The following is a 144,179-nucleotide window of genomic DNA, read 5'->3' as shown; positions in this document are numbered from 1 at the left end:
ATATTAGGTCATTTTTAACCCCCTCATTTTAAAGAAAGCTTCTTTTCAAAACACATTTGCTATTTAGGATAAACCATGACATTGACAATTTACTTGTCTGATAAGGTGAATCTAACACGCGGGTTTATTTTTGGCTGGACTCTAACACAAAAGGCACTGATAGTGGAGGTAAACTCAGAGAAGGCCACGGAGCTATAGAATGATGTTGATTTATACCAATTGAGAATCTAATCAAAACACCTCAGTATCATAAAGTAAAAGCTAGAATTTGGTTTAGAATAAAAGTGGGGAAAATTTTATGACGTCAAAAAGACAAATGGCTGTACGAATCAAACAAAAGGAAGAGTAAGAAACTGTCAAAATTGACAAGCTCCTGTGAAAACCGCTTTGCTGTATTAACTCAGTTACTGATTTAAAAACAGACCAACTCCATGACCACAGAGAAGGGCAGTCCTTTCCAGTACATCATCAATGTTGTAATAGAGAAGGTGAATGATTACAAGATAAATATATATATATTTTAGGGAGAGAAGGAAAAGGAAAGTTGGTACATTTTCTATTAATAAAAACTTATTAACCTAATACTATCATAATAGATCCCCATCAAACTGAATTAAAAACACCTTCATCCCAGAGCAGCAGATTTAAGCAGGGACTAAGTGGTACCAACTGGTCTTTAGGCCTAAGTGCTTATGAGTCTCCACTCCATAATGGGTCAGAGAACATAAAGAGCCCTCTGGAGAAGTGCTGGCTTGTTCTCCTTGTGTGCTACTTGTTGTGAGTAATGAGCTTTCTTCATCTTGTTCTGCAAGATGTATTTGCTAATTTAATAAGAGAGAGGGAGAGTGAGATGCTAATAAATAATGCTGCATAGATAGCAGATGATAACACAAACAATAGAAAGCACAGAAGAGAAGCGTGTGTTCCCTGGAGGAGAATTTATTGAACACTGGGATGTAACAATAAGAAGCTATGTTTTCAAATCTCTAAAGGCAGATTTGTGCTGCTCCAGCAATGCTCAGTAACTTAATTTCAGCTTAAATTTCCAGTGGAATGTGCTTCTGTGTAACTGACTCCCTTGGCCCTGCAAGGCTGCCACAAGGTATGAGGTGAGGGAAGAGCTGTGTCCCTGCTGCCTTGTTTCTTCATAACTCAAGAAGTCTCCACTTGAGTCATAGCAAGCAGCTCAGATGCAGCCCCAGAGAATGGGGTAAGGCTTGTTCTCTTTGTTGTCTTTGTTTTCATAACGTGGGAGTAGAGAGAAAAACTCCAAATAACCCATCCATGCATAAAAACAGGTCACACACCAGAGTGAGTTGGCTTCTGGTACTGATTTTGTTTTGACTAAGTATCTTTTCCCGAGGTAGTGTCTTTAACGTGGTATTTGAGGCATACATGAGTCAGCCTGTCTGTCCAGATAAACACTGTACAAGACAAAATCTGGAAGGTGTAGGATTTGCCACGTTTTCTGTTTTCAATCCTTATGAATTTCTGTATGCTCAAGTTACTACATGGTCTAACTACCTCATGGTCATGTTTCTGTGCACAGCATGAGCATGATACTAATTCAGTAACATCTTAGGGGCAAATATTGCACCTGAATTGCCTATTGGAATTAGGATGCTTGCTGCCTGCAGCTTCTTCCCAACACTGGTTATCTCCCCTGCCTTTCAGCCAATTGAGTGCAGCTCCTGCTTCCCACCTAAATTACTGCTAGAAGTGGACAAAAAGAAAGGAAATGGTATGTGAAAGATCCCCCTTCCCTGTTTTTATAGTTCATGTTTCGATGGAGCAAAAATTAGCTGAAAATAATTCAAAACCTCATCTTTCAGGAGACTGACTTACCTAGAAACATCCAGAATATTTGGCTTTGAGGAACTACCTGCTTCTATTGAAAATGCTTCCCTGTTGGAGAGCAGGGATAAAAGAGAGAACAACATTAACTTATTGAGTAGATATGGGTTGCAATTTTTCTGTTATGGCTAATACAATATGCAGAAACACTTCTGTAAGTAAAAACAGGACTTTGTCTCCCTGCTCTTGGCTGAGCATCCTTGCTAGTGGGTTATACATTAGTGAGAGAGGGAACCAGGGAATGGCAGGAGAGGGATGTTTAGGATGCTGGTTTAGGATTTGAAATACTCGGTTTAAGTCTCTTTTGCAAGCTGAAGTGATTTGCCTACTGTACAGAAGCTTGTGATGATGCAGTGGCTTGTGCCTAGCTTTCCGAAGTCTAGGCTAGCAGTGTAATCACTTCTAGACTCAACAATTGAGTGTACCCACTCTTCCTCTGATCGGTTTTTGGCCTGTTTTACAAATATAGGGTTCTCTAAGCAGTAGATGGCCTGCATGTGCATTACAGATTTATACTGTGGTATGTTTCTTTAAGCAATAATGCTCTTAGCCAAATAATTATTGATTTCTTTTTCTTTCTTTCTTTTTTTTTTTTTTTTGTTTTTGTTTTTTTGGGCTAAATCAGAACGATAATATTAAAATCAAAACCTACCAAACTTATGATAAGAGAAGACTAAATGTGATCAGCTTCTGATATATTTATGAGCAGATGCCTTTGTTAAGGACAAATCCTATCAAGAGGAGACAGTGTGTACTTCAACCCCCAGCTTCCACATGGGTATCCCTTTCAGGAGTGCAACATACTTTTCAGAGACTTAGGAATGGGTGGCACTTCTTTTTGTATGTATAATTAACTGTAATCATCCTATCTCCAAAGTTACATGTTATAAAACACATGAGTTCTGTTTCTATAGAGAGAATAACTGTAGATAATCCGAGGCAAAAAAAAGAAGTGAAGTACCGTCTTTGATGCCCATTTACTTCTGAAATCTGCATGCTGGCAGTAACTCAAAAACTATAATAAAGGAAAAAATCTTTCTTTTCATTTCCATTTGCAAGGGTCAGTGAGATGTTCTGTGTTTTGAATGGAGCTGAAATGAACAATGTACATTATTTTTGTAACAATAATATATATGCAGTGCGCCTTGCCTTTTTCCCTGCATTTTGGAGCTGCTTACCTGAACTTGCAGAGCTGGCAAAAACTGTCATATTTTCAGAACTGTAGCTAAAGAGCAAGGAAAGAAGTAAGGGCTGTGGGGAAAAAAGAAGGAAGTTTTGTTTTTTTTTTTTTTTTTTTTTCTCTGTGTAAACTTCTGGTGATGCAGCAAAGAATTTTAAAGCAGTTTCAATATGAGAAATGTCTGTAAAGCCGCATTTTGAGTATTTGTGCTATCACAATAATTTCTGCATTGACTCCATGTACTACTCAAACAAAATCAATGTGTGCATACAATATAAAAAAAAATGATTAACCTTGTAAATATATCTTGGCATCTGAGGTTCAGACTGGTGGATTACTCTCTTTATTACCACCAACAGCAGTTGCTTCAAATATACTGAATCCAAAACTATCAGCAGCTGTAAGTGACAAAATGAAATTGAACACTGTAATATGTGTGACGATTTACACTGTCTTAGCTTGATTGTCTCTACAGCACTAATGGATTTGCAAAAAAAAAAAAAAAAAAAAAAAAAAAATTAGAACATTAAAATAAACAGCTCAGAAATGCCCTTGCTGAAATGAAGTTAGCTGCCAAGTTCTTAATTTCAGAAAAGAAGTTGTGCAGGGTATTGTGATGCACTTCATCTTGGCTTTGAAGCTATTTTCTTTTGGACTATTCTCGTATTAATTAACATGTGAAGTGAGTGTTGCAACATGGCACCTGAAGGCCAGTTGTGAATGTCTGGCAATTCAGGAATTCAGAACATTTCTACCACAGATTTCCTCTCTTAGTGAAGCAGATTTCATCTCATCTACAGTGATATATTTTTGATAATGTCACAAATTGTTTAATGTGGTTTTAGTTTAGGGCATGTTGATCTCTGTAACAATCAATTTTTTCATTCAAGTCCAAAGTATGATTAAGAGAGCCATTCAGAGAAGTTTAACTATATTAACCCTTGTTTTAAGGGATTATGGTGTGAGAACAAAATAATCTCTGGGGAGGGAGAAAAGTCATCCATCTTACATGGAGGAATAGAAGAAAATGCGCCCATATTTACAGTTCAAAGGTTACATACGCAAATGGGAAAACAAAACAAACAAACAAACAACCACCACTGTTTAAGTAATATGCTATGTATCTAACAAATTGGCACTGTGTATATAAGAGTATGATACCTGACTTGAACATTGCTGTGTAATTGGTCAAACTTATTTTCTTGGGTTTTTGGGCTTGCCCTTAAACTGAGAGCTTCAGGAATTAAACTCAAATCTGAGCCAGCCTGTTTTGCCCAGTTGACACAGTACTGGCAGAATCTGAATTCACAAGGCCAAATTTGTCTGACATATGTGTTTTTCTGGGATTTTCTGAAGTGTTTTTGAGGGGAAAAAAGCTCAAGTATGCTTACCTTGAGGTCTACTCTAAGTAAACCAGGAAGGCCTGTGAGAGATAAGGCTGAAAACAAAGCAGCTCAGTCCTCAGCAGCATTTGTCCCTGGGCTAGTTCCTCCTGTGCCTCAGTTATACTTAATATTTATATTCAGTTCCTGAATCTCAGAATACTCCAGTCCTCAGTGCACTCCTGAGTTAATCTGAGATATGTTTTCTTTTTTTCCTTCCTCTTCTTGTTTAAGAGGAACCATTCAGGCAATCTTTGTAAGTGGTGTTTTTCTAACTCCTTGCTTCCATATCACAAAAACTTATAGACTTGATCTTCCTTTCCACACCTTCTTTCAGTGGGTAGCATATGGCTAGAAATGTCTTCCAGAATAGGTGCTGATTTTCTAAATACTTATTCATATCTGTTCTCAAAGCATCATCTTTGACTGCTTGTTTTATTTTTTCAAAGAGTGGAAATGCGATAGTTTCTAGCAGCCTAATTAATCTGCTTGCCATTTTGATGCTCTTTATCACAGCTCTTGGACATTTCAGCCATCCACACAATGTGCTTTTATAACAAGGCTCTCTGCCTGGACAAAAATGTCTTGCTTCAATTCTGTGGCCTGAATGGGTTTGCCCATATGTTGCCTGTTGGCCTTTCTCTGTAGCAATAGACAGCCGCATGGGACGTTTGCAACCATCCATGAATCAGTTTAGAGTTGGAGTGCTGGCCACTCTTGTTCAGCAATATCTGACTTTCACTTCTGGAAACTAATTCAGTTTACTTTTTCTTTTGATGGTTTCTTTGACTTGTCACATGGGACTCCATGCTGCGGTGTTCCATTTTTGTTGGTTTTCCATAACATGATAGCACCCCTCAATAACTAGATCATACTGATTCTCGTTTTCAGCTAACTTATTATGCAGCAACACTTCTGTGGCATGAGCCACCTTCTCAGGTGGTGGTCAGAAATTTGTACTTTCTGACCAGTCCATGATCTGTTCCAGGATTTTATGTAATTGGTTTTTCCCAGTTAAGCTCATAGCCGGATCAGTACTACCCACCTAGTCAATGTAACATTCGTCAAAATGCAAAAGATGAAAGCAGACTTTAATGAAGTCCTAAAATTTGATGTACAGCAAGAAAGGGAAAAATTAGACATACAAAGAAAACAGTATTAAGAACTAGAAAGTTGTCAGTGACCAGCAACAGCAAGTAAGAACTTGTCAAGCCGCAGCTAAACTGGTAAAGCAACTATGGATTTGACCAGCATGTGCTATAATGAGTTTATAGCTACCTTGGGTCCCATGTTGGTTGGCTACCAAGACTGACTTCCATGGATTGACCCCAGCCAACCAGTAAGCCCCACCCAGTCATTTGCTCATTCCCTGAAGAAGAATGAAGGAAAGAACTGGATAGACAAAAGCAAATGATAGCTTGCAGGTCAAGGCGCAGACAGTTTAATAACTAAAGAGGGTGTGAGAAAGTAATGAACAAAAGCACTCACAGACCAATACTAAATGAGCCTGTAAGCAATAGCAACCTGGGAAAAACTGCCCTCTGCCCCTGTTCTTACAACACAATATGATACTATATGGAATGGAACTTAGCTCTCCTTACTGTGTCCCTTCTGCCAGTTGCTGGGGGCAGAGTGGAAAGCAGAGGTCTTGATACTGTGTGATCTCTGTTCATCTCTGGCTAAAGCACTGGTATGTTGTCAGTGTTACTTTGGTCACAAATCTTAAACATGGCACTATATGGTCTGCTATGAAGCTTAACCCCATTCCAGTCAGACCCAGCATGTTTGTAGCATCTTGTAGAATAACTGCTAACTCCTTGCTCACATCTCTTTTTGAGACATTTTTTCTGACCGCTTGTCTTTTAGTTTTTCAAATTGTAGACATGTCTGAGGTAAAACTAAGCTCTGTAGAGATGAATTGTTTATTGTTTTGCAAGAAACAGCAAATCTATGATACACACCCAAGAAACCTAGACAAAGCTGATGCCTTTATTTTTTTTTTGCCTGTGGTTAGAGACTTCAGGTGCAGACTATGACTGTTGTTAATGCTGTTTAAACATGGAATCAAAACATGGTTTCTAGCCGTGGGAGAAGTTAACATTTCCATACCAGAGCTGATGATAAAGGTATCTGATTGTAAGTATCCAGTGAATCAACATCAATGTGATCGGCAGCAGTTTTAACATACCAAGAGAAGAACTGCTGTTAACATTCAGTCCTGCAAAAATAGGGCAGATATGATTCAGGAGGGTAGGATTTTGTTCTATGAATGTACACTGGAGGGGGGATAGGGTGCTAAGTCTCACTATGCACTCAAGGGAAGTCTGACTTGATCCTGGTACTTGTAGACAAAGGAGGCATTGGTCCTTGCAGAGACCTGAGGATGTGATTGACCTCTAGTGTGATACAACGTACCTCAACTTCAAGGCAATTTTCTGCGCAAGTGAGCACATTTCAGAAACTCCTTATATGCAGGATCTTTTCAAAAATCTTAAAATCTGTGATTACCACAAAATCTGAATTTCCTCTGTAGTCAAATTCTATTTAAATTTTAGCAGAATAAAAATTCTTCTCTGATGAGGCTGTACAAACTACATATATGTCCCATTTTATCTTTGTACTGTTTGCAAATTGATGTCTGGGGTTTCCCTAACTTAGGGCTTTGCATGTAAATTTCCCGATACAGCACTGGAACGGAAATTATTGCCTTATGGCAAGGAGCTTGTCTTGTACTTCAAAGGGTGTGTTTGCTTTTTTCTGGAGATGTACCTTCTGCCTTGAAAAGGTACTCAAGAATGGTTTTCAGAAGCAAAAGACGGAGATACTGGGAAATGCTACATCAGCAGATCTAATGCCTCCAGACCAAATAATTCCAAAGTGTTTTGCTACTTTAAATTCCTCTGATATTTCAGCTGTTCTTAATATACTTTTGAATCTCTCTGAACTTGACTGCAAAGGCTTATTGCTATCTAAAAAAGAAAGATCAGACAAACAAGTGGTTTTTGATGGACATTGAAAGCTTGGTTATTCTATTTCTTCTGAAGTATTATGATTTTCTCATAAAACCAAATTTCCCTTTAATGCCAAAGCAAGGCTCTTGTTAATAAGGTAAAAATTATGGCAGTCACCATTTCTACTCAAAAGAAAGGAGCTGGTCCAAATAAAATCCTACTTTGAGAAAATTCATCCCTCACCCCTCTGTGATATCAGCTGCTCAAGTTTAGGAGTATGATATTACCGTAACATAGTGCACTACTGTCACAAGCTTTCTTTAGTTTTGTGAAATGAAGGAATTCTTTTAAGCTAGGATAGCACACTTTGAATAGTGCTATGGAGACACTGACAAGGTGGCCTTTCCTGAAGTGACCTATTTATTAAAATTTTCAACACGACTCCTTCCCAGAAAGATTGGTGAAAAAAGTATGTTCAGCAATAAATATGTGATAGTTCACTGGAAATTTTCATAGATTAAAGAAATACACTGTTTTGGTCTCATTACTGCGTGCGGCTGTGCATTGCAAGAGGTTTAGAGATGCCTTTCCACCCTTGTTTCTATCCCCTTGTGTCAGTGTGTGTGTCCCAAGCCACATTTGAAATATCACAGAATTGTAGGAGTTGGAAGGGACCTCTGGAGATCATCGAATCCAACCCCAGTCTGTTCCTCTTTTATGCTTCATGTTGAAAGTAAGCGTAACTTGCTTTTATCTGCTGGCCCAGCCTTGCAACAAGCGATGAGTATGAGGCAGCACTTCAGAAAAGAAAAGGATTCAGTGTGTAAATGATCAGCTCCTTTTGTAGGCAGTCTAGTCTACTTAATAGTTGAGGTCATGAATGTGGGTGCAGCTTGGCACATACGTTTCACAAAATGTTGAGGGTGAATAGCTGGGAGAGCCCTTCTCATAATTGCACGTAGTTGCTTGGCCTAATTTCCTCTTCAGCCCTCAGTACTGCCATGTGTCTTACCAGATCTGTAAGAGTGCAGGCTAGTTCTGTAGGTGCTCCAAAAGCAGTGATTCAGGCTTTTATTCTGGAAACTGAGGAGAGATGGAAGAGAGCAGGCATAAGAAACACAGGAAATTTAATTAGGGCTCTCTAAGGCAAATGGTTTGTTTAAACATAATGTTCCATGGGATGCTACCTAGCCTCATTTCTGAGGCTTGGAACTTGCTAGTATTGCTATTATCCGTGTACCTCACTTTCCTGGCTGATTATGGAATAACTTTTACAAGTGAATGCTGAACTAGCTTATTGCTTCATTGACTAGATGCTTTGCACTTAGCAGATCTAGTAATGAATGTCCTAACAGGTTCATTACATGATGGTATTTATTAACAGATACTGTTAGGTAACACTGGCTAGCGGTGTAACAGCTGCATAAAGCAGTCAGTTTGTGAAGGCTGAAAAGGCAAGAGAAGGATTGCTTCAAGGTAGCTGAGTGCTCTTGTGTGGCTGTGGTGAGAGCTGGGAGCTGCAGTGAGTGGGAAGGTTTAGTGGGGCAAGAGGATGAGCTAAATTTCATTTAGGGATATGTTCAGACTCAAGTGAGAAGCACTCAAGCTGATGCCAATCTGACAGGTGGGCTCAAAGTGTTCTAGAAGAGCCAGTATGAATAAAGGGACAGGAGGGGAAATTCATGCCAGCAGAAAAACTTCATAAGGGAGAGAAAACCTGTTGGACATTCTTGTTTTGAATACAAGGACGGGAAACAGCAGAGGTGCAAGCTCATGAGTGAAGGACTTCTGAGGAGTATACTAGGAAGGAAATGCGATGTTTTGTCTGTTGGCCAGCTTGTATAGCACTTGGCAAATTTGGCCGTCTGCATGGTGCCTTACACCTATGTGTTATTGTAGGGGGCACTTTTCACCTGGTTTCACAAGGAATCTTCAAGATCCAGTGCTCTGAGAAATTGCTTTGTAATTTTGATCACAGATTTGTAGTAATTGCTCATCACTGTTTCTTCAGAAAAACAGTTAAAAGCCCTGTGTTGATTTCATATTTCTTAACTCAGACTTAGTTAATGTACAAATAACACTGAATATTCTTGACCTCTTGAATTCATTGGCAGAAATCCTCTTGCAATTCTATGTGAGTGCTGAACTCTTTGAGAAAGTTCTGAGACCTTTGAAATATCTGAGCATCAGATACTCCAGCTGTTAGTTTTTCTCCTGTACTGTGCAGTGGTGCATTGAATTCATCTTCATGGGAAAATCTGATTAGGAATGTAGTCACTTAATTAGGGAGCGAATGATCTTTTATTTTTGTTGATGAAGGTTTTTATTTTATTAAAGGGGGATGAGACAATCTTCAGTTTCAGTCTTCAGATGGCATGAATTGATCTCTGGGGGTTCATACATCTGTATGTGCTGCCTAATTTTCAGCAGCAGAGACTAACCTCCCAGTTGCAAGAGCATGGCTGGATGTGGGGAAATACTGCCTAATGTTCTTGGGAGAGTGATTAAGACTCAATCCTGAATCACTGAATTCAGAGGGAGTGTTGCCATTTAACTTAAGTCTGATTAGGATCAGAAACTCCTCTTCAGAACACGAAACTCCTGAACATCTTGGTGGAAAGCAGGGGAGCAAAATCCCTCCCACTGTAAGAAGAGATCAAGTCTGACATTGTCTCCTAGAACTGAATACGTACAAGTCTATTGGGCCACATAATGTGCACTGCAGGGTCCTGAGGGAGCTAGCTAGTATGGTTGCCAAGCCACTCTCCATCATATTTGAAAAGTCATGGCTGTCAGGTGAACTGATACCCAGTGTCAGTCACTCAGTGAAAAAATGGAAACATCAACCCCATAATCAAGAATTGGAGAAAGGAAGATGTGGGGAGGTGCGGACTGGTGAGCCTTACCTCTGTGCCTAGGAAGGTCATGGAACATATCCACCTAGAAGGCACATTAGGGCATATGAAGGATGAGCAGTTGATCCAAGGCAGCCTGTGTGGTGTTTACAGAGAGCTGACCATGCCTAACCGTCGAGTGGCCTTCAGTTATGGAGTGATGACATTGGTGGACAAAGAGAAGCCAAATGGTGTCATCTGCCTGTACTTCTTCAAAGTCATTGATGTGGTCCTGAACCACATCCTTATCTCTAAATATATGGAGATATATGAGTACAAAGGGTGGACTGTTCAGTATAGATAAGGAATTAGTTGGATGGTTGCAGCCAGAGGGCTGTGGTAAATGGCTCTGTGACCAGGTGGGGGCTGGTGATGAGTGGTGTCCTGCAGGAATTTGTCTTGGGAACTGTATTCATTAACATCTTTATCAATGATGTCGGTGATGGGATTGAGTGTACCCTCAGCAAGTTTGTTGATGACACCAAGCTGAATGGTGCTGTTGACAACACAGAAGGGAAGGAATTCCTTATGAAGAAAGATTTAGGGAGTTAGGCTTGTTTAGCCTAGAGAGGAGAAAGTTCTGGAATGTAAAGCAAGATTATAAATATGAAGAAAATCAACTTTTCACTTGAAGAGATAGTGATTGGACAAGGGAGGATTGTTTGAAATTAAAAGAAGGGAGATATGGGTTACTTATCAGGGAGAAGGTTTTCACTGAGGTTGTGGTGAGGAGACCCTGGCAGAGGCTGCCCAGAGAAGTTGTGGATGCCCCATCTCTGGAAGTGTTTAAGGCCAGGCTTGATGGGGCCCTGAGCAGCCTGAACTGGTGCTTGATCTAGTAGTTGGCAACCCTGCCCATGGCAGGGGAGTTGGTGCTACATGATCTTTGAGGTTCCTTCCAATCCAAGTCATTCTATGATTCTGAAAATGTAACTTTCACTTAATGACTGCAACTCTTGGCATGACAGTCAGGAGAATTGAGAGGAATACTTCTGCAGCATTACATCAATAATTTAATTAGAAAAAAAATCACAGATTTTGAAAGGGAGTTCAGACCTTTTGCTTAGAAAATGAAAGAAAAAGAAAGAAAATATATATTTTTATTTACTGGTATTGTATAAGATTTGTTGCCAGTACTTTTCATAAATTCAGAAGCAGAAGCCTGGAATAACAACTTATTAATGTTTTATTTCTTCTGCACCTGGAGAAACCCACTGTACTGGGCACTGTACAAATGCGTGCCATAGAACAATCCTTTGCCCTGAACAATTCCCAGCTGGAAAAACAACAACAACAAAAAACCAAAACAACAACTAACCAACCAAAAAGAAAAAAACAAAAACAAAAACTCAACACAAAACAACAACCAAGCAGACAGGGTAAGAGAATAGAAACTTAAGGAGGCTTTCTGCTTTTATAATTTTTGTAACAGGATAAAGTTAACTTGTGGTACTTAAGAGAGAATTAAGTTCAAAAAATTCTTGGATTATTTAGAGTTGCTATTCTTTTAAAAAAGCTATACTGTGCGAAGGCTGCCCTAGAACATCCTACTCTTCTTAGGGAGGAAGGATTTGGGGAATAGAAGATAAGGGATAAAGTCTCTAATTAGCTTCAAAGGACAGAAATTCTTACTGATTTAAATAAAGGCAGAAAAAGAAAAAGAAAAGAATATTGTTCTTTCTGTGACATTCCTCGTCGTATTTGGTCTGTCCAAAACCTTCAGGTTATCCAGTTAAAAAGCATGTAGAGGACTGTGTATGAAACTACTTTTTTATTTTTTAGGGATGTTATGTTTTTTCTAATGGTTAGCTGTGGAGGCTTTGGTGAAAAATCACGTTGTATGAATGGTTCTGTGTACATCACTGTAGTTGTGTCCCTGTATCGAGGAGGTATGAATAACCCTCAAGAGTATACAGTATTCACCTATCTTATGTTGGTGTTACACCATAGATTTTTGGAGAAGTAGGACTTAAGCTCAAGGTTATTGAATGTAGGTTGAATCACTTTAGAGCTAATGATTTTATCATTGCTGGAATGGAAGAGGTGAAACTGAAGAAAGAAAGTGAGTGGAGACCTAATACAGCATTTAGTGAAGAGTAAGCAGAATCAAACAGAGACATGACAATATTGGTGCATGATATTATTAAAGTGGTAATTAGAAATCTTAGGAAATATATTAGCTGACATGGCCAAGGACAGCATTTGTAGAACTTGAAAGCAGTGAAGGGAGCTTGGTGATACTTGGAATGGCCAACATCAGAGTAGAGTTAGGAGACTGGGAAATGCTTTTTTTAAAATTAGAGAGGCCTGTAGGAAGGCCAGAAAAGTGATCATGCAGGATTTTAATTACAGAGATATCGATTAAAATAATAACTATGCACAAATTAAGAAAGGGTATATAGTGCAGGATTGCTTTCTTAAGCTGTTTGTGAGCTTGCACAGTTGCACTCTCTCTTGCATCCAGCCCTAGGGATCTGAGCCAACTATAATAAATGAGGTGGAGAGAATCTGTAAGCACCCTAGTGTCAGCATGGGAAGAATGGAGAATGCTTAAGGAAGAAGCACAGAGTTTTTCTGAGGTTAGTAAAGGCTGTTATTGAGGAAGTGTGCCTAAGGAATTTCTTCTGATTATGGAAATCTCCATCTGTACAACTGAAAAATAACTGTGATTTCCTCGGAGAGACTGTAATTAAAATGTGTCCTGGTTAAGTCTGCACAGGTTAAAGGCTGATGAGGGTAAAGTCAGTATGAAATTAACATAAAGTATTAAGCAGATACTTTCTTGAACTGCAGCACAATCAGCACAGTTATGAGCAGGATGGGGTGAAGAGCAGAGATAAAAATATAAAATTAAATTCCTTCCCATTTTATTCAAGTCATTATGCTTATGTAATATTTTTCCTTAATCCATTCCCCCTTTTACATCATGTCTTTAGAGTCAGGAATATTTGTTTGCTTAACAGGATAGGTAAAGGTGATTGCAACAGGTTACACTGAAGATATGTAACAGAATATTATAGGCTGTGTAGTATGTGAAAAGACTCTGGGAAGACTTCAGTGTTGCCTTCCAGTACTTGAAGGGTGCTTATAAACAGGAGGGAGCCTGACTTCTTACATGGTCTGATAATGATAGAACAAGTTAGGAATGGTTTTAAGCTAAAAGAGGGGACATTTAGGTGAGATATTAGGCAGGTATTCTTTACTCAGAGGGCAGTGAGGCCCTGGTACAGCTGCCCAAAGAAGCTGTGGGTGCCCCATCCCTGGAGGTGCCCAAGGCAAGGTTGGATGGGGCCCTGGGCAGCCTAAGCTGGTAGTGGCAGCCCTGTCCATGGCAGGGGATTGAAACTGGGTGGGTTTTAAGATACCTTACAACCTAAGCCATTCTATGATCTTTCTTTTCACAAATAACAGCTCACTCTATTTCCCAATTTTTGTTGTGCCTCAGTGAAGAGGTGCTGGAGGAACAAGATGAATTATTGGAAATACAAAACTATCTTGCTTTACTACTCACTAGCAGTAATAACTAGCTAATCTTAAAATGGGTGAGCAAGCCCTGTCCTTTTAGAGAAAAAAGCATCTTTCTCCTTAAGGAACATACAAAGGATACTAACTGTTCTTGAAGGCAAAAGTTGCACTCTCTGGCACAAGGGAGCATTTATTTATATATAAGAGGCATTTATTTAAGGGGCAGAGGAGGGGAGAGGAAGGAAAAAAAAAAAAGGCTTTCGTCCACCTTATTCATAGTACAGAAAAAAACATAGAGAGGAGTTCCAATAAAGTAACGTGAAATAGAAAAATCTAGGACATATATGTTCAGTAAAGGTATTCTCTTTTACATAATGAAATAATAGGAATAAGCATTACTTAGAAAATCTTCTTAAGTTGCTAGAATTGGATAAATCGCAATAAAGCATGAAATAGTGTGGTTTGCTTCAAATAAGCAAATCACAGCTATTAAATATAACCAACATGCAAGCCTGTGTTTAGTCAGAAATACAGTTTGAGTTATTGTTTTCTTTGTTTGAGGAACTCTTTATTAGTAGTATTAGGTCTTCTGACCAGTGAAATGTGATGAATGGGAAGATGCAAGACAGGAGCTATATAGTCTATTTTAAAAATGCTGTTTAGCTGGAAGATTTAGGAGAACGCAGTAGAGTAGCACCCATACTTGTGGCAGAATCTTAACCCTAATTTTGATTCTGTTTAACACAAGCATTTTGTTTGACTTGGCAAATTACTTGGTTAACATTAAAGATAATCACTAGGCGTGGCAGAGGCCCTCTTTAATGCTGCCTTGGGATGTGGAAGAAGCTGGTATATTTCTACTAGATTAATTTGAACTCCAGCTTCTTTCTCTCTCTGTGAAGTGTTCTCATTGTTATGCTTTCACATGGTCTGCTCTTACTCTGTCCTATCAAAACTGTTTAAATTCATATAATGTACTTGATCTGCTCACTGGAGTGATGTCTGAACCCTGAGAGTATTATCTCCCAAGAGAGTACTAGGGTGCTCCAAATAGCCACCCGATCAAACCTCTCATCCTTTACTCCTATGGACAGACACATGGAAAAACACCTCTTACTCAAGCCTGGTAAGCTTGCCTGGTGGGTGAAGGTGAGCTGGACATTCTGAGCACCCCTTGGTTTTGTTGTGGTGCAATAGGGGGTGCAAAAAACAAAGCCTTAAAGGGGAGATGTAATAACTTTATAGAGACTGTTGATGCTTCTTTCTCTGTGTGTCTTCCGATTTCATGACTGGCTGGCATCATCCCTCTATCTTTCCTGTCCTCCAGTCCCTATGCTCTTCAGTCTGTTATGCACTTCCCTGCTTCTCATCCACCAGTGGCAGTGGATATGCTGGGACCACCCATCTATGGAAAGGGAACAGCTTCCTTTCAGCTCAAGTACTAGCTTGTTTCCCAAATCTAAGCTGCTGGTAGCCGGGGCTGTTTCTGTATTTCATCTCTCAGCCCTATGATGCCAGGTGAAGATTTTTACTCTCCCACTCCAGAAAATTGGAAATGAACATATGGAATTGCTTTAAGAGTGAATAGCTTTATAAAGTGAGAGAGGAAATGCTTAAGTGCACCAGAGAAAAATACTTAGTATGTATGGACAATCTTTTTTCTTATAAGAACCTATTTCTCTCCATCAGTTATATTTGTTTCAAAGCAAGTATAAACCAAAGTTAGTTTGCCAAAGTCATGGTAGGGCTGTCAGTTTAACCCAGCTGAGGATCTGCTCTCATTTTGCTATCCAAAAAAATGTTAACCTAGTACAGATAGACTCTATAAATTGACACAACTCAGCTTTCAATGTGAAGCTCTTGCTGTGGCGGATAATGGCTAGAAGTTTTTTGCTGGCTGCTGTAAGTGAAAGGGAGTTCTCCTCCTGATCTCTTAAACCTAGCAGAGATTCACATAAGCAGCAGAGTTCAAAGTTAAGAAACCTTTCTAATATCTAGCAGCCATACAATTTTTTTCCTTAAAGACATTTGCCTAATTTTTATGTAAATAGCCACAGTCTGGTGGCCAATCTAATTCAGCAGTATTACTGCTGGCAAACAAGGGATTAAGAAGAAAATGCTGTATTGAAATGGAAGCCGTAGGGCCTGATAGAGCCAAGTTACCATTAAATTCTATAGATACTGTATCCTTCTTGCCAGCTCTATTGCACTTTAATCCAGTGCTCAGGGTTTTCTATAACTAAAAAGTACTTCTTTAATCCTTTTTTCACACACTGTAATGCAAACCTTGATGCTGAATAATCCACCGAGGTTTGCGCATTTGTTAGATCTCTACTTCATTAAATTACCAAATTCAACTGGCAGCAGAGCAGGGTGGCAAAATGTCAACATGGCTTTGCAAAGCCAGCGGTTGCTCATTTCTAAAGATGAATATGATCTCTATTAATGTCTGTTTACTGCATTTCAGCACTAACCTTTATAAAGTGAGGGAGGGAGGGTGAGAGGAATTCCAGGGCATGCTTTCAAAGTGCACTAACATTTTTTCTCAATCCACACTTGACTGAACCTTAAAAACAAGGGCTATGAATTTACAGAGGCACTGAGTCTTAACCTGAATATTTTGTTCAATTTGCACTGTCTTGTTGATATCATATGGTCTTTGAAAGTTCATCAAAATTGTGGCACTTGATACAGCAAACACGTGCCAAGAGAAACAGAAACCCAACATGAAACAGTGGGATCAAAGTTGCATATGTTTTCTAGTGGCTGATAAAACGTCTTCCTCCAGCCATCTGAGTGTCTGATCTGCAGACACTAATCTCTGGAATTTCTGGTGAGATTCCTGGTCCCTGATCAGTGTTATATTTCATCTGCATTGTGCTGGGATTTTCTTGTATTAAGGAGGAAGGAAACTATTATTCAGTGTAATATAATGTCAGTAGCAGCGTCGAGGATCCATATATTTATTTTGATTCAATCCTGAGGGGCATTCGCATAATTCTAATGTTGAACGTAGATCATCTGAATTATTGACTCAATTTTTTTGACACTTTCTTCTCAGTGAAATACCCTGCCATTCATACCCATTCTCTCAGTGAAATAGGCTGTAGGACATGTCCGTGGAAATTTTACTTGAGAAAGGAAAATACTTCTGTCCCTACCGTAAACAGGGCCCACAAAAAATTCCACTAAACAAAACTGCATGCTGGGAAGTACAAAAGAGAAGCATTATTAAGAAATCACTTAAAACCAATATGAGACTAAATACCCCATGTTGGGTTAAGACTTTTCCATATCTAGAGTAACTAAAGGAAGTCTAATTGTTAACCATGGTTGGGAGGTACTGGAGACAAGAATTTAGTCGCACTTCATCTGAATTCCTCAGGAATGTCTTTGTTTAATTTAACACAACTGAACTGAGTTGAAAAGAGACAGAACCCATGCCTGAATGTGACAAAAGTCTCAACAGAAACCTGAAACAGTCTTTACTTTTTATGGTTTCTGATCTTTCATCTCCTGGGGAGAATGAATCATACCCCTGTGAGAAATGACCTAACCAGTTCTCTTCTTTGGCTGGAACTGCAGAAGTGGAAAGGAATGCAGTGAACGCAAAACATAGTCTTTGCAACTTTTTAATATACAAAAATTTTAAGTAACTTTCTTGAACCACTTATTACTGCTTGTCAGCACTCAAGTGTTGCTGCTTGGTGAGAACTACTAGATGGATCTAACATATGTGTAAGTGAAGAGCAGTGTGTAGAGCTAGGAATCAGCATTGAAAAACTGCTGTGCAAATTTGCATCAGGTGTTCTGAGCTATTTCAAACAACAACTGAGCTATTTCTGCAAACTTTGTTGGTGGGATAAACACCACAAATTACAACAATTTTATGAGGGGTAAAAAAGAGCTCCTGCTATAAGGAAAATTAGTTAAATATGCTCTCAATATTGAGAACATTATTTTGAGTTATATATGATAGATTGTAGATACCTGGTGAATCAGGCTACTTAAGACATGACACATAAAATGCAGCTATAATAAGAGACAGCACTGTAGAAATGGGAGATAGTTTAGATGAGATAAATTATGTAAAATTCATCTTATCTTGGGGGGAGATAAAAACAACATGACTTCTTGAAGTCCAAACTAATTCCATCTTCTGCAAGTCCATGAATTTCTGTTATTTTCATTGCTTTTCATGGTGAAAAGAGCTCCAACTGCACCTTTCTTTTCTGTTTTTTGTTGTTGTTGTTCTTGGTTGTTTTTTTTGTTTGTTTGTTTGTTTGTTTGTTTTTGACTGTGCATATCATATTTCTTTTATTAAGGTAACTTAACTTTCGCTGAAGATTATCTCAACTCTGTGCTTACTGGTAATTTAGGAAGTTCTGAACATTCACAAAGCTGTACTAGACATAAGAATGAGTTACCAAGATGCATAAATTACACTAGTGAGTTTGCATGAGATATTATCAGTGAATAGAGTCAGTTGTGGAGTACTGTGACCCTACATGCTGAAAATAATGTAACTTGAACAAAGTGAGATAGATGATGTGCTTCTCCTGTATAGTGAAATATACAGTGTTCTTTTCTAGCACATTACTCTGGTCTACTAAGTTATGAAGATGTTGCTACTTGACTATTAACTTATCCATGTGAATTCCTTTGTTTCCCAAATGAATCCCAGGTGAAGCCACATGGAGTTTTGCCTGCATTTGATTTTAGAAGGTAGTTTACCAGAAAATTATGATGATATGTTTAATTAGGAGGGGAATCCTCTCAGTATTTTAAAGTGTCTACACTATGCTTGATACTGTTCAACCATTGTGCACTTCCACCAAGCACTGTGCCATCAATATCTAAAAGAAAACTTGATCTCTCTACTAAAGAGTATGAAAGGCTTTACAACTGAGATGGTGAATTTAGTGCCACAGAAATAAGGCTTTAGCCTTGCAAGTGCCAAAAAAATACTTACAGTGTTGCTAGTTGGGGTAAAATTTTGTAAGGGAAGAGAGTCTGTATGCTTCAAGCCAGTCCATAAGCCAGTCAGTTCTGTTTATTCTGTGATGGAATAGAAGTTGGTTCTGACCGTAAATCTCATCCATTCTAGCAACTACTGTGTGGGAGGCATATATCTGCTAAAACAATGACACTGTTTTCATATAATGTCATCTTATGTATGTTTTGACTGCGGGGGCTGATAAGTACCTCAAGTGATTCATACAAGATTGGAGATGCAAAAATAACCGATGCTGGAAAGAACCCTGACACACAGAAGTTTCTGGTTAGGTAGTCACACAAACTAACTCCTGCGGTAAGGGGACAGGATTTTAGTTGCTGCCCTATCTTTTCCTCCCACATTAGCATGCATGTAGTGGAGTGACGGCACTGGTGGACAAAGGGAAAGCAGCTGATATCATCTACCTGGACTTCTGCAAGGCCTTTGACATAGTCCCCTGCCACATCCTTATCTCTAACTTGGAGAGATATGAATTTGAAGGTATGAACTGTTCAGTGGCAAAGGAATTGTTTGGAAGTTTGCAGCCAGAGTGTTGTGGTAAATGGCTCAATGTGCAGGGAGAGGTCAGTAATGAGCAGTGTACCTTGGGATCCCTCTTGGCACCAATACTCTTTAAGATCTTTATCAGATCTTTAACATAGATGATGGGATTGAGTGCACTCTCATCAAGTTTGCTGATGATGCTAAGCTGAATGGTGCAGCTGATACAGATGAAAGAAGGGTTGCTATCTAGAGGGACCTTGATAAAGTCGAATGGTTGTCCCATGTGAACCTAATAAGATTCAACAGAGCAAAGTGCAAGGCTTTGCACTTGATCGAGGTAATCCTAGATATATTTACAGACTTGAAGAAGAAATTCTTGAGAGTAGCCCAGCTGAGAAGGACTTAGGGGTCCTGGTTGTTGAAAAATTTAACATGAGCCAGCACTGTGCACTTGCAGCCTGGAATACCAGTGGTATCCTGGGTTCTGCCCAAAGAGGTGGCCACCAAGGCAAGAGAGGTGATTGTCTCCCTCTATTCTGCCCTCCTGAGGCCCCAGTTTGAGTACTGTGTCCAAGTCTGGGGCTTCCATGACAGGAAATATGCAGAGCCTTAGGAACAAATGCAGAGGAGTGCCATGAAGAGGATCAAAGGGCTGGAGCACCTCTCTTATTAAGGTAGGTTGAATGAGCAGGACTTGTTCAGGCTGGAGAAGACTGTGGGAACACCTCATTGCAACCTTCCAATATTTAAAGAAAGTTTATAAACAGAAGGGAAATCATCCTTTTACACGAGGAAAAGGGGAAATAGTTTTAAAATAAAGGGAGATTTAGGTTATATGGCAGGGGGAAGTTCTTTACTAAGGGAGTGGTGAGGTGCTGAAACAGGTTGCCCAGAGAGGTTGTGGATGCCCTGCCCCTGGAGGTGTTTAAGGCCAAGTTGGATGTGGCCCTGGGCAGTCTGATCTAGTACTTGATCTAGTGGCTATCTACCCTGTCTGTGGCAGGGAGATTGGAACAAGATGATCCTTGAAGTCCTTTCCAACCCAAGCTGTTCTGTGATTCTGTGTGTGTAGCTTCTACTCATATGAGCTCTGTATCAATTTGCCCAGAGATATGGTGGAATCTTCACACTTTGAGATATTCATAAATTACCAGTTATCCAGGCCACTTGCTGTAGGTAATTCTGCCTGAGTAGAGGTGTTGGATAAAATGACCTCTAGTCGTCTCTTCCTACTTCAGACCACATGTGATACCATAATCCTTTGCCTACATTCAACCCAGTACATCAGTAAAATGGAAAATGTGGCATATGGAAGAAATTCAGATCTGGCTTTTATTTACAGCATCTCAAACATTAAAAATATCACCAAAAATCTTAAAATGATGTTCTCACACTCATGGTGATGGCAGTAAAATTGGCCATGATTGAGGTCAGTTAAGACAAAATTGAGAAACTCAAGCCTGATTTCCAAATCCGTTGTTGCCTATGTTGCCTAAGTCCGAGGTAAAGCTTTGATCAATAGAAGGTAATGATGCAAATTCACTGTTGTCCAAGTTTAAACTGATGGTTTTATTTCTAAACATAACTAAGTACATGCACTAGAAAAAAGGTCTAAATTTGCTCCACTTAAGCAGGCGTAGGGTCTGCAGGCGTAGGGTAATCATATGTATACACAGGTATGGTGTATATGGTATAAATATGTGTACTTATATTTCTGCATACATATCCCATGTGTGTGCATGTGTAAAGCAAAAATATTTTGTCATTGCCAAGCATATGCAGTGGGTAAAAATACATCCATTCACCAATACAGTTTTCTGAGTTTTTCAGTCCTGCCACAGAACCTTTTCCTTGGGTGGGAGGAATAATGAGGGAGGAAAGTGATGCTATTCATAGAAATTGGATCACTGAAATGAAGTTTTATGAAACATTTTTCCCACCTCTCATTAAACTTCTACTACTTTAAAATATACTTTTTTTTTTTTTTTCCCTAGAAAAAGGTACATATTCTAAAAGTCCTTTCCAAGCTTCTTAAATGCTACTTTTTCTTATTCCACTCTTCAAAGAGCAGCAACCACGCCATCCCTCTTTTCAACTTCAAACCGTGCTGCTCTGTTGGTCCAGCACAGTGAGGGTGCTTTGAACCTGAGAAGAGAATCTAGCTTTTTTTTGGGATCTCGAGAAATGCTTTTTGAAAGAGTTGTAATTAGCATTTCCTTTTCAGTCACATCACCTTTCCTGACTTTCATAAAAATAAAACAAATATTAATCATATATTTACACATCTGGTTCCCTAGGGTCTGACAGATACCTTTTGTTCATGCTTTCTTGGATTTTTCTGATCCTGTTATTTGGACTTTCAGACAGACATTTTTGTATCTATGAAACTGCACAGGCTGCTAACTTTGTGTGGGGCAAGCATGAACTGACTTCAGTTTCCTCTTAGGGGTAACTTTTTTCTGCACAGAGTGAAAAGATTCACTGAATGTCAAAGGAAGTCTTTCTCACTAGACAGGCAGACCTCTGAACTTGGTGGCTTTTATTCTTGGTGGCCCACCTCAGCAGCAGCAGTGTCAGCCCTGAGTACTGACAGAGCACTGGGTGCAAATTTGGAGACAGTTGAATGTTATTCGTGCTTCCTGCTCTACTTGCACTTTGCCCCAGGGGGTTTAATGGTGAGGCATCAATGGCTGAACACTGGACCCTTGCCTAAATGAGGCCTCAAAGGATGTATGAGATGCAGTGGAGAGGAAAGGAAGTGTGCTGCTGCTTTTTCTCTGTCTATAAATAGACAGGTCATCAGCACAAATGTTGTGACTGTCTAGCATCAGCATTTCTAACAGATTTGTGGAACACCAAGTGCTCCAAAGAATACTCTTATTTCTTTGTGCTAGAAATTCATCTGTGCCAGCTCACTGTGAAATGTGGGACACCTTGTAGGTCATGTTGATACCGCTGTTTAAGCTGTGGTTACCTGAAGCAGCTGCAGTCTGGGCACCAGCCAGCAAAGAAGCCTTCGCACTCCTCCACTCAGATGAGAGTCCTGATGGCTGCAGTGTGTGCTGGGGAGAGAGCCCTGCTGGGGCCACATGTGTGTCTCATGGGAGTTTGGATCTTGACGTACTGGGACAGCAGATTGAGTGAGATCCTGCTAGATATAAGTGAGGATGCCTTAATCAGTCTAAATGACAGGAGAACTGCTGTGTCCCCATGCCTTGTGAAAGCAGCTGTGGGGAAGAAAGGTACCTCCAGTGACCTCACCAAGGGGATGCCTATAAATGCAAAACTTCAGAAAGAAACAATTGTAAAGTTAACAGCACCTACCTTTTCCTTGAAACTGCATCTGTTTACTGGGGATTCTCTCTGCAATTAATTGTTTTCTGGTCTGTAAACACCTCCATGTTTACAACATGCTTTTAGGCAGTAATGTGCCCAAATATCCTGTATTAAGAGAACTCTTCAAATGTAAGAGATTTGCTCATGGAAATTGATTCTATAAAGCTTTCCCTTTCACCTTAGTCCCCCTCCCCCTGCCTTGTGCACAGACTGAACAGAAGCTTGCTGTTTTCCTGTAGTAATGTGGGTCTGAAGTTGTTAATACAAGCAGGTTAACAACTAACATCAAAGGTTTACCAGATTAAAGTCAAAGGAAGATGAGGTTTTCAAGGGCCTGGGTAAACAAAAAGGTTGAGATCCTCAATTATCTTTAAAAGCTCTTTAATACAAACCTCAATAGGCTTAAACTAACAGAGGAACAAATGTGTCCATGCTGTGTACTACCTACAGCACTACTGGGTTGCTTACTGTAATGCAGTTCAAGGCTACATAAGGAAAGAGAGATAAGGCAAATGGTTTTGCCTGTAGAATAAGATCATTAAGAAAAGGTGATGGTTTTATTTGATGTAGTAAGAGGTGGAAGGAAAACTAACTATAGCTTAATGGGCATAGCGGATTTTGAGAAGTATATGGCAATTATTAGTCATACTATTTGAATCCGAAAGGACTGCTTAGAAAGGCTCAGGCTGGGAAGAGGAAGCTATTAAGTCAGCTGCCCTCCTGTGAGTGAGGGGGGGAGGATATTTTTCTCCATTCCTGAAGGTCTTAGGATGTTTTCTGAGAAGAAGATGAAATTTCACAGGTGTGGCAGGAGGGATAAGATTCAAATGCATTATTGTGGCAAAGATTTTTAGTACTCTCTAGAAAGTACCTGTTCTTGGTATGCTCAGATTGAAAACAGGACATATGCATGACCTGCTTGTACGAGATTAAGATAGCTTAAACAAAGCAACTAGGGATGTGTCATAAGTATTTACGAAGTGCACAATTTCCAATCTTCCACTGTTATGGGAAATTCGAAGAGATGAGCTAAAAAGAAAAAGAGCCCAAAACCTGGATTTAACCCGTGATCACATGTTGCTCGTAATTGATTTAAAAACACAAAGGAGAAAAGCTGTAATTGCCTTTGCAATTATACACAGGGTGTAAAAGGTAACTTTAAAAAAAAAAAAAAAAAGAAACCTCAGTTCATCACATTATGAGTCCTTCATCTGGTTTGTGTCTGAAGGAGCAATTAGGTATTTTGGGGGTTTTTAATGCATCTTCCATATTTCGTGAGGTAAGAATACCCAAGGATATTTTTTATTCCTGTGTCAATAAGGTAAGTGCATGTTGGGTGTGCTTGCTTAGTATCTATAATTGTACAAAATTTAAAAAGTCTATAAAGTCACATACTATTCAGGCACAATGCTCTGACTATAGAATAGGTATCTATAGAATAACTGCAAGTTATTGTGAATGCAGGCCACAGATAAGTTCTTTTGTTAAAATAGAGTGGTTTTCTCTGGTGCTGCCTTGATTGCATGTGAGGTCACTGGAGTTTAGTACAAATTGAATGTGGAATTATGTAAGTACTGGATATAAAATAATTGCCATGAAGCAAGCATTTCAAGTTTTTCAACTTCCTAGTGTCTCAGAGATGCACATTTACAAAGCTATTTCACTTATAGCCTCAGATATTGCATTTACTTTAATATTTTTTCACTCCTTAATCTTTTAGAGATTCATTTTGTTGGTCACCATATGCCTGACTGTTTGCTGACTTAGTGGAATAAGATTCCTCATCATGTTCAACTGTGATGAAATTGATTTGATCTGTTCAGTGACTTCACCTTTTTATATTAGTTCATGGTACAATTATTGCTACTGTTGGTGTCTTATAATTCTTCCAGTGGCTTTGATGGTTTTGAAAGGATATTCTGAGATAGAGTTTCATAAAAACAATAACATTTGATTATGAAAAAAAAGTCTTTTTTTTAGAGTGAAACAGAAGGTAGAATATATGATGGCTAAATTTTTAAGGTGACAGCTTGGTACCTTTTTCCCAGATTTTATTTCACTTTCCTCAATTGATGTGAATAGTCTTTCATTGTTAAGTCTGTCAGAGAGCACAAAACCTCAGAAGAATGTGCATCATGCAAAATGGAATGCACAGCTCTTGCATACGACCATCCTGCATGTTAGTATTAAATCAGCTTTGTTTTCATTGGTAGGGCAATAATTTTTGCTTATCACTTTCAGGTTGTCTTCATATATTCTACCTTGTAGTAACAGTTTAGTATGAACTCTGCTATGTAGGTCTTTGGGGGAGTTTTGAAAGTGGTAAGTTGTATATGTATTGAGTCCTAGTCTTACATTACAAAAAGCATGGGACACCACAATTTTTTCCTTGTACCAGGCTGCAGTATTGTTTTCTGTCAAGAGGCTGAATGCTAAATGACTCAACTGGAGGGGAACTGTAGTGCTTATGAGACTTAAAAGAATATGCTTTGTCGGTAGTTATAGAACATTATCACCCTTGCAATTTTCTTGCTCTTCTGCTGTTCTTGTACTGACCAGTATCAAAGATATTTATGCAATAGACATGTACAATGTAAGCTACTGTCTGCTTCATCTATGCTCCTCAATACACAGTCTGCTTTACCAGGCTGTTCTCACTCCTTTGCCATCATCTCATTGTTGCTATGGTGAATTAGGAAAATGCTGGCTATTAATTTGATGCCGAATGAGGCATATTCTTAACTCAGTGAGGGGGGGTTTATCCACATAACTGCTAATAATGTGGAGGTATGGACTCTTGTTTCCCATGCTGAATGCTCTGTAGCTTCCAGCTGTCTTTGAAACAGCTGTAGAGAGATTCTGTGTCACTGTCATGCCAACCAAATGGAAGGTTTTTTACTTAATGAGGAGAAATAATTCAGATACCTGCCCTCCTAGAAGAGAAGTGAAAAATAGCTCATTCTGTATTTTCATGGCCAATTAGTGTTCCGTACAAATTACTAATGAAAATGAACTAAAATTACGAAATAATCAGGTAAACCGGCTGCAATTTAGCTTTCATATGACCATGGTCCCTCAGGGTTTGTGGCGCTGAATTGGTGAAGTTAGGATAAAACACCCACCAGACATTTTTCTGCTTCTCATGGACCAATCTTGAAAGTACTGAGTTGCATGTCAGTTGTATGCTAATGAGGACAGCATGCAAGCAGTGAGCAAATGTGAGGATTCTTTTAAAATTTATGCAGGAAAACAATCCTAATGCATTAACTTCCTCATGTGAATCTCTGTTTTGAGGAACAGCTGCACAGTTATTTCTGCAGCTCTCTCCTCTGCTTTCTGCTGATTCTCACAACTCTGTGCTTCAGAGAGTGACAGAAGGATTTTCTTTCCTGGAAGAAGGAAGCCCTGAAGAGATGAAGTAGCTGAAGATCATGTTGTATTTTCAGTGGATCCCTGCCTACAAAAGGAAGAATGTTGCTGGGCCAGTGGATCCCAGCTGTGGTAGAAAAGGATTTGGAGACACTGTTGGGATACTTTTTGGGATTCTTTTTTTTTTCTTTACTCAATAGAAGGGAAAGAGAATTACAACAATCCTACTCTTGCAAGGGAGAGAATGACCTATCCCAGCAGAAAGATGAAAAGTTTTTTTCTGTTGCAGTGACTGCAACAACTGTTATGAGTTGTGCACTTTACTGTGAGAAGTTTGATAAACAAGATGGTGGGTGTTTTTTTTTTTAAATAAAAGGACCAATATCATTTGGAAGAAAGTCATCAAGAACCAATTTAAAAAAGAAGAGAGGATAATGTATGTTTCTATACCAGACCAGTGTGAAAACTGTGAGTTTTAATCCTCTGGCAATGTGACTCTTGCCCGAGTTAATAGGAGCTGCAGGGAGTGTCTACCTACCTCCTTGTGACAGAACGGATACATTGCAATGTAAAAGAGATGGTGCAGATACTTAAAGTTAGAGAGCAGAGTCTGCCACAGAGACAGATGTCACCCTTTAGGAAAAGAGAAGCTTCAGACATGCTGTTTCTTATAATTGAAAAGCATTGTCAGTTTGGCAGCTTCTGGGGACGCTGTTTAAATGACAAACACTCATGCTAGTTGAAAATGATCCCTGCTTAGCTGACATTGGCAATGTTTTGTATTTTCCCTCTTTCTCATTTCTAAAAGGCTAGTAGATCATTTCTATTCATCACACTTGATAGAAATTAGGCACGGAAAACAAATTTCCCGAACACTTTCATCTCAGAGCTGTCCTAGGTACAGTGCCTTAGTGTTCCTTACTAACACTATATGCAGATACATACATTGTATATGAATGTGGCACTGAAAGGTACAAGCAAAGGAATGCGGGCATTCTCTTTTGCCCACTTCTCTTGCTGACATCTTGTTCTTCTTGGCTGTGGCTTTCCAGCATGTGGCAGCACTCACAGTAACCTAGATGAAAAGAAAGTTTGGGCAGCCCTAATAACTTAGGCTGTTTACAATGTGCTTCACTAGGAGAACACACATTACAGAGGAACATGCACAGTCATCTGTCTTATAAAGAGCAAAAAGCTGAGAACATTTTTATTATTATTATTATTTTTAATCAGAAAGAAAAGAAGCGCTTTCTCTTATTCAATTTCCACATTTACTTGCTCATCACATAACTGAGTAGACTGCTTTCACCACTGCGCATGGCTACTTAAGTAAAGCCTTTGTCCTACAGTCTGCTTAATAATGAATTGGCACAAAACATGTTGCCAACATGAATAGCTCAGAAATACGCTTTCATACCTGTATGAGAACTTGTTTGGATCCCCTCACTATCTCAAGAGGCATTGTTCTGTGGAACTGTCATCTGATGAATGATGCTGTATGGAAATACGAAAGGAAGAGGCATAACATGTTTTTTTCTGTGTGAATCTGAATTGTAATGAGTTTCAATTAACAGTATTTTTACTCTTTTCTGGAATATTTAGATCTCAAGTTCATGAAGATATCTTTGAATACTTGCAGAAATTGATAAGCTTTTCGTTTTTTTTCACCTGTCTGAACATTAAGGGTAAAATAATACTGCCATTATCAACAGCAATCCAAACAGGATAGTAAAGCAGGAGCAGGAATTATCCCAATTATACTAGGATTATTGTATAAACTTAGTAATAAGCATTGTAAAGTTAAACCTTTTTTTTCTTATTGTTTTTCTTTTTTTTTTTTTTCTTCAAAGTGATGTGATTTAATTTCATTAGTGACACTAAAGGCCTTACTTGAAAAACTCAAAGACCAGAGCTGGAATATTTTCTTCATGTCTATGTGTGTCTGGAAAAGATCAAACTGACAAAGACTGGTGGCATCTTCTTAACAAAGTTGTGATTAGAAAAAGATTAGCCTTCTTTCTGGGCTCAGACTTTTAAAATTCTGGATTATTTTATTTTATTAACCTCAAAATACAGAAACTTTTGAACTATTTTCCGTGCAATGTTGTATCCTTATTCCATTAAAAAAAAAAAAAGCATGAAATATGAAGAAATTGTAAGTAGGAAAAGATCTTTTACTTTGGCCTTGAGAAAACAAATGCAGTGAAAAGTGTTTGAATCAAGGAAAGATATTTTTAACAATTAGACAATGTTTATCTCAAGTAACCTGCTGTATTCAAGGGATCATGCTATTTCTAAAAGTATGGCTGCATTTTTAGCCAATTATTGGAAAGTCAGAGCTGACCATAGGAAAATGGAGCTGAAGTCTTATCAGAATAAATCCTGAAATAGTATATTACCAACCCCGAAAATAAGAAAATAGTTTTGCATTCCATGTGGTTGTTTCTGGAACCTTATTTCTGTAATCAGAATCAGAGATCTTTCTGACTTTCTTGAGAAAAGAGTGGGGACACCAATACTGCTACAAGCAGTGGCAATGTGTGTTGTGAACCTTAACCTTCAAGAAGACAGAACAAATGTTCTGTTCTTAATACTTTGTTTCTGCTTGAAGATTTCACATGGACTCTGGGATCTGAGACTTTGGGAGAAATACCATTATAAATACATTTCTAATTCCAATGAATTAGAAATTCATTAGAAATACCGCTGTTGGATCTGTTAGTGTTGTCTAGCAAAATAGTGGTGACTGTAACTAAACGTATTAGATAACTTTTTAGAAATTATTTTTATTTTGCTTTTAACACTTAGATCAGAAGATAATATAAGAATGTTACAGAAGGTTTCTAATTTTGAAATTTTTCATATTTGCTTGGTATTAAAATGTAAAATGTAGTAAAAGAGATGGCTAGGGCTGCACATTCTGTTGCTTCCATCACCTACGAGAACAAAATGCATTTAGTCTGGAAAGAAAGTCTGAGATGGCACAATTCTGATGTTTTCCATTTAAAAATCAGATTCTACTTGGCAGCGGCCCTTAATTTCTACCTTCATAATTCAATCAAAGGACTTTGCAAAGCAAGCACAGTATCTCTAATTTCAAAGTCTTACTGAGCAATGTTTAGATTACATTAAACTCCGTCCTTTTGAACAAATCGTAACAGAGTATCGGGAAAGAAAATTTTAGTCCTTAGTATATGAATGTATCTTGCTGCTTTGAAATTCTCAGGCTTACAGGAACTTTTGTTAAGGCCAAGAATTATTACAGATGATACAAGGCTAGAAGGAGTGGTAGAACTTCAGCAAGAAAAGCCTCCATACAGAGAGACCTTAGCCAGCTGAAAGGCTGGGCCAACAGGAATTCTATGATGTTTTAGCATATATAAATGTGAAGTTCCACACCTGGAATGGAATAATCCCATACAACAATATAGGCTGGTTCTCTCTGGCAGTAGTCATGCTGAGAAGGATCTGGGAGTCTCTGTAGCTGGACAGAGCCAGAAGCGCTACACAGAAGCACAGCAATAAAAGTAAATAGTCTCCTGGGATATAAAAACAAGAGCGTAAACCATAAGTTCAAAGGGTGTGATGATTTCATGCTATCTGCCACTGGAGTACAGTGTACTGGAATGTGTCCAGAGTACTGGAATGCTGTGTCCAGTTTTGCTTCCCTCAGTTCAAGAAATGCTGGAAAATTAGAGGAGGTTCAGTGGAGGGTTGCAAAGATGATGAGAGTATCAGAGAACTTGACATACAAAGGGCTACTGAAGAAATTGGGTTTGCTCAACCTACAGAAGAGATGCCTTTGCTAATCAGTTTTCCAAACTCTATGATGTAATTATAGAGAAGATAGGAATGCTCCTTTTGTAAGTATATGGTGACAGGACAAAAAGAAAAGACATAAACTGTGCTCAAAAACCTTTCTATGAATATAGGAAAAAAGTCTGAACTGTGAGAAAAAAATGGGGTATATTGAATACAGATAGGATCCTAGTTGATGGAAATATTTGAGATTTTTGACACTATTTTGCACTACATCATTTCAAATAAAGGTTGTATCAGATGAACTTCAGAGGCCTTTCTGCACCGAAACTTTTCTGTAATTGTGAGCCTATGGGAAAAGAAACAAAGAAAAAAAACAACCCCATTTTAATTTCATGCAAAATGCATATGGACTAAATTTTTAAGCATGATATAAGCAGGCTCAGCATCACTCAAACCGGATAAGTTGTGCATATACACATACACAAGCCAAAGCTGAATTTATTCTTAAGATTTTGGGATTAAAGTCAAGTAAAAGCATGATACGGGTATATTATAGTGCAAGCTATGCAAGATTGATATTAAAGCTGCTGAAAAGCTGGCTAAGACCATTTATAAGCTGAGCTGGTAAAGTTATCTGCCTTATAATAGCCATCATAGAAGTCTTTGTTTTGTGCTCTTTTTTGATCATTAATATTTGGAACTGTAATAAAATGTAATAATTAAAAAATCCCACATATCCCACATTCTGCATGAAACTGAGGACTGCGGGATTTGAACTTGTTGGATCCCCTTGATATTGTTATTAGAAAGAGAAGACATTGGTGAAAGAGAGAAGTCCACAGTGTTGTTGTCTGCTAATGAAATAGGATTTTCTGTAGTGGATCTTTGAACCTTTCTAAGGGTTGCAAAAGTTTTCTTTTCCCAAAGAGATGAATGGATCAGTAGCTTCCAAAGAAGACTGAATTACACATGAGGTCCCGTTTTGCTGGCTTTGCAGTAGGCATGGATTCTTGTAGTGACTATCTTGGTTTCTGAGTCCTTAGAAACAGTAAAAATAAACCTCTATTGAATAGCTGTTTCTGTATAGGAAGGAAAGCATTTTCTTTAATTTGTTTGTTGCACTTCATAACCTGTGAGGAAAGCAAACGTGGGTGGAAGTTGTTTCACATAGTCTAAATAGTTTGGTAGCTGTGTCATGGGAGTGGTGGTTGTTTTTTTATATTTTAAGCCTGCAGTTGAAATATTTATCTCTACACAAGGGTGTAGAGTGTATATCTTAAGTATGGTGTCGATATGTCCTGACCCAGATGAAAGCTTCTTAAGTCAGTTTTTTTCTCAATCCTGTTACTGCACATTAACTGTGAACAAGATTATTTTCTAGTCTGCCAGTCAAGCTGTTCAGAGAAACCAGAAAAAAGAAAAAAAAAGAAAAAAAAGTGAGGCACAGGGGAGAGAACAGATTCTGCTTTTGTCAGTCTGCCACGGGATCAGCAGGACAAGGACCTAAACTTCCATATTATTAAGAACTACAGCTGCTTCTGTTCCAGAGCAGTTAGCTGATATACTAGACAACAAAACCACATTTTGGATAATTTTTGTTCTCCTTTACATTGAATCAGAATGCTCATAAAGGCGTAATTACAGAACAGCACTATATTTGAAGACGTTAAGAGGAACATCAGTATGAGAGTTCCTCACCCTGATTTTCAGGGAGGGTGATTGGTAGACATGTGTGGGAGGACTTTCTGAACTCTGTGAGCATCTAGGCTGTGCCATTACGGGAGAGGCCTCTGCTTATCTCCAGGATGCTTCTGGTGCTTGGCTCTGGCAGGCCAGATTTCATCCTGCCATATCACTCTGGCTTTGTGGCTGAATGATGATCTCCCTGAAGGGTAAAGCTAGGGCTTAGTCACCTTGAATTTTGGTCTACGCATGGGGACAAGGGCTTGTACAGAGTGAGACTTAAAGATAATATAAGGCAATGGCTTTTATGCTGACAATAGCAACTGTCATTTAAGACTCTGTTTTGCTTGATGCTTGAGACTCAGAGTTAGGTTGATACAGAGCTGAATTCTGGGGGACATAACTGTATCTTCCTTAGCATGTTTTTACTTGCTGACCAGTTAGTGGTGAAGAGAAAGGCTGTGGTGTGCCCTTTGTCTTCCTGTCAACAGTTACATCTGATTCCCTTTCATGGGAAGACCTTCATAAAGACTTAATGGCTGGGCTTTACTCAGAGGCCTCAATTTGGCCATGGAGTTCAGGCTTTCCTACCCTCCAATTATGTGAAATGCATTTTCACCTAGGAAATTGAGTTTGTTAACTTCTAGTCAGGTCTTCAAAATCTGAAGAGCAATGAAGAGCAACCCATAAGCCTCTGCTGAGCTTGCTTACCCAGGGTTAGCATGAGCCTGTAAAACAGTTTTTGATTTGTGGTCACCCACAACCTCCAACCCAAGTCCTGAAATGAAAAACATCAAGATGTTTCCTTCTTCCAGATGACATGGAAATTAGGAGCACAGATCTTTGTGCTCACTGAAGCAGAGCTACCCACAAGCAGCTCTGTCCACATGACAAGGAGAATCACGCAATCATAGTATGTGTTGGGTTGGAGAGGACCTCAAATATCATCTAGTTCTAACTTCTCTGCCATGGCTAGAGGTGTCACGTTGGTAACTCATCATCAGCAGTGTCAGGTGGAGATGTCCTTTAAGTGCTGTGAAATCTAATGCTGGCAGATCACTTCCTCCACTTCACTGCATAGAGGCTCAACTTATGGGTCACTGACAGGCTGTGTTATAAATGCGTGTTTAGTCTATGGATTATCTTCCAGGAGTCACTTAAGGCTGGTGGCAGGGGCATAGAACCCTTTACTTCTTTGATAGATCGGGTCTCTAGAAAATCAAAATCAGTCAAGGAGCTCAGGGATTCAAGTTATGGATGGTCAGAGGTGAAATAAACCTGAGTAATAAATGCCTCAGCATCCATAAAGCTCAGGTAAATATGGTTAAGCAGTGAAGTAACACTTTATGTATCAACACTTTTAAATACTGTTATTTTGTTTTTGCCATTTGTTTTTCCAACTCCTTCCTGTCTCTCTCTCTCTTACTGGTTTATTTTCAGTTGCTACTGTTTTCTGTTTAGCAGAATAACTTTTGCTTAGCTGTTGTCTGCCTTTATGACTAGCATAATGTACAGCCTGTAATAACTTTTTATTTTTCTCCTTCATGACAAATATGTTCATCTTTTGCTGTCTGTTGGAATCAGACCTTAATTTGGGAATCAGCTCAGTGTAAATGTGTTGATTTTAATGTTTCAACTGTTACAGTAATATAAAGGATTGAGAAATAATGGTATACCAAAACACTGGCATGCAGATGTAGATTTGAAGCTTTAAACAGTTCATAAATTTGAAATGAGCATCATTTCACCTCCCAGGGTAAAGCAATTCCAGTGGAAATCAGGAGCGTCCTGGAGTAGCTGGAGGTCTCTGCAGTTTCTACTAGATGGATCCTTTCAGTATCAGTTAAAGTTGTACGTACTGCAGTAGGAGGAATTTTCATCACTTGTGAATAATCAGGTCTATCTGCTGCTCCATCCCAGATAACATACTTTTAGAAGATATTCTTTTCCTTTTGTGTTGGACCTGGTATCTCTGATATCAGAAATTTATCACCACTACATTTCACTTGCCCAACAGAGACCTGAGGGTGACTGTCAGTGTTAACATACGCTACTAAATATGGTTTTGCAAATGTAAACCTGAATTTTCCCTGCTTAAATATTGATTTCTCTTAAACAACTACAACAAAGCCAGAAACTGGTATATCTGACATTGAGGAACTTCTGACAAAGAGTGGAACACTGAATTTTCTTCAGCAGAGTGTGGAGATTCTTACTACACACAGTTGGTTTTATTCTTCCTCTTTCTCCAGTATGGATCACTTCTATCTTGATATGCAGGATGGAAGTGCACATTCTGATTTGTTCCGCAGAAGCAGTAGGGCACTTCAACATCCTCATTTTGAAATACTGCATCTGAATTTTGTCTGGATTTACCAAAGAGGAAATTGAGCGAGGGCTTGCTCTCTTTCCATGGGTATGCTCTATAAGGAACTTGCTGTAATTTCACCTCTTATGTTTCCATGAGAACAAATTCTACCTTCTCTCCCAAATATTCTGTGAATAGATAAATCTAGAACAGGTTTTCTTACTAAATGTATTGGTTAGCTCTGGAAAGGGTCTTTAATGGCACTCCTGAAGATACAGGTCTCCTCTCATAGCGCTCTTACTCTGTATGTTTTTGCCTTCTTCGAATTCCTGGGTAAAAATGAAGCAATTGCTTCTTATTCCAACTCAGGCCAGAATTTCATGGGCTGAGTTTGTTATCAGGCATAGGAAATTATGACTGATTCTGATTTATATGAAGTATTAAAGCATGAACACTTAACTTGTGTTCTTTCATAACTTGGTGTGCTTTCATAATTCTTATTTGCTCACAAGAGCACTGATGATACCTATTTTTTTTTCCCTCTCTTTGTACATAAATTCACTTTTTTTTCATTATGGAAAATTCATTAAAAAAAACCCCAAGTTTTTCACTTTAAAATGAAGATATATATATCTTTATTATTATTATTATTACTATTATTTTCTTTTGAGTCTTGAATGTTTTCAGTGACTTCAGTTGGAGAAAAAAAAGGATCCCAAACAAAACTGTTAACCTTAGGTTTTCAGTGAATCAACTTCTTCCCATGAAAACACTTGGAAGTGAAAGATTCAGAAAATTTATAGAATGTTCTAGTAATGATGTTTCCAAGTAACTGATTCCAGAATTTTGTGCTATTGCAGCAAAATTAGAATGTTCTCTATTATTTCAGCAGCAGCAAATTAGTTTTACGCCAAAGGTCTGTCAATGAGTTGAATATAATACAGAATAATTTAAAAATTGTATTTTGTAGAGAATTGAAATCCCACCCCATCCTGTTATTTAGATTTTTATTTTATTCATCTAACCACTGTCTAATCATTCACAAGTGAAATTTCAAAGCATTTCATGAGCACTTATTGAGAATCTTTCAGCCAAATTCCCTTCCAGCAATTTGGAAGCTTTTCGTAATAGGCCAGAAGAATCTTGTCTAATAGCATCAGATCAAGTTTAGAAAAAAATACAAAACAGAAACAAAACAAAAAAGATAGCCAGGACGTTAATTTTCTTTAGCTTTCTATGAAAGAGTTGCATGATGGGAAATCAGGGTGCAAAAGTGAGTTAAAAGTTCTGTAAAAGAAGATCCTCAGTCAAAGTGAGCAACGTGACTTGAGGCTGATTTTGGAAAATGATGAGCATCTGCAGAGCTGTTGGATTTCAGCTGACATTTTCTCATTATTTTTGAAAACTGCAGAAAGTGTGTTAGGTCACATAAATAGAAAGCAAGGAACCTAAGATCGATTTTTGAAGTCAGGAGTACTCCTTGGCATCCCTCTGTAGGCAAATCTTCTTTTTATTCCAAGTCAATAAATAAGCCAGTATTTTGCATAGTATAGCACACAGCTGGAATGTTAGTTCTATAGGTGGTAGGGGAACCCAGTATAAAGAAACCTTATTGAGTCATGACTTAAAGTACACCACTGTTTCCCTACCTAACAAAATAAACAAAAAAAAAACTACCAACAAACCACCACCAGAAACAGAACCCACACAGCCAACAACAGCAATGTGGCTCTCTCGTCAAGCTTATGTCACAGGCATCACACCTCAGTATTAAGTGGTGATACACAGTCTGACATCCTTCTTTTATTACCATGATTTTCAATAGTGCAAACCATCAACTAGATTTTTTTTCGAAATGTATCAAACTATTTCAGCCCCAGCTCAGTATGAACTGGTAGAGTTGTTATTGAGATAAAGGACAAAACTCAAACAAAAACGTTTGGGAAATTGCAAAATGACAGAAAATATGTCATTTCTAAGGAAATAGGGAAACCTGTCAGAACACACACAATTTTCACTTTATATACCTGTCATGCTTTTTTTTTCCTGCATTTGTGCCTAAAGAAACTAGTACATAGTCATTTCAGAAAGTTCCAATACAAAGAAGGGCAATGGACAAAATGTAAGTCCTACTTCTAACATTCCTTGATTTTCTGCATTTACATTGGGCTCTTAGCTTTATCATGAAGCCATTACAATTTATCGTGATGATAAGTATATGGGGAGTGTCAACAACAAAAGACTGGCAGAATAAACTATGCATTCAAAGTAAGTAGGCACACTAAAGACTGAAAACTGAGCACATGTGTAAAGTGCTTGCCTCTTTAAAGGATGATTTATGTTTCTTTGGACTTAAATATCTAAAGGCATGTACACATTCTAGGCTGAATATATTTGAATTTCCTTATAACCATGTGAGGATGAGAGAAGCATAATAAGTATACACAAATGAACAGCTCAGAAGTGTTTTTCTCTTGGTTTATTTTAACAGATGAGGATCAAAATGAGATTAAATTAGGGAATGTCTGTGTCTATATTAACAAGTAGCGTGGCCCAGTAGAAGTGAACTGGCAAAGCAAAATGCTGTGGTAGACCTGTAGGTGACTGTAGGAAGGTTTCTTTATACCAGTTCCTGCTGAACTGCATTACCTGTGCTCTTGAAGTGTATCTTTTGGCATAATTTCATCCAAAAGGGCTCTAGATTACTCCAAGACTGTCTTGCAATGCAAAGTTAAGTGAGGTAAATAGGGAGGATTCAGAGATTCACTCTAAAGTACACTCCTGGTCTATGCATAATTGCTGATGTAGACTTACCCAGATTTCACCTGACCCAAAGCATTCAAAGAAGTAGTCCTATGTCATAATTTACTTAAAAAATGAAGACGCTGAAGACCCCTTAGAATGACAATAATAGAGGTTCAGGTTTGTACAAATGTAGCTCAAGCTTCTGAGACAAATTTGCAAGTGAGATGAGTTAGGCTGAAGCAGCTGTTTCTGGTAAATGTAGGGGCCATGGGGGCATAGAAACTACTTTACTGCAATGTGATGTTATGTTCCCTGTGATGGTTAAAATCTGTCCAGTGGAAAGTGGTTTTCTAGAAAATTGCTGTACACGTAGCACACAGTTATTATGGGTCTTGCAAAATTCAATAGAAGAAATTGCCATACCTTCAGCATGCCGTTGTTATGGTATCTTGCAAGATGTAATGGAAATGAAGGTAACTAACTGGTCTGTAAAAAGAACCTAAATGTTTCAGCAGTAGTTTTACAGACTAAATAATCCTTCTACAATAAGATGGGGATTTCTATATCGTATAGGGCATTTAGTATATTTTCTATGGTTCTTATAACATGTATTTTACAAGAATAGCTATTATAATATTAACAAATATGTATTTGTAGCTGTTGTAACTCTATATTAAGTTAGATTTATGCTTGAGAAATTACGATCCTTTCTATTCCTCTTGGAACTAGAGCCTCAGTTATTCTGGTGTGATACAACTCTGTTCAAATAATTGGAGCACCTTCTACTGAAACCCACTGATAAATCTTGCTTTGAAACTTTCTGTTTTCTTCATTCTCTTGTAGAAATCAGCTGTTATAGTATTGTAGGATAATTCAGTCTGAGAAGATGTTCTGGAGTTCTAGTCTCCTGCTGTATCAGTATTTCTATGGGATATTTAAGAACAGAGATGAAAGTGTGAGAGGTTTTTTTTTTTTTTTTGAAATCATAACTAGCTGTATCACAATATTTCAGAAGTTATATAAAGAAATGTCTTCTCACTTCTGAATAGCAATATGCTCCTCCAGTGTGGAAACACAAGAAAATCAGTCTGCTTAGTTTATCAAATAAAAGGTGGGAAGATGGCTGGGTCATGATCTGAAAGTACTTAAATGGAAGAAACCACAGCTTTTTAATCTTAGTAAGGAGAGGAAGAACAAGAGAAAGTATCTAGAGGATAAAAACAAAATTAGATTAATAAATAAATAAATAAGATAGTAATCACAGCAACTTACTAATTCTTTGAGTTATTTATCACTTGGAGTTTCTAAATCAATACTGAAAACTATATACTATAATTCAGAACTTATACGATGAACTGATAATTTCAGACTGATGATGAACTGATGTACAAATCTCTGCACTAAAATCTATGACCTGTGTTAAGAAATCAGACTGGGTGATCAAAATTATCTCTCTTGCATCTGTGTTGTATATGTTTCTATTTGTGACTTTCTGTTTAAAGCTCATACTGTTCCATAACCGGAAGCCTATTTTAGGATGTGAACAACAGTTGTTGAATAATTGCGAACAGGGATTACGGACATGATGAGTTAGGATAAAAGAACCAATAAACCTCCAGGGATGTAAAAAATACTTTGCTAGTTTTGTGAACTTCTGTGAAAGTAGGAGAACTCTGTGCAGAGTCTCGATAATCATAGTCACGTTTCTAGTATGAGATGGAGTAGTTTCCTTGCATTACTACCAATGGAGCTGATGGCTGCATTTCTGGATTAGTGACAGTAGGACAGAGCAAAGTTTTACTCAACAAAGAACATTTGTCTTTTCCACAGAAATTGCAGGAATGCAGCTGTTTGAGTAACATGGGCTTGAGTAACATGAAGCAAGACAAAGGCTTGCTTCATCTCATTTCTTACATTAGAAAAAAAAGGTAAGTGGCTAAGAGTCTAAGAGTTATGCTTATGGTACCTTTTGGAAATAGTAGGGATGATCAGGTCTCTGCTGTCATGTTTTCTGGTTTTTGAAATAAAAGCATTGAGAGCTGGAAGGGTAACACTTTTTTTTTTTTTTTTTTTTCAATCTCTCTCAGAGAAAAGAATTAAAACTCTGTTCTATTTCATGAACCTGTACATCAAAGTTGTCAGTTTTTGCTGTGTAATCTTGATTATGTCCATCCCTCACAGTAATGGCACAAGACTTGATGCATTGAGGTGATTCATAAACCATACTATTTTCAAAGTCTATTGCAGTGGGGGAAAGTGTAATAAAAAATATAGTTGGGCTACCACAGCCAACCATACCTTGGTTCCAAGAATTACAATTAAAGATACCTTTGAGTCATAATTCTTCAAGAGTTTCTGAAAGACTTTTATCATAGACTATCTTCTGCCAATATTTCTCTTGTGGTGTGTTGCTGTCAAATCAATGGATCTGTACGAGCAAATCTTTTCATTTTTGTACAAATCTCCTTCTCTTGTCACAGCAGGAAAATATTTTGTCTTCTTGAAGTACACCTGGTTTGATTTTAACCAAAGGAAGTTATTTAAGTTCAGCATCATTAAAAGGTTTTTAAAACCACACATGCAATTTTTTATTTTTATTTTTTAATTTTTCTTCTACTATTGCATCTCTATAATGAAAATTATTGGGGCTTAAAACAGTATCTGGATGTGGCCCATACATCATTAATTGTTTTCACTGCACCCTTTTTGATCCTTCAGAAGTTGATTTTATTCCCCAGTTTAAGCAATCTGGTTTTGGAAATTCTGTTTTTTCTTATTCCTTCCCTTGCCCTGGCAGTGTGAACTATAGGGAAGATGGGCTTGCCCAGCAGAAGGTATTTCATTGAAACAAATAATATTACAGATATAAGAAAATACTGCACCATGTGTGTATCTGGCTGTGACAGGCTGTTGGGCAAGGGTCAGAGCTTTTTGTGATGACACCTGCCAAGCACTTTGCTTAGGTCTGAGCTGAGCTGGGGTCACTCCCCTAATTCTAGGGACTAGGCTGTAAATGTGATTAGTGCATGATTTTGAAATGCCATGTGTTTTGCTTGTGTTGGAAAAGGACATCAAGCTAGATTTTGTGCTATCATCAACAGCTGTCATCAACATTTCCTTAAATCTTCATTTGGAAGGGGTTTCAAGTGGCTTTAGAGGCAGCTTCATGATTATGCATAAAGCTCGGGGTCAAGCCTACACAGGTCAGGCTGAGTTGTATTGTTAGGGTCCTTACAAAAAGGTTTAATTCTATTAATGTAGGAATTATTTTGATTTTATTTCTGTGCAGAAAAGCTATACTTCAGTGGCTTTAATGCCTGCTTAATAAATTAAAACAAAATCAGAAGTTATGTCTTTGGAGAGACCAAAGGAAGGGAGCAAATAAATGGTATTTTTCTCATGTGACTGATAATGACTTGTGCCTGTCACAGCTATTCCCTGTTTATCTGACCTATTAATGGAGGGCAAAATTCCAAAGAAATGTTTAATTAACATTTGTAATTAGTATTACAAAAGACCCTGCTTTATAGAACAGGCAGCCTGGAGAGGAGGGCCAGGAAAAGACAAGCTCTTCACCCTGTAATTATTGCAGCTCTCCGTGGTGCTCTCATTCATCTCATTAACATCACAGTAGGATGGTGCCACTGCAGGCTACTGGCAGGTGTCTAACTGCCTTCCTCCTGGGGAGACATTTACAAAAGAGGTCCTGATCTGCAAATAAGTTTGAAAGCTTGCCAGTGGAGTACAGCATTCAAACTTTGAGTCTCCCGCTTCCAAAATACCCTGAAGACTGTCAGATTCGATAGATAGTGGTGCTCTGGGAATGGGGTTGATTTTTAATCGTGGGAAGAAAGGAAGAGAGAGGAATAAATGAAGGTTTGTCTAGCAAAATAAAATCCTTCATTTAAAATAAAATAAAACAAAACAAAACAAAATCCAGCTGTGGATGGGTAAAATAAAAGGAAAACCTGTGTCAACACTTGAAAACATTGAAATGTTCTTCCTATGAGGAAAGGTGTGTGTTAAGGTCTTATGTGTGAATAAAGCCTTTATTTTTCTGGACTCACTTCCTTTAAATGAAACTGAAACAGTGATCATATCAAATAATCTAATTCAGAAAGTGATAGCAGATCTTTTATGCATGGAAGAAAAACAAAAATAATTTATTTTGGCTTCTTTATAAAACATATATAAATATGACATTGACACTGTATTTACATTCTCCAGTGATATCTGATTTTTTCTTAAATCCACACCTCATATATTTACATGGGATCCTTGCCTTGCCTTTGAATGAAAAATAATTTCCAAGTTCTGAGCCATATAGAGCATAATAAATACCAAGGTAACATAAAATAAGAGGAGGATGAAAAAAGCCATAAACTTCTTACTTTATTTTAAAGATAATACATGATTTAAAGCCAATCTCATAGCTTTTTAAAAATACCTGTATTATTTCTTGATATGGTGGAACTTGGCTTTTTCATTACAGCTCTAAGTAATGAGGCAATATTTACATTACGTGGAAGGAATTCAGTCAGCAAGTACTCAGTGGTTGAGGAGGCCCTAAATCAAGTACACATCCCACCAATTTTACTGTATTTGCTCTTGTAAGAGTGTTTGTTGGCCTCAGCGTATTGTTTATAGCAATGATCAGAGAACAACTATAAATATGCATAACAACTAAAGTAAGCCTACCTCTCCTGAAGAAATGTATATAGAAGGGCACTGAAGGTGATGTTTAGAACAGCAGTGCAAAAATCAGAAAATGTTCCTTTGAATCTTGTTGGCTAGATTACATGGGGTGAGTCACCAAAATCAGTTGACCTGTGATTTTAAGAACATATTCAGTTTAGCAAAGGAAATCAATGCTGCATTTATTTACTGCTGATTGAGCAAGTGCTTCTGTATTTTTCAAGGCTCTAATCATGACCAAGTAGATTTTGCAGGAGTCTGTTCAAATATTGAAAAGAAAGGTGGTCCATGCCTCAAGGCAGCCAAGAGACAAGAAACAAGTCAGTGGACAGATGCAGATGAAAGGCAAGAAAATAATGAGAGGGTGTAGGATTGCATAAAAATAGGAGATGAATATATCTATATGGATGAATTGGTGTTGTATTTTAGGTCTTTATTTTAGAGGTCTCTATAAAAAAGATAATGAGATGGTTTTACTTTAAGAACAAGTAACTGGTAAACATTAGATGATGGAAATTCACATTATGGATTGATTGAAGACTCTTGTCAACTTTTTGGCAGTGAATAAGTGATGATAATGATATCTAGCATGAAAATTTTGTACCTGGGCTAGTGATATGAATGCTGAAAGGCTATGTGATGAAGTCCAAAGATTTGCTATTCTGAGACTGGATTTCCTTTGTGAATGGATCAGTTTATATAAAGGAGCTTGAAGTCAGGAACAGGCATAAGTAAAAAAGGCATAAGTAAAAAAAATTTTTTTTTTTTTTTTTTTAATTTTACTGGTCAGCCACAGATTACAAGTAATTAAAAAGACTGATTTACTAGTAAGGCAGCCTCTGAGTGCATAACTCCTAACCTTGCTGTCTGACCTCTGTCCCATGCTCTCACAGCCTGAAAAATCTGTTACATAGTCTATATATTTGCTCTCCAGTGTTTTTTTTGGAGCAGGAATAGGGAAATGAGAGGACGTCTCTCTTGTTTGTGTGAAAAAACCTTTGCATTTATTGAGGAGTCCTTGAAATGTCAGACGCATAATTCCAACCTTATTTCTCACAGAGTATAGGCCAATCCACTTTAAGAGTATGGATCAGCACATAATAGATATTATATAACTTATGCTAGTTTGATTGGTTTTCTTCTTCTATTTTTATTTTTAAATGGGGGCAATTTTACTTACATAAAAGGCTTTTCTAAAATCTTAAATTGTGTAGAGTGCTTCGAGAATCATTTTTTTCATTAAAGGAGATAAATAATAATATCAGTATTTCGTATATATTTTATTTGTTAATGGTCCCAAGTTGTGCCAGGGGAGTTTTAGACTGCACATTAGGGAGAATTTCTTCACAGAGTGAATGGTCAAGCATTGGAACAGGCTGCCCAGGGAAGTGGTAGAGTTCCTATTCCTGAAAGTATTTAAAGAAAATTTGCCCTGATGAACATGGCTTAGTGATGGGACTCAGTAGTTCATACTGATGGTTGGACATGATGATCTTGGAGGCCTTTTTCAACCTAGATGATTCTATTTTTAAAGAAATCACAGACTTTTCCTCAAATTGCTCTTAGATTTTATGTTCAGCTTAGCTTACAGGTTTAACTGTCCTTACTTTCCACTGCTTCCAAGTAAAGCAGAGGCCCTTTGGGATGCACATATTCTTAGATTTCTTTTCATGCCTTCTCCCACATATTGGACATACGTGACTTGAATTCTGCCAACTACAAGGAAAGGCTGAGGAGAGAAAAAAAAGAAAATGCTACGGTCCTCTACTTCAAAACTCGGGGCAAGGGAGTAAGAAGGATAATCAGAGGGCATGTGGAAAGGTTCGTTTAACAAGGAGCCTTAAAAGAGTTCTGAGTAGAGCAGAATTTTGATGAGAGGATAGATTTGTATTTTTTTTTTTTCGTTTATCATATCCACTTATTTTCAATATTCTGATAGTAAGATTTTTCTCCCTGTGCATGTAGATTAATTGCTTCTCGATATGAAAACAAAACAAACAAACAAAAAAACAATTGAGCTACATTTTCCTTATTTGTTTGGCTTCAGGTGTTTGTTTTATTTTTTCTGTTCTATAGGTCACCAGGGATGCATAGAAGTGCCGATGACAGTAGACCCAGTATTATAAAATTGAACTTTGTAATTGATCCTGGCAATCCAGAACAATGAGCCTAGGAGTTCAGAGCAAACACGTACAGTACATTGGCAATGCCCAGGAGCTGAAAGCTGACCTGGAAACAATAAGAAGTTTGTACAATTTACACTTAAAAAACACTCATATGCATTGGAAGGGAGCAGAGGAATAGAAACATTTATATGTTTAACTAATATGAAATCATAAAAAGCACTAATAATAATAGTAAGGAATGGAATATAGGCTAGAAAAGGCTTGCTTTTTTGCACTTTTGAAATTGCTGTCTTTTGGCTTACACAGAAGTATATATTTTGCTTTACTATTTACTGTTTTCGGATATAGAAACAATATAATTAGTCTTGAACTTGAGACCTATACAGATGAGAGTGCGGAAAAAGAAGTGTCAGTTGGGCACCTGGGACGACAAATCCATATGATTAGTGCAGCAACTCCTTACCTCTGAAGGCTAGAGTTAAAATCCTTTGTTATGACCCTAGTAAAAATGAATTTGGTGATCTACTGCATGTCATAAAAGTACAATATTATCTTCAGTTTCGACCAGCTGAAAGCTCCATCAGGGAAAGTCTTTTCTTTCTATTTTCTGTATGAGAGTCCTTGAACCAAATTCAGGTAGTGTATAAATAAGTGTAACCCACTGACCCTCTGTCCCACACTGTGTCCTATATATTTGAGCTCTGGTGTACTGAAAGGAAGGAATTATCTTCCCAGAGGGATGAGCAGGAAGATTGCTGCCTTTTTTTTTTCCCCTTTTTTAATTTTTTTTTTTTTGGTCCTTCATATGATCGCATGACATTGGCTTTCAAAGGAGCCTCCTTTATGTTACCTTTGTGTATTCTCATGTATAGTCTAATTATTGTCTATTCCCAGTGGCAATTTGACTAATAGCTAAGCTGTCTGTACTACAGTGCAGCTGGGTCTGCATCATTGGTGGGTGTACCTGACTAGCATGGATTTCAGTATGAATGTAGTCACGAAGGAGCAAGTTTTACCTCAGTTCTCATAAATTGTGAGTAATTATGCCAGTAACCAAGCCCTACATCTACGCTATTGTGCTGCTGCCACTGCTGCTGCTGCTTGACTCCAAATTTATTGTTACATTGAATTTACCCAGCAAGCTGCAACCAGAACTTTGGCTCTCCAACTGGACCAACATAAACAAAGATATCCCATGTTTTTGTGGTATCTGATGATGAGGGACAGCAGAAGTAAAAAGTTACTTTAATCAGGTGAGACGCACATTGGCCTCAGGCTTAGGGATCTCTTCTCTCTATATTGCCTTAAGATTTGGCAGTTTATTACCACCAGCCTGAGCAAACTGTGCTTTTGCTGAGCATATCTCTGGGATCTTAATTTGATGTGTGATATTTGCCAGTGGCATATTTTTAATGCCCATATTTTTCAGGACACTTGAAAAATAGGGAGTGAAAAGCATCCAGTTGAACCCATTGCCAAGTGCTATTTGCTCTCAGTTTAGATTAGTTTCCCAGTTTACAGCTGTCGTGATCTCTGGGGGAAAGGCTGTGGGAGTAGACTGACCTTACAGCACACCTGGAATGCCACAAGACTCAGTCTTTGCCAAGCTATACGTAGGCAGGAGGGTAAAGTTACACAGCCAGGTAAATGGTAATTCTAGCTGTTGTAATGTCATGCTTGATTGGGTGAATGCAGCTGTTCAGACAGTCCTTTAGGGACATTCCTCTAAGCTGGCAACCTCTGCATCCTAAAAATAATCATTGCTGAACAGAATCAGTGACCAAGAGAAAGTTATCTCCAGACATTAAAGCCTCATATCTTCAAAGTATAACTTGTGTGGTCAGGGTTAGATATGCCACAGTCTATGTGAAATAGATGCTCGGTGATGATCTCACTCAGAAAGGTGAGATTTTAAAGTTATTTTCTTTTCTTTCTGTGCAATCTCACAAAGTGTAGGGCTCTGCATTATAAAGCTGGTGATTTTTCAGAAGCAACAGAGAAAGTAGTTGACAATTAGTCATTCCATACAGACATCCCCTCTAGCATACACACTGACCTTTTTAGGAGGTAAACGTCATTAACCTTTCTTTTTTAGTTCGGATTCCAAGTATTTTTCCTGTTGAAATTCATTTCACATTTGCAACACGCTCTCCTTTTTGACTGTAAATGCTGTGTGGTATGCAGATCACTCCATCTTCATCTGCTCCTTGTTGCTCATTGCTGCAGAGCCAGAACTTTTCAGCCAGCAGCTACTGCAGTGTTTTTCCTCCAAGGGCTCTGGTGGAAAAAGCCATCAGTGAGGATAGTTCTTGCTGGAGAGGAGCACAAATGTCCTCCAGGGATAAATCCCTGAAAGATCCTCTTGAACACACTATCAGGCAAAATGCCTCTCCTACTGATCCTGAAGTGAGAAATGTTTGTTGCAGCAGGCTTTAGATCATGGTCAGGGTTTAAATGTAATTATGTGCCCTGTCTCCTCTTCTTTTAATAGTCCAAAGATGTTTACTTTGGGGCCCTTGATCTAGATGTGCTCACTTCTCAGCAGTGAATTTCTGTTTCAAACTCTATGAGAAGGTTGGAATCCTGTTTAACCACCTATGTCCATGTCCAGTTCACTGGTTAAAGGACTGGAAGTAAAAAGTAAATCCTGGTGACCACAGATAACAGACTGGATATGGATATGCTTATGGATAAGGAAGGTTTGATTGAAATTTGCAAACTATTTCTGTTTGTAAGTGGTCTGCAAAAAAATTGAATGGGGAAGGGCAAAATTATTATGCAAACGAACAAACAAACAACACAAAAAAAAAAAAAAAAAAACAAAAAAAAAAACCAGCAAAATAATTTATGCTATAGACCTTCCAAGTTGAAATGAAACTCAGCCAAAGTTAACTTTTACATATTGGAGGTTACCAAACTTCACTTCACTCCGTCAGGACTGAACTCAGTCCTGAATTTCCCATAGCTGTCAGCATGGACAAGACTGAGCATAGAAAATTAAAAATCAGACTCCCAAAAACATAAAAATGACATTATAAAATACAAGAAAGTGGAGAAAGTCCAGTAGAACTTTAAAGTTTTTTTAAGTAAACTCCTCATAGAAAATGCTAGAATCTTTGATTTCATTAGGTTAATAATTGGCATTTACCAGTTGTGAGGGAAACCCTGAAGCTTTTCTTGGCTCTGTCTCCTGAAATGAGCAAAAGTCTGTCTGAAAGAGGTTTTTTGTTGTTCATTTTTTTTTTTTTTTTTTTTTTTTTTTTTTTTTCAGTGTTTCGCCCAAATTCCTTCTCTGCAGGACCAAGAATGGAATTCACTGCCCAAGAAAGATTTTTCAGGTCCTCTTATCTATCAAGGATCTTTTGTGTCATGAGAAGAAAGATTAGAAGAAGAGTTGTGCCTGTTTAGACTCAAAGCTGTCACTGATATAAAAGCAGCTACCTCTGCATCTTTAGTTAACTAGTTATAGTCAGTTCTCCAGATAATAGGCTTGCTGCTCTCCTGCAAGATGTTTTCTTGGAGAAATGAAGAATCAATGAAATCTCGATAACATTTGAAAAGACTCATTGTAGCTGGGTGTATCTGACAGCCTTAAATGTGAAAAGTCCAAGTATTCATTGATCAGCTGTTATGCTGTTCCTACTGCTCAGGATGGTCTGATCCATTCCATGTCTTGTTTCTCTTGGAGAATAGTTGAACCTTTGAAACTTCTTTTCATTTCAAAGGCTCTTTGTACCAACAACAGAGAAATGAGTGGTTGTTGGTTTTCAAAGTTTTCTGAGCCATGTTTCTTGTCAAGCTGATGTATTTCATTCTGCTAATTGAGTCTTGAATTGTTCTATGATGTTGATGTGGCTTGCAAGGTTGGGGTTCTGAATAATTCTGTGAGATTGCTTGTAAATACATACTGATCACTGAATTTTGTATTAATAATACATAGTAATAATGATATAATGATTATAATTGGGAGTGAACTTGACTAACCATTTGATTGCTTCTGCTTTTTCTTTGGGAGTATTAAGAATGAGAGTTAATTTAAATTGTATATATTATTCAAGGCATGTCTTTTAAACATCTGATGGTATCATTAATATATATGTAGAGGGCAATTTCAGAGACACGTTTTATATAGTAGGACTTGGAATGTGTAACAAGTAATGATTCTTTCTTTTGTGAAGTTGTAATTAAGTTATTAAAAATTCATCCTTCAAAATATGAAAATACATATTTTCTTACACATAAATTCATTTAAAATATGCTGCATATTTTTAATTTGCATAAAAGATTCTGTGAGTTGCCTTACAGCTACTGCCATTCACTACGCTGATATGGTGAATAGAAAAGATGAGTTTTGATTCAGGAACTAGCCAAACTTAAGAAGAGCTCCCCTTTGCCAGGGATGCTCTCCTGGCAGCGTTGCGACTCTGAATATCTGAGCTCACATAATTCATGAACAGTCAAGGCATGTCATCTTTCAGCAAATGCGTAGACATGAGTATCTCTGGCTCCTGTAACTATTCCACTGAACTGTTAGTCTTGAAGAGGTTGAGGTTGATATGAATCTAAAAGACCCCCATCAACTAGTGGGAAAAAATGTCATTCATCCTAATGCTGAGTGAACTGTGTAGTGATTCAAGATACCTTTCCACGAAATTCAAGTCCCTGGAGGGTTTTTAATCGTATACTAACAGGGTAAATGGGAGTTAAAATGGAGCTGATGCAGTGGTCCAGTGGTCCATACCGTGGCTTCTCTCATTGCCACCTGGGATTTCACAGACTGGCAGCTAGTCCCTGATGCGAGCAAGGTTCACTGCATTAACAGAGCTTTGTTTCCTAGGGACTCATGGGAATAGTTTTGGTTGAGTGGTTTGATTTGCATGGCTTCACAATCATTGAGTTTTGTTTTTAATTCTGGACTAAAGTTAATTTAAATTCTCTGAAGTGAACTTCATTGAAGTTGCCAAGTTTCACTTTGTTTTGTGTTGAAAGTGACGGTATTCTGGCAATTTTTCCGGATTAGTGTAAAGGATTAAGGTCTGATAACTCTTCAGCATTAGAGGCAGGCACTTTATACTCCTAGAAATCTGCAAAGACTTCTTTTTCCTCTGTCCAATAGGACGAGGCTTCTGTTTCTAGGCATCATGGTCCTATGACATCAAGTGTTAATCCTGGAATATTATTCAATATTGAAAAGTTATTTTTGGTAGTATTTAGACCTTTCCAAAATGCATAAGTTTCTATCATCTCTTTTGAGATTTTCTAAAATGGAGCTTAGAATATTAAGGAAACCCTATTCCTTTGTGAGAAATATATGACACGAAACACCAATAACATTTCTCAACTTTGAAGCGCCACTAGAAGTGTGTACCTGGGGGGCTGTAAAATAAAACAGGAGATATTACTTTTGGAGCAGCCCTTGTATGTAGATCTCTTCCTACTATGCAGACCTAGTGCAATTTGTTGTTCCAGATCAATTTCTGATGGCCTCTCTCAATTAAGCAGTGCATGTGTAGTATGTTCAGGTCTACAAAACTCAATATGAGAAATTTTGTGTTTAATCGTAGAATCATAGAACCATAGAATGGTTTGGATTGGAAGACACATTTAAGATCATTTACTTCCAACTCGCCTGCTATAGGCAGGGACACGTCCCACTAAACCAGGTTGCTCAAAGCCCCGTCCAGTCTGGTCTTGAATGACTAATATGAGTAAGCTGGTTTCAAATAGGGAATGTGTTTTAAGATTTGACCCTTTGTAAATACAAATTCAAAGGTGTTATAAGCATTCAAAATGAAGAGTCTTTATCTATGTCTATGTCTACAGTGAATGTTACACAGAACACAGTACTGTGATTTATTCAGTGAGGTCTGCAGTCAAATATCCTAAAACGCATTGCATGACCCAATATGCAAATCAGCAGTGGGAAGTGAGAGGGCTGTTGGGGCTTACTCTACATAGATTTAGGCTGTTTCAACAAAGATTATTTATTAAACATTAACAACATTGGTTTTTTCACCATTTTTGAAACTCAGGAGGGTATTATAGTTTCTTTAGAGAAAGAGTGAAGAAGTAGGTCAGGAACCATGACTGCAAAGAGGCCACTCCAGGGAAGAGAAAGGTGAAGTTCAGCTCAAATAAGTAAAACAAAGACACTGAGAGGCTGCTGTCATTCGTGACAGAAGAATCTGTTCTGAGTTATTGTCATACATCGAACTATTTAATATGTTTCAGTTGTTGTTCTTGGAATACGTTAAGGTTAACAAAGGAAATACCTAGCGCTACATGATTCAAGGGAGTTAAATCAGAGGCTATTGGAAGAATTATAATTTATACTGGATGGACAAGTCTCAAATCATATTCTATGAATAAAAAATGCCATTTAACAAAATCAATATCAAAATTATATGATGCAAATGTGATGACTTTGTTAAATCATAAGATTGACATAATACATTAAGTAATTTTGGCAATTGTTGCTATGAAAAATGAACAGAAATTACTGGAACACATTCTGTCCTGCTTTGTCCTCCAAGATATTACTGCTGGAAACGGAACATACTAGGTAAAAATTGAACCAAAACACGCTTGCAAACCTAAATGGAAGTTAAAGGGTTAAGCTTCTCAAGGCAGCAGTTCCCATGCACAAAAATGCAAGGAACTATATGCACACCTGCCATTTTATCAAGTGGAAAGAGCAGAGATTTGTGCCTTTTTAGTTATTCCTTTCTTCCTTATTGAACTCCCACAGAAATAGGGAAGTCCTCCTTGACTTAATAGAGCAGAACTCTCCCTGGCCAAATTAAGTGGCAGTGATCACATGAGTCAATGATGTTGCTTTGCTCTGTCTCCAGCCAGCAGGTTGTGTGAAAGCCTAGGGACTGATGCTTGTCTATGAAAGTGTGACACAGCCTATGAGGTGCTGCAGTCACAGCACATCATCTCTTGAGATCGACGTGTGTGAGAAGCCTTGCAAAACCTTTTTTTAGGACCTCAGCAAAACAAGAAGTCTCCAGTGTAAGCCAGAGTGCATCCTGAGGTCTTTTCCTGCTGTGCAGGTTTTGGAGTTTGAAGAAGCCTGCTGAAAGTAGGGATGCTTCAAGCGTACATGGGGTCATGGGCTTCTCCTTCACTGCCGGCTGTGAGCTGTGGTTCTGTGCATGAAGGGAATAGGTGCTTACAGGAGTCAGCATGTTTCCTCTGAAAAGCTGGAGAGTTGCAGAGGAACACTTTGGGCCAATGAAGCAGTGTCCTTTTACATCAGTGGAAAATTGACACCTCTCTCTTTCTTCCTCTGAAATGCAGCACTTTAATGCTGACCTCTGCTCAAAATGAAGCATGGTAAACCTATAATTAGGGGAAGTACAAGTGACTGGCACAACAGAAAAATGAGAGTTGCGGGCTTCACTTACACAGTAGTCTCTTATGCTGCATTTGAAGTACCATGTCATTTCTGTCTTGTTCTGTCATCCTGTCCATCTCTTCATCTGTTGCCTTTAACATCTTGGAGCTCGAATTCACAGGCTTATTATGATCTTCAGTTCTTATTAAGAAAAAATGTGAGTTTCTAGTCTTAAGGGCTGTAGACATAAGCTTGAAAATGTGCTCTTTGAAGATTCGGGAATTAGTAAATTATAAGACAATAGTTATCAATTGTATAATTTTAAGCGTATCTCAATGAAGTGTTCAGCTTTTTGAGTGAAGGGGGCAAACATAATGACTCATGATTTTCAAATCTTTGCGAACAGCAGTGCTACTCAAACCAGAAGCCACCACATGGCTGCTTCAGCATGCTTCTGAATCAGGCAGTAAGCCTGTACTTGAAGTGAAACTATTTCACGGTTGTGTTATTATACTTCCTCCTGCTACCCTCTTCTTTTTAACAGCTTCTTTTCCATCCTTATTCAAACAAACACTAGATTTTGTAACCGGAGGAAAATAAATAGCAGACGAAGACTTATTTTTAATGATGCTGAGAACAAATAATTACTTAAGATTTCATCAGTTGTTTTCTACTAATCCCTATGGTCCTGCACAAATATTAACAACAGTTTATGAACTCTAGGCCTCTGAAATGCTCATTTCTCTGAATAAGTAGCTGTTTGTGTTCTTCACATATTACTAATGTCTTTGCACATGCATATACTTCCTATACACACATGCATGTCTGGGAAATGCATGTGTATAGGCATACGTGGAAATATGTCTGTGTGTATTAATCAGTGGGTCATACTTGTTCAACATTTTAAAAAAAGATGTTCTATGCAGTGCATACAGCATATAAATTAACAATGAATATACATTAAGTCCATGAGGGACAGTCTGGCCAAGTAGATGATGCAGCATAACTCATTGCAGTTTTCTCAGAAAACTCTGCACTTGAACACTGTAATATCTATTTCTATCCGTCTGTATTCTGGTGAGCAGGTAGTGGGCTGGCCAAAGTACAGCCGCTTTGCCTCTCCATGCTGCTGACTGCAGAAATGAGCCCACATGGGCACGTGGGGCACTACCAGATGAGGGAAGTTATACCAATTGTAATAATGATATCATATCACTAATTCTTGGAATTATATCCTAATTTGGGATAGATGTTTTGAGTTAATCAATCAGGAAATATTTCTGCAGGCGCCTTCTTGTTTCTTCACTTCTGTGCAAAATTTCTTTGTCCCTAATGTTTTGACTTCAATTCCAAGTAGCTTTCAAGCATGAACCCTTCATTAGTGTGGCTTACAGGAAATAGACTGAAGCCATAGCAGACAATATGCTCTTCAGGCATTCAACACTTTCACAAACAGTTTTGTTATTCTTCTCCGGTTTCAGAAATAAATCAGGCTGACAGGGTTGAGAATACCCATAACACAAGCTACTCTCAGTAATAAGCAGTCCCTCTTAGAGGAAATCCAAAGTCCTGTAAATGCCAGGATGAGATTATGCCAGCAGGTTTAACTCTGTTCAGCTAAATGGCTGATCACTGTAATGTGTGTGTGTTGGTATGCGTTGGACTGGATGACTGAAGTCACCATCTCTTCTCTAGATCTCTTCTAGACCTTTCAGATCTCATCTCCTAGATCAAAGCAATGTGGCATTTGTAACACTTGTCACACGTCTCTGTGTTGTGGCTTTGTCAAGCCTTGGCATTAGAGGACCCGGAGATAGACAGCAACAATTGGCAGACTTGGAGCTGGGGACGCCATGCTTTGGGAGGGGTGCAAAAAGTGGGGGAAGTGGGCTGAATAGCCTCTTAAACTTCACCAGGGAAACTGTGTTTATCTGTCTAATGAGTTGAAAGTAGGAATTCCATTCTTCTTTATTTTTTTTTCTTTTGAGAAAAAATGATTTTCAGAAAATTTCCAGAAGCAAACTTTTTGACATTTCATTTGTAATCTTTCTTTTTTTTCTTTTTTCTTTTTTCTTAATAAAACCTAGATTGAGAAACTAATAGGTATTAGTGTACAAGGCAGATTCATTTTCATTATTTTGCATATGCTGCCATTTTATAACATAATTTTGGTGTTTGATGTAAGAGAGGATTTTTTCTACTTACCTTTTCTAAATCTTTTCTAATTTTAATTTATTTAGTACGTAACCTTTTCTCTAGCCTATTAGTTCTGTTCTTTGTTTGTTTAGGCTTTTTTTTTCCCCTCTATTAATTTGCCCTGAATAAAAGCCAAAACAATATCCTCCTGAGATTTACATAACCAGATGGCACCATGTTTGTGATCTTTCATTCCTCTGATACCAAGGCTGATCACACATTACTCTGAGGTATTTCATCAATTTCAGATCTGAACCATCTTCTTTAGAAATTCTCTGTGAATAACACTCTGTCCTTGTAATTTGTTATTGTTTGTTTATTATTATATTCTAAAAGGTTTCTTACCATCATTTCAGTTAGAGGCACATTTAGGACTTTCTTCTGTAAATAAGGACTCTGGTATGAAATCAAATTTTCCTCCAGTGTCAAGTTTATGGGAAGAAAAAAAAAAAGTGCTTGATTCTTCTGCTATTACTACTGCAAAGTAGATTCCTATGTTTTTCTTCTCTCATTTGGGAAAAGATTAACTCTGCATTTTCGAAGTTTCGCCCCAAAAGTATTGCATGCTCTGGTTCTTGAAGAAGAAAGAATGTATGCTTATAATAAAACATTGGTGCATGAATAAGTTCAAGCGTATAGACTGCTGTTTTAGGGAAGCTGTTTATGTAAGTGTATGCGGATCACTGAATCCTGGCCTGAACCTCTGATTGATCACCTGGTGAGCAATGAGTCAGCCATGGGAGCACAGGTGAAGGCAATCTACCTGTGCTGCCAGAAGGGGTGGAGCCTGGTTCCACCTCTCCTAGACCCATTTAAGAGCTGGCTACCAGTAGGGAAGGATCTCTTCTGGAGATCCACTCCACCGGAGTTTCTCACTTGAGCCCAGGATAGGGTGAGTGTCATTCTTTCCTGCTCTATTATAACAGTTACATAAGCCAAGCTCTCGGATATACTATATCATCTGTATTGTCATTGGTTGTACAGCAAGAAACATCGCATTCACTACAGAGGTGTGCATTTATGAGGACTGCTCTGAAAGTAATGCCTCCTTCATCATTATGTTGGCCCACAGTGTCTGAGGTGGATGTTGGTTGTGTGGCAGCAGAGATTGGTCCTTCCTGCTAATGTTCTGTTACATTTAATTGTCATGTGACAGATGGCAACAGAGGGCCAGTCTGACAGAATTGTGTCTGACATGGAAGTTCATACAAAACCATGTCATCCATGGGGCTGGAGAATGTGCATCCCAGGGTCTGAAGAAAGCTGGCTGATGTGGTTGCCTACCTGTTCTTTATCATATGTGAATGTTGTAGCTACTAGGAGAAGTCCCTGGAGACTGGAAAAAAGGAATACATTACTTCTATTTACGAGAAAGAGGACCAAGGGAACTACAGGCTGGTGATCCTCACCTCTGTGCCTAGGAAGGTCATGGAATAGTTCCTCTTGGAAGACGTATTAAGGAATGCAAGGGAGGAGTGAGTGACCTGAGACAACCAGCGTATATTCAATAAGAGAAAGTCATGCCTGACTAATCTGGTAGCCTATGTTGCAGTGACAGCATCAGTGGATAAAGGGAAGGAAACTGATGTCATCTACCTGTACTTCAGCAAGGCTACCACATACTTGAGGGCATGGTAAATATTGCATTGTGAGTCTTTTCTGAAAACGCTCACACCATGTGAACCATGATGTGTGATGCTCACATATCAACACAAGACTGTGTTTCTAAGCTTTATCTTAAATACAAATCTTGAAGTAGACTGGGGTACAAAATATCCTCTTGCTTTATAATAAGAACATCCATGAGTGACCTTGGTGTGCAGTTACTCATGAGCTGTGAACTCATGAACTTCATGCATGTGTATGTGTTAAGTTCTCTGGGTACACTAGCATGGAACAGGCTGAAGCTGAGTAAGGCGTTGAAAATGTCTCAGCATATTTCTTCATCCTAAATCTCCTTTTTATTCCAGTCAGGAGAGAACAAAACTCATCTGAAGAATCTAAGATAAGAATGGAAATGCTGACACTTCAAATGCCCGGTTCAGAAAATCTGATACCTGTGCTACTTTTCATTCCCACAGCTCCTGAATACACTAAGCACCTTCACTTTAAGGGCAACTTACGTAATTGCAAACCAAAGACTTGATGTCTAGTTGCATCACTCCTGTGTTTGTGTGGATTTTAATCATTAGTAATATACCTCTGCATTCAAAGCTTTCTTGTTATTTCCCACGGTTACTTTGTGTGTGTATGTGTGTGTGTATTGCTATTGTTAAAATCTTATAAGTGGTTTCTGCTGTGCCCATATTTACTCTTGAATCAACACAGAATAGTTGGTGAAAATACAATTCAGGGAATGTTTTTTTTTTTTTTTTTTTTTCAGTCAAACCCTACATTTTTAAAGGATTTTTATCCAGTAGAGAAGGGTTACCACTGAGTGGATTATTACATTTTGTTGTCAGCTTGGAAAAAGAAAGCACACTCTATGAATAAAGGAATAAATTAAAGTGCTGCAAAATGCAATAAATTTTATTTTAATTCTAAATAGAATTGTTGTCATTTAACCCTGTGTATGATTTGTATTCAGAAGTGATACAGTTTCCCCTGGTGTGTCCATCAATAGTGTAACAGTATCATTTTCTTTCCTCATTTCTTTCCTTTTTTTTTTTTTTTTTTTCTCCTGGGATAGGAAAGCAGTGGTTATGGATCCATTCTCCTCTCTCTGATGGTTGGCGAAAAGATCCTTCTCTCCTCTTTCTTGTGACTGATCTTTTCCTTACTCAGAATATTACCATCCTGCAACATATGACTCTGAAATTACTGTGTTTTGAAGAAAAAAATACAATCCCTTGGAGAAATTGGAGCCTCCTTTTCCTAGTGCACTTAAACTCCCCTTTTTTTTTCTGACTAGAAAATGAGAAACCAGCCTATGAAACCTGATCTATTTTCTTTCCTGAACTTTCTGCTAATTCACTTGCATGTTTAGGACAAAACAAATACTTCTTTGGAAAACTGTGGAGAGACTAACGTTTACTCAAAGATGCTCCAAAGCTTGGAACCTTAGGAGATAACTGCTCTGATGCAGAGATAGTGGGAGAAGTTTTAGATAAGGCTTGCAATAACTGCCCCTTATTTTATAACTCCTTGCATTACTATCCCACTACATAATATATGGTAATGCTTCAGATATCCTGCAAGATAAGATGTGTATCTGGTTGTCAATCAGTGTACTCTAAATAAATACTCATAATGTAAGTATGGAGCATGATGTCTTCCTTAATGTCTTTATTCCAAAATGTATTCCTGTCTCATTCATATAATTGATTCAGATAGGCAGCAATTTGTAAAAGGCTTTTGTTAAAAGCATTGATGAGACTTCTAGAATGGTTAACTTTCACCCAATTTAATTTATGTTCTTACAAAAAAAAATCCCTTCAATCAGTTATTCTGGAAACAATTGTGCAGATGGAAATCTTAGAAACAGGCTGACTGGCTGTGAAATGCTTGTTGTCAGGAGTACCGAATAAGAGTCAAGTATATAGTAGCCATTCTCTGGTCTAAAGTAGACGTTTGGTACCTCTCCCTTTTTTACTTTATCTTGGAGATAAAGTAAATCTGTTGCTGATAGCAAGAAATAAAGAGCTATGAGCTCTGCCGAATATAATACGACAAGAGCTGGTGGAGTCAGTAAAGCAGTACTGACTTAGGCCAGTGGAAGATGTATAAATAACTAAATCACCTAAATGAAATCAGCCATTTGCAAAATATTTCTTCTAAATAGGGATCTGAATAATTTTCAGTATTGATGGCTGTTGGATGTTCTCATGGTCTCTAAAGGTAGTATCTTTTCCAAACTTGGATTCAATATTTTCTCTCAATGGAAATGTCAGTGACTGATGTGTTGAGTGGAAGATTGTGGGGTGTTCACAAGAGGTCAGGGAGGTCTGCAAAGGAATTTTAAGTGCTATTACTAAACAGAATTTATTTTCATACAATTTTATTTTTTATTAAAAATGTGTTCAGAGAGAGAGAGCAACTGTTTATCAAAGCTGCTTTCACATGAGAGGCTTGTGAAAATGTCAGACCTCTGCAGTGTCATGTCTTACAAAAGTATTGCTGTCAGAGACTGGAGCATCACTTTCCACCAGAACGAGTGTGGCAGGAAGAATGAAGCATATCTTGTGGAATGTTTTTATTGTCTCTTCTTACATTTCTTTTCATGGAAATTTAGTACATCTTGTGCCTTTTTCCATATTAACTGAATGTATCTCCAGGAGACCACATAAATCCAAAACCATTTATTTGTATCTCAAAGCCTTTCTCCTCATACTCCACCCCCCCAGCCTTTTTTTCCCTAAGCAAGACATAAGACAGTCTCAGAAATACAGCCCTAAAACAGCCTGTTAAATTCTGATATATCCCAGCATGTGTCATTTCCTCCTCCTTTCCTTTAAAGATAATTTTGGAGGTTAATGAACTTAAACGTAATACTTTAAAATAATCACTAGAGATAACAGAAAAAAAATCAAGCAGCTCCCCAGACTAAAAGGAAATGTTTGATCCTAGACTCTCAGGCTCATTTAAATTCACTACTATAAGTCCATCACTTTCAACTATTGATCTATGATAAGACATTTTTATTAATTTTTCCTTAGAAAAATTCACGAGCATTGAAGAAGATTCAGTATGCGAGAAGGAAGAACTGCTTAATTTGTCTGATTAGACCAATTTACTTAGGCATTCCTAAAAAATAAAAGGATGAATGGTAAATGTTGGACTAAATCTCTGAAATGTTAGTCAGTCCCTGGCAATTAATCCATACCTTGCTTTCTCAGATTGACATTGTACCATACCGTCTTACTTACAGGAACCACGTGCATTTTGTTTTCTCATCTACATACGGTGAATTCAATTAGCTAAGTTTCCCTTATTTCCTCGCGGCAACTGTGAATATTGTAGTCGCATTTTGGTAAAGGGAGTATGTATGTGAAGTAGGTAGTTCTTACATCTCTGACACATTGCTGACATTGCCAAGATGGGGGTGGAACGTGCTCTGAAGAGATTTCCCATGACTGAGTACTATGCTGTCCATTACAATGGCAGTACACGCGAGCAGATCAATATATGAGTTATATGGGATAACAGAATCATAGACCTTCATGGGTTGGAAGGGTCTCACAAAGATCATTGAGACCAGCTTCTGCCTCTGCAGAGCAATGCCCAAAATCCAAACCCAATGCCTGAGAGAGCTGTCCAAATCCTCTTTGAACTCTGGTGCTTGGGGCCATGCCCATTGCCCTGGGGAGCCTGTTCCATGCCCACCACGATCTGGTGAAGAGCCTTTTCCTAACCCTGTCCTGACCCTCCCTGACACAGCTCCATGTCATTTCCTCAGGTCATATACAAAAAGACCATCCGGTACTCAAAAGGAAGTTGTAATCAGGATGGACATGGATATTTTATGTGGTCCGAAAGTTATAGAACAAGGGAGAATAATTTTTGACTAAGAGAGATGAAATTTAGGTTAGACATTAGGGGAAAAAATTTCATTTAGAGGATGGTGAGGCCCTGGCACAGGCTGCCCAGAGAAACTGTGGATGCCCCGTGTCTGGGGCTGTTCAAGGTCAGCTTGAATAGGCGTTAGATTGCCTAATTGGGTGCCTGATTTAATGGGTGGTAACCCTGCCTGCATCAGAGAGGTTGAAATTGGATGATCTTTAAGGTTCCACCCAAACCACACCAGTCTATGAGGCTTGCTCCAAAAGTAATGCCTCTAATATCTCCTAAGTTATTATGCTGGCCCATAACTTCAGAGGTGGATGTTGGTGGTATGGCAGTAGAGGCTGAACCTTCCCACCAAAATTCTGTTATTTTTTGTTGCTGTGGGACATATGGCAGCAGAAGGGCAGTCTGACAGAACTGCAGCTGAGAAACATGGCTTGTACAAAAAGATTTTTCTATCTTTTCCTGAATAATTGAGACTGCAAAGAGAGTGTTGCTTGAAAATGTCCTTCAAGATCAGCAAGACTGAGGTTGGTTATGTGTGTCAAGATATTATGGCAAAATTGTACTTAGGTTTTCTCCTTTTGCATGCCATCTTCCCAAGACAGACTTGAACATAGTTTGATATTTTGATTAGTTAATTAATTTAGTTTTTAAAATGTTGCCTCACTAGGGTTCATATCTTCTAAACTCTGGGATTCCCACGAGTCCCAGCGCTCAAAATAACATTCTTGAAGTGCTTACAATTTGCTTGAAGTGGTAAGACTTAGTGCATGTATGTTCTCTCTTATTTTCTTTTATTAGCTATTATAATTGATTTGAAATCAACATTGAAAGTTCTGCAGGTATGATATTAAACGTTTGCAGTTCCAGAGAACAGTTTTGTGAACAGCAGAGCCAGATATCTTGTAGTTATGTAAGCAGCAATGTTTCATTGAAGTCCCTATTTTTTCTTTGTGTTTGCACTGGTTGCTCAGATGTAGCCAGGTTCATGACACAATGCGCACTTACTATGGGAGGGGGTTTTTTCACCAATTCCAGACTTTGTTAGAAAGAACAGAAAAAAATTTGTTTGGATTTGTAGATTCAGCCACTTTACCCTGACTATTACTGCAGAGCTTTAGTAATGTTTCATTATAACTTTTCTAATTGATGTTCATTTGCTGAAATAACTGAGATGCATCTGAAATTAATTTCAATATACCTGAATTCTGCTCTTCTTGCTACGAATTTTTTAGAAACTTTGTGTCTCACCTATGACTTTTACATATATCTGAGACGTTTATGAGCCTTAAAGGTTTTCCATTTGTAAAAACAGAAAATAGTCTCTACTAATTACTAAAGTTGGGAGAAAATAAGGAGGTGAAAAGGTGTTAGTTGTGCTTGTATTTTTTAAATATTTTCAAAAACTACCTAGTAGACTGTTGAATGAATTTGCTTCACAGATTTCTTTCTCATTTGTATAAATTATGGGGAAAATAATGAGAATTAAGAATATTGAATAATTTATCATAAAAAGTGAAGTTTGTCAAATAAAATATTCAGTGATATTATATGACAGATGTAAGTCTGGGGCTTAATTAATGAATGTATGCAATTCACTTTAATCAGCTTACGAAAGGGATTAGTTAACAAAGTTGCATACGGGAACAGGAGCATGAGTCTTAAAAACTCAAGAGGTCCTTTCCAGTAGGGTCACATAAAAATGTTTTCTACAGTACTTTGTGGTATAGTCACAGTAAGATTATTGCTTGCAAAACACTGTACTAAGTACCTGCTCTTGCCTGCACATTTGATACGGTGATCCTCTATTATTTGAATTCTGAAAGAACTCATACGTTTACTGGCTATTAGATACTGCTGATTGCATTGTTCTTGGTGTACACAATCTTTAGATAGAATCTACCAAGAAGCCATAATCTTCTCAGAAAGGCTTTGGATTTTGCTTTAGTGGAAGAAAATAATAAGCAAATGAATAATGGAAGATTTTTGTTTCATCCCTCAGCCTTGGGTTTTGAGTTTTGCTGGTTTTGTTATTTCTTTTTTTTTTTTTTTTTTGTCCACTTATTACTCAGAAATCCTGGAAAAGATTGCAATTAACCATATTTGTTCACCTCCAGCTTCTCATCAGCTGGTGTGGATATCTCACAAGTCATGTACGTTCTCCCTCAAATAAATTCTGTAGGTGCTATTCTCATTAACAAATACAAGATAAATTGCCTCTAGAATCCAAGAAGCCAACTTAAAGTCTTTCAGATTATTAAATTGAACTCCAAAATAGTTTTTCTTTCATGCAGAATTATGCTCCTTGTCTACTTTGACATCAGTTGTTCCTTTTGGAGGCTCTAGTAGAGAGGCAAATGCTTGAGCTAGTATGAGTTTAATTTTCTGAGTTGCAGGCAGTACACTATTCCCAACAAGGTGAGAATTGGTACACAGTCTTTGGCCTAGGCTGTTTGCCATTGCATATTTCTTGTTTTGATAAAACTTAGAAGCTTGAACTCCAGTTCTTGTGGCATTGTTGGAAGTACTTTCTATGAATTTGCTAGCAAGGATTTGAGTTTGCATTTCTCTTTGCAAACCATGTCACTTGTTCCTGAAGCTGCATATATATGCAATGCAAAAAATTGCTCTGGCGATCACAGATTTTAATTAATGGAAGAATAAGCAGGTGCATAAGAACTCAGAAGCATCTTCATCCATTAGCAGCTATTGTTCTGTTCGCATCAGTAACTTACACACTCCTTTGAAATTCTGAAACAATGTTTTGCTAAAGTTTCTTTATTTTTGCACACATTATGCCAAATTAGCATAGCAGTGCTGGAGAAATGATCACCTTTTTACCTTTTTATTTCTTCCAAGCTGCTTCCTTCAACTATTTTTTGCAAGGAACAAAAAGGTTGTAGTAATATCAATTGCACAGAAGACTGCTTTACACAGAAACATTACTCTTGCTATACAAACTAACATTTACGGCTAATTATGATTTTGTATGACTTCCAGATGGTGATTTGGTTAAATGCAAAAAACACAATCATTTGGTATCTTTTTGCTTAAAATGTGTGGGGTGATAGCTTTTCAAAACTGCAAGAGGCTGTGTATGTGCCTCAAACGGTGTAAATGTAATTTATGATGTGTGTTGCTTTGGCTTGCAGGAATCATGTAAGTACATAACATAGCACTTGATCTCTTTATAAGATGGAGGGAAGGAGGTAGTGGATTGATCTCAATTTCAAGAAATTAAAATTTTTTAATGCAGACTTTTTTAACCTTTTCCCAGAAGACTAAAAGTGTAGCCTGAGGTTTGATTCGCAGTGTCTGTTTCCAGCTTAGACATTCTGGCACAAACGGCTTGCTGCCTAGAGGAGGTAGAGGAGCCTGGTGCTCAACCTTAGGAGAGTCACACACAGGCTTAGGAGAGTCTATTTACTTCATCAGTTAAATTGCAAGGTGATGTTTTCTTCCATACAACAGGAAAAATAAATAAATAAATAAATAAACTATGTAGCACGATTTAAAGCAAGCAAAAAAACCAATTCCTTCACAGTCTATTAACAAGAGAAAACACAGCAAATCAGAGACAAACATATGGATTAATCTCATTAAGGAGAAGTGGAGTGCTTAGAGCCCCCTTTCTTCCTGTTTCTTCTTCTTTCTTCTGCTTTTGTTTTTTCCTTGCCCAAGGAAATCAGTGAAAAGGACTTTTCTTCTTGCTTTTGTAGTAGTTTTCAAAGACTATTGGCAGCACAGAGGCTTTATCTTTTAGAAGTAACATGTAACCGTATCTATAATAATCTATGATAGATGAAGTGATAACATACAATATGTCTTAGGCATTGCAAAGTGAGAGCTGTGAAAAATTTGAAAACTTAACGTGATAGATGGCCTTTCTTGAATTACACAAAATAATTGCTTCATTCTTACTTTAAAACTTGGTGCCCGATGCATGAAAATTTAAAGTGTTTAAAATCCATATGTTTTTAACAGGAAAAGGCTGAATAAAAGAATCATTTTCAAGTCACACTTAACTTTCTGTGAGCTGGAGTGAGGTTTATTCTACCAAGAAAAAAAAAAAAATATATATATATATATATATATATATATATGTATGTATGTATTATTACATCTAATTCCACTTATAATTGATTGTGTATGGTTTACTTCTCTTGATTTTTAATATATAAAGTCCTAAAAATTACACTAAAACTAGATCTCACTGATTTTTTTAAATGTTTATGTTAGGCAGATAATATGATTACACATTTTGAAAGTATTCTATAAATGAAAATTGTAACTGACACAAATCAACAGGAACTAGATTATCTAATCAGTTCTCAGCTCATAACCTCCCTCTAAATTTAACCGAAGTGGTGGAGACTATTTTTCGTGGAGTCTGAATGAGGTGTCATTTTCAATCCACACTTCTTTTTGTTTATGTATTTTTGAATGTCTGATATCATCTCTTCTTCTGTCAGTGCTCAACTGTAAGCTGGTGTTAAAGGTCTAGCAAACTGTTCTGGGTAATCTAATCATTGCCCAATATAATAACAGTGCCATGGCTTATCCATTTTGATGGTCATTTTTGCTTGCAGGTCTGCATGCAAGAGGAAATAGAGTGAGACATCACATATTTTATTCTAGCTGTGAAAGAATGAAGGTTTTCTAGCCTCACTTTAAGGAATAATTCCAGCAGTTGCATGTTAATTATGTAGAACTGTTTTGCCAATGGACGGGGTCAGCACGAAGGACACAGATACCAAGTAAAAGAAGTGAGTTTACTTATGCTTAAAGAAAATAAGTGAAATGAGACATCAAGAATAAAATGAAGCAAGATGAAATGATACAAAAATAAAACAAAACAAGGCAATGCACCTAATCATTATTAGATAAGATTAACTACAGTGATTAGGAAAGTTATACACCACCAATTACCCAAATACTTTATCATCATCCAGCTCCCCAGTTGCTGGAAAGCTTTGGCTAAAGCAAGACTTGGAGAGCCTTTCCCAGAAATTGGGAAATCTTATGCTATGTGTCCGCAGGTGAGGTCTCCAACATTGCTGCAAGGGAGTTCAACTTATATATTTCTGAATAAACAAGTGTATGTAATTTCAAGGGTAGAAATATCTGGCATCATTCTCCCTTTTTGGGTTCTACCTCAAGCCTGGCCAGGGCTGAAGGAGGAACCAAGGGATTTTGTGTACTAGGCCTTGATACCGGGTTTCTATACAAGGAAAGGTTAATACATTCTCACAACATTTTATCTAATCTACATACCTTGCTAATGAGACATTTTATCCAAGATACTTATTTCACTAATGATCATACATATTTTGCTAATGATTGGATACTGATGTTAGGTAATGCTTGCTTGTGATGTTAATCTCAAGATTAACTTTGGTTTGAGGCCTGTTGTTCAGGTATTAGTACTTCAAGAACATAACCATGTGCATAGTCTCATGCCAAATGTGGTGAATTCATGAACTGAGGCCTCAGATTTTTTGACTTTCACAGGAAATGATCTGATCAGCCAGAGGTGAAAGTCTCCATAATCAAATCGCAAACCTACAGATACTACCAACCCACTTTTAGACAATTCTCACTTCAATTAGCAATCCATCGAAATTGAAAAGTAAGGTAGATTTGAATATAGCTCCTTCCCAGGTCTAGAAAGCTAGCTGCTGAATATCTTACTTTAATAAAACCCATGGGAAACTTGGAAGGCATGCATTTGTTCTGTTGTTATTAAAAGAATGTTTTAGTAGAGTGCATAATTTGATTTTGTTCTGCTTGCCATTTGATTGAGTAAACTTGATTTCCACATATTCAATTCCCATTGCCTGCAAAGCTGCTTCACTGTTTTAAATTATAATTTCATCTTGGTTCAGTTTTTACTGAGAACATTGGGTAAGCAAAATGTAAGGATCACATTTCTGTGCTTGATTTCCACTGACATTACGGCCAATTGACATTAGACAAATTTTGTAACAGGATTATGGGGTTGATGTAAATGAAGTTAACATTCAGTTTCAGACTCCTTTACTCTTCCTGAGCACAGTAGAGTGACAACAGGGTAAAATACAATCCCGCTAGAATCCAAGCTAGGTCCTTGTGATATCTTTTTGTCCAAGATGACAGATATCTTTTTGTCCAAGGGATACTAGAATTATCTGAAATGCTGGAATTATCTGAAAATCATCTGGAGGGAACAGTTTGACCTGCTGTAGCAACAGCATGCAAGAGATGACAACAAGCAGTTGGACAATCTCAAATACTTTCTAGATCAGGTTTTATAGTGAAGGATAAGTGCAAAGTGACTGTATGCTATAAATTTAGATGCTAATTGTTCAGATTCTGATGTGGGCTATTTTACTAATTTTTACTAAGAATAACATAAGAATGAAAAACATATGAGGATAGGTGTCAATCTAAGGTTGATACCATCACTGTATTTTACATGTTTGGTGTTGTGAAGAGAACATGATGAGTCACAGCCAATGCACTTTTTTTTTTTTTTTTTCTGCAATAAGTTGCCAACAAAACACAGTACTTGACCTTTAGCTTTACCGCATCTCTTAAAAACAGAAGGAAAAGGCTGACTGATAGTCAGCATTCTGAGTGCCAGCCCAGCTCTGCTCCTACCTGTGCAATTTAGGGCACAGTTGTTGGGAAAATCCCAGATGAAGATCTTTCTTATATTTTCCCACTGCAATATGAAAATTGACATCACACAAGCAAAAAATTCATTCCCTCCTCCCTCCCTCCCCCCTCCTTTCTTTCCTCCCTCACTTCTCTCTCTCTTTTTTTTTTTTTAATAGGCTTTGTCCACTCCATTACATACTTCAATGTGAATTCTCCTGCAGTGTTGATATGATTTGAATGTTACCAATGTTGCAAATACTACTGTAAATCAAGAACATGTATTTCAACATTTGTCCTCTCAGTCTGAATAGTGCAGAATAGTTAATAGACAAAATGTGGAAAGATCTAATGAAAATGCATGACATAAAAGCAATGACTTTTCAGGGTAGAATAATGGAATTAAATATCCACATTTACAATGTGACCTTTAAATTTGTATCCCAATTTTAGTTACACCAAAAATAATGCATGCAATTTTATTTTTACACTGCAAGAGAACAAGGCATCGCAATTTGTTTGAGAAATGTAGACTTTTTTGCTTTGGAAGCAAATGATCATGTATGTTATACTATGTCTTTTAAAATCTGGAGTCCAGAATGCTTTGTTTTCATCTCGAAGGAATTGAAAATGATGTCGTATAATGACAGTGAAAAGAGTAGTATGCTATTAGTGATGTATAAAATTATGATTAATTTTAATACACATTGTTTCATTGTGTCAGAGAAGCACAAATAGAGATTCAGTGAATTTGGAAGGAAACATATATTATAACAATAAAATTAATTTCCCTTTAATACAGTGACTAACTGGCATACTTAAGTAATTACCACAAGATACGATATCAGAAATAAACATTTCTGTGAATAAGGAGAACAGTTATATTAAGCCAGATAGAAAATTTATACGAGATATAAACCTTCATGATTCAGGACATAAAGCAACTACTAAATAACAGGGGTTGGCAAGATATCTTCCCTGAGGGCGCAGTAATCTTATATGGTGCTTCTCACACTTTGCTGTGATACATTGTGAGATACTAGTAAGTCTTGATGAAAAGGTACCAAATTAGGTGGAACAGTGATATAATTAAACATGTCAATTCTTTTGCTCAGGTGCACTATTTCTGTGAATGAGCTTCCACAGAAAACATTGGATAACTCTAATCTTTAGATTATGCTCAACATGAAAGAAACTTCAAATCTTTTACCTTAATGTTCTTTGTTAAAAAAAAAAAAAGAAGGTAATATATATTAATACTCAACCCTCTTCCTCCCTAGTGTTCCTACTTTCCTATCTGATGAACTGACTCCCTTTAGATAGCCTTGATAATTTTCAACATCAAACCACGAATCCTTTCGCACTTCCTTTTCCTTACTTAACTTCACACCCTGAATATAAAGCAGTGCTCAAGGCAACTGCCTGTGGTTTATCCTGTCAGTTCCTAAATGGGAAAACATGTGATGTGGCAAAGTTCTTGTCCTACTTATCTTCATTCAAAATGCTTTATCCTTTTAATCCTACAGGGACATTTTTGCAGAAGCTTCACACCTTTGTGTCACTTTCTGTTTGGTTTCAAGGTTGCCTGAATTGCAATTAATTGACATCTGGACTTTCATTTTAGACAATGTCACTTCCTGAGAACATTTCCGGATGACACAGAGTTATCTCTTAGGCTCTACTGTTTAATTAGAGATTCCAATTAATTATTCTACATGTCCCTTCATATTTCTTATGCTCTGTAGAGAAAAATCCTCTTTACCCTAAGGATTCATGTGAAGCGTTTTGTCAGGATTTGCTGCCTTCTTCCAACTAAACGGAAAACTTGTCTGCATTAAATAAACTGCTATCGATATCGTATTTTCATTTTAACTATATTTAGGAGAATTTAATTACAGAAGTTGGTGTAGAAGATTTGGATTTTCTTATTTTATCTGCCTTACAAGACTCAAGGTCTTAGAAAAATCCAGCTGAAGGAAAAGTTGTAGTCTTGAAATTAGACCAAATGCCAGGACCATTAGTCCCTTGTGTTCCTGTGCAGGTTTTTCTACTTATCTATAACTGGCTTCGTTAATTCAGCATTTGTGCCTCATTTCAGAAGCACATGTTTAGTGTTTCCTCATTTCACAGGTTGGCAGTGTGAATGTGGGATAAAAGGAACTGAATATTCAGAAGTAGAAAAGAATCTCTTATACGTTTTCCCATCAGAGGGAAGAAGAAGAGAACAGAGTGTTTGTACTACTATAGAATTATTTTAAATGAAAGAGTAATAAAAAAATTGTAGGATTCAGAAGGTTGATCTAGTCCATTCCTATGCCTTAAAGTGAAATCAGTCCTAAGTATGTCTTCCATGGTTGGTACTTGTGTTAGTTTCTTTAAAGAATGGATACCCAACCTTTTGGCTTGGCTTGGGCTGCTTATAAAATATATAATATAGTTAATCAATATAAGTATTTTTTCATATTTATTATTATTAAGTATTAAAAAAAGAGAATGCAAAAACTAGTAGGATATTTTACCTTTATTTTGTGAAACTAATGCATCAGTGTTTGGTTCATTAGAAATAGTTGCAATTCATAGTGAGTTCTCAAGGTGTTCATGAGAGCTTTTTGATGAAATCTTACTCTTCGTGTGTTTCATCCTTGAAAATAGTTGTTCACGAATTTAGGTACTGCTGAAAAGCAATGACTTGAATTAGGCCTGATTGTAAAGTGAGAGTATTGTTCTCAGGTATGATATGTCTTACAAAAGTCTAGTAAAGAGACACAATGAAATTTTTCTTGGGGCTGAATGTCTGATTGCAACTTTGAACATTCCATTTGAAAATCACAGCTAATGTATTTATGTTGACTGAAAATGGATTTTCTTGCCAATCTTAAAACCCATTCTCAAATTCCTTTACCAAAACGAAAGACAAGACTGCATATTTTTCTTTGTTCATAGGACTGTATTTAGCCAATGTATCAAAATGCATACGATCTTTTGCTGTTGCTTGAGCTGGCCATAATTAAAGTTTCACTTCAAATGTTGTTGTGGCTTGAAACATTGCAGAAATAAGTTGATTTTCACCTTGAAGGCACATGTTTATCTCATTTAAATGAGCAGTCAACTCTGCCAAAAATGATAGATCTGTGAACCAGTTTTCATCTTCAAGTTCTGGCATAAATATTCTCTTTGATTCTGTAAAGGATTTGATTGCATTTTGCAAATCATAACAGTCCTTTAAGCATTTTATCCTGACATAACCACCCTACTTCAGAAAAGTAAACAATGCCCCCATAATCATCATCCGTACTTTTAAGGAATTCCTGAAATTGGTGATGATTCAATCTTTTGGACTTTTCGAAATTCACAGATTTGATGCTGCATGACATTACGTCATTTGCATGACATTATCCATATATGCTTTTTCTTCATGTATGATGCAGTGATATTTCATCAAACGTGAGTTACCAGCAGCAACTGCATAGTCTTCTATTAATTTTATAAGTCACTGTTCTTTACCAATTATCAACAGGGTGTCGTCAGGTATGCTGACAAAGGTTAAAAAAAATCTCTTAAATGTAATTTTTAATGTTTCATACAAAACAAGAGATTTAGTTGTGGGTTTCAATGGTATCAAATAATTTCTTCAGTGACATTATACTCATTATCAAAATCTCTAATAAAGACAACAGATTGAGCCATCTCTGTAGCATCTTTATCTACTTTAATCTACCACAGAAGCATTAAATTTGAAATTAGCATATTTACTCTTCAAATTTCTTTTGTTAAGATTTTCCTACTTCTTCAGTTCACTTAAATATAGTCTGGTGAGACAAACCTGGTTTTAGAAATTTTTTTTTTTTTAATCAGAACAAATTTTATCAGCTGCACTTTGCATACATTGATTAGTAATCTCACCATCAGGAAATGATTTTGATTTTTTTGATTTGCTACCACATAACTCACTTTTATAACAGTCCATTTAAGTGGACATAACTGGGGAAAAAAAGAAATGTTGAGATGACAGACTTTTTTTCAGTTCCCTTACTTTGTCTTTATGAAAAATTCCTTGATATGCAGCGAATTTGGCAGCTTGTTTATTCATATAGTGCCATATTATTATCCTCAACAACAACAAAAAAATACTACCTTCCATTACAGAATCACAGAATCACAGAATCACCCGGGTTGGAAGGGACCTCAAGGATCATGTAGTTCCAACCCCCCTGCCTAGCAGGGCCACCAAACACACACATTCAGATCAGGTTGCCCAGGACCCTGTCCAACCTGGCCTTAAACACATCCAAGGACGGGGCATCCACAACCTCCCTGGGCAGCCCGTTCCAGGGCCTAACCACTCTCCTTGTATAGAACTTCCCCCTAACATCCAACCTAAATCTTCCCTCCTTCAACTTCGATCCATTTCCCCTAGTCCTGCTGTTGTCAGCCCTTTTGAAGAGTTTACTCCCCTCGTGGGTGTAGGTTCCCTTCAGGTATTGATAGGCTGCAATGAGGTCACCCCGCAGCCTTCTCTTCTCCAGGCTGAACAAGCCCAACTCCCTCAGCCTGTCCTCATAGGGGAGCTGCTCCAGCCCCCTGATCATCTTAGTCGCCCTCCTCTGGACCCTTTCCAAAATCTCAATGTCTTTCTTGTACTGAGGGCTCCACACCTGGACACAGTACTCCAGATGGGGCCTCACAAGAGCCGAGTAGAGAGGGACGATCACCTCCCTGTCCCTGCTGACCACCCCTCTCCTGATGGAGCCCAGGATCCCATTTGCCTTTCGAGCTGCCAGAGCGCACTGCTGGCTCATGTTCAGACACTGCTGGCTCATGTTCATTATCCACTGAACACTTTTTCTTCTTTCCTTTGTCCAGAATTTTGCTGGTTTTTTTGGGCTCTGTTTTCTATTGAGTTGACATTAAGCAGGTTGAAATATTATTATTGGTAATCACTGCATTTTACTCCTAATGCACATGGATTTGTATTTGACTGAGTATTGAGTCCTGAGTGGAGCAGGCACTAGAGGTGAAGTTAGTACTGGTCTGCACCCTCCCTTCCACAGCATTCTGTTTTCTTCTATGCATTCCACAAGCTACATGCAATCAATTCAATGGACAGTTGAAAGCTGTTCTGATGTCTCTTCGTCTGTTTGTCTCCCATCCTGTCAGCTCCCATTTTTTTTTTTTTTTTTTTTTTTTTAACTTTAACCCAATAACATTAATTCTTTCTGCCTTTCCTGTATCGCATTTGCTAAAATATTCTTATTTCTGCCTTCTGTTTTGTTTTGACTGGTCTGCTTCATTCTGATAATGTAATACCCAAACTGGGCACAACTTGCTGGCTGAGGCTTCCCCATTGCCAAACAGAATGAAAGTGCTACTGGGTTAGTTAAATGTCACTGACTAGAAAATAATCCTAACCACTCCTGTGATGGACACAGCCTCCAGTGGTCCCCCACAGGTAACAACTGAGCGCAACAGCCATGGGGGGAAATCCTGGGAAAGGGAGGGCACAACACTGTTGGGAGATGTTAACAGGGGGTGAAACAACCCTGTTTACACCTGGGGGAGAGGAAGAAGAGGACAGGAGGGGCTCCAAGGCACAGCTGGAGCAGAGATACCCAGCAGCCCTGATCAGGAGAGTTCAGTATAGCAGGGCTTTCCCTCAGCACCTGGGAAGGCCCAGCTGGGGCAGGGCATGGTGCGTGGAGGGAGGGATGGCAAAGAGGAGCTGTCAGGGACTGACCTCAGCCCCATTCTCCAGCCCCCTGTGCTGTTGAAGAGCAAGAGTTAGAAAGGTTGGAAAAGGAGGGATGAGGCTGGGCCTGGGGAAAAGGCAGGTGGAGAGGAAAAAGTGTCTATCCTTGTTTCTCAGTGTTCAAATCTATTTTAGTTGGCAGTAAATTAAACTAAATTTTCCTAAGTTGAGTCTATTTTGCTTGTGACGTTAATTGGTAACTGATCTCACTGTTTCTGTTGCTATCCATGAGATTTTCCACCTTATTTTCTCCTTCTGTCCTATCAAATAGGGGGAATGAGAGAATGTCTGGAAGGCCTTCTGAGTGCTGGCCAAGCTAATCCAACAGCAATGTTCAGATACTTTGATTATTTGCTACTGGGTTTTTCCAAGAATTGCACACTGGTCAATTATTGTTGTGTGTTGTTTCCTTAAACTTCACTTTCATTTTCTGTAAAGGCAGCCACCATGTGCGCTGTTGGAGGTTACTTTAAGTCACTCTCTACAGATCCTCAGAAATAACTATCAAGTGTCCTGAAGTTATTATTCTTAAAGTATTCTAGAATAGAGTTCAATTAGTTAAAAAAAAACCATCCGACTTGGAGACAGAGTTTCTTAAACTGTCCCTTACCTTTAGTCTGTACTAACACTTGATCATTTTATTACTGTGTTTTCCATCTTAAATAGAACCGATTCAGAATAGCACAATGCAGAGAGGCAGGCTGCTTTTTTTTATTATTATTATTATTTTATTTTTTTCATTTTAAATACATTTGCTTTATCAAGGATGAATATTTGGGAGACTTGATGCTCTCTTTCCATGGTTGATATGAAAACATCTTATCATGGAGACTTGAAATTTTAGTTCTAAATTGCTTCTTTGGATTGAATTTTTTTTTTTAAGATTCTGAGCTAAAGGGACAAGATCTGATATTTGCGGGTTTTGGTATTGATACCTTTTTCATCACTGACTGCACAAATAGATAGTCAAAGGGCAATAATGAAAGCAATATGCTGTGTGCATGAAGAACACTCATCTCCTAAGCCTTTTTATGTTCTGACTTTTTTTTTTTTTTTTTCCTGCAAATCAGCACAGAACTGTTGTAAACAAATGACATGATCTGGATGTTCATATAAGTTAGAAGAGTACTATCCCATCCTTTCTCAAGATGCTTTGATCCCTGAAGAGCAAAAAAGGGAATAGCTGCAGGCAGTAAAAATATCCTGATTCCTCTAAGCTGTGCAAAGTGAAAGGCCTTCTCTAGAGAAGTTATCATGTATTCCATGTGTATCCAGCATAAGTTATTGAGTATGGTGCTGGAGATTGGAAAACTACACCTGCCGATTGAGACTGTGCAGCCTGATAACTCCATTCCTTTTAGACTAAACAAGTCCACTGCTTCATGTAAGCCTCCAAAACAAATTTCTTGCGAAACAGACCTTTGTGTCTTAAGAGAGTGGGTTTTTAAGACTTCTGTGATAGGCACTGAGGTAGAGGATCAATTTGAATCCAGATTCGAGTCAAGCTATGCGTAGAACATATAGAACTAAGCAAAAATCTATTTTGGGAGGAGGAAGCATTTTATGCATTCTTTATCAGTGAGCAGTATTTGTGGAAAAAGAATACCTGACTTCATTATTCTTAGGGACGATCACTCACAAGATTTTGAATTTGGGCTTTAGGCTTTGTCCCAAAAGATAACTGTGTCTATGGATGTGCATAAGTCAGCACAGAATTTATATAAATATATAAAATATACACATACAGTAAAAACATTAGTCAAATAGAAACAGCAGATGATCCAGAGCAAGCACAGTGTGAAACTATTTCAGCAAGGCAAATTCAAAGCAAACACTGAAACAAATGAGGTGGCAGACAACAGTATGAATGTTAATGGATCTAAAAGCAATACAGTGGAAAACTATTACATGCAGTTGTGATGCATGAACAATATATTGCTTTAAAAGATACTTTCCTCTATTGGTGGAATGTAAAGACATAAAATTTCATGCAATATTTATGAGAAGTTCAATCCAAATATCTCATTATTTGTCAGTACTACAGGTCTGTGTTCAAGATAGTTGTGGAAATCTGTTAATTTATAACTAGAATTTCAGGAGTATTTTGGTGAGTTTAGAAAAAAAGTATCTAGAAATATGAGAAGTGATTGTGATTCTCCTCAGGTTTTTCACTGTTTTTATATCGCTATTCTGATAATGACATCTATCAAGATCTTTCCTAAGCTGGGAGAGTGTAAAGCACTGTTAATTTCATAGCAGACGGCAGCTACAGCATGTCTTCCACATGAGTGGAAAATCTGCATGAGTGCAGATTTTCAAACTATCAGCAGTATTTTGGAGTCCACACTGTTCCCATTATCTCTCATATGACTACAATATGGCATCCTATACTGATAAAAACTGTTGCTTTGCTTTGAAATACTGCCCAGAATCTCTGTTTCTGCAGCTATTTTGTCTCAATCAAGTAATGAGACCTGGCTTTTAGCTGGTATCTGTTCCTAGTTGCCTACACTTACTTTGCTGATCAGCTGTCAGCAAGCTGCTGCCTTAGACAGACTTTGCACCCTCAGACATTTGCACATCCAAACCCAAGCAATGGTGCCCTGTTCCAAGGCAGAGTACTTGCACACTTGGTCAGCTACTTTGCGAAGGGAGAGGAGGCAAGGTCTAAAGGTCTCTCACAATCTGGGCTTTTTGGGACCTCCCTTCCTGTCTAAATCTGGCTTATAGTAGTAAAATGCCCAGTATGAAACCACAGACTAAAAACCTCAACATGAGCATCCTGTGTTCAGTGAACGAGGAAAAATGTGGACAGCTTTATTCCTGGTGACCCAGTATGGTTGTGAAGCATTTACAGCAGTCTAATTCTATCTCATCACTTGCACATTTTACTACACACCCAATTTGCTCTGAAAACAGCAACGTTGTGTTATAAAAGTGATATATGCACCTCTTTTGGACATCTTCCTATTTTTATGTTCATGAAACTTGCAAGAAGTTGAAATGCATGCACTTTGAGCTTTCAGTTACCCTCGTTAAATGTGTGAACCAGAAGCTGGCTCTCAGAGTGCTAAAACCAATTCAGACATGTAGAGCACAAATTATGGATTGACAGTATTTGGAGCAGGTTTGCAGAACTTCTGCATTACATAATTGCTTTATCTCAGCAGATTTCAGTGGAATAGGCATTATTCTCTTAATAAAATTAAACTAGTGACATCAGGGGAAGAAATATTGCCCCAGCATAAAATGATGAAGCAAAAGCAAACCTTTTTGTTATCATTTGTTATAACCTAGACTGCGTTATTGCTCAGGAAAACAGAAGCTACCGTCCGTCTCAGATGCTGCAAGAAGGAATTTGCCATGTTCAGGGGCTACTGCACTCTCCTTAATGTGACTTCCTAACAGATGTGCAATACATATCTATGCAAAGTAGTTTATAATGACGCTTCTTAGGTGGCCATTATTCCCCCTAACCCTGAGGTGAGTAAATGAATTAAAGGAAGTCAATCTGAGCTCAGAACTCTTTTTTGAATCCAGAGCTGGTAGCACTTTGCATCATGTTTGTACTCATTGTGAACAATTTTTACTAATGTGCTAGACCAGGCAATAGTCAGAATTCATCCTCAGAGCTCTCTCATCTGATCCAGGAGGGTTCTTCTGTCAGCAGCTAAGCATCTCTCAGTCCTACGGCAGCTGATCTTCTTGCTGGTTGCTTATGACAAGCCATCTCTGATACCTGCATCTTGTTTTGCTTTGGTGAAAATCCATCTGTCACCCACTAGGAAGATGAAGCCAGGAAGAAAAGAGTGTCAGAAACACAGGAAAACGGGGCCAAGCCAGGAAATAACTAAAACTGATTATAGTAATAGCCTGTGCAGACAAAAATGGATTATTAGATAATAATTAGAATCATAGAATTAGAATATACTGTAAACCTATGGCCAGGAAGTAGTCTGCATTTTAAAAAGGAGCATATTTAAAACAGTCTACCCATTGCTAAATAAATATATATGTATGTATAAATATATACATTTTTCATTTTTGTCACTGTAAATGTCTCTAAATTTTAACTTCTTATAGTCAAAACTGGTAACTATTGCAAGAAAGACTTGAGTTTCAAAGCATGGATTAGGAAATGTACTTGAAAACCTTTCTTTATAGGTCTGCAATCAGAAAAAAAAAATAAGAATATTTGAACGACATGGACATTATTTAAAAACAAATGCTAATATTTTTTCAGCTGCACTGTCTACAGTGAAAATCATTTGTCATTCTGCAAACAAATATACACAGGTGTAAGCGTTCTCCTTGATTTAAAGCTGCTATGAATTCTATCGTATAATTTTTACCAAGATGACAAATTGCTGATGCAATCTTTAACCCACACATAATCAAAACTCCCAGTGAATGTTATGCAGAATTAAAAGATAGACTGAGAGTAAGCCCCTGTTACTTTCTCACGGAAAGCTTCTTCAGGGGTTTTCTTAGTCACAAGACTGTCATAAGATCGCCTTGGATGAGACTTCCATCTGGGTGCTGATATTTTTGAGGCTTTTAGCTCCTAATTGACCTGCTGTAATGCCTTGACTAAGATTCAAGGAACTACAGTAGTCATTGTATCTCCTGACAAGGTAAAAATAAGGCTGAGATGCCCAGTAAGATTTTCAGTCTTTCAAAATAGAAATATTTCCATTGATTTTGAGGATAAGGATTTTAAAAGATGAAAAATCCTAAGAAATCAAAGTACTTTCAGTTTCTTTCATGCAGGTTAAATATCTAACCCTTATTGATAGGGGTTTCTTTTGATTGGTTGTATTTGCTTTTTTGTGTGTGTTGCTTTTTTTTGTCACTGTGGTTTAAAATTAAATCCCCACAACTTGAGCCCATCTACTTTATTCATAGTATCCAGAAGATGTAATTGTTTGAATAAAACAAGAGTTCTTTCATACCACTGGAAATGTGCATGGCATTAGTGGCATGTTATTCTCTGAATATAATTTGCTGTAGGTTTTAAAAGTGGATTTGGTTTTTTTTGTTCATTTCAAATTATTTTTTAGTTGACATCTACTATAGAATGGGAATTTTCTAAATTCTGCTAAAATAGGAAAATGATCCAAATCCTAAAATCTGCATCAAGGCCAGAATAAAAGTATTTTGCCAAGAGAAGTTTTAAGAAATTGCATTAAACTCGACAGCCGTTTATGGCCAGGCATTATGATGCGAGAGGAGTAAGTGGCTGGTTGATCTTAGCCTCTTTGTCAGAGAGGGGAGTATTGAGGACTGTACTAGTATTGACCTGTTATACCTGGGACATCACTGTGACTTTTATAGGGGAACAGAGGTATGGGAAATAACGGATCAGCCTGTTTCAGAAGTCTTCCTGTCATCTTACTCTACTGCTTTAGGGTAGATTATGCGTTCTGGTACTCTGTGGGTTTATAAACACTACAATTCAGTGTAATTCAGTGGATATTGTGCAGAAGAAAAGATTCAATTTAATGAAAACAAACAGGAAACATTACTGGAATTTAACAGGCAGAATGAGAAACTAATTAAGAAACAGCAACAACTGGCTCTCATGTATCTGTTCTTGTCTCAGTGGCATCTCCTACCACAGATATCAGTGCCAGTAACCATAAAGGGATATGTCACAAACAGGGCCTGTCACCCCCTACAAAAACAGTGATCAATCCTTTTTTGTCTAGATATTTCCCATCAGCAAGCTGGGTAAGTACACTGAGTGGGACTCAGCAGTTTGCCCCATGCTTCTGTTAAGTTGTAGCCTGGTTCTGATGTCGTTATGCTTGCTCACATTGTCAGTCATGGACTGGTGTGGACCCAAGGAAGCTGTGAACTTCATATGTATGAAGCACTGAGACTATGCACGAGGATATTATACCCGATGATGTAAAGGTCTCCTAGGCAAATCATAGGCCAGGAATACTGATGATGCAAAAGCTGTAATATAGGCTTTTTATGTTCTATTTTAGATAATATCTATAATAACAATTAATGGAAATGCCTATGGAGAAAAAATGTTGTTTCATAGCAGGGATATGTTTATCCCAGAGTTCCAGCACAAGACTGCCATGTTATTTGAATCTACCTAAGCCCACATTTGAGGACTGGTTCTGGCTATAAATGATACAATGATACAATTATAAGATCTCTATGAAGGACAGCATTTTTCACCAACAGAAAAGTGAAACAGTGACAAACTGATCATTTAGACTGTGTGGAAATATTACTAATGCCAGGATAATCTGGCAGACAGAAATTCCATTTTTATTCTTTGTGTTAATGAACATCTTTTTGTGCTCCATTAGCAGGGAGGCCATGTTAGGTGGATTCACAAAGCATTTGCCCTCACTTACCAGCACAGGAAAAGGAGATCTCAAGAGTCTACTCAGCTGGTCACATGTATTTCACTCTGTATATTATTAAATATCCAGATCACTCTAGGAGCATCACCTGGTTAGTGTCTATGAAGAAAATGTCTATGCACAGTTGTATGCTTATTTGTTTGTAGGTGAGTACATATGTCTATCTTTGGTCCATTCTATAGCATAACAGAAAGACCTTTATAACATAGGTACTTCAAAATATAATTAAAATATATACTCTACAAATAAAACAAAATAAACTGCAGGTACTGCAGTTTAAAAGCTTTCATAGCAGTGGCATGATACAGATTTTAGCCACTACACTGTGCATATCAGACATGATTGGTAGTCTTTGCTGTCACAGCAAAGGAATCAGGAAGGGTGGAAGCAGACAGCAGAAGAATCAGAATGGAACAATAGCAGAAAACTGTCAAAAATGAAAGCAAAAAGTAGATTAAGAGCTACCACAGATGTGCACAGATGTGATTTTCATGCTGAAATGCGTGAAAAATCTCCACGGTGACCTAAAAAGTATATATAATCCTATTTTACTATTTTGAACGGTTTTGTGAAGCAATGCCCAAAATTTCAGTGTAACCTGGTCACAAACATCATTGATTTCAAAGTGTGAAAAATGAGACCCTTAGCCCTCTGGGAGCTGTGGATGGAATGTACAACAGAGTTGGAGACCTTTATGCAAATGTTTCTGTGAATTTGTTCTATCCTATATTTGGGTATGTGGGGTTTAATTATGAGTGAGATCAAAGACATCTTGAAAAGAGCTATTCCTGTTTTATGTGTATGCAACTCCATCTACATTAATTATATCTCAAGATCATAGAACTTGGTTATGAGCAGTAATGATAGTGATGCAAATTATGTTGTGGCATTTGTAGGATGTTTCACCTCCAGCAGGGGCACAGTGGATTACCTCTCTTTGCCTTTAATTAGGGTATGCAGCCTCCTAGAAACTCTCTTCTGTGGTGTAGAAGTCAACCTTTGTGAATTAAGAAAAGCTTGTTGACAAAGTATTGTTTTCATATTCATAATGGGACTCTAATGCAGCTATATTTGGGGTTAATTTCTCTGCGTTTGAAAATTGGCATAGTTCTGTCAATTTCAAGGAAGTTTCATGCATGTGTGCTAGAGAATTTGGCCTTCACAGGAGAGCCATTTCAAGTGTCATCAGATTTCCAAATGATTTCATTGCTCTTTTACAGGTAATAGAACTGGTTATTTCTCTTCTGGGTGAAATTCCACTCTCACTGGAATTTTCCTTTATTCTGGACATAGAAAAAATGCAGCCTTTTCAAAAGTTTCTGGGGAACTCTTTTTCCTAATTATTTTGCCCTTTTCTCAACTTTTTTCAAGTATTTCAAATAGATTGTGTCAGTTGCCCATTTTTCATAATTTCTCTTTTCCTAAAGTTGCATGATGCTATTTTTGCAGATCGTTTAATAGTGTTGCAATATTTCTGTTTCCAAAGTTTAAAATGTTTCTTATCAACTTCTATAACACATATATGTCAGTCCTGATAACAAGTGTGTGTTTCTCTTAGCTATAAAGAACAATCAAATTTATTAAGTGAAGTTAACTCTGGTAAAAGTTTGCTGAGAGATCTCTTTCTTTGAATTTTCCAAGCTTATTCTGTTCATGTATGCTATTCCAAATGTGGATAGGGAAAATTTTGTGGAAAAGGTACATGCACAAATACTTAAAAGGAACTTTGAATTTGAATGAAGGTAAAAAGTTCTGTAGGTAGGAAACCTATGGATTGAAAGGATAACTATGCGTAAAAGGAGCAGATGGTCATATTTTCCTATGCCTTCCTCTAATCCCTGTGGCAGAGGAATCTACCTGCCTTTGTCCCCCAGTAGGATTGTTAGCGCAAAGGACAAATATTCTTTTATTCAGCTCTGTCTTTATAGGTCTCTTCCTGCTGTGCTCAAGTGGGGCAAACTCGCATAGAATTTTCTTTTGTAAGGATGAAATAACCAGTTTCCTGGTAGGGTAGAACAGGAGATAGGGCAGATAAGGTAGCATTTACCTCATGCTTCTCAAAATATATATGGATGGTCTTCAAGGCAAAGGAGGAAAAGTACATTTCTTGAATCACATATCCATAGTAGGTTACTAATGGTTTATATAATCAAAGGGATATAATCAAAGGATGCCTGACACAAATCTGATGAGGATAACATCATTAAAAAGATGCATATTGTTTTGCAACAATTGTACAGACAAACAAAAGCATACCAGAGGAAATGCATGTTGAGCTGCGAGGATGGTGATTGTTCAGAGGGGAAAAAAAAAATCGCAAAACACATACATACAGGTGTGTCAAAGTCTTTTTAATGTAGTGCAGACTGCCAAGGAAAAAAAATAATAATAAGATATATGGCCTTGGTTGCAAAGCAAGAAAAATCAGAAACTCACAATGAAAACAAAGCAATGCCCTTTAGAACTCTATCTTACTGGTGATAAGAGTTATTACAGAAGGATATGATAAGCCAGATAGCCATGGGCCAAATCAATTGCTTTAGATCCACATAAAGCTTGTTTTAACATAGTGCGGTTCCTATGCAAGCTGAACTTAATTTAATATCCTTCAGAGTTGATGATGAGTAAGAGGTGGAAATGAAAGCCCATCTGCAGATACATAAGGCCACATCAAAATTCTCTCACATCTGTCCAATGGCTCTAAGGGACTGCATTTGCATTTTCTTAGACAATATTATGAAGAGGACCCAGATTCTGAACTAATGTTAAGCTAGTCTAGAGTGTATTGTCATTTGTCTTACAGAAATTATCTGAAAATGTGGTGAGGCATCAAATGAAGAATCATATGATCACTAATATTGGAAAAAAATTAATTGTTCAACAATACCTAATGCTGGTGGAAAAATACCTTGTCTTAGTTGTACTTTAGTATGACAGAACTAAGATTTATTTTTCCTAAAACTGTCTTGTTTATTGTAGACTATTGTAAGCATTGACTCAAAATTTTAAGTTTAGATGAAGAAATATTTAAATTCTCTCTAGATTTAGCCTCACTCGCCTTATAGTTAGATAAGACTATTTTTTTTTCTGAAAAAAATTATTCATCTTCCAAACTTGAATTCTATTAAAAAATAAAAAAATTAAACGATTGTACCTTCAAATAAATGCTTACACCATATATATAGTAACATCTTCAAATATGGTAAATCATGGAAAATTCCTAAGTTAAAAGTTTGGTGCTAGATATCTACAGGTCTTAATTATCAAATTCTGAAATCTGAAAATCAGATTGCAGGAGATAAACATATCCAATATTCAAATACAGATGTGCTTGGAGATTACAAATGAAAATATTACCTTTTAGATCTACCACACTGAGACCTTTACATTCCAAAAATGTAGTCTTCAAAATTCAGAATTTCGATATTACTTTATGAAAACTTGGATTGAGACTTAGATTAGATGAGACCCCGCATCCTTTCCTTCTTTATGTAAGCATCAGATAAGCTTGATTGCTGGAACTCATACTGGAAGTGAAAATCATACAGACTTCTCAGTTTAGTCACTTTTTTTAAAGGATTGGTAATTTGCATTTTTGTTGGGCTTTATTAAGATTTACATGAAAGCAAGTCTTCTACTGACTCTTGTGCTGATCTGAACTTCACCTTAGAGATATGATACTCTGTTTTCTGAAATACATTTGTCCTTCTAGGATGTAATTACTCCCATGTTGCTGAGCCTTCAGATTATCTGTTCCTGGGTTCTTTCTTCACAATTTTTTGGGAAGGTTGTGCATTAGGAGAAAAGGACTTTGCAGCCCTATTTCTTTCTTTTATGGATGTTAATGTGACTGAAGATATTTTTATGAGGTAGTTACATCTTAAGGTGCAGTAGGTGCTCTGTTGCCACTTTTTATGCATACACTGTTCGTTCTAATATTTTCTAAGAGCATCTGTAGTATTTGATAGGTGTTAATGTCACTTATAAAATTAAATTAAAGTAGGATGTTCTGAAATTGTCTTTAAAGGTCAAATTATAATAATCTTACCCAGAGTAGTACTTTTACTCAGGGGTAGGTCTAGGTAAATTGATAACACTATAGAAGAAATAAGGTTAGATATATAAAAGGGCTTTGGCATCACAGTCCCACAAAAATGTACTTACCAGTGCTGAAATTCAAAAATTTAGGTTGTCAGAATTCTTATTCATCCCATGATACGCTTGAAGACATTAATTTTTTTTACTCCTAAACCATCTAAAATTTTCTACCAGTGTGACTTCACAGTTGCATAGAGATATGTTTCTGGGTAGTCAAAGGTATTAATAATCCAAAATAGAGAGGCAACTGTTTTTTTTTCTGTATTGGCTGCATAAACTTTCCTTTACGTCTATCATGATACTGGATCCCAAAGATATTCCAGAAACATATGGGTCAGAGCCAATTGCTGCAGTCATCAGAGCAGTGGGTATTCAGAAGTATAGCTCACTTGGCCTTTCTAGATAACAGTTCTGTTTGACATATTTCTTTAAACTTGCTCAAAACAGTAATTGAAACCTCAATAATGTTAATTTCCCAATTAACAACCAATTAATCTGAGAATTCAGACCACTCAGCTGAAAGATCTATACATATGAGGAAGGATCAACAAGGAATTTTGAAACTTATTTCTTCTTTGCTTCTATAACCACTGAATTCCTAGATATTGTGGGGTTGCTGTAGGAATGAATTGATCTACCATGCATTTCTGATTTAAGATCACAAATACACAGTTGGACAGTTCCAAACAACCTAACATTAGGTATTTATTTTGATGATAAATTTAATTGTGATTCTGTGATCACTCTGCTTATTTTCATTGCTCTAATTCTTCAGTGCTTAATTTATCCTAAGAATTGCATTGGAAGGGATCTGGCTTATAACTGGGAAACTACTAGGCAGCTGTGTCCGTTAGTGCTGGGCTGACTGTGCAGACTTCTTGGAACAGCAGTATGTAGTGTCAATAAAGAAATACTCAAGCCAGATGAGAATGGGTTAGCAGACTTAGTGGAAGATGTATTAATGCACTCTTGACTGAAATTTGCTAAAGTAAAAAGCAAGACAAAGTTTAGACATAGAAGAGGGAAGAGTGGTGCTTCCCATGCTAAGAGTAATACGCTGAGTTTGGCTCAGGAATGTCATGGTCCAATTGACTTCTAAAACTCTGAGGTTTTTTAGTCTACTGCTCTTGGAAGTGCTGCCAGATGGGCATCTCATTATGTCATGATTTTGATCCAAATAGTCTCTAATTCATCTTCTGCTATTCAGTGGTAAATTTTGTTGTACTACCTTGTGCATCATGCACAACTGATGACACAGAGCCTCTTCCTTGGCAGCCAATTCCAGATGTTCTGTGAGCAACAGGGACACAGGGTGGATGATCACAGCTACGGGAGTCCTTGCAGTTCTATTTGTTTCTTGCTAGTACAGAAATAGCATGGTGAAAATGAGCTGGAATACCCTCCAGTAAAACAGTCTCAGACAGGTTTTCAATCATGCATTTGGGCATGCATCACTGCTCAACTATGACAGAACCTATCAGGATACCACTCCTCAATGTTGTGTGACTCGCACTACTAGTTTTTTGTTTCACTATGGGTTTTTTTTTTTTTTTTTTTTTTTTTTTTTTTGTCTGAACAATGACAAAAGGAAGTATGTGTTTGTCGGGACACAATGTATTAAGGTAGTCATTTTTCATTTTTAATGACTGCCATGACTACCCTTCAGCTTCCGGTTGCAGTGCTTAGCTATTTGTTCCCAGTGTCATTCATTGAACTGTTGGCATTGATCATTCACTGTGCGTGCAACCCTGTTGCAGATGTTAGCTCTTCTCTTATTACCCAGCTTTGACACTTGAAAAGGATGGCTTCTTCTCTGCTCTCCTATGCCTTTGCACTATCAGAGAGGCAAACCCTCATTCAGGCCACAAATTTTATACAACTTCCTGCTTCAGCACCCTTCCTTCAGGTTATAGTTATAATTCAATACCAGAAAAAGACAAACAAAAAAACCCCAAACCAAACAATAACAACAACAAAAAACACAACACCCAAACATCTGCTAACATTATCAAGATTGGAGTCTAGAGCAAGACCACTCCCTGTGCTTCCATCTGCAAATGATCAGAGCAAATCCATTGTATCTTAATGCAATGAAACTTCAATTCATTTCTCCATGAGCCCATTTGTCCTTCATTTTCCTATTAGAAGTCTTATACTCAGGTGAGAGAGAAGGGAAATATTTTTCAGTGGACTTGCAGGTATGACCATTAAAGACTTTGCTCGTGGGAACCTGTTAGGCTTTCCAGGACAAGTTCCTTTCATGTCAAATTGCTATTCCAACCTGTACGCTTGATGTAAAAGCAGTATTTTATCCTTGCAAGGAAATTTAGGACACGAAGAAGCTGTTTTCCTTACTCTTCATCCATCTGCTTGTTTTTGTTCAAGAGTACTTTCTGTGGTAGAACAGAGGATTAGGATCTACTATCTTTTGGTTTGCCCTTCTGAGTAAAAAGGATAACAAAGCAGGAGGACATAAAAATGATGCTTTCTCATTTATGAATAGGAACAAAACCAAAAATAAATAGTATGAAGTATATTTGGATGAAATTGTTCTGTATTTACAATGTTCCTGACCCAGCAGTCATGTCACTGTTATTACAGAGGCAAGCCACTTACTTTTTTTTTCCAGCATGCAAAAAGTGGGAACAGAGAAGACGTCTGCAAAGTTACTTTAGACCTATGGCTGAAAAATGCCAACCATATGCTGATTCTCATTTATTTTTCTACTGTTATAAAGGATGGAAAGGCACAGTGTGCCAACAGAAGTTTGGCAAAACACTGGCAAACCATTTGTGCCTTGCACTGTTCCCTTTCTCTAGTTGCCTTCTCTCTATTATTACTTTCTAAGTCTTAAGACTCTCAATATACTTTGCTTCTTACTGTAGATGTTTTAATGAGCTGAAAGTGATCGAGAAGATCAAGATAGTTTCTGGGGCAAAGGTTATGGGGAAAAAAATGGTTAGCGTAAGGAAGTTTGTTTTGTATTTAATCTAAAATTTCCAGGATGCTTAATCTAGCCACTTTCCTCTGTCCTGCTACTAGACAGTGATATTATAAACCTTTCTGCAGCCATTAGACTGGACTGTAAAGCTCTCTCTGTCATTTACTAGGAAAGTTTTATGGAGAAAGAAGTCAAAACTGTTTAGTTAGGTAACAGTTCAGGGCAAACAAAATATGCAAGGAAAATGACAACTGCTATATACGGTTCAATATAAAGCAGTTCCACTATTTCTCCTCTAACTATTTATTTCCTTGCATATTTTATGAACAGTTTAAATGGAGGAAAATAATTCCAGTTATCAAGAGAATGAGAGTACAGGGAAACTTTTGTAGAGTCCATGAGGCAGTGTACATTTATTGGTTATTTTTCAGAAACTTCACTGAAGATTATTACTTGGTAAAAAAAATGAGAAAAGAACTGTCCAGAAAAATTCTGATTATGCCACTACTTTTAATCAAATTTTATCATTTTTTGTTAACCATAAGGGTAAATATTTTAAGATTATCAGAAAGCTGCTGTATCAAACAGTTAGGAAATCATGCAATAAAAATAACATTTTTTCTTTTTTTAATAAGTTTTTTATTCCTTCTACCCAGATCTAGAATTTACTTTCAGGTTGTATTTCCCAAAGGTAGAGCTGAAACTGGAATCTTCATACCAAGTTATCAGGTCAGTATATTTGGAATGTAATATGATGAACAGCAGTGATGTTAAGGAGAAAATTCACTAATTACTTATTTCAATAAAGAATGATGTGGCAGCTTCCAGTAAAAAAAGAACTGCAATAGCCCTTGCTAGTGTGAGAACAGCCAGAGTCAAGAAAATGAGTGGGATTCTTTCATTTTCCTCTGCTGCCTTTTGTCCCCAGAAGGGTTTCTTGTCATTTCAGCAATGGCTGACAGGAGTCAGTTGAGTGCTGACGCATATTGTGGCACCTGTAAGCATTTTTGACATAATTGACATAGTCCTGCAGGGTTTTGACAAGTTTGTCAACCTAATGAATGGGCAACTGAGCTTTATACCTATACTAAAGGTCATGTAAGTTGTTCAATGGAGGATGAAAAATTCTGGTACCCAAATAATAGCTTCTGACTTATTCTGCTTTCCTGAGAAACAGGAAGCATGGGGGAGGGGAAGGGGGCAAGGGGAGAGGGAAGAGGGGAGAGGGAGGAGAGGTTTTACAGCCTTTACCCTCTTATATTGCAGATGACATTCAATGGGAAGGTAAGACAGGAACCTCTGAAGAACCCTTTTTCTCTTTCTCTCTCTCTCTCCCTCTCTCTCGAGCAGAATTTGGGTAACATTCAAGTACAGTACAATATTTAAGAGGAAATGGATCTACTTTATTTAATACAACTGCAGCTACTTTCTTGCAGAAGTAGAGAAGAACCAGTTAATGAAAGAAAAAAATCGCTGTAGCAGTAAGGCTTCTCTGAAATGCTGTATATAGAAAACCTTGAGGTTATAAATTAGTAAAAATATTTTGTTTAAAGCAATTATGTACCTTTAACCAAAATAGATTTACTTTGCAGACATTGTGCAGATCAAGCCAAACAGTTTTTATTAACAGCTAGGTTAGTGGAAAGTAGACAAGGTATCCACAGCTGAGCTTTTATAACTGTGTGAACAGTTAGATTTCATTTCAGACTGAATAGACTGAAATCCTACCCATGAAGAGTTAGCACTACTCAGCTGACTAGTGGTAGTATCTTAGACTGCTGCAGCTCAGTCATGGTTTGCATTGTGGTGGAGAACACTGAAGAATTTTTCTTTATAAATACCCTGTGCGTTATTTGGCCATAATTAGTTCTTCCAATATTTGAAATAAACACAACTTTTTCTTAAATAAGAACTCCATGACTACATCTTTAACAGTGCTTTCCAGAGGTTAAGACATACTGGCCAAGGACAATATTTATTAAATCTACTTTAGCGAAATACTAGCATTTCTTCAGTTGCAGTTCCTCATTCTTGTTAAAGTGGTCCAAGCACAGAGAACTGCACATAACTGACATTTCTTCTTCTTGACAAGACTATGAGTTTAAGAACTTAGCTCACTGAGACTGGAATATTGACTGTGGTGGAGTTTTGTACTCAAGTGGAAAAATAAACCTTCAGTCAATAATATTTTTCAGAGCAAACCTCAGATGTTACATTAATATTAGCAGAGTCATCAGATCAGTAGTGATAACAACCTGACTACTTTCAACAGAATTAAAATTGCTTAATTGCAGTTAATGATCACTTCTCAGGCATTTACTGTTACAGAATATATCAAAAAGTGTTAGCAGTGAAGAGGAGAGAGGGAGTAGAAAGGGGAACTAAAACTATTTTTTTTTATTAGATATCTGAGTTTACTTAACTACTTTTCCAGCTACATAAAAGTGATGTATTTTCCTTTTTAGGAAAAGGTAATATTTGTGATGCAGAAGGCAATTCTCAAGCTGTCTACCCGTGAGGAATTCTGGCCTCTTGTTAAGATATCTAAGCAAATGTTTTGCTTTGTAGACACTGCCTTGTGCCACACACCATTCTGGCTCCCTGGTCATCTGGGGGTCATTGCAGTGGTGGTTTACTTGACTGCATTCCTGCAGCCTGGGTTCTCCTTTAAACTAAGACAGATGTTAATGAGCTGTTATTGAATCTTCCCCAGCAGGAGAGAGCAAGACGATTTTTTTCTGTTTCTGGGTAGAACCGGCAAATAAGAGATTTTTAGGAGAATCAGTTGCTGAAAAAAGAGGAAGGAACTGAAATACGTATAATATATTCTATGGTAACATGCCAATATTGACAGAAAAGGTAGCCTTGATGATATAGCATGCCAGGCTGAACTCAGTGGTATCTGAAAACCAGATGAGATATATATATTTTTTGTCCTTAACTTGTTTCTCTGTTTGCAAAAGTCAGAAAATAAATACATAAAAGCAGAAATTCCATATTTATTTGTTGAAGTATTGAAACACTAAGTATTTAAATACCAGTTCTCTCAGGCATTATGAAAATTTTCTCTTGCTTATGCAGTTGGAGTTGTTAGTGCTATGCATGTCTTTACAGCCAATATTGAGTTTACTATTGTTTGAAGGATTTGGAATCTCAGAGGCACAAGCCAGACTGTCTGAACTGCAGTATCTTTAGTAATTGTTATGCACTTTAGTAGCTGTAAACTAGAAACTACTTTTGTTTTTCTCTTTTCCCTTCTCTTTTATGTTTTTAATCGCATTTTCTACTTGTGCTACTCCAGGCGATATGAGTCATGTTTCATCTGTTGGATTCGAACAAAATATTTGCTTTTTTATTGTTATGCAGATCATTGATATCATTCTGCCATAGCTGCACTGATAATTCAGAAGACATTAGGGGACTGAATGTAAGGATAAAGTAACATTTACTTTACATTAGCTCCCCATGAAGACAATCAATCGGGCAGCCAATGAGAAATTGTTTGTTAGTCTGCAGCAGTCTTACAAGCAAATGTACTGATTCTTTTTAAGTGTTATGAATCAAATTTGTGTTATGAATATAGCCTTCTAGGGCACAAACCTTTAAATAATTAGCAATGACAATGATTTTTTTCCCTCCATCTGTGGTCTATTCAGGTGGTCTATAACATTAGGATGTTATTATGAAATTCCATCTGAATATCATCAAATTTCCACTTGCTACCTTTAAAATTGAGTGTTATGGAAACAAAAATCATGACTACTCAGTTTGTTCAAATAGTGCTGTGCAGACATCGATGAAACTTTTATCTGGAAGTAGAATACTGTGTATTCAGTCCGGCATTTCTAAAGCCTATTTGGAGGATTAATGATTGGGATGAAAACACAGATTTAATAGCTGCATGCTTAGTAAGCACCTTCCACCTTTTATGCTGAATGAGGGAGGAGTTTGCTTGGAAAAAACACTATATTATCATGTAATTAAAGATATTTGCAGGGAAGAACATAAAAGGATGAAAAGATGAGCTTAATTCTGGCATTTGCTAATTCTTGAGTATTTGATTTTGCAATCCTAATATAGTTTTCTTTGTATAAAACACAAGAGTTCTCATGGCAACTACTTTCTCAAGTGACTATTTCAAAACTAAACAAAATTATTCATTTTCTTCTTGTAGGTATCATTTTATCTAAATCATGTCAATGCAGATATTAATTTTGGGAAATGAAAACTGCCAACAGTATTCCAATTTCACCTGTACTAACAGGGTGGAGAAGAATTATGACTTGAATTGCCTTGCTGGAGGTTCCTGTGAAGCTTTGTCCCCTAGAACTTAGCTAGTTTTTGACAACAGAATTGAATTGGAAATTCACACTTAATTTATAAGCCATAATTTCCAAGTCTTATTTAATTTGTCTAGGTATGCAGTGTGCAAGAGGGAGATACACGTCTTATTGAGGGAAAAAAAATCCTTAAAAATTCTCTATGGAGAGACACTGAATTATTTCTAATGCATCATTTATATTATAACCTCCCTACTAATTGTTCCCTATCCATTTCAGGAGAATGCCTGGTACCAGGTATACAAAGGAAGGTGTAGGAAGGAACTTACACAATCATTTTGCCATAACAGGATGCTTATTTTTAATTCACAGGCTCTGGTCCAGAAACATGGAGGAGTTGCATTCTGCATTGTTTTAATGCTAATGTAGCTGTCAGTGATCTTGACAATCCCATTACTGTAGGTAATGGAGATCTGGGGAATCTCACATTAGAGAAAAATGTGGAATATGAGCAATAGGGAGCACAATGTGGAGACATTTGCATGGCTTTGTGTGAAGCTAGTCTGGAGCTAAGTCTTTTCAGAACTGTGCCACAGTCCATTTACTGAGCATTCTGTGCAATGAGTTTTCTCATATCTCAGAACATAGGGAAACATGAGATGAAAGTGTAGTAGCCAGACAAAGACTTTGGTTGGCTTTATGGGCTCGCCTTTCTTGCCAGCCATGGCCAGCTGTAAGCAGGGTTGGTTGGCTCCTGCAGACTCTCTCTCTTCCACTCTAGGATAGAGCAGCAGAGTGCTGAAGCATTCAAAGCCAGCTCTAGATGCTCTTCTATTTATAAGGTTCTCTCCTTCTGCTGGTACTGCCAGGTATTAATTCTGGGAGTGGCCAGTCTGACTGGGAACCTGCGGCACATCTGAATGCTGTCAGCGTATGCCACCCACAATTAGCTGAGACTTGCTTCCAGTTGTCCAGCTTGTGCCTGAATCCCCATAAGTTCCTGCTATGAGCAAAACAAGTTCAAATGGAAAGCAGTTAGGTCCCCTACTATAAAACTTTATGTTAAAGAAAACCACACTACTCTGCAAAAGTGTGTCCAGTGAATTTTGTGCATATATTTTCCTGGACTGGTGGCATTTGAATCTCTTAAGAAAGGAAAACAAGTGTATTTATGAGATCAGTAACACTGGAGGTTCAGCTAGACAAATCCAGCTGCATGGACTGACTGTCTTTTCACCCTGTTTAATGACCTGTTTTCTCTTTGCTTGTTCCTCCTCACACTCAGGATGACATCTGTCTATGCAGACAAGTTGCAACACCATGAAATTAATACATCCACTAGCTACAGTAATGGTGAACCTTATTTTCTGATCTTTTAACTTAGGCATGTAATTCTCTACCGACATGACTGAGGGACCCTACTCTTGTTCCTACTTATTCTTAGAACAATTAAAGCCACTACCTATTTGTAGCAACTTAGGAAGTAATGTGCTGCCTTAATCTCTCATTTCTTCATCTTTGAAATCTTTTTGTCTCCATCTTTCTCTCATGCAAATAGCTTCTACTACTGTCATGACAACTAAAGGAAAATCTATGTTTAAAACAAACAACCAATTAATATTAATCAAATATTTATGAGCATTCATGATGAATATTTATGAAAAATATCAGTGTCTGCTCAAGATGTAAGATAAGAATTTGTTGTAAACTCTTTGTGTGAAAACAAAAGTATACAGTAATTGTTAATTATGTGGCTACTATTATTAGGTACCATTACAGCTGGTGAAGCTTTCAAATGTTTTTTTCACTCACCAATATTGTTCTAGGGTGACTGAACTGATTTATAGGTTTGCAAGCTATTTTTGTTGAGAGCAAATAAGAAATTTTGTTCAAAAATTTTTAGATTTTTTTTTTTTTTTAATATTCCAATCACTTCTTTGCATTAAATCTGCCGGAATGTAACTAAAGAAAATATTTCTCACAGGCTCTTCTTAGACACAAAGCAAAGCCAATTTCTAGCTTACACCATGCATATTACCAATTTTATTTTTTTTTTTCTGATCAAATTATTTTTTTCCAGAACTGATTGTAGTTCAACAAATTAGAACTGTATTTACATAATGTTCTGTCTTGTGGTATTGGGTGATTTTAGTATTTCTGTGGGAAAAGGGAGATTTCTTTTCTTATCTTTTGTTTTTCTTTGCTCTTCAAGATGCATCAAGAGTACTGCAATACAACAGACCAGATTTTAATGACCTTAGATCAGCTTTGTTAAATCCAGGCTTCAATCAATTCAAGAATTCAAGAGTATGTTTTTAATACTGAAGGTAATTAACTTTGATCAATTTACCTAACCATGCAACATATTCTTTATATTTTGAAAATATATTAATTTTGATGGAATGATTTTAAAAAAGTATGCTTTGGCTTACCCAGATCAGATTTTTTTCACCCATAATGTGTGGAGGTCAGTCCAGATGAACATGATTTGTTTTTTTTTCCTGCTTTTTTTTTTCTTTTCCCCTCTGATATGAAAATGTAGAAATCTATGAATAGGAGCACTTTAATCTTTGATCTAAATTCTCCTCTTTTGATTTTCCCCTGGCAAGATAGTAAAGCTGTCAATCAAAGACAACCTATTTTATAATTTATGAAACTGATGTATAGCCAGCTTGGGAAGATGATCTTCACACACAGTGAAACAAGTGTTTGGTCACAAGTTTAAGTGCTCAATTGTAGAAGGTAAATATTTCTGAGGTAAATATTGTCATTGGCTGAGTAGCCTCAACACAATAGATGGTGCTGCTTATGAACCTGAAGCAAAAATCCTTGACATCTTTAGAAAGACGATTTCTGAATTTATGGAGTTACAGGTCATACTCTAAATGCTTTGGGATCAAACTTAGAAACTTAGACACAGGTAGGTAACTCCAGCCCCTGGTATCTGCTCTGGCCCTGTGCTTGTGTGCAGTGACACTGCTGAGATAGTCCCTGCTCTGCGAGCAGTCTGAAACTGGCAGCAGATAAAACATGTTGGACCTGAGACCTGCTGCTCTTCTAGATCACCCCAGCCAACAGGAGCCTGCCCTTGCCCTGCAACATGCTACAGGAGGTACATGAGCTGTCATGTTTGTCAATGGACTTTGTTTTCCTCTGGGTTCCCACTAGATTGAGTAGGGGAGGTGACCTGCCAGTTGCTCTGCACAGGAAAGAAAGCAGAGTCAAGGCTGCACCTGCCACCTGCCCTCCTCGTGTCTGTATGCAGGTGGGGTGTCCAGGCTTACACCTGCAGTCTGGGAATTCCTTCTAAGCTAGGTGATGCTGTGGTCTGCTTGGAAAGGCAGGTGCCTGTGTTTGTAGCCATAGCTACACAGCTAGGGTAAGCAATGAGGCAAGAGCTAATGGGTTTGGAGCCAAGTTATAATGAATGATTAATTTTCTTAGTATCTTCTATATTGGCTTTTTTCCCCACTAATTGCTAGGGAACTACCATTCATCAGCTGTCTCATGGCTTGCAGAGTTTACCACTTAATTGGGAAGTTGATTCACTTGTGTGGCCTATACTGAGATGAATAAAAAGTATCTTAGTAGATGTATACTCATTATATAGTGTATGAGCACTACTTGTATGTGTCAGAAACAGCTCTTTGGTGTCCTGAGGAAATGGTCTCAAACACTAGTAAAAAAAAATTCATGTTACCTTTCAACATCAGTTCAAAGAAGTCATCGGTGTCTGCATAAAAATAAGTTTCGTTGCAGAGTGATTGAATTTTAATAATCTCTTAGATTTTTAGGACTTCAAATGCAGTTTGTTCCTGTTGTATTTTCTTTTTCACCCTCCCTCTTTCAGCACTTCCCCCTTAATCTCTTTCTCAGTAGGAGAAAACTTGCCTCTGGGGTACAAGTGGGAGGAGCAGGGAGCATGAAGTATCAAGCTAAATTAGGATGTCTTGAAACACAGAAGGTCATGAGCCCACATTTTTCTGAGAGCAAATTTCCTGCTATTGACTCTGTAACACTAAGGAGGATTCAAACTGATTTCATTTCAACCCCCCTGCCCACTCCCCCTCATTTTTCCTCTTCTCCCCAGACAACAGATGCCAATGTCCTTTTAAGTTGTTGATGATTAACTGCGAACACTGCACTGTTAAAAACTCCCAGCCACATTTTTCAGTCTTCAGAAGTATAACTGATAAAGTGCACACCACAGCAATGAATATGATCTCGTTGCAGGTTTTTTTGAAGTGAGAAACTTTTTTTCCCCTTTTTCCTCCCTCATGCCTCATTTTAAGTACATTTAATTTCCTCTTGAAATGCACATACGCATTTACTAGAGAGCCATATGTAAAGATTTATCAAATGACTCAGTTTTTTGTTTTCTTGTTTTCTGGGGGGAAGTGGGTCCTGTACGAGAAGTTGCAGCACAACACCCTTTGAAGCAGTAGCTTTTGTTGTGGGACTGAGGTTGCTGAGCCTTTTTACTGACTGAACGTATTCATACCAAAGGCAAAAAAAATTTGAATAAAAGCATGTAAACCCTGCCAAGCTGAATATCCTTGTATTGATGGAAAGCCTAATAGCAGTGTGAAAGAATGGTTAACCTGCTTTTCTCTTACTTGGAATTTTTCAGATTGTTTATCTCTATTGCATCTTTTTACATTTACTTATTTATTTTTATATAAGAGAAATAAAGATCCCCAAGGGGAAGAATAATCATTTCTTTCCTTCCCATGCACAGGCATCATGTGATAGAGGAAGTATGCCTGGGTTTTGTTCCCACGTAAAGTCATACAATCTTATATTTCTACCTTTTTTCAATATGGGTAGGGAGCTTGTTGATTCTTCTTACACTTTTTTTTTTTTTTTTTTTTTTTTTTTTTTCCTTCACTGAGTACATTTAGGACTTCAAAATATGAAATTCAAATCAATATTTTGATGAATTTTCCCATGTCTGTATGTGTGGGGAAACACCGTTTTCCATGCTGTCTCTAGTATTTCAAATATATCAATACCCTCCTTTGTTTATTTGATTTTTTTTGTTGTTTTTTAATTTTGTTTCCTTTTTTTTTGTTGCCAAAGTGAACTTCTGTTTTTCAACCCTGAACAGCTGACAAAGAAGGCTGTGCTGCTACCTGTTAAGCTAACAGCCATTATATTTCCTCCCCTGTTTGATTCAGAAGTAATCTAGATGTTAGAGCTGTCAGAAGGCTCCTGACAAAGCTGTCACTGGGCCCGTGGCAGATCAGTCAGAGCTAATGAAAAGAGTTATAGGTGTGGTAATCTGTTGCAAGAGCCGAGGGAATGTGGTTAATGCTCCTGTGAAAGGTTGGGAAAACTAGATGAAGCGTGCTCTGTCTAAACCGAGATCTTAATCTAGCAAATTGTTACACGTAAGCTTAACTTTAGGCACCTGTATGAGTCAGTAGGAGGCAAACATTTGCATAAAGCTTGCAGGTTGGTGTTACCATGCAAAATCTTCAAAGTTGTTTTTTTTCCCCCTTCTCTCCTATCTGCACTGCTAGGAGATTTGACTGTCATATCCACCTTAAATAGCAGTTAGAAATAGTCATCGTTCTCCAGGGAAAAATGCTGCCTTTTCAAAGCTGCAGTGGGTTTGATTAGCTGGGCCTTCTTTGGGGGCAAGTGAACCTCATTACTACTCACAGCACTGTACCCTGAGACCTCACTAATGGCCTGAGAAAGTCCCATGCCCATTCCAAGGTATTTTTGAGGAGAATATAGAAAGCAATGGAACCATCTGTGCTAGTGACTCACTTCTTCTGCAGCCGGAGGCATTTCATCTGTAAGGATCCATCGGGCAACCTGCAGGGCTGCTGCCCACCCTCTCTCCCTAGTGTTTGCTTATGCAGCTCAAGACGCAAAAAAGTGTCAGTGGGATGAGGACATTAATATGGTGGAGGACTAAATAGGTGCTCAAGAGGAGGCACAGCTTCGAGTAAGACAGGGAAAGTGACAGGTCTAGAAAACCATTTAGAGTGCTCTGTTGCTATTTCAGCATCAAGTTTTGAGTTTTCAGTTACTTCTAGCTTTTCTTTCGTTTAACGCTGGGAGTAGCTCAATAAGAAAAGCTTACTTTTGTTTTTACAAAGGAAAGTAAGTTAGAACTTATTTTTGAGGCTACCAGCTCCGCAGGAAGAGAAACAAGAAAATAAAGGTTTTAGGAATCTGTAAGTCAGCAAATTAGCAAATTATTATTTAGAGCAATGCAGAAGGTATGCACAGTCCACACCTTATCATTTTCTTGACGTGTTTTTGCTGAGACTTTTCAGAATGGAAAGGTACTCTAAAACAAAAAAGAAAAAGTCATTGCAATACAATTTTGTTTCAAAAGATGATCACAAAAAACCAAAATGAATATTTAAAATATTTAAAAATAACAAATGAAAGCATCCCATTACACCAGTAATTAGCCTCCTAATAGCACACAAGTTGTGGGTTATTAAGCTGGCTATATGCTTCTTAGGTGGCCAAAAAGGAAGGTACTTTGCTTTCATCCTCTGCTTAATGCAACAAATCCAAGGTATGCACCGGTTGCTTATTAATGCACACCGTGTTGGAGCTTAATGCTATTGTATTTGTTCTTTTTCAAGCTACAGGGTGGTTGTACTGTTCTGCAGGAAATGCTGCAGAATAGCCTTGGGAGCAAAAGTCACGTTTAGGGATTATGTTCAAGCAGTGAAGAAATTGTGAAAACTCTTTTCTTGTTTCTCTGGTTTTATTAATAGAGGACTGTATTTTTGGTTATACACATTCAAGTAAATTTCTCAGTCATCTTTAGAAAAGCTACTTTTAGCCACCTACACGTCTCTGAAGGAAAATAATTTAGGCTGAAATTTACCTGCTTTTCATATATCACGGTGATGTCAAAGCAGCTGTTTGTTTCTTAGTGTGACCTTCATTTTTCCCTTGAAGCAGGTGAAAGCAGTCTAATCTTTTTTTTCTTGAAGTTGAAGGCTTCCTAGCACATCAGATTGTTTTGCCTAGTCTTGAGTCAAGTCAAGCATCTGTGATGGTTCTGTGGTCTTCTACTTCATTACAAAATATTTATCTTCTGGAAAAAGCGCTGCCTTTCTTAAAGACCTTTTACTTTTACTCTTTCACCCAGCTCTACCCTTTTCCAGCCTAGTGCATGTATGAAAATGTGAAGGCTTCTGCTTTGAATATTCTGTATTCATTTGGGCAGAGAAGTGAGGCTGGATAAGGAACAGGGCATTTGTTGTTTCTGACACAGTGGTCCGTCTCCTATTTGGCACAGGAATACTTCTTGGCTGAGAGAATGCCTAAAAGTGCGTTACTGGGCACTTATGTAGTGGCTGGCCAGGAGCCCATTCACAATCTGTATGTGAGAGTGGCTGATGAGTAGAAATAAGAAAGTGGGGACGGTTCTTGGCAGAGAGCTCTGCCACACTGACCCTTTCCTCCACATTGGACGGCATCAGAAGCAAGGTACAGCACTCCCATCATGTCTGGCTACTTCTGCTCATGTTAACAGTCCCATCCCACTGAAAACAGGAAATAAACTCGTTAGGAGGCTGAAAATGAATGATCTGTAACAAAGAATGGTGCTGTTGTTCTGTTTGAATAGCCCTGGGTAGTGCCACGCTATGTCTGGAGAGCAGTGTAATGAAAAAAACTTGATGTGGTGTTAGGTTAATTTTATGCCAATTTTTATTACTCTTCCTCTTATTATCATGCTGTTGTTCAATCATAAGATTCAGTAAGCTAAATCAGCTGCAAAATACTTGTTGATTCAACTAAAATCATTCTAAGGGCATTCTTTAAAGGTGTATCTTTTCACATGCTTTTTCTTGATCATTGATTCACAGAATGTAGTGGGAAATTTTTTAAGGCTACAGTCTACAATATTACAATTGAGGAGAACAACAGCTCCACTGCTGTATTTACACTCTGAATGATTTTTTTTTTTTTGAATGTGTTAAGCATTAAACAGAATAAACTGGGAGCCTGTATGATAGATTCCCATAGGTTGTTCTGAAGAAAAGTGCATTGACTCGCCTTTTGAGACTTAGTATTTAGAGTGATGATGAGGTGCTTGCCTTTTCCCTTTCCCCATTCCTTCCTGGAGAAGTTTGGATTTCCAATTGCAGGAAAGCCTTGGGAAGTGTGTGTGTGGCTACTTTTTGTGGACACATAAAACTGATGAGTACTTACGCTTGCCTGAATGAAGGCATTCAAGGAACAAATATCTGGTACAAATGTCTCTTCCATGGAACGAATAACTCATATCAACATCTCAATGTAAATGTTAATAACGTTTCTGATGTGATTGCTATCAAGCAATTTTTGTGCTGTGCCACAGACTTCAACCACGAGAGTCTGCTAAATGAAGTCTTATCTACCTTCCTTTTTCCAAATTGCAGTTATTGTTATTTACTTCTTTGGGGCTATGAAGTGACAAAAAAAAGTTGAGACTATTTGAACTATGGTGAATATCTCTATTTCACAGGCTCATAAGTCATGAACTCTTTGTCTGATTTACTGCAAATTTGGTAGAAAAACCCTACCTCAGCTTGAGACCTAGACTACAAATCTTATGGCCAGTATGATTTGTGAAGCTGGAATTTAGAATGAGGAATAGATGCCAAATTTTATCTTATAATGGAAATGTAGCCTTAATTAAGGGTGCTCTTTCTGTTCCTTAATATATCTTTCCCAGCACTGTACATCTCAAAATACAGACATACGAGTTATGAATATTCCTTTTTGTATCTGGTGGCTATTTAAAGATCCCCAGGTGAAATGAAGTGATGAAGCTCCATAGAAATCAGCATACTCAATTTACAGTGGCTTCATCACGAGTCGTGTATTCTTAGGAGTACCATATAGCTATGATGTGCTACCACTCCAGAATGTCTCCATGTTTTACAGCAACTCCATCTCTGCAGTAAACAGAAAAACCTCTTAAAAAAAGGAAAACTACCAATAGATCTCAAATTATTCCTTACATAAAACTAAGCAAAAGCCCTTGATAGAAACACTTTCCTTTTCTTTATTTTTTTTCCTTTTTTTTTTTTTTTTTTTTCCCCTCTCTCTCTCTGTTGAAGTAGAGCTGTAGAGGGGGAAGTTGAAATGGAGAAATGCATCATGAATCTTTCCACTGCTTCATAGAAAATGGCTTCTTCCTTGCTGGGTTTACAGTCATTTTGTTCCAGTCTTGCAGTTTTCATTCCGTTATTTTATCAGCCTTTCCTGATGTTTCCTGAATTTTAGCTTCCACTTTAACATAGTGGCTTTTATAAGTGAGATGAATAGTTCATGGCCTTGTTGTTCTGTCCTGGGGCATTTCCAAATATAATTATCAAACGTGAATGTAATGGCTTTATACTTTTTTCAGCACAGAACCATAGAATGATTATTTTAGAAGAGGGTACAGTATCAATTTATTACACTGTCAGATGCCAGTCTTTTGTTTGACCTGGAATCACTTATTTTTCTAATAAAACATTGTACATTATTTGCAGCTGCAATATTCTCAGCTTTAGTAATGAATGAAAAACACAATCAAAGCAAGAATGTTTCAATATATCAAACTCATTCCAGTCATTATCTGAATATGGTGAGATGGGGAAGGACAATTTCACCCTGGAGAAATCACTGTAACCTATACACAGCATAGAACTAAGTAATAAAGAACAAGTGAATGTATATGGTATTTGATTTCTAGATAGATGGTGAATGTGCTCAGTTCTCCCATCTGTCCAGAAACAAAATGCTTTACTGATGAGTGGTGTTTTACTGCTATTCCAATACGGCTTTAATGCATGATGCTTTTTTTTTTTTTCCACATAAAATAGATGTCTCTAATGGAAATTATGGAATTTAAAACTTTTCCTCCAAGATTTTAAAACCTTATTTTATCTTTTTTAAGTCTGCTTATTATTCACCAGTTGAGACTCTTCTGGAGTAGTTAGAGTAGTCCAAGGGAATTAGGCACCTCAGTCCTACTGACTTCAGTGAAAATGAGCTATTGGTCTCTGACCTGCTTTGAAATAATAAGTTGCTTTTATTATTTTATTCAAAATAACAGTTATAATACTGAGAATATACAAGCCTTGCTCACAAAATGATCCTCTGATGGGGTTAGTCATATGAGGGAAGTTACTTGTGGTAACAACGATGTTTCATCCACTTCACGTTGGTGTGAGGAGCTGCATATATTTAATCAGCAAATCCACCTTGTGGAAAATCATAATCCTGATATTAAACCAATCACTACAGGATGTAAGAGGGAAAGGAGACTTAGATTGCTTCATCTTTCCTCCCACTTCTAAAGTACATATTTGGTTTGTTTTCCCTTTTCAAGAGATGGAGAGAATGGTTTGCTTTCTATGCTGAAAGAGCCACTTTCCCAGGATCTGCCTACATCTAAGATGCTTTATTTTCTATGGCTTATTTAAGTTTCCCTATTGTTCATTTTTCAGGAATGTGCCTAGTTCCTTAAACAGCACAATAAAAGCTTCTTTATTGACAGGAAGTCTTTTCCAAAGGTTAATTATTTTATGAGAAAAGAAATTACTCTTATATTGCCTGTTAACCTTTGTTTTTTCATTTTTTTGAAAATGTTTCCTTCAGTTATGTTACTGCTTGGGATCCACAAGAGCTTTTTTAACTTTTTAATTTCGCTTATCTCTTAAATATTTTTTCTCAAATCTGAATCTTATCTTGTTAATCTTGTTTGTTCTGGAGAGAATAGATTAAATTTCTTTAACTGTCCACTTTATTAAATTCCTAGTATAATTTATTACTCTAACAAAATCAGACAAGTAGGAAATTTAATTGCTTAAAAGTGCATAACCCACTGATACTGCAGACTCTCTCACAAATGTGTGTTGCAGTTATGAAAGATAATTAAAATGAAAATTGTTTTCTTTTAATTAGTCTTTTATAATGAGCATTTTTCACTACCAATATAATTCAGCTTTCAAATGATATGCTTTTATTTAAAAATACTAAGTAATTTCCTTATCTGCTCCCCAGAAAAGGAATATCTGATGATATTTCAGTGCAATGTTCTTGCATTTTTGCAAACCATTTTCAGGTAGGAAAGCACTCTTATTGTACAGGTGAGGGATGGAGGTAAGGCAATGTTGAAAAGGGAATTCATTTGGTGTTATTGCAGGTGTACAACTGAGGTTCCTGACTAGCATTTTGAAGGAGCTATTGTACCAATTTCTAAGGCATACTCCATTGCTCATTTTACACACAGCCAAGAATATGCTGTGATCTGGCTTGAGGGAGTTGGCAGATCTGATTAAGAGAACTGATGGTGTATACCTCAGTACCAAATCTCTCTATTTGGCTCAAAATCCCAATAATTAAAAACACTCATCTTTATACCAGCTGTATTAATTCAATTGTTTAATGCTGCATGTTCCACCATTTTCAACAGCAGGCTATTTTTGCAGTTGTTAATGACAGCAGAACTCCAGGTGAACATACATAGGTCAAGGGCTAATCTTCCATCATTTGAAAAAGCTGAGGCTTCTTTGAAAAATCAGATCTTGTTGCAGATTCTGGAGGTTGTTTTTTTTTGTTGTTGTTGTTTGTTTGTTTGTGTTATGCTTTTTAATGACTTGCATTTTTCTGCCCTTTATACTGTAATGTGGTGATGGTATTTCATTGCCTGTTATTTTACTATTCTATGAACAAGTATACTTTCAATGGAATTTTTTCAATTATTATTATTTTTTTTATTCTTCTTGTCCCCTGAATATTAAAAGGCATATTTTGATTTTAATTACTTGGCCCTTGTTAGTTGTGATGATAGAAATTTTCTAAATATACATGTGCTAAATTCTCCTAAACAAGCATAACACCAGGAAGCTGTGAATGTAGAACACTGAGTGAAAGAAATTCAAATATGTAAAAGAATAAATCCCTCAAATTTTTAAAACTCTATGTATGCTATGAGTTAAATGCTTTTACTAGCTTACTATTGTTAATATTTAACCACAACTATTATTGTAGGTCCGGGTTTTATAAACTGTGAGGCTGAAGGATGAATTACTTTAAACATCTATTACATTAAACTGCAATTAAACATAGTAGTAATTTCAGCTGAATTTTCTGAGAGTAAGAATATGTATGCACGATTCTAGGTAAAACTCATTGTAGAATATATGGCTCACACTGTGCAAATCTGAAATTAAGAGATTATGTACATTCATTTCATGATGAATGAGATTAGTAAAATGCACACTGTGCCTAAATTTTAGCATTAAATCTTTGAATCTGAGTAAAAGAGATATATAGGATTCCTTATTGACTTAGGACATTAGATTAAATTTTACTTAGTGAAGGGCTGTAAAACCTTTAGACAGGATAAGCATGGATAATTCCAGAAGCTGAATATGAAACCTACCTGTTTTTTTCTGTGAACTTGAACAAGAACAGATGTTGCTTTGAGAGTTTTCCTACTTACTTCCAAGTTACAGTGGGACTACGTTAGTGTTACATGTTCTTAAAAGTAAGAGTAGCAGTAAAGGTGGTGAAGTCTGGTAGCTTCCTTCTTCTGTCTTAAATTTCTAAAAAACTCAAGAACCCAAATGCTTGACACAATCCTCTTTTCTCAGAGAAATGGGTTTTAAGGTAGAGACAGCACAGTATCTTCTGAAGGTCTCATAAAAGTACAGTAACAGCTGTCAGAAAACCTAGTTTGCTACTCAGTAGAGTGCTGTGCAGGCCAGTGCTTAGTTAGCAACATATTCCCTATCTGAGAATCAGAGATGAATAAATCAAGTTGCCACATTCTCAAAAGAGCTTCAACCTGGCCTGTGATATTCTGCTTACAGTTTTACACACACAGTCATTTTGGCCAGGATTTTTCTCCTTGTCAGAATTTGTGTCTGGGAATTGCAGCTATCAGAGTTGCTTCTTATGAATCATAAAATCATTAAGATTTGAAAAGACCTCTAAGATCCTCTAGTCCACCTGTCAACTCATCACCACTGTGCCCACAAAACCATGTCCCTAGCTGCCACATCTACACATTTATTAGCACCTCCTGGGGCAGTGATTCCACCATCTCCTTGGGCAGCCTGGAAAGTGCTCATCGCTTATTCTGAGAAGATAGTTTTCCTAATATCCAATCTGAGATCCTCTCTGTATGACTGTGGTGGAAATGCTAAGTCAGGGCTTCAACCAGTGATTGAACACCTGGTAGAAAGGCAGGGCCAACCCAGGGGAGCTCAGGTGCAAGCAATATGCCTGAATGACTGGAAGGAATGGAGCCAGGATACACCCCTTCCCATTTCTCATTTAAGGGTAAGAGTGATCTTCTTGTTGATTTTTCATACTTTAAGCCTTCTGAAGGTAAGTAGCGTCTTTATTTCTGTGCTTACAGCTGCTGTACTTGAGCATATCCTTGTTTGATGTAGCCTGGGACCTTGCTGCTCTGTTGCTCTGTAGCCATTGATGCACTTTTCATTGTATTACAATGGTCAAATTGGATCCTTCTACAAGTAAAATCAGCCCTATGCAACATAAAGAACCTTTTCCTTCAGGTGGCTGTGTTGTAATTGAGAGACATTTAAAATGATTCAGCTACTCTTAATCTGAGTTTGAGAAATGAAAAGAACTCAGGGTTTATTTAAAATGTGAATATTAGTTGTGGATGCTCACGAACTTCTTCAAATCCAGATTTGAATTTGCCAAGCTTCTTGTTTAGAGGTATTTTAGTGATAACACTGCTTAGTAGAAAGCTAAAGGAGGAGTATTTTTTAATATTCCTGCATGAGAAAGTGGCTCGCAAGACTCCATGCCTATCAGTTGCTCAATCAAATGCATTGAGCAAATGTCCCAATGAACATATTTTTCTTTTTTTTTTGTCTGCTAACCTCACATCACTCTAAAAGAGTTCTTGAGTTACATGTTTCAATAGATGTGTGGCACAATCTGAATGGAAGATTTTTCTGATCCACAAATTCCACAGAACTTTCCTATTTTACAGTAATATTAAAACTTCTTGCTTTGTATTCAAGGTCTATGGAAGGTACTTATTTTCTTTCCACAAATATCAACAGAACTTCCTGTTCTTCATTAACTTTTTCACAAGGGGAAAATAAGAAGTATTTCATAAAGTATGCCAAAGCAGAATTGGTTGGAAAACAGAAATGAGTGATTTTTTTTTTTTTTTTTCTTTCCCTTTTCTTGTAACCAAGTCTAACGATTGGGGTTACCAGTGATATAGGATGCTTGATTTAACTCATTGTAGTACTTGGATTTTGTTTTGCTTAGTTTCTTATTCTTTTCTGCTGGAATAGCCTTTTCTTGGGCACTGTCAGGCAGGAGCCCTGAAGGCCAAAAGTTCAAGGGAGGCGCTATAAGCCAAGTTCTCCTCTGACCTGAGCTGTGCCTGATTCCATTGAGGTCTGCGAAATGGCACAAGGAATTGAGGAGGCCAGAAGCTGACTCTTAGTAATACTGTTGAATTCTACTAACTCTTATCTTTTCTTAATCTTCATGGCACTGAAGGAAATTTCATTTCATTCTCTTTTTAACTGACTCTCTGATGTACCCATTTTTTTCAATAGCGTTTACACTCTGATACACGTAGGGGGGTGTCTTTTTTGGGTACTGGAAAGAGATAGTTGTGGGATTAGAGCCTTGTCTTGGGGAGAGCAGCAGTCTTTCCTTATTGCCAAAATTGAATTGGAGCTGTCAAGGGAACTTTGAAACATCCTTTCTCGAGTTTCCTGCCTTTCTGTCTTTTCTGTTCTTTCTGCCTGTGGCCTTCCTTTGTTGCTGGGAAATGACCCGTTTTATTTGCAGAATGGTGGGCTCCCTACTGTTTCTATCCTTCCTACTCAGACTCCTGTATGACTTTCTTTGTCTATGGCTTGCTCTGAGTGTTTGCTATTATTGTCTGCGTGTTTGATCACTCATGTTATACTAAACTTACCAGAGCTCTAGAAAATATGTGTACAGCTGCATCAAAGGTCTCTTTGAGGAGGGGAACTCCATCACTACGCACGCATCTACAGAGCATAGAAAAGTGCTCTTTCCTTCCTTTCTCCATTCTGTCTCTGCCTGACATTGTTCTTTGGAATGTTGTTATGTCACTGTAGCCATTTCTTAAACTGGCCTATTGTCACTTCACCTTACTAAGAAGCTTGTCTGAATTTGGAAAGGTAATCATAAAGGGTGTTTCTAATACTGTTGCTCAGATCTGTCTCAGTGGTATTAATTTATATTACATCATTGCACAATTTGTTAACCCTCTTTACAGATAAGGAATGGAAAGTTAAAGCTTGAGGAAGTAGGGTTGATGAAACGAATTCAAAACCTCTCAATTAGGTTCAGACCTAGTACAAAAAGGACATTCACACTGTTAGAATTTTATTAGCTACTGTGTCACGTCTTCTGTTCCCACATATGCAGTGTTACAATATTGCTGCATCACAGAGAAGGCCTCAGATTGAACTATGGTGTCTAGTTTTAGATACTGTCCAGTTGTAAATACTGTACTTACTGATAGAGATGGTTCAGTTTGATGCTCCAGAAGAAAGTGGTTAGGGAGAGAAGAGCTCTTATAGTCATGCTGTGTGATAAAAGAAAAAGTATGTGGGAGTTCTTCTTTCAATAGAAGGAAAGGGTTGGAATGAGGAGTCCAACTTATAGGTGAAAAATGGAAAGTCTTATAACCAGAGAGGGAATAAACTGTTCTCTCTCTCTAGTATTATTAGAGAGCATCCAAAGAAAGGTTACAAATATGGTGAAGGGTCTGGAGGGCAAAATTTATGAGGAGTGGCTGAGGTCTTCTGGCTTATTCAGCCCACAGCAGAGGAGCTGAGGGGAGGCCTCATGGTGGCTACGGCTCATCCTGGGGAGTGGAAGGGCAGCGCTGAGCTCTGCTTCCTGTGACAGCAACAGGACCTGAGGGACCAGCATGGAGCTGTGTCAGGGGAGGGGCAGCTGGGGGTTAGGGAAAGGGGCTGCACCAGAGGGCAGCCCCAAGTGCTGGAGCTCATGGAGTATTTGAAAAGCACTCTCAAACATTGGGTTTGGTTTTTGGGTGGTGCTGTGTGGAGCCAGGAGCTGGATTAGATGATCCTTATGGGTACCTTCCTACTCAGGATATGGTATGGACTTGTGTTTCTAGTAGAATTAAAAATAAAGGATTAGTTTTCAGCAAGGGATATCAAGACATCAGGCAAAGTTTGTCCAAGAGTCAGAATAGATAAGCACTGGAATAAATTTTGTGGGAAAAAAAAATGGAATCTCTTTCATGGGTGGTCTTTAAGAACTGATTAGGCAAATATCTGGTGGGAATGGCATAGCTTATAACCAGTTTCCTGTTGGTGTAGGATAGAGTGGTGGGTTCCTTGAGGTGTATTTCAGTCATTTATATCACTTTTAATGCTCAGAGCAAAAGACAGTGGTGAGCCAGGCTATATGCATCCAGGAAAACAAGTTTCCTTGCAAGAGCTATGAAGTGTTACCTGTCCCCCAGCCTCTTCACATGCAAGCAATGGATTTTAATTTAGAAGTTCCAATATGTACAGTCTATTATATAGTGTGCACTGCTTCAGAATTGTCCAATGAACTCTGGAAGCTTTTCTATACCAGTAAACTCCAGTTACTTCTTGTGGCATCATTTGCAACCCGTTTTTGAAACTTTGAACTGCTGAGGTCCACATAAATTCAGGTTATCCATACAGCCGTGCGGAAAATCTCCAAGATGAGTTCTGTATTAATGGCAAGAAAGAGCGAGTCAGTCAGCTGAGTTAATGATCTGGCCCATAATTTGAATCCATTGAAAGTTGTTTATAAGCACTTCTGAGAATGGAGTTCAAGCACAACCTTGACTTGCGGTACTATGAATTAAATCATTCTGTAGTATTTTTGACACTCAGCACACAAACAGTTCAGAATAACAGAACAACAAAGTTGTCTTCTTGTAGCACTCTCACAGTTCCTTCCAGCATAGCCTTTCATTTCTTTCAAAGGCTGCTCTTACTACTGTTTTCCATTTCCTGACTTAAAGAACATAGAGGATTCTTTTAAGAGCAACTCACTTAAGGACAACACATTCCAGATGTATTAATGTACTTGCACAAGGACTCTTTTTCCTTTCTGCTTTGTAAAGCTTTTTTTTGCCTTGACATTAGCAGGTAGGCAGGTACCTGCAGAATCAGTTTTCCAGTCCAGATCTTAAAATAAATTATAAAAAAAAAAAAAATTGTCTTTCTTTGCCTCATAACTTTTATTATTTATTGCCTAGATTCTGGCCACTGTGGAAACTTATTTGTGTGCTATGCTATTCCCGTGGTTAAATCCAACATCCTTGTCTTACTACCAGTACTTTGATGTAAGTATTTTTGTCAATACAATATTTCTTTCTCTGTATTTGTCTTGCATTTAGTTTTTTTTCTTTTATGAAATTGAAGGGTAGCTTTCAATGTTCTTTGCTATTCTTCATTGATGTCTTTTATTACAAAGTAAAAATAATATAAAAAAGAAATGGCCTACTCCTCCCTTCTTCTCTCTTCTTTGTCCCCATAAGGTAAAGCTATTCCCTTTGTGGAATAAAAGGTCATTGAATTACAAAATATCAAACTTACAGATGCTGAATGCATCCCATTATTTTTGAGAATGGTGTTCCACAGAACAGTGTACTGCATTGAGAACTAGCTAACTGGCAAAACTCATAGGATTGTGATCATCAGCAGAGCCTATGTGGAGGCTTGCAGCTAGAGGTGTTCCCTGGGAATTGTTACTGAGTCTGATCTTGTTCAACACCTTTATCAGTGACTCAGGTGAAGAAACAGAAGTGCACCTGCAGCAAGTCTGCTGATGATACGAAGCTGGGAGGAGTGGCTGACACACCAGAAGGCTGTGCTGCTATTCAGCAAGGCCTGGACAGGCTAAAGAGCCTTAGGAGGTTCAACAAAAGCAAGTGTCGAGTCCTACACCTGAGGAGGAATATCTGCATACATCCTTACAAATTAAGGGCTGACCTCTGGAAATGAGTTTTCCACAGATAAATCCAGGTGTCCTGGTGACCAGCAGGTTGACTGTGAGCCAGAAGCGTGCTTTTGTGGACAACAAGGCTGGAGCACCAGGTTAAAAAGAGCTTAGCCAGCAGGTTGAGGGAGGTGATCCTTCCCCTCTACTCTGTCCTGGTGAGACCACTCCTGGAACACTGTGTCCAGTTTGGGCTCTCCAATTCAAGAAAAAACAGGGAACTAATCTGGGGAGTCCAGTGGGGCGCCACAAAGGTGATTAGAGGTCTGGAGCATTTCCTTAATGAGGAAGAGACTGAGAGACCTGAGTGTGTTTTGGAGAAGAGAAGGCTGCAGGGGATCTTATGAATGCTTATAAATATCTAAAGCATGGAAGTCAAGTGGATGGAGACAGTCTCTTTTTAGTGGTGCTTGTTGATGGGACAAGGAGCAATGCGCATGAACTTGGGCACAAAAAGCTCCGTATGATCATGAGGAAAAACTTCTTTGCTTTGAGGGTGAGAGAGCACTGGAACAGGCTGCCCACAGAGTTGATGGAGTCATCTTCTCTGTGTATATCCAAAACCCACCTGGACACTGTCCTTTGTAACCTACTTTAGCAGAGGGGTTGGACTAATGTATCTCACGAGGTGCCTTTCAACCCCTGCAATTCACTGATTGTGTTCTGTTACTATCTTTTTTTCCTCTGTAGTTGAGGTAATAGAAGATTTCAGAAACAGAACGTCCTTTTAATTTTTCTAGTGCTATCATTGTGCTGCACTGTATCAGAATATCATGCACTGTATCAGAAGCCAGTGTAACATACGGAGTGGTTTATCTTTTAATAGAAAACAAAAAAACCAATGAAACAAAAATCTCTTTTCCATTAGCATCATCTTGAGATAGGCAGAACAGCATAGAAGGTGTAAGAGGGTGATTTCAGTTGATGTAAGTATGCAATTTAAATTAACTGTGGTTTTGTTCTGTCTGCAAACACCTCATAACTTACACATTTCAACTAATACTTTTACTTGGCTGTGCACAAGCACACAGTGATTTATTTTTATTGTAGTGCCTCTCTCTTTATAGGTTCTTCAGATTGGAAGCAATATGAGTTCTGAAGGTTGTGTAGTATAAAATGATTTAAAAATATTTGACTGTCTCTTAACTGTAGGAAATTTTCAGTTTTCCAAATTGAAATAACTGTCTCTCTCTCAAGGATTGAAAACTCTTCCTAATTTCTCATATTGTCCTCTCGTCTGAAGTTCAGGATCATGGTTTAGGGGAATGTACTCCCTCCCTCCATTTTCAGGGGTTAATAAACAATGTCTCAAAGTACTGAGAAGCAATGTGGTACAGTATTGCCATTCGTGGCACAAGGTTGTTTACAAACAGTGTCTTCAATAGCTGTTTGCAAAGAGAACAGGAAAAGGAAAATCAGTCTCTATATTCTAACAAATTTCTGGGAACAAGAAGCTGAATCTCATTGCAAGCTGATGTTGCATGAATGAAAAAAGCTAGCTTCATGCAACTGTCATTGGGCATTGTAGCATAATTTTGTCAGCTTCTTCACAGAAGGGAGTATTTTACTTGCCTATTTCTCCTCGTATCATTTGTTATTCCCTGGGTCCTGGCTGCTCTGGGCATTTTATCTGTATGCTGTTTCTGTTGCGTGTAAGGTTAAAGCCAGCCTACTACACTGTAGCATATTTTATGTCAGCCTTCTAACACAATAGAGGACTTTGCTTGTATGAGCTGTTATGTGCATGCACGCACAGACATGCTCAAGTGAGTGATACAGCACAGGGCATGTACAGTGCACCTGTCAAGTGTATAAACACAGAGTGAATACAGTGGTCTGAAAGAGAGAGTGTCAATCGGATCTGTTAGATGATGGGGGTGCACTGTAGTAGATGCCATATCTGCTGAAAGCAGGTAATTTTAATTATCTAAGATAGTTTGGAGCTATGAATAATTTATTACACACAGAAGTCTTTTTTTTTTTTTTTTTTTTTTTTTTTTTTTTTTTGAGGTTTCTAATCCTGGTGAGCCTCTGATATTCAGATCACAGTCCCTGATGCTTTCCTATTTGAACTGTTCCTCTGGAGGCACTGGGTGGAAACTATATGTTTCTCTGTAGTGAGTCAGTGTAGATTGAGTTGTTTTGACAGCCCAGCATGAAACTGTAATAGTCCAGCTAAAGATCTGAGAAATACAACACACAATGGAAAATAAAACATTTTCTTGGACAGTGATAACCATACCAAACAACACAGCACACTTCACAAATAGAAGAGTTTAGGAGTTGTTTATATTTGACTGCAGCAGACTTTCTCATGGCTTTGAGAAATATTTTCCTACAGAAATATTTTCCTACAGAGTGATCACAACTAAAAGGCTTCTATTAGAGTACAATAGTTAGAGATTCAGCCATACTATCACCTGTTTTGAACTCAATTAAAGCTTGTTTGCATTTCCACCATAAATCTGAATTCCCCCCCACAAATTTTGTTACCTCATAGCGCAAAGAAAGTGGGAAAATAAATCAGAATTAAGAGATCTTGGAGGAAGAAGCGGGAAGTGAGAGACTGAGCACAGAGGTGGAAGATACAGATGGATGTGGAGCGTGAGTGGAGTGAAGGAGGTGAGGTGGCAGCAAACAGGGCAGAAGCTTATGAGCAGAGAAGAGGATGAGTTCACTGGGGAGGCTAAAAATAGGGCAGAGTTCCCTAGAGCTACTGAGATGCTCATCTTAAGTTCACAATTAGAGGAAGCTGGATTGGCATGGAAGATGACTGTGGAAACCTAAAAGTTTTGGTCAGATTTCTTCTCTGCCTTGAGCCCCAGCCCCAGACATGAGTGTACTCAAGAGATAGGGAAGGCCTAGGAAAAGACAGCAGATAAAGCTAGACCGGAAAACGTACAGGGTGAGGGTACTTGGAGGTTAGGTGAAGAAACTGAAGGAGCCACAGGATGGTCAGAGTTGAAAGGGACCTCTAGGATCATGAATCTCCAAACCCCCTGCCACATGCAGGACCACCCATCTCCCCATTTAATCCTAGACCAGGCTGCTCAGGGCCCCATCCAATCTGGCCTTGAACACTTCCACGGATGGGGCATCCACAACCTCTCTGGGCAGCTGTTCCAGCATCTCTCCACTGTCATAGTAAAGGAAAATACTCCTATGTAACATAATGGGTTCTATCACCACTTTCCTTGTTGGATATATGCTGTCCCTTATCTGTTAGTTTGTTCGGTGTTTTTTGGTGGTGGTTTTTTTTTTTTTTTGGTCAAATGTGTACTGTAAAATGTGCAGTTTTTGCAAAGTGACTGAGATAATGTTGCTGCAGGAACTCTAAGCTGAATTTCTGAATTTTTCTTTTTCTTTTTTTTTTTTTTTTTTTTTTTTTTTTGCATGCTCTATTTCTCTTAAGCAGTAATGCATCACTGCTGAATTGTGCAAGTAACATGCATGCACAAAAGACACAGAGACCAACATGTACACGAGCCCCTCCCTCTCTGTGTTGTACTGTTGAGGATTTTGCTGAAATCCCAGTTTATAATCTGACTTCAGTGCAGCTTTGCTATCAAATTATATTAAAATGAGCTGAGGAGAAAAGCCTCTTGTGGCAATGAAACAGCAGGTGGTCTGCTTAGTTTGTTGTGGTGGCACCTTATGAATAACTCAATTGATCTCCATATGCTTCCATTCACTTTTGCTCACAGTAATACTATCCTAAATACTGAACACTCCAGCATCTGATAGCAAAGGTTTTATTCATGCAAAAATAAAAATGACACAGTAGAAGGAAACGTTTCACTGCAGGCAATGCTTTGTCACCCGAACCCATTTTAGGTGCCAAAAGCTTATGAAAAACCCAGGTACTGGAGCAGTGAAAAATGAAAGTTCTATGACTTGTTTTGCAATGATATATTAAAATAGGCTCTAAGATCCCACAGGAGGTGTTTGGTAGAGGAAAAAATAAATTCATGTATACAAAATGCTTTGCTCCGATTTGTGGTTTGTGGGGTTTTTGAACCTAATCTTTTAGCAGTAGGGGGAAAAAAAGCCTGAAAATTTATACTTGGCAGATGCCTCATTAGTCCTCCTGTACACCTGCACACAGCAAACTGTCTAAGGAGCTTGGAGACAGGATCTTGCATTATCCGTGTACTGGAGTAAGGTACAGGTTTCAAAGCTAATGCTGACAGGAACAAGCATGTTAACATGACATGAAGATACTCATGTGGTTCTGGTACCAGCATCTGATGCCAGTGCAGTGGCAGCCTGTCCTTCTGGGTGATGCACCTTCCTCCTAGCAGGGCACATTTCCTTCAGTGCAACACCATGCTAATGCACCTCTTCTAGTTCAGAGCCTTGGAAAAGGGTGCTATTAAAGGTCAGATCTTGTTTCTGATGTTTCCCTGTTGGCTAGTTTAACCAAGAGTCTTGTCTAGCACCTGATCTACAAATCAAGGTTTTCTTCTCACAACCTTAGCAATGTAGGCTATACATGTTTGGCACATAGCTATAAAGGTAAATAGGGATCTGTCAAGTCCAGTATTCACATTTCCTGGATAATTCAGGCTAGGTCACTAAACTAGGTCTATATTTTTCTTCCTAAGCTATAGCTTGCTATATAGAAAGTCTCTCAAGTGCATCCTCCTTTAGAGGCTGTAGTCACAAGATTATTGCACTGATTGTCTTTTGCATGCCACCCTGTTAACTCAAATTAACTTAGAACACCTAATTAAGCATGAAAATATGGCTTAAAGGTGAACAGTCATCACTAGTTCATTTTAATGATCTATGTATCCTTTAAAATAATCTGCTTAAGTTATTTTTATCCAGCCATGAAGTGGCTGAGTGATGTACTAAGTCAAGGCCAGCCAGTTATTGCTACATATTGCATCTCAGTCTGATTTGTTGATGGAAATGAAAGACGACAGTTTTTAAAGGGAATGTAATATATACTTTTAATGGGATTTATATATTTTAGTTTTAGCACATACTTTTGTTTCATGGCATTTTGTGTATTTATGACACGATTTTTTGTTTCATCTAAAATACTGATATTGGCCTGCAGCTCAGCTGTGATTCACGGTAGCAAAAATGTCTATTTTCAGAAGCAAATGTTCTCTAGTACTAGCTGAATGTACTACTATAAAAACTATACAATAGAATTTACAAGAAAAAATCTCAGTGTGTTTAATTTTTCAATTGAGATTACTCAGCATGCTTTCCTTTTAAGATTTTTTTTAAATAGAGTACGATATTTTTTTTCCTTGTATTATTCCCAACTCTTTGCAGAGTTCCCTAATGAATCTAGCCTTAGGACTATTGTGCTGTGGTCTCAGAGGAGATGTCTTTCCAGTTTGAATACATACAAGACTGCACTTAAGAAACCATGCTAGGCATGAAAAAGTATCTTTAAGAGATCTCGACAGTTTTATATCTGTATCTGTCTGTATCTCTAATAGAAAACAACTAATTGTTTAAATGTCTCGTACAGAATATATACTATGAAAATATTGAAAATAATAAACAGAGCAAATGATAAAATAAAATACTGAGTATTAAAAATAAGTCAATTCACTCCAAATAATATGCTTGTCTTCTGTATTCAGAATAGGTACATTGAGGATGACTGCTTTGTACTGGTGTACTTTTACGTAAGCAATGCACATAAGCAACAGTAATTTCACTTCTACTCTTAATCTGAGTGATGGGGCGCAGATGTAAGGAACAAGTAATGCTGGTATGCTTCACTTCAAATTCTGCAGTGAAAGTCACTTAAAACGTTGTCTAAGGCATTTTTGCAGCCTATCTTAAAAATACCAATAGCAGTTGTACTGAATTGTTATGATGGTTCAGAACGCATGCTTTCCTGGCCTTTCTCAGCAGTTTTCATTCTTATCCACTTTAGCTACTTGAGGTTATTTCATGTGTTGTTTTTGCACATGCTTCAGTCTCAAAGAAAAAAAAAAATTAGTTGTGTCAATACAGCAACTTTGCTTTTTTATTTATTAAATTCCCCATGTAGCCTGAACAAGCAGTTATAGGACTATATGTTAGTAGTTTATGCATGTAACTCACTATCTGTGTCTACCTGCTGGAGTGGTGTTGTTCCACCATTTCTGGAGAGACATCAGTAAGACTGTTATCTAGATTACATTGATTCACCAGGAGAACTCAACAACTACAGTCAGTTATTGTTATTGAAAGTAAAGTGCGGGAAAAATTATGCAGAATTTATTAAAAACAGTTATGGTTTTATGAAGAAAGAACTTAGATTCAAGGTGTTATGGATTTTCTGTATGTTATATTGGTGGGGGATTGGGGGGGGAGTAGGGGAGAAGAAATAGTCTCAAATATAGGAAACCTCTAATAGCTGTTAATCCTATATTTCACCAAAACTCTGCTGTGTTCCCAAAGATCATGTTAGTTCATATTGTTGGGGGTATTTTAAAGTCCTGATGAAACAAAGTGTTTTTCAGGCATCGCTATCTGTTGCTTGTCTCACTGCCATGACCTTCCACCTTTTTCAAAGACAGAGCAAAAACAGTCACTGATAGCCAGAGGCTATTTATCCTCATTTAATGCCCATCCTGCCCTGGGCTTGAGACAAATCCAAAGAAACACCAACTATTATTTTCTTTCTTGTTTTAACTTCAGATTCAGTCAAGGAGGCTGTAAGTCCAATTTTCGTTATTCCTTCACCTCTTAATTGAGCTCAAGGTCCAACTCTTGTAATTTCTGTGATCTGGGACCATAGTGTCAGAGACTCATTGTCCCTCTCCCCCTCAGTACCCAACTAATGACCTGTGCACCTTTATGTTTGCATCTAATTTTGCAGAGATTGTCTATATGCACTTAGCCTGGCAAGCAGCTTCCATTCTAACACCCTATTTTATCTCTACCTATATCTTTGTCTTGGAAAATTAGACAGTGAAAGCAGTGAAGCACGAGCTTAAATCTGTCCCTATGGAGGAAAGCACTCAGACGTGTGCTTAAATGTAAATATGTGCTTAGATCCTATCATTAAGTCAAAGAGCCTCAAGTGCATGCTTCAAGTTAAGCATATGCTTACATCCTTTTCGAATAGCAGTGCTTTCCTGAATTGGTACCTTAGCTTGGCCAGAAATTTGCCACATTTCCTGTGGAAAAAAAGGAAATATTTCTGCGAAGTCAAAAGGCATCTTGTCAGACTATTTGAATTATAGGTCATTTAAAGTTATGCTGTTTTGAAATTTGAATTTCTGACTTAGTTTTTCTTTTCATCTGACCAGCGTAAAAATGATTTGTTAGCACTCAAGGTTTTGAGATTGGTCACTTACAAGGCTACAGTTAATACATTGAACTGATGTAATGAATGATAAGTACATTTCTGGAAAAGCTGTAGAATCTGATTTTCATCTTTGACGCAAATAGCTGACTGTGAAAGATCTTTTATGAACTCAGTGTGGAGGCACAGTTCATCTGAAGTTTGCTTACCAGGAGGTACTCTCATACTTAACTGCTGCTGTTCTTTGATGGAGGCGTAAGATTATAATTGAGACTTTTTAGCAGATCAGACATACTGTATTCTGAGTTTCAGGTCAGTTACATCTCCTTGAAAATAAATTAATTATTTATATTTGGAGGAAATAGAATCATAGAATCACCAAGGTTGGAAAAGACGTACAAGATCTTTCAGACCAGCTGTGCACCTATCACCAATATTTTCCACTATGTCCCTCAATATAACATCAAAGCATTTCTTGAACACCTTCAGGGCTGATGATTACCAGCTAGCTTCTTGGACAGCCTGTTCCAGTGCGTGACCACTCTCTTGGAGAAGAAGTATTTCCTAACATCCAACCTGAATCTTCTCTGGCTGTTTGAGGCTATTCCCTCTAGTCCTCTTTCAAGTTATATGGGAGAAAAGACTGACCTCCACCTCCCCACAGCCTCCCTTCAGATAGTTGTAGAAAGTGATAAGGTCACCCCTAATCCTTCTCTTCTCCAGATTGAACAACCCCAGCTCTCACAGCTGCTCGTTATAAGGCTTGTGCTCCAGATCCCTCACCAGCTTCATTGCCCTTTTCTGAACGTGATCCAGGGCCTCAATGTTCTTCTTGTAGTGAAGGGCCTGTCTGTGACAAGAGAGGCATGAGCTCCCTTGCTGGTGCAGAACAAAGACTTTTATTGTAGGTGCTTACAACATTTTATACCTACTCAACAACGCCTTGGTCACATGTAGGAGCCAGGTGCCTTGTGTGTGTTTACGTCTGGCGCAAGCAGCTGCTGAGCTTGTTTATTTATTTGATAGGTTTTTTGTTCATAATGACTTTCTTTGTCTCACACCCCTCCCTTCTTACATGGGAGGTAGATATTCTTTTTCTCCTGGAGCCTCAGGAAAAGATCCGTGCTCATCCCTGATGGTCTTCCTTCCTGCCGCACATTTTGTGGGACAGGGGGACAGCCTGTTCCTTTGCCTTTAAGACTTCTTTCTCGAGGGGCGACCGGCCTTCCTGGACCCCTTTACCCTTCAGGACTGAATCCCCAGAGGTTCTCCCTACTGATGTCCTGAACAGTTCAAAGTCTGCCCTCCAGAAATACGAGGTAGAAGTTTTGGAGCACCCTCTTTTTAACTTCACCAGGAATAGAGAACTTTACCATTTCACGGTCACTCTTTCCAAGACAGCTCCTGGTCTTTGCACTTCCACCCAGACCTGCTGTAAACAGCAGGTCTGGCAAGGCACCTTCTCTGGTAGTCTCTCTTACCAGCTGTGTTAGAAGTTTATCTTCCATACATTCTAGAATCTTAGACTGCTTCTTGTGTGCTGTATTGTGTTTTCAGCATGTATCAGGGAAATTGAAGTCTCCCATGAGAACAAGGGCTCATGATTTTCCAACTTCTGCCATCTGTTTGTAGAACACCTCGTTTGTCTCTTCATCCTGGCTAGGTATTCTATAACAGACCCCCACCAGGATGTCCACTTTGGTACTCTCTCTGATCCTTACCCATAGAGATTCAACCTTATCATTCCTAACCCCAAGCTCAACAACCTCAAAACGTTCTCTAACACCTAGAGTCACATCACCAACCCTCCTACCTTGCCTGTCCTTTCTGAAGGGTGTATAGCCATCCATTGCAGTGTTCCAATTGTGGGAGCAATCTCACCACGTTTCTGTGATGGCAACTAAGTCATAGTTAGCCTGCTGGCTTCCAGCTCCTCCTGTTTGTTGCTCATGCTGCCTGCACTGGTGTAGATGCACTTCAGCTGAGCACCTTGCCTTGTCCCCAGTCCCATCATTACTCCCCTAGGCTCATCTCTAGCAGGTGTAGTTTAACCCCCCTTTCCCCATCATATCTCATTTAAGTCCCTCTCAATGAGCCTTGCCAGTTCTGGGCAAGGATCTGTTTCCCTCTTTGAGACAGACGAGACCCATCAGCAGACATCAGTCCAGGTGCTGAGTAAACTGCCTTGTGGTCAAAGAAAAAACCAAAATTCTTGTGATTGTACCAGCTCTCAGCCATGTATGTATGAATTTTCCTACTCCTCTCAGTATCCTTCCCTGCCACTGAAAGGATAGAGGAAAACACACCCTTTATGCCCACTCTGTCCAATAACCACCCCAGTCCTCTGAAGTCCTTTTTGATAATCCTCAGGCTTCTGTCTTGGATTTCATTGCTGACAGCTTGAACTATCAATAAGGGATGATAATCTGAGTGGCAAATCAGACTAGGATGTTTCCTAGAAGTATCCCTGATCTGGGCCCCGGAGGGGCAGCGCACAGGACTGGGCTGATGAATAGGGCCCTTCGTTCGTAGATAGGTGGTGGAGAGGTTATGATTACATTTCTTCAGATATTTGGGAACAGAGCCAGTTTATACAGCTATGTGCCATTCATGTTTATGTTGTTTAATCACTTTAACTGACTTTTAACTGTGTCAAAAGAGTGGGTTTTTTTTGTTAATGCTGAGCATGATGAGGATCAAGATCTCGTGTTGTCAGTGTGAATGTTTTGACTACTGCCAATGTTTAGTATTAGAAGTACTAAGAGGACTCTTTTATGGTTAAGTGGAAAGAATGCTTACTTTGCGTTGAACAGGATGGAGGAAGGTATGATGTATCCTTTATGGCTTGTTATGGTTTGAAGGCGCCTCTATGCAAGAAATCAATGACATAGGCTTTATAGTTACATCTTCCCTGTTAAATGTTATATTTCTGGGAAAGTTTGGGATTTATGACTCCAACAGACATAGAAAGATTTTTTTCTATGTAAGGAAAATCTGCTACTATCCACAGTCAGGTAGCTATCTAGGAACTGCATCTTACAAATGGTCTTTACCCATTCTTAACTCCTGAACTAAAACTGAGCATAATTTAGGAAAGCATGAGGCTAGATGTATACCAGACACTCCTCTAACAGTTTAACAATGCCTTTTTCACTGACTGGGAGTCTCGTTTAATAGGACTTAGTTTGCTAGCAAGCGTGCAGACAGTTAGACCAGATTTGTTATTGAAGCAATGTGGGAGATGATTGTTGAGTGGACATTAGATTCTTGGAACAAAAACATAGAGCTGAGTTTTATTTGAAAATTACGTAATGCTCAGGTCTTGTCCTCCTTATGGGGAAGAGGAGTTCTAACAGCTGATAAAATGTTCCCATTCCATAGAAGTATTTCCTGCCCTTGCCAACAGAAATGAATGCAGAAGTTTTGAGCGGTAGAGACTGGAATTTTCTGTAGCTTGGTACAAGAGCTGAAAGGAAAGAACAAAAGGCAAAAGGTGATTTACGAGTCTTTTCTTATTTCAAGGTTGTGTAGTCTGGTCTATCTTTGCAATTCTCTAATTTATGTTCAAGTTGCAATAACTGTCTTTGAGCCCTTCGTCATGCTGAAATGACTGGACTTCAGAGAACTTCTGTATCCTCTTTCTTTCCTTTCCTCTATATCCCAAGCACCCAACCTACCACAGGGGCTCTGCGAGGGAAGTCGAGTGAAACAACTTTCACTTATGGTGAAGGTATTCAGCACTGAGGGATTCATGCTTAACACTAGAGGAGAAACAAAAAGGACAGAGGCTTGGATCAGACGTGTGGAATAAATCAGTAATTCAATTGCTGAGCTGAGCTGCTTTTGAAATTGCTCCTGCATTCTCTCAGAATCAGGAATACTGCTGCTTTGCTAATTCAAAGATTTTCTATGAGATGAAGTTCATTAATGGATGAGAAGTGTTTAGACAACACTGTGATGAGTAGCAATGTGAAGTCAATGCCTCTATCATAGTAGCTTGTGAACTGTTTTACAATCTCTTGTAGTGTTTTCTCTGTCTCAAATTATGTCTTTTTTTTCCTTTTGGAGAGATACCATCAGCAGGAGGCTCTGAAATGTCAACTGTAATTAAAAATGTAATTTTAAAAGGCATTTTGCAGTTTATTCACATGGTAAATGGTTTCCTACCCTCTGAACTTTCAGCCTGCTGAGCTGTACTGAAGAGTTAGGCATTTTCTTAAAATCTTACATTTTCTCACAAGCATAACAAGGTACTTATCAGCTGAACTAGATGGCAATGAAGAGTTCAGCTAATGGTGTAGAGCTTGAAAACATTAAAAAAAGGGGGGGGGGGGATTGTTGTTTGTTCACTGGAGTTTTTATTCCTGTCAAGTTACTAAATGAAACCTCAATTCAGCTCTATTTTAATGTTTTAGTCCTTTCTTACTTCTCTTGCTTCTTTTCCTGCTTCAGACTTTCTTTTTTTCTTGATCCAAATGGAAATATAATCCTATTAACCTCTAGTCCTTTCTAAATCTGCCTTTTCTCTGGTCTCTGATGCTCTAGGCTTGCTGGATAGCTGATTATACTTTAGATTATTTCCTTTGCGTGGTATCTGAGCACCTAAGAATCTAAAATATATTTTATCCTCATGATACCACTGTGAGGAAAGTCAGGACTATTATTAAATATTCATTAAACAAGAGAGAAGCACTGCCCGGTGATTAGGGTAGTCAGCAGCTTCATGGTATCCTCAAGTCACTCTTCTATCATTGCTTGTGCAAAGTAATTGAGCAGCTGGGGGAACTACCCTACAAGAGGACAGCTTGTTTTGAGTTCTTCTGTGGCATATGGAAGATCTCATCTCCAGTTTCTGCCCCACACTAGGGTCTCAATCCTTGTTTAGGACACTTAATTTAGCTCCATCCCTATCTATTCTTCTTTAGTTCCCATCTACCTGCAGGCAGGTACAATAAGACTCTGCATGCAGTTGCTGGCCTAGCTCTGCTGCCTAGACTGACAGATGGCAGGTTTTAGGATATTCTGGTCATTCTGAGAATCCTTTTGTGAAGCTTTGGGCTGAGCCAGGATCCTGAGCAGCTTAGGAGTTGATGGGTGGTGTCACTGCTTAGGCGGATTTGGCAATTCAAACCGGCAGCAATGCAGATGTTTATGAGATTTAGTGGGAGCTAAGCAATGGTATTGAGACCTGCCAGGGATTTACATGATAGATGGAAGGCGCTTGCTACCTTGGAATTGTAAGGTAAGTCTATCAGGCTAAATCTCTACCTATCCTAGGATCTTATCTCATGGATAAATTGTACTGAGAGGGAGTTAAATGCTGAGGAAGGAGAGAGATAAATGCAGTGCAATGTAACTTGGAGTTTTGAAGGGTTTGGACTTAGTGCATTTACTGTATTAACAATTTTATTTTTTATTTATTTATTTTTTTTAATGGAGGGTAGGGAAAGAAAGTCTGATATTAACAGGAGCTACTGGCTATTACCACTTAGATCATTTATTCTTTCTCTGTTCCAAACTGTAATTTATCTTTGTCTCTTTAGACTTTGTACTCCTGAGCAAAGACTGTCACCTTGTGCTTAGTAAATACGCCACTGTAATGTAAATGAGGTTCAGTAAAACATGTACCATACGCTTCCACTCCATCCTTAGCTTTTAATGTGAAAGGTGAGCTAACATTTAAACCCCAGAAATACAGTCAGGCATCATCCTTTTTGTAGAATTGTTTCTGAAACTATATCAGGCTGTTCTGGCATTTAATAGACAGCTTGATGCTTCTTATGTGTGAAGCTCAGAATCTGTGTGGGAAGACAACCCGAAGACTTGGATCCTGTCATGTTCTGCAGTTTTGTACCTGAAGTAATTTGGACTGCCTGTGCATAGCGGAATGTGTGCTGGAGGTCAACAGCATCACTGGAGCCTTGAAGACTGACTGGTCCCCCCGAAAGTTTAGTATCCAGGGTTTTGTTATCTATATGTGCTCACTTGTCCCCTGGAAGGGCGCAGAGCTCAATCTTTGCATCCATCAAGACTTTTCATAGTGATTCAGATCTGTTCTATAGCTATCAATCACTAGGGAGATACCACTGAGCAGGGGCGGTGCATCCCATCCATCAGTGAGCAGCCTCCATTCATTACCATATTACATTAGTCCACTAAAAAATAAATATCAGCTAGCATACAGCCTGCTGTCTCAAAAGGGCTGAAACATAGCAGGTCAGCTAATTTTGCTTGCTCCTTTTCTCTGACAGATTTCTTCCCGTCCTCTGTGCTAGTTGTGTATATCACAATGCACCCTCGAGTATCACACTCGGGAACAAACAGTGTATCAGCCTGATTTCATGACAGTGCATATTTTAGGTGTTCCACTTTCACTTGCAGTAGCAATAAACTAGGTTAGAAAGGTTGACAGACCATTTTGCCTTGGAAAATGCCTCTCCATTCAAACTGAAGTACTGCATATAATTATGTTTATTTTCCTGAAGATTAGAGGAAAAAATAATAGGGGGGAGTGAACATCTTGATAGTACTGTGGTGTTTTCTGTCAAGTACGACATTTTAATTTTCCTTTTTGAAACGACTTTTGGTATTAAACCAGAACACAGAGTGGAGAGAAAACAAATTCCTGTGAGAATTTTCTTCAGGAGAGAATTCTGTACTGTTTGGAGCTTTTTTTCCTGTCAGGGTGAATCTGACTTTTGAAATCTCAACCCACCCCTCCAACTGCATTTGAATTTTCTATGCAGTTCTCATTAGCAACAAATAATTGTCTAAAAACAGAAAAGGCAGAAAAAGATTTCTGGTGTTTACTAATTGCATTTCAGATATCTCACCCTCAGCTGGCACGGGCAGAGCTCTGCTTCCCCTTCATCTGTGATTATTCTTCCTTCTCTGCCCATCTCCTTTACCTGCATTCATATTTTCTGAACCATTCTTGTAAATTACTGAGGTTATAACAACAGGGCTGAAAAAAAAAAAAACAACAATGCAGTAACTATACTGATGGGCAACAAAAAAGAGAACAGAAAGGAAAATGTTGCAATATATTTAACAATTGTCAATGCTGTTTCAAAGAGCGATGAGACCAATTTAGATTTTTGCATTACTTTTTTTGCACTTTAATTCTCTGTTCTTTATTTACATGAATGTACCAGAGAAAAGAATCAGTCCCAGTGTTTCTCCTAATGACTAGCTGAGAGGGCCTCGAAGGGCTCATCTTACCTCCCACAATACCTTGTGTTTGATGTTTCAGAGGTCATGGAATTATTAAAAATGCAGCCAAGTCTGTTGATTCAATGATACCCTCTGGCAAGCTGACTAAGTGCTAGGGAAATATTTTATTAATTTTAAGTGAACCAGCAATTAATTAAACGCATAAAACTGCTTTTAGCACTGAGTGATAACCCAGAGGCTGGACCGCATGTCTTTCCCAGGAACACTTCTAATTTAAGTAAAATCTCTGTAACACCTATTTGCAGGACAAATAGTGCTCTGTCTCCCTTTCTCCATAGCTGTCTTCATCTGGACACACCAGCAAAGAGTTCAGAGGTTTCCCATCTAGTGCAGGAACCATTTACAATGAGCGGGCTCACTAGCTGGATTGAGCTTCTTGATCTCTTTCAAGATATTCAGTCACAATGCATTTACTGCTCAGCAGGAGTCCTCTAATTCCAGTGCAGATAGACTGCAATAAACTTCCAAAGCAGAAAGTAATATACTGACTTTTTAAAATAGTATTGATGTTTAAAATCTCATAACTGCAAGGCATTTAGCAGTGTTTGAACAACGAGATTGCTTAATCGACTGATCATCCCAAAAAGTGTATTTCTATAGATCTCTCACGCACATTTCAGCTTTAGTAACAGTGAAGTTATTTGACTTCTATTCATGAAAAGCTCATTTGAGAGTCTCTTTTAGTGACCATTAGGATTTTTTATTTTTTATTTTCTCCAAAATCATCATGTTATCAAGAGAAAGAAAGGGGGGAGGGAAAGACTTTCATCTATTGGTACAGTTTGAAGGCATTAGGAAATGAGCATACTTAATTTTTCGAATCAGGGCATTTACTCTGTATATTTAGACTCAGATTTGAAGAATCTGGCCTGATACAAAGAATGTAAGTGACAGAATACGTCCTGTATTGTTTCATATTCGAGAGATCTCTGAATGATTTTAATTTTCCCGAGAGGACATGAAAACCAAAATAAAATTAAATATAATTGCATAATTTCTCTTAGTTTGTTCGTTCTGTAATTGAAAATGTATTTATGGCATGTTCCAGGGTAAATTTGTCTTGGAATAAGTGTCTTTATTCTTAGTCTATTCTTACACTTTTTGTTTGCTTGTTGTTTTATTTTTTTGTTTGTTTGTTTTTATCCTCTAGCACAAATAACTCTGAAGTCCCCGTTTAATTATAAGAAAGATACCCTCAGGACAGCATACTAATTTTTCAGCAATGTACTGTCATTAGAAAGCTTCAGTGTTAATCATGCAGTCTTTGTCTTATGTTTGTTTGAATCTAAAAATAATGAGAAGAAAGGTGAGAGTTGCACTTTTAGCGGCCATTCAATGCTGTAGCAAATTGCAGTCTGGCATGTTTCCTCTCATAGGTCACATCCCTCCTTTAGAAATGTCCTCATCACTGCCATTTTGGGAAATCTTAGAATGTCTCAGCTCAGTGTGCCTGTCACTGCAGTGCTTTGCTGGAAGCTTTAATTCCCTGAAGAGCAGGCAGTGATAAATTTGTGCGTTTGATGTGGGAAAGGATGAATGAGAGGGAAAGGGCTGGGGAAAGTGGGAGACTCTTTTGCTCTGAGAAAATACAGAAATTTTGCCTGGATAATGATTATATCCTTCGTATTGAGGATGTCATCCTACTTCAATATGCATATTTGTTGACAGCATTTTGCAGTGAAACATGGCTGTCTTGAAACAGATTGCTGAGGCTGAGAAGTACTTTGGAAACTGGAATAGGACTGATGCAGGAAAAAATTGACTGGTTATGAGTACTGGTAGGAGTTCTTACATTGTCTTGCCAAAGTAGCTACGTTGATATCAATGGATATCAGTGACCAGCTTAGCAAGAGGAGTTCAAGAGATGGTTCTTGACACAGTACTGAGTTCAGGGAGCCTTGAACTGGTGAGGCATAGAGCAAGCTCAAGGTTGGCAGAGCTGATTCATGTGAATACTGTGTGATGCTGAGATCCCATAGAGAGACTCGCATCATCTTTGGGTGACTGATCTTACTTCAAATGTAGTAATTGTAAGTATCAGTTCTGTCTACTTGTCTTACTAGTCTGTACTTCTGTCTAGGTGTCTTTGTAAAACTCAAAGAATTGACTGAGCTTTTCATGGTGCATTTTTCCCAGGGGAGCATTTGACTGCACAAGGGCTCTTTCATGAAAAGTTGCTTCTCCTTCTTCACTGTAGAAATATTGAGAATGTGAACTATAGATTCTTGCAACTCTCTTGAATGTATGTGAAGAGAGTTGGTTGAGTATGAAGTGTTGGCTCTGCTTCAGCACAACAGAAAAATATGCTTTCCCATTAGAGGAATATTTGGATGGTAACTGTTGTCATCTTCTGACTAGAAAATAAAGGGGAAACTACCTTGGGGAGAACAGGGAACAAGAGTGAGGACTTTTTTAGTGATGACCTGTCTGATGTGATTTGTTTCACTATAGGAGAAAAAAAAGAGTTTCTGTAGTTCTATCTGATTTTTGAAACCTTGCTTGTGACTCTAGACTGTATACTTCCTTTCCTACTTTTTTTTTGCATAAGATATATTCTCGTAGTTAAAACTTGAATCTCTGATATGAATAAGCAAAGTCCTCTAAATCATATTCCCTTCACTTTAAAATGTTGCCTCAAAAAAATAAGTGGTATTTATCTTTATAGTTTACTATTATAATCTGGACATCAAAACCTACCTAAAATCTATGCTAAGATTGGTCTGGTGTTAGATATGGAGGTTGCTGTCCCTGCCTGCATCAGGTGGGGGTTGGGCCTTGATGATCCTTGAGGTCCTTTCCTATTCAAGCCATTCTATGATTTGTCAGGGAACTACAATTCTAAACTTGTCTTTGGATTTCTCTCTTGAGAGAAAGCCTTTTTCCAGATACAGTACGTATCCTTTTCAATATGTAAAGTGAAATGGAACTAATTACAAAAGTGTTGTAGATTTTTTAGTTAGCCAAGTGTTAAAACTTCTCCATCTTTTTTCCCCTCAGATCAAATTTATTCTTAAAACAATTCCAATACATATATCAGCAGTAGATTTTACACACAAATTTCAAATATGGCTAGATATTCTACCAGTATATGACATAGCTGTTTGATTTCAAAGAAATTATGCTGATAATAATAGCAGAGAGTTGTTTCCATAGTATAATATAAAGCCTCTTGTCTTAAATCCTGTAAAAACAATACAGTATAGTGTACAATATAATATATATCCTTTTACACAGGAAGTGTGCTGAACTATTAGGAGAAGTACTCAGGGATGCTGTGCAGCTTATGCAAAGCAAAACTGTGAAATACAATTCCATAGTATCCTGGAAAATGTGGGTGAGAAAAACCTATGTGGGTACCTTTCTTCACACTCAGATCATCTTCCAAAAAAAAACCCAGCTCCGTCATGGGGTCTTTTTATGTATGGCTTTAGCATTCACCTCCTCATCAGTGTATGAAGGGGGTTTGTCTTCTGTCTCTGGTAATGATGTTGTCTTCTGTCCCCCATTAAATGAAAAACTTATGGGTATCAAAATCTGTACCCTTTTCATAAGTTGTGTTGTCTTCTTGTCCAAGTTGTGGAATCATATACCATGCTCCTTTTTTTTTTTTTTTTTTTTTTTTTTTTTTTTTAAACACTAAAAAATGGGAGTAAGTGAAGAGTAGGGGAATACTCAGTCATTTTCTATGTAACTCTGTTTGTGTATGCATATGTATATGTAGATATTCATTCTATCCCTGTGTATTATCCTCTAAGGACAAAGAGAGCAATCACAGAGCTTTCCAGAGTCCCTTCATTGTCAGGCCAGAGCTACTTCTGCCATGTCAGTCCGACAGCTGTGCTCTGTTCTGGAACATGACACTGAGAGAGGAATAGCTGTGAGACAGCATTGCTTCGTAGCTTCACATGCTGGAGATGCTAATGTCCATAGTTACTCTAATGACCTGCAGAGGCTTTTTGAGGTTCTGACCCTTCATAAAGGTGGAACTCTTTTTCTGCAAACATGGCTTTTGCTGTCTTTTTCTGGGTCACGTTTTGGTCTTGAGCCACTGGTGCTCATTCAGGAGTGTTCCCATAAAAGCCAGGAAATTACATGCCCCCTGGGCCAGCCCTTCTGAACTTCAAATTAATTCCATGTAATGGAGGAGAGTGGGAGAAACAATAGGGATTTGCCTTTGGCAAAAACATCTCCAGTAGTTTTCATGTGCAGTTTCTTCAACAGAACTGATTTTTCTCTTGCTGAATTTATTCTATTATTGCAGCTCTTTCAAATTAAAAGAAAAGAGAAATAATGAAGCCTTTGATTAATATCTGATTTGATTTGAGCTTTGTCAGTGATGGATGCATTTAAATACTCTTGTTAGGGTGAGCAAGAGAGAGGTATTTTTATTAGGAGCACAGCATGCAGCTTTCTAAGGAAACACAAATCTTGCATCTTGAGTTTTGGAGCTGTTGAACTGACAGTAAGACTGGACATGAAAGTTTTCATCCACTGGGAACTGTAAAATAAAACAAAAAGTTGAAAGGAGATACTCAAACTCTGCTAAGCCAAGATCATATATATTGGGAATATTACTATAACAATTACAACATCGCAACCTTAATGTTGTTAACATTTTTCTTTCTTGACGGGAAAAAAAATCAAACCCAAAATATCTTAGCAGAATATAGATTCCTGAATATATTTCTTTAAAACTAAACTTATGTAGTGTAAACAGAGCCTGTCACTATAGACAGGAAAAATTGAAACCAAAATCTGTAAAAACTCAAGTGAGTTGTGTAAAACAGTGAACTCAACCTGAAGACCTGGCCCAAAGCTTAATTTCACATTTTTAAATGTATCTTTCTTAAAGTGTATTTTCCTTTCTTACTATTACTTTTTTATTTTGATTTTTTTTTCTTTTAATACTTTTTTCTCAAGATTCAAGGAGTTGAACACCATAAATAAAGATCAACTGTTTGCCCATTCCCAATTTACTCATCCACGCACCAGGACAGCAATTTAATTGCAAGAGTTTCTCATGGGGAACAGAAGATTAAATATGCCCGATATGTATTGTTAGGCAGTAGAGTGAAGTAAGACACAAGTCCTGAAGAAAGGCACCAGAGTAGAGCTGGGAGTGTGGGGGGGGAAAAGACATTAAAAGAAAACCTCCTTGTTACAGGCCAATTGACTTTGTAAATAATTGCATTTGTCCCCCTGGGAGGCTCAGGGGTAGGAAGGAATTAGACTGTTTATTGCCTTAGGGCATGATCCTCAGAGTGGTGATGCTGTTTAAGTGCTTTTTAGTGAAAACCACAGATACTTAGGGGTGACATATAAATGATCCTTGCTTCCAAAAAAATCGTGTTGGATCCCAGATCCAAAAATCTAGATTCTCACAAACAATTGCAAATACTTCAACCATAGAAGTATCTAAAGAAACAGAAACTAAGATTTCTGCCTGTAAAATTTGTTTTCTCTGCAATTTGTCTATAAATGCTTTGATATTGGCCTTATCTGAGAGGTCTGGCACATCTTTTCAGGCCATGTTACCTGGTAAGTCTGTCTGTTGATAGCACCAGCCCTCATGATAGTGGCATCCCACTTTGGGGGATTTTTATATTAAACATTCAGTGCAGCAAGGCTTTTCACTATCCATTCTGCTAAATACAGTTACTGGAAAGAAAGGGAGAGTCTTTCATGTTCTCATGCACTTTGAATTATCTACACTTTAGTAGTTAGGGCACTGTGCGAGAGATGTGTGGTCCATCTCCTCAGCCAGCAGAGACATCATCTCTGTCTTTTACATGCTAGACACTCGTTGCACAGCAGTTAGAGGGAAGGAATGAGGAGTGCACAACATTTCCCATGGTTATGGTCCTTAAGAGTCCTAGTGCAGTGGTCATGTTGAGATCTAAAATTAATCTTAGCATGTGAGGTGGGCATATATTACTTTATCTGTGAGTAGCCTACACTTAGTGATGCTCGGATGATTTTCGACAGATTAAAGGTGTGTCTTGCTGCAGGCACCTATGGGTCTGTATCAATAATAAATTAGATGGTTTTGAACTGTGACTAGTTCTAGACATAGCTGGAAAATTAAGAAACCCAGAGATTAAATAATTTCCGTTTGCTGTCTTGTTGTTACCAAAGTGGTCCTCATTTTGGTAGACAGTCAGTAAAGGAACTGTTACCTGTTCTGATGGTTGAAGAGAATTTGTTAGCTGTTATGAAAAATCCCAGTGTACACACAAAATCTGCCAACTGAAGAGATACCAGGAAGTAGTAATGCAGTTACTTTCTAAAAAAAATAATAGTTTGCTTTAAAAGCCATGTGTTCTATATCTCATTAAAAACTTTGAGGATTTATGTTTACATGATTATCACACATCACCTTGGATGTTGCCTAAGAAGGCTTCATCATGTAGCCAGCAGATAGTAACATTAAATATCAAGGGACTATCAATGAGACCACTGAAGTTAACACTCAAAGCCAAAAATCCTTCCCCTTGTGTGTTAATGATATTTTCATATCTGCTGCCCTTTGCATTGCATCAGAATCAAGGTATCAAAGCATTAACTTACTTTCTGTATTGGGTGACCAAGGTTTAGCATAGAACGGAACCATATCATATCATAAAATCACATCATGGAATGGCTTGTGTTGGAGGGACCTTAAGGGTCATCAAGCTCCAGTCTCCCTGCCGTAGGCAGGGCCGCCAACTCCCACATTTAATACTAGGCCAGGATGCTCAGAGTCCCATCCAAACTGGCCTGTTGTTCACACCTCCAGGGCCATGGTATCCACAACCTCTCTGGGCAACCTATTCCAGCACCTCACCACTGTCATACTAAAGAACTTCCCCCTGGCATTCAACTTAAATCTTCCCTCCCTCAACTAAAAACCATTTCCCCTTGTCCTGCTATTATCTACCCTTACGAAGAGTTGACTTCCCTCCTGTTTATAGTCTCCCTTTAGGTACTGGAAGGCTGCAATAGGTTACTCTGCAGCCTTCTCCAGGCTGAACGGGCAGAGAATCATTTTTGTATTGTCAATTCAAGGTAGTTCATTGTTCGCAGGCCTGTGCTGTAGCTGAATGACTCCAAGGACTGCTGCTGGGGCTGTCCTTGCAAAGAGCAGATGTCGCCGCTGCCCAGGCTGCCTCCTCAAAGAACAGGCGTAACAGCAGTGTGAGGACTTTCATGATAAGATGACAGCTGAGTGGGCACACTGAGGAAAATAATTACAAACATAGGCATCTGAAGTGGGATGGTGGTGAGATTTAGCTGCTTTAAGTACTAGTGGATCATGTCCTGTCTTTTTCTGGCTGTACGCTTTGGAGAGTGACACTTCTGCAACTCATAAAGGCTCCACGAGGATAAATGGGCTCGACAACTATGCTCATTGAGACTGGTAATAAGAAAGGTGCACCTAAGATACACAGAACATTATGTTACTGAGTACATTTGTCCTCTTCTATTGACTATGTCCTTATCTAGCATTTTTAACTTGTTTTCATAAGATATGCAAGTAGCATGTTTTAAAAACAAAATTGAATTTGCCGTTTTCTGATTTTTTTGGTGTTTTCTTCTGTTCAGGGACAGAGTAGATACTGAAACTGTTGAGGAGAGTCAGTGCTGTTTTGCAATGGCTATGACTACCCAAAACCAGTGCTTTTTTTTCTCCCACACTTTTATTCTGTGTCTAAATGTGGATTTATATGACAAATTGCAATGGCATACTGCAAGCTGTTATAGCCTGTTGGGTAAATGATTAACATTTCAAATTTATTTATAATTTAATTTCTAAATACTTACTCAAAGGGCTATAATGGCTCTATTTTAATTTATCTTACATTCAATCCAATTTTTATAACATTTATTAATTCCTTTTATTCCTGATTCTGAAGTATAACATGCCAATTAAAAACAGATTAAAATGCCTATTTACTGCAAACCGTTGCATGCCATCAAGTAAATAAAACATTGCAAAAAAATCCCTGATTACATAGTGTAATAAGCATGTTTACAATTACATGATTCTGCAGTAGATCAAAATATTCAGCACATTCTCAGCTGGATTCATCACTCCTTAGCTTAGATTATATGTTTATATTCTTTTATTCACCTCAAAAATTTTCTCAGGTGTTTCCGCCTTAGTTTTCCACACTTTCTAGCAGTATGGAGCAGTTCTAATTTATTCAATGGGACTTATGCTAAGTAGATGTGTTGAACAGCAGCTTCTGGCTGCTCTAACTAGACACTTGCCCTCTGTAGCCACAAAGTCTTTTTCACATATTGCATTCATATCAACATATTGACAATAATAGAATTCTTATCTCAGTAACATTCATACAACATATCGCCACTTAGGTTCTCCATATATCTGTTTTGTTGTTTCTTTTTCTCCAGTTGTTTTTGTTCTTTTGTTGGTGGTGGTGATTTTTGTTGTTGTTGTTTTTCCTTTCTTTACAATACAAGAGAAGAACAAGTAATTCCTTGCTTTCACTAGATGGTAATACAATAACATAAATGATTATCAAAAGTGCATCTGAGTTACCTTTGTATTCTGCTAGGCCCACAGCTGAAAAAAGATGGATCTTTTATCTGTTGGTTAATTTACAGCAATCACAGCTCCAGTGATTTTACACATGGTTGGAAATTGTCCAATTCAGACTTCCAGAAATGAGCTTCAAGTGTCGCTGTTTCAACCCTCAAGGGTGCACACTCTGCTAATGTCTAGGGAGTTCAGGGTAATTCCGCTTATCATGACTTCAGGATTATTATTCAGTTTTTATTAAAGTCAAGAGAAAAATGTTTGCAACCTTTTCTTTCACTATGGTATAGCCAATTGTTGGTGAATGGTGTCTTTTCCGTGTGAGCTAGGGCATGGAAATTAAGGAGCATGTCCTCTATCATAGGACTGTATTACAAATCAAGATTTATATTCAGAAAATGAGAAAGTGTGCACATGTAGAATGAACATCATCCTCTCTTAAGGAAGGAAAGAGCATGCTTGGATAAATGTTTCTGAATGCTATCTGTAGTAACCAAGAAGGAGAAAAGAAGCCTTTGTATTTTTGACTAGGTGTATCAGAATCCTTCTCCATGACTCCACACAGTAATCCAGCAGCCCACATCTTCTGCTCTGACATGCTGCAGGATAGCGACCAAATGGAAACATGCGCTGCTATGGCAGTACAGGAATATGAAATAAAGTTGGCTGCCAGAAGCATTGGGCAGCCCTGTGACCTAAATCAACTCAACCAGAATGCATTAAACGATTTAATTTTTGTCTATCCAGCTATTGATTGTACTCATAGTGCAAGAGCAGCAGTGACAACAGTGCTGAGAGGCTGAACAGAATTACTAAAAGACACTGTGTGGCAAAGTGAATGAATGTCTGATAAGAAAGACTTAAAACAATAAATCTTTGACAGCGCTGATTCAGTCTTTGTGAAATGACTAACTGATTGCCAAAGACTTTTAATGTCAAAACATCAGATTGTGCGGGTGCCTGAAAGTAAGTATGCATTGTAATACTGATGTCTTTTATTTTTTCCTGGCAGTAAAGAAATACTTTCAGGTGTTACAAAAGCGGATGCATGATATGAAAAATGGAGATAGCACAGACTGCTGCTCAAAGGGGAATGCTAATATGCTATTACAAGAACGAAGAAATACTGGTTGTTCATTTGTGGTGCAGTGGGTTTCTATGCCCAGGTAGATGGCTAATTTATCTAACACAGTACCTGTATTGATGATACAACAGCATACTAGCCACTGAGGCTGATGCGTGAAAGGATACAAATCACTTTCCAGGAGACGAGGGCCTAGAACCTGCATCCTTATGTCCGTGGTTGGGGGTTGCCTTCATGTTTTCTTGCTAACTTGCTGAAGCATGAGGGTATGAGAGAGTGAGTTTGCCCCCTCCTGCTTTGCCAGAGGCATCATAGGGTTTGTGGATATGGTTCAATTACTTGTAAGTAAAGCCTTCCTGGTAGGCAGAGTCAATGATCTGAGTAAAGCATATACTTGTGCCTAATTTCAGTCTAGACATGTAGGCAAGAAAGTTCACATGACTGTTTTCATGAATCAGAGAGTAGGTGAAGGGGGATGAGGAACATGTGAAAAATTTGAATCAATCATGGCCATTCTGCACAGTCAGCACAGCTGAACTGGAACAAACCAGAGCTGAAATCAGCTGATGAAAGTCAACCTCACCCCACAGGTAGGAAGGGAGTTAGCAGATTAGGTATTATAACTCTCTAACACTGTGTATCTCCCCTGAACTGATCCTGGCACAATACACAGATGTGTACTACCCCGTGGGCAGGGCCAGCAGTGCTCATGCATGTTCTTCATCCTGAATTAGGAAGGATAAGTTGTGTAGGGGGTGACCATTTCCAGTCGCAAATCCTTCTAATTGTTATGATCTGGAGGTGCTGTTGCCAAATTGCTGCAATTCTTGGAGAAATTCCTGAGGAGACCCCATGGAGAACCAGAGACATTTGTCATGGTCCTCATGGCCCCACTAGATCCGTCCTGCTCCTCTGCTGCCAGCCACAGCCCACCCAGGGCATAGAGCCCCAGTTCAGCCCAGTGCAGGGCCACACATTGCTATCTCCATCCCCAATTTCTGGGATAGTGCTGTGGTCACCTTCAGATCTCAACTCATCCTTCCTTGTGTAGCAGCTCTGCCCCTGCTGCTCTCTGGTGCATTTCTTGGAACAGCCTCTTCTTGGGCAGAAACAGGACTTGCACGTGGATGATACCTCAAGTCTAGCTGGTCCATGTTGTTGGGAAGAGGGCTGTATGCACCTGACTCTGTAAGCATGCAGTAAACTATGTGCCAGATGCTTCTTCATAGCTAAGAGTTTCACATCTCAAGAGCTCAGGTGTCTGTGAGAATCCTCCAGAAATACTGCCAAACAGATGTACAGAAGGTAGAAGGGAAATGATGTAAAAGCTGATTTCAAGCTTTTATTAGGTGATAAACAGGGGAATAAAGACAATCATATTACTGTACAATGTGCTTTTGTATTTAATGCTTTGTACCAACACAAGAAGAACACATACTACAGGATTTTTGAGATGGATTCCTTATGCCAGTCAGTAATGAATTTCAGGACAGGCTTGCATTAAGAGCAGCACTGAAGGTGCTCTGAGAATTAGAAATGGAAGTGGTAAAGTGAAAAGAGTTATGGGGCAAGAGAATGTGCTAGTATGGGAACAGGCAAGGAGATAGCTCTTTTTCCAAAGAGGCTCTTCGACAAGTTGAGAAAGGCAGAAAAGTAAGGGTAAAAAATAGTGAATACCAGTGGTAAAACTTTATGAGCATAGCCAGACTTTCCCTTGTGTCTGCTTTCACTGGTCCATAATATACAGACTGAAGAATGCAAGCCTGTCTGTCGTAGCTGGGGGGTAGTAGCTGGGCCTGCTTACATCCTAGTTTGCTGTAGACACTTGGGTTAATGGCAGTGCTGACAGTCAGAGGAGCGGAGTGGAGCAAGAGGCAAAGGCAAATTCACAGTGACAGGTTGTCCCTTTGGACATCAGTTAGTATCATTGTCAACAGAGTCTTGATTGGTCTTTAATTGTCAGTCTTCAAAGGATTCATTTTTGATAGTGGGAAAACCACAATATAGACCACTTACAGTGGCAGAAGTGCAGGAAGCAGCATGGTCTGTCTTTGCTTTTTGATCTGTTTTACCATATTACAGGAACTATTAGTGGAAAGGATGTAGACCCTTCCCTTCTTGATATCAGCCCCAGCGCTTCAGTAAGGACCAACTCTTTTGACACTTGTAAGGTTACAAGATTGCCATAAGTAAAGGCTGAGAATCCCTTTTTACAGAAAAGAAGTCCGACTGGTTTGAGTACATTTTAGTGTGCGAAACATAGATACGGCTCTACTGACTGTTGAAGCAATGCAGTTTTCTGAAAGGAGTTTGAAAAGCTTTGCACTATATTTCACACACAAGGTTGCTGTGTGAACTATTGCTGGTGCTATTTTTGCTCTTCTCCTGTAGAAGTGTGGTTTTTCAGTTTTCAGCGTAGAAAGAAGATAAATGCTTCACCACAAGTTGTTTACATTTTCCCTGCCATTTTTATTGACAAATATCATAGTATGTCTTTGGAAAAGAGCTGAAATCAAATGTTGTGGTCATTACAAAGGAAGATGTATATATAGTACTTACATATTATTTTAATAACATATCACTCAAACAAATATACAAAGTTCTCTCACTGGGAGTATGTTTTGCTTGAATGTTTTATTGTCTGCTCTCTCCACTGTTCACAAAAAACCATGCCGCAAAGCCACATCTGGCTCTTCTGACTCCTGTGGCATTTCCACAGTTATGAGTGTGAGATTGTGTGGAAATTTTACATATTGTTATTTCTGTAAGCACTGTGTGCATTTGAACCAAAACATCACAGATTCTGCTGAAGTCCAGACAGTTAAAATAAGGGGAAGAAAACACTTTTTTTTCATGTTATCATGTAGAAAAGTCTTTTTTGGGATAGTCAACAAATATGAAAATGGGAATTAAGAATGTATTAAAAATGCAGGATTTAATATATCTAAGAGTTATTACTGAAACTCCTGCTGAAATCAATAGCAAGATTTAGCCCTGACTATCTGCAGCATTCATGTTTGATCAGATGCTGAAGTGAAGCTGTGTCTATTGCAAATTGTTCCCTTTATGCTCTGAAATCTGAGAAGATAAACTGTGACACATAATATATGAATGTATGTATTCTTCAGTTGTTGGTCAGCTTTAAAGCAACGCAATACTGCACTGTCGAATCTTGAAATCCTTGTTTTAATGAAAGCTGCTATGCCCTTCCAAATACATACTCTTCATAAAAGCATGGAAGTGAATCACAGTTATGAGCTTACATCATATGTATATATGAGTTTATATCATATATATACATGTACAGCATGTATGTGTTTACCTATGGGAGCATTGGCTTTGTTGGAAAACATATTATTTCAATCCTTTTCATCTTAGTTTTCACTGTATGGAAATTCCAATAGCATGGTGAGTGCTGTCTCTGTTCTTTGCAAGACAAAATCTCACCACTTACAGTGCTGACTTGCTTGATGGAAATTGCCTGTGAATCAAAGGAAATGATCGTTTCTTTCAAACTTGCTATTTAAAAATGTTGTAAGTTGTGTGCAGTTCCTGTCAAGATGTGGTAAGCATGACAAATAGGCTATACTGTATGATGTGGGCTGGCTGATGAAGAAAAATCTTGCTTCCTATGTTCAAAACCTGAACCTCTGTATCTTGATAGTGATCTTCCTGGTATATTGTCAGTCCATGGAGAAAACCATACCTCACTTGTGTAGTGAGGTCTTACTTTGCACTTAGGAAGACATTAGAGCCTGAAAGTTGAAATCATTTAATAGAGAAAGTATAATGTGTTTTTCTGTCAAATGTCACATTCATGTTTAGAAATAGGGATGACAGTCCCGGGTCAGACAGACACCACTTTGTATGGCTATTCATTTCTGCAGAGTCCTATGCCTTATACTGCAGCAAAAGCATAAAATGTCAGTGAAGCAAACTGTTTCTGGAGAAGTTCCTTCTTGATTCCTTAACACTTTTCTACTTGATACATATTTAATGCCATACCTTCCCAAATTGTTCTTTTCTTTCTTCATTCCTTCTATTCATTTTTTTTTCTTTCTTTTTTTTTTTTTTTTTTTTTTTAATGAACTTTTCTAGTCCCTTCTCTATGATTGTTGCAGTCTTTTGAAATCAGTGCCAGATTCTCAGCAACACAAATGAGGCATGATGTGAACTTCAGGGGAAGATCGAGTAAGTGATATTGTGAATAAAGCTTCACGCCAACTTAAGACACCCACAGTAGTTAGTGTAAAGCTTAATGGCAACATTTAGGATCTGTAACATGTTCTTTTTTTTTTTTTTTCATCTCCACCTCCTCTATGAAGAATGCTGGGAGGATTGCAAATAGTTGAACAGCCAGAACCAGCAAACCCTTTTGCAGCTGAGAATATCACCCAGTGCCTGTGAAATTCTCTTTGTGAGAAGTTTCTTTTTTGAATCACCAGTTGGGAAGAAGCCAAAGTGACAGAATTTATCACTAACTTTTAACTAGGATCTGTCCAGGCTCAAATAATTAATAGTGGTAGTAATTTTTCTTCTAATGTACTGGTCTGAAATTAATATACTAACCTAAAAGTGGTGATTTGTCACCCCCCCCCCCCCCCCCCCCCCACCAAAAAAAAAAAAAAAAAAAAAAAAAAAAAGTGGGGGAGGGCAGGACTTTGGTTTTACAGTCAGAAGAACTGAGGATGATGCCTCACTGATTTGGCTAGGTTTGTAGTTTCAGTCATTTCACATCTGTGTTCCAACTCTTCAGTCTGACCTTCCAGTGCTGGCAATCTGAATGCTCTGGTGAGGTGTGGTAGCTCATATGTATATGTGTGTGGAATTGTAGAATGGCTTAGGTTGGAAGGGACCTCAAAGATCATCTAGCTCCATCTCCCCTGCCATGGGCAGAGCTGCCCCCCATCAGACTGCCCTGGGACCATCCAACTGGCCTTGAATAGCTCCAGGGATGGGGCACCCACAGCTTCTCTGCCTGTGCCACTACATCACCACTCTCCGAGTAAAGAATTTCCTCTTTTAGTTGAAAACCATTTCCCCTTGTGCCATCACTATCTACCTTGTAAAAAGTTTATTTTCCTCCTGTACATAATCTTCCTTCAAATACTGGATAGCTGCAGTGAAGTCTTCCCAAAGACTTCTCCAGTGTGAACAAGCCCAACTCCCTTAGCCTGTCTTTATTGGAGAACTGCTCCCTTGATCCTCTTTGTGGCCCTCTTCTGGACCTTCTCCAACATCTCCAAGTTTTTCCTGTTCTGGGGGCTCCAAACCTGGATGCGATATTCCATATGGAGCCTCACAAGGGCAGAGTGAAGAGGGACAATCTCCTCTTGACTTACATATATGTTCTAGCCTTTGACATTTGGCACTACCAAAAACTAGTGTGTGTGTGTGTGTGTGTATATAAAGATATATTTATCTATAGCTATATGTATAGCCTGTATGTATGTGTGTATATGTATATAGCCTGAATGTTCTGAACAATCAGAAATGTCCAGGTACTGTGAATTTGATGCTGGGAAATGACAATTTGTTTTTGCTTCTGATTTCTCCTTGCTCCTCTGGAGTGACAGATGTTGGAAACGTATATAAGAAAATATGAGATATCTGCTATTTTAGCTGTTGGGCATGTATTATAAAGCCTGTATATTGAGAACATATGTTACATTGTGAAAGTTGCAAAGGTTACCTGCTATTGAAATTAATATTAACAGTAGAGATTCAAGGCACTAGGAGAATGATCGTGAACAAACATGTATGTGCTGTTCAGGTGGTTCACTATAACACTTAGACGTCAGGGAAGGGGATAAGGATTAGCTAGTTAAAGCTTTCACAGTGGTTTGAAGAGGAAAAATGCTAATTAACTTTAAATTGTTGTTTTATAATGAAGTCACTCATAACTTTATCTGATATGAAACTTCAAATGGTGTAATGGTATGAACTTCAAATTCAGCCCAGTTTCAGTGGAAGGTTTTTAAACCTTTCCAGTACCTTTAGGTAATTTGGAGTTATCAAATAATAGGAAGTTCATTAAGAATTTTTTGAGTATACGGTTAAGGATCAAAGGTGGCCAAAATACAGGAACTGTGACATGCAAAATATTTAGATTGGTCTTTTGTATATATTTCTGTTGTTTGTACCCAACTAAACTCAATCTTTTTCTCATATATTTCATTCTGTTTAATTTTCAGCAAATGTAATTTAGAAACATTTAAATAATAGTAATTAAAAAAGCGTTTTAATAGCATGTGCTCTTTATGACCTTAAAGTTGACAAATAAAATTAAAGAGCTGTCTCCAGTTCTGTTACTGATGGCAAGTTCATCCAGCATCTGATTGAATCTCTGGATATGGGACAGTGCTATGCCCTGCTATGGGCATTGTCCCAAGCCAGAGACTCAGATTCTTCATGCTGACCTTGACTTCTCAGCCATTATCAGGGTTAATACAATTCCATTTTAGTTTCATTTTAAGAATCACTCATGCCATTACAAAAAGGGAAGAAAAGATACAAGGTAAAGAAAAGCCTTTGTCAGCTAAAATTCCTGAGTGTCGTAGATTCTGAGGTCAGTAGTGGACCATTCAGAGGAGCTAGCCTAAACCTCTCACATACCATGTGTCAAAAAAGCTCCACTCCTGTTTTTTATTCTTGAACTGTAGCATGCTCTCTGCTCTCATTAATAGTATCTTTTCCTAATTATTATAAGCAATATTCTTATACTAATAATATTTTTATAGGTCATAAATACTCAGTATTTAGAATACAGAAAATATGATGGCAGCTTTGAATGGCTTATAGCATAAATTCCTTTTGCTATGTCGCTGATGTTCTCTGGGCTCTTTTCTGCAGTGTAATGCTTTTTATTTAATGAATAACATTTGGCAACACACTGTCTCTCTTCTTTTTTCTCATTTTTCTTGCTTTTTTCCCTTCTTTCAAGTTGTCCGGACTCACCTAGATTTTTTCCTTATGTATATATCTTTGCATAATTGTATTATTTATAAGCTGTTTATCTCTTAACTTTTCAAATGATCCTTTGCCTCCTAATAATACTCACCTGGGACAGTGAGCTAAACAAGTCAAAGCTCTTTCACTTAAAAAGAGAAGAAAAGCTCTCGTTTACTCTCTAGGCAGAATTCCTGGAGCTTGTCCAGCTCCAGCTTAAATTATCTTCATGAGGCTGTTGTTAGCAGTTGCACTGTTGCATTATGCATGATTCCTTACTGCTTCCAGTATGAACAAACTACGGTGTTTGGTTAGTGGTTTTCAATTTTATGCTAAGCTGTACAATTTGTTGGTGCTATTTAGGTTAATATGCTATTATTTTGCATATTTATAACTACCCCATTATGCTTTTATTAATAATGATGTCATGTTTGGTAGCAAAGATCAATAAGACTCCTAGTGTGTAATGTTTACATATTTATATTATTATAGTATAATAAGTCTCTTAGGCAACTCTGTGCACTGGAATTGCTTTGTGGATGACTCTTTCAGGTAATTTCATACCTGCAGTGACTGCTTGGATAGCAGTGTGATACACTGCTGAAATGAAATGTAGCCTACAACTAGTGTATAGGTATCAAAACTGACAATCTATCCTCAATGTCTGTATCAGAAAAATAAGTGGAGATGAATTGTATCCATTTCCACTTCCAGTGGATAGATCCTGTTTTTCCAATTGTGTTGTTTGACCTTCCATATGTTCTATTTAAAATCATAAAGGAGCTGTTGGAGTGGGTCTAGAGAAGGGCCATAAAGAAAGGCTGAGGAAGCTGGGCTTCTTTAGCCTGGAGAAGAGAAGGCTCTGGGGAGATAATACTGTGGCCTTCCAGTACTTGAAAAGGGTTTATAAACATAAGGGGGTGAACAACTTTATACATGGTCTGATTATGAAAGGAGAAGGAGGAATAATTTTAAACTAAAAGAGGGGAAATTTAGATTAGACGTCAGAAGGACATTCTTTACGGGAAGGGCAGTGAGGCCCTGGCACAGCTGCCCAGAGAAGCTGGGTGCCGCATCCCTGGAGGTGCTCAAGGCCAGGTTAGATGGGGTCTTGGGCATCCTGAGCTGGTGGGGGGCAGCCCTACCCACGGCAGAGGGAGTTGGAACTGGATGGGCTTTAATGCATCTTCCAACATAAGCCATTCTATGACCTTTTTAGGACAACTCTGAAGAGCATTTCTGCATACCTCCCTAGTCATCCATTTTAGATGGATATATTGAACTCATGGATGTGTATAACATCTCCTGGTGGAAAAAATTCAGGCTCATCCTGAAATTTCCCCACCTCCTCCCCAAATGCTGTAATTACTTACATTAGCTTTGGCAGAAGTTTTCCTTTGTGCTACACCTTGCAAAATATCAGCAATACCACAAAGAAAATAAACATTAACCCTGTTTGTGAGCAGACTGCTTGCCTGATACTTTTGCACCCCAGCAGGCTCATCAGCAGTGCTGACCCACCAACTGAAGTAAGGAGGTACGCATAGGCAGCTGGTTGTTATGAGTGAGAGCCTCTGGATAAAAAGGGGTTGCTTGCAGATCCACAGCTCTATTGCTTATTCTTGCTAATAATAGTGATTGCTGTAGTGTGAATGAGTATCAGTGGCTAATTATATAGAGCTAGATTATGTCCTGTTAATTCCTAATAGGTGCAAGAAGCACTCCCTCTTGCCTTTTCATCTGCCAGTGTCTTTGTGCAAAAGCATGCAAAAATGCAGTGGTGCATTAGGGTGTGCAGGCTTTTCCACAGAGCCCCTGCGCTGCCAGCTAGCTGAAGGCTGCTGGGGAAAGCTGGAATCAACTCTGTCTTCTTGTTTCTCCCTCCTGCCCCTTCTCCACAGGCACATCCTGACCCCTGACCAAACTAGAGCCTCCTGAACTAGAGTCCAGCAGTTTTCACGCTGTAGAGAGGATGCTTGCTGGTAGGCTGTAAAGTCTGTAGCAGTGCCAAAAGATCACGTAACGTAACTGACCAGCATTGCCAAAACAAGTGTCAGAGTATCATAGGAGCAAAGTAGGGCTGTCAAAAGATAAAAATAAATATGAAAAATCAGAATGGAATTAAGGAATTCTTTGATGCTGCAGAAAAAAGAAAGATGTATATACATCAATATGTATAACACTTCACAGAACTTCACTCTTGTATTCTTTCCAAGAGCATCTTGCTGTCTCACAACAGATTCTTTCTCCTCAGTGGAAATGCACATTTTATGATGCCTTACCTTCATGGAGGAAATGTTATATAGGTTATTTTTACTCAGACACCCAAGTAGGTTGAAAGCTGGATTCTGGACAATTTAACCAACTGGATGCACTCTCTTTTACTAACATTCTTTAAACAATTCACTTTATTGAAGTTAAATTTAAGATTTTGTAGCTTGAAAATTGTGAACTTAAAAAGTAATCTTTTTACCCCTTTATGATCGTAAGTACTTATTACTAGTGGTTAGCTGGTGGCAGTGATGGTCTGTGAAAGACCTGGGCCTACAGCCTTGCCCAGAGAATACCAGCTCAACTTCTATGATGTTTTTCAATTTCAGTTTAAAAAAAAAAATCAAGCTTACATGATGTTCTTAACATCTTCATCTAACCAAGTGAAGGTTGTATTGGGGCCCCATCCAAACTGGCTTTGAACACCTCCAGGGATGGAACATCCACAGCTTCTCTGGGCAGCCTGTGCTGATGCCTCACCGCCCTCTCAGTGAAAAATTTCCCGACATCTAAAAATGCTCCAAGTATAAAGTATTGTAGAACTTTTCTCTATTCGCATACTCCAACTCTCAGTTTAAGTGTAAGTGGCTTTAGTTCTCGTTTCAGAAAAAGACAGAGATGCTTGTAGTCTTTTGGGTGACTTATTCATCCCACCTTTGTTGTCATCTGTTTGGTCCTTATGCTTCAGGCTGAGAGTTTGACTCTTTCTTGTGGTGCTTCACAGTGACAAGGTTCCTTCTTTTTGCTGTGGGCGCTCATTTTTCCATTTTTTATTAGTAAAACCCAAAGTTCGTACAGCATTAGACACAGTTTAGCTGCTGTTCCTTATCACCATCACTTAAAGGTGTTGTATGCATATTATTTGCAAAATGTTCTGGTATCCTTCAGGCAACAAATAAATAGCAAATAAACTGCAATCAGTGCATTTGAGGAGCAAAGCAGTTTGTAATTTGTCTCTGCACTGTTCTGCTTTAATTACCGTATTCTTTATTTTTTTCCTACATTAGTGTGATATAGGTACATAGTATTCATATCAGTATTCTAAATACAAGTGTCTTTACAGAGCACCAGGTCACATTTGAATCTGGTTTGTGAACTTGTTCTTGAATTTGTAGCTTCACTGCAGCTGCAGCAGTTTACTCCATTGCTGAAGTTACTGTTTCCAGTAATCATGTGAGCTAGTTGTCATAATGCTAAAAGCGTATGAACAACTGACTAAGAACTATTCTTTGAATAGTTGATCATATATGGATCTGAAGTTTCCTTTTAAGCATTTTCATTACTGTATTTCTGTAGTGACTAGTAGGCCCCATTCACAGAACATCTGCACTTAAGCAGCCATGATATACTTCAGCAGATAAAAATAGTGCATACTGTTTTCCGTTCAGATGGTCAAACAGAAAGGAAAAAGCCTTAGATTATATATAGAGATTAAAACCCCCTGCTCTCTGCATTTTCTTCTGTTTAGAAGTATATTTGCAGCGCTCAGGAGATGTATACAAGTGAGCACAGGCACTGGAGGCACATACAGAACCAGTTTCTTATTCTGATGAGACCAAAAGTAATTCTTCTGTATTCAGTCCCTGAGACAGGCTATAAAAACAGCTGACTTTGATTCTGTTCTTATTTTTGTTTAAGGACCATAAGAGAAGCTTATGAAAATGTTAAGTTCAGATTGTTGAAGGATGAAATTCTCTGTTTACTCTAATTTTTGCCTCCGCCACACACATCTACTCTGCCAATATCTCCATCTATATGGAAATTTTTTTCCTTATATTGCCATTGAATGGAATTCGATATGAAAATATGCTTAGAATACTGTTTAAAATCTTGTGCAGAACAACATGCATAAAAAAATGTATATCTGTTTTAACACCAATGTTACAACTTCAGAGACTGTAAAAAAGGTACCTTATTCTTAAAAAAATAGTTTAGAACTCTAATTCTCCTACATGTGACATCTCAACTATTTTTTTTAATCTCTATTATTTTGACTAGGATGTGACTGATGTAATAGAATGTGAAATCCAGTCAGTCAAAGATGTAAATACCCATTTTGGAAAGCCAGTGTAGCAGCTGTGCTGTTAGGAACTTAAGTTAGGATCTGCAATGGTTTTTCTCTGAACAGTTTTATGACTGATCTTTTAAAAATGTGTCAGGTTAGCACCTTGCCCTTGTTCTGCCCATGAGGTGCATTTATGCTTGAAGTGTATTTATGAAGGTCTTGAAATAGTTATTTTCTCATCTTTCTTACTGTTACCAAATCCTGTACTCAGCTGTCCATTGCAAACAGTGCAAGCTGGTATCACAGAGCAGCTTTGAATCTAGTGGTCATCTCCCAGGGCTTCAGCTGTACCAGAAAGGATACTCTGTAGCTCTGGACAACAGTGTTTAGAGAGCTGATATTTTGTTTCTGTGGTGTCTCATTTATCCTCACTAAGGACTCCATGGCAATTATATTCAACTGAGAAGTTTGGATAAATTGGTATATTTGTTTTTAAAGACAAGTCCTGGTTTAATCTTGTTCTTAGCTGTATTATTATGCAAGCAGTTGTTTATTTTTAATACTATATAAACACACACACATTACATAAATACACATATATATACATATCTATATATTTACAATATAAAATGTATGTGGTTACTGGTTCAAGTCTTTTTTTTTTTTTTTTTTTTTGCTACATGGTCAAGAATCTGGTTAGCAACACAAAACTTACAGTGATATAATTTCATTCTACAATTTCAGAAGCACTCTAATGTATACTTTTTCTTTGAGAATATGTGATGAGTTATACTGTATGCAGTTGAGTTCTTTTGGATTTATCCTGATTAGCAAAAAATGATTCATAGATTCTTACTTCTCTTTTTAAATATAGTTCCTATCTTTATTAAAATACCTTGTTGGTTTCAGAGGGACAGAGACAATTTCTGATGGACAGTGCAGTGACGTTTGATAGGAAAATCCTGCATGTGCACCCTCAAACTTCTTCAATCACTAGAAACCAAACTGGGAAAGTGGAAATAGCAAGGTCAGGTCATGTGAGTGCACACTTAAATATTTCACAGGGTGGAGGGTGCAGAGCACTGATTTGCTCTCATGTTCCATTAATTCAGAGGCAGCTGACATTTATCTTTTGATGGAAGCTAGAGGTTGAAATGCTTGACACAACAAATCAAGCCTAATATGGAAAGATAAGAGCAATGTGGGCTCAGATTTGTAAAAGTAAGTTACTGTGTAAGGAAGTTTCATAATTCCCCTACTGATGTTTAACAGAGAACTTTGTCCACATTTCAGCAAATACAAATTGCCCAGCTATAGTTTAAAAGAAAAAAATGTCAAAGGATTGCATGGGAAATTAATCACATGATTTCTATTAGGCAATGTATGAGTTGCATGGCTAAATCCTTGTGTAGTTTCTCAAATGTTTAAAAACCACGTGTCCATAAAACAGTCTTAAGGATAGCTTTTGAAATATAGATAGGTAGACAAAAAGTTAAATAAATTGATGGGGAAGCACTCTTTTTTTGGCTCTGGAAAAACTGACTTCAAGATGACAACTCAGACATACCCACTTCTTTAGTTGTCAAAGTATATCTATGAATCAATTTGGTGGGAAATACCATTAAAAAGATAAAGGAGATCAGAACCAAAAACAGCTTCACTAAAGGCTTGTTCAGTAATGCTGTAGATCTAAGAGAGTAAAAGTGACTGCTACAAAAACCAAAGTGGGATGAGGGGGAGTAGGAAGGGGGATGGTAGGGTGACAGTAAGGCACAAAAGTGAATCTAAAAATCTTTTCAAATGCAAAAAACTGTACTACATGAAAAAAAAACAAAAAACAAACAAACAAACAAACAAACAAAAAAAAAAAGCACATACCCTTGTGGCTAAAGGATTTAGGAGCTAATGAGATAATACATATAGAACTCTACATCTTACCCCTCTCTTGTTTTGTGATTGGAAAGTTGCTCTCTACCACCTGTCTCAGTTCAGGTGGAAATAAAAAGTTGTAAAGATACTGGGCTTGGGTGTCTTCTTCAAGCTCCTTGACACTCAAACTTTTCCATGGCACAGGTCACACCTAGATGGTACCTCTCCCTTTCTATTCACAGTCACGTGCATCTTATGCTTCTCCCATGATTATCTTAGTAGTCTTTTCCAATCTTAATGATCCTATGATTCAGTGATTCTATGAATGAAAACAGATAATATTAACAACTTGGAAAAGAGATGTCAGAAAAATAAGTATGTACCTTCACACAGTTTTGCAACTGTTAACAGCACACAGGTCAAAGCATCACCCTGTGATTCATGGTATGATGCTCCAGATACCACCTGCTCTCACTGATCTGATTTTGGCAATCATGACTTTATATTTTATAGGTGCACACTTTGTCCTTGCTAATTTGTGTTGATACAGAGAATAGATGAGTCCAGGTTTTCAGTGGTCCTA

Source organism: Centrocercus urophasianus, unplaced genomic scaffold, assembly GCF_019232065.1.
Source record: "Centrocercus urophasianus isolate 14NV4802_14NV808 unplaced genomic scaffold, USGS_Curo_1.0 seq_11, whole genome shotgun sequence".
NCBI lineage: Eukaryota > Metazoa > Chordata > Aves > Galliformes > Phasianidae > Centrocercus > Centrocercus urophasianus.
The sequence above is the reverse complement of the archived record's forward strand: the minus strand, read 5'-3'. Positions refer to the sequence as shown.